The sequence below is a fragment of the Schistocerca americana genome, chromosome 11 (genome assembly GCF_021461395.2).
Source record: "Schistocerca americana isolate TAMUIC-IGC-003095 chromosome 11, iqSchAmer2.1, whole genome shotgun sequence".
In the NCBI taxonomy this organism is placed as follows: domain Eukaryota; kingdom Metazoa; phylum Arthropoda; class Insecta; order Orthoptera; family Acrididae; genus Schistocerca; species Schistocerca americana.
Window position 1 is genome coordinate 85,356,736 of NC_060129.1, and position 144,179 is coordinate 85,500,914.

Here is a 144,179-nt window from a genome sequence, read left to right on the forward strand (position 1 = left end):
ATCGTCGCACCTAACTACTTATGCCTCTTGTTACTCCATGCCACGATTGGTGCCTTTTTACTGAAGAACTAAATAAAAAATAACGCCGCGTTATATTTTAAGTAGTTGAAAAGTGCACATCGCAGGAAACACAGTCTTATCTGACATTGAAATCAATTTCATCCTCTCAGGAAAAAAATGATGTTTCAGGTAATGCTGGAATGTGACGAAAAAAAGAATGTACTTCTTTCCATTATTTTCAAAAGAAACAAAAAATATAAACTTATTTCATGTTTTAATATGCTACTACTTATTTGAAAGCGCTGAGTAACGCTTCGCTCGAGAACGAAAACAGTCTGAAATTTATTCTACGGCTCCTGACTGCGTTATACGACATTCTCTGGTGCTGTGTGGAGGAGGATTTGAAATCGCAGCCGCCCGTTTCTCTGATGTCCCAGTCTTGTCGGCTCACAGTTGTCTCATTTTACCTTCTTTTATACAAATAGGCTACAGCCCTCCCTCGTTGCCGACTACAAAAGATTTTTATGTACGAATGTTCTGTTTTTATTTCTTGGAAGTGCGTGATTCGCACCCCAACCAGCGGTATCGAAAGACGTTCTGATGGCGCCCCGTGTTGCAGAAGAAGTTAACTGCGGAAGGAGTTACAGAGGACGCAGTGTAGTCGCTGGGCGACAGGTGGCAGCATGCGACTTGCCGTATTATGCTTTGATATAAGGAATAACCCCCCCGTGAACCATGGACCTTGCCGTTGGTGGGGAGCCTTGCGTGCCTCAGCGATACAGATAGCCGTACCGTAGGTGCAACCACAACGGAGGGGTATCTGTTGAGAGGCCAGACAAAAGTGTGGTTCCTGAAGAGGGGCAGCAGCCTTTTCAGTAGTTGCAAGGCAACAGTCTGGATGATTGACTGATCTGGCCTTGTAGCAATAACCAAAACGGCCTTGCTGTGCTGGTACTGCGAACGGCTGAAAGCAAGGGGAAACTACGGCCGTAATTTTTCCCGAGGGCATGCAGCTTTACTGTATGATTAAATGATGATGGCGTCCTCTTGGGTAAAATATTCCGGAGGTAAAATAGTCCCCCATTCGGATCTCCGGGCGGGGGCTTCTCAAGAGGATGTCGTTATCAGGAGAAAGAAAACTGGCGTTCTACGGATCGGAGCGTGGAATGTCAGATCCCTTAATCGGGCAGGTAGGTTAGAAAATTTAAAAAGGGAAATGGATAGGTTAAAGTTAGATATAGTGGGAATTAGTGAAGTTCGGTGGCAGGAGGAACAAGACTTCTGGTCAGGTGACTACAGGGTTATAAACACAAAATCAAATAGGGGTAATGCAGGAGTAGGTTTAATAATGAATAGGAAAATAGGAATGCGGGTAAGCTACTACAAACAGCATAGTGAACACATTATTGTGGCCAAGATAGATACGAAGCCCACACCTACTACAGTAGTACAAGTTTATATGCCAACTAGCTCTGCAGATGACGAAGAAATTGAAGAAATGTATGATGAAATAAAAGAAATTATTCAGATTGTGAAGGGAGACGAAAATTTAATAGTCATGGGTGACTGGAATTCGAGTGTAGGAAAAGGGAGAGAAGGAAACATAGTAGGTGAATATGGATTGGGGGACAGAAATGAAAGAGGAAGCCGCCTGGTAGAATTTTGCACAGAGCACAACACAATCATAACTAACACTTGGTTTAAGAATCATGAAAGAAGGTTGTATACATGGATGAACCCTGGAGACACTAAAAGGTATCAGATATATTATATAATGGTAAGACAGAGATTTAGGAACCAGGTTTTAAATTGTAAGACATTTCCAGGGGCAGATGTGGACTCTTACCACAATCTATTGGTTATGACCTGTAGATTAAAACTGAAGAAACTGCAAAAAAGTGGGAATTTAAGGAGATGGGACCTGGATAAACTAAAAGAACCAGAGGTTGTACAGAGATTCAGGGAGAGCATAAGGGAGCAATTGACAGGAATGGGGGAAATAAATACAGTAGAAGAAGAATGGGTAGCTTTGAGGGATGAAGTAGTGAAGGCAGCAGAGGATCAAGTAGGTAAAAAGACGATGGCTAGTAGAAATCCTTGGGTAACAGAAGAAATATTGAATTTAATTGATGAAAGGAGAAAATATAAAAATGCAGTAAGTGAAACAGGCAAAAAGGAATACAAATGTCTCAAAAATGAGATCGACAGGAAGTGCAAAATGGCTAAGCAGGGATGGCTAGAGTACAAGTGTAAGGATGTAGAGGCCTATCTCACTAGGGGTAAGATAGATACCGCCTACAGGAAAATTAAAGAGACCTTTGGAGATAAGAGAACGACTTGTATGAATATCAAGAGCTCAGATGGAAACCCAGTTCTAAGCAAAGAAGGGAAAGCAGAAAGGTGGAAGGAGTATATAGAGGGTCTATACAAGGGCGATGTACTTGAGGACAATATTATGGAAATGGAAGAGGATGTAGATGAAGATGAAATGGGAGATACGATACTGCGTGAAGAGTTTGACAGAGCACTGAAAGACCTGAGTCGAAACAAGGCCCCCGGAGTAGACAATATTCCATTGGAACTACTGACGGCCGTGGGAGAGCCAGTCCTGACAAAACTCTACCATCTGGTGAGCAAGATGTATGAAACAGGCGAAATACCCTCAGACTTCAAGAAGAATATAATAATTCCAATCCCAAAGAAAGCAGGTGTTGACGGATGTGAAAATTACCGAACTATCAGCTTAATAAGTCACAGCTGCAAAATAATAACACGAATTCTTTACAGACGAATGGAAAAACTAGTAGAAGCCAACCTCGGGGAAGATCAGTTTGGATTCCGTAGAAACACGGGAACACGTAAGGCAATACTGACCTTACGACTTATCTTAGAAGAAAGATTAAGGAAAGGCAAACCTACGTTTCTAGCATTTGTAGACTTAGAGAAAGCTTTTGACAATGTTGACTGGAATACTCTCTTTCAAATTCTGAAGGTGGCAGGGGTAAAATACAGGGAGCGAAAGGCTATTTACAATTTGTACAGAAACCAGATGGCAGTTATAAGAGTCGAGGGACATGAAAGGGAAGCAGTGGTTGGGAAGGGAGTAAGACAGGGTTGTAGCCTCTCCCCGATGTTGTTCAATCTGTATATTGAGCAAGCAGTAAAGGAAACAATAGAAAAATTCGGGGTAGGTATTAATATTCATGGAGAAGAAATAAAAACTTTGAGGTTCGCCGATGACATTGTAATTCTGTCAGAGACAGCAAAGGACTTGGAAGAGCAGTTGAATGGAATGGACAGTGTCTTGAAAGGAGGATATAAGATGAACATCAACAAAAGCAAAACAAGGATAATGGAATGTAGCCTAATTTATTCGGGTGATCCTGAGGGAATTAGATTAGGAAATGAGGCACTTAAAGTAGTAAAGGAGTTTTGCTATTTGGGGATCAAAATAACTGATGATGGTCGAAGTATAGAGGATATAAAATGTAGGCTGGCAATGGCAAGGAAAGCGTTTCTGAAGAAGAGAAATTTGTTAACATCCAGTATTGATTTAAGTGTCAGGAAGTCATTTCTGAAAGTATTCGTATGGAGTGTAGCCATGTATGGAAGTGAAACATGGACGATAAATAGTTTGGACAAGAAGAGAATAGAAGCTTTCGAAATGTGGTGCTACAGAAGAATGCTGAAGATTAGATGGGTAGATCACATAACTAATGAGGAAGTATTGAATAGGATTGGGGAGAAGAGAAGTTTGTGGCACAACTTGACCAGAAGAAGGGATCGGTTGGTAGGACATGTTCTGAGGCATCAAGGGATCACCAATTTAGTATTGGAGGGCAGCGTGGAGGGTAAAAATCGTAGAGGGAGACCAAGAGATGAATACACTAAGCAGATTCAGAAGGATGTAGGTTGCAGTAGGTACTGGGAGATGAAGAAGCTTGCACAGGATAGCGTAGCATGGAGAGCTGCATCAAACCAGTCTCAGGACTGAAGACCACAACAACACATAAGGAATAAGACGTTGAAACGGAATAAACAGCATGAAAAAGATGTCTACAGGCACCATTCTGTCACTCAACGATTAAGGACCTTGTATATAGTAATGGACACGGAAATTCTGGTATCTTTTTGCAGATAATTATAAGTGTCGAACGGAGGAGAAATGTTAAGCGTAAAAATAAGATATTTGATTCTCTGTGTTCCCGCTTCGAAAGAGTAACAGTATGTTAATAATCGCTTTCATTCTGTCAAACAAAATATAAACGTTATTTAACAGTTCTACAAACAGGTAACGAATGTGCTTTTTATAAACCGATCTGCCGCTGCCGCTTCTGGTTCGTCAGGTAAACACTATCATATCGACTCCCGAAACATGGTCACCGATGCCGGATTTCGTATTGTATTTTGAAGGAAAAAAACACTACCACAGCATTCCATCATTTTACGGTTTTAAGCACTTTCATTTTATCGAAGATATGAGACTGCGGTCAGCACCCTGGTCATGTCATGTCTGATAATGTGTAACAGTGCAGGATGACAAAACCCCGCCCAACCGCCACTGCTTACGTTTGCGTTTTTTCACACACGTCACAGATTGACTTCCAAAAGGGACGCCACCCGAACGCCAGCACGGGTTACACAAAATCGTAAAACCAGCGTCAGATTCGCGTAGTGACACGGTACTGACGTTGAGCACTTTTGATCGCGCTTGCAGATCGTAGAAAGACAGAGGCTGAGTTTATTTTTCCGCTAATTCTGCGTCTCCTGCAGCCCACAGAGCTTTGTCGCTGCCTCAGCGACCTATTGTTGCCGCTGGCGCTCCACAATGTCGGCCGTTTTAACTTTCTTGCGAATAATAACGGTTTTATGGAGAAAATGAAAACGGAAAAAGGATAGTAAATGCACAACCATGAGTTAAACTTTACATTTATCGAAGTTAGAAGCGAGTATACCATTAAACGATAAATAACGTTGGTGGAGCACACACGAATGTGTTCAATCTATATAAACCCACATTTAGACTTTGGCCTTCCACACACAAACTCGCGAAAGTTAAACGTTCTGTCCAATCGGAATAACATGCTACCAACATCCACTAATCATTTGTGGAGACATGCTTTCATAACACTTCCACCTCTGTATAGCAAACGATTGTATGCTATATTACGCACTCTGTTTGCATTTCAAAGCATTTCAATATTTTCGCAATAGTAGTGGACGAGCTATAAATATTTATCGTCTTCTTTCTTCCTAACCATCATCCCGTATTCAGAAACGTTAAGTGAGCTTCGACCAACGGTTTGTTAACAAGGAGTGACAATGATATATTGCTGTGAAACAGAGGGTAAAACTCGTATGCAGACGTGGAAAGTCGTCGTTCGTTGCAATAGTATCAACCTATCGTATTCGTCACCAGAAAATGATACTACCTGATATAAGCCATAATAATTTCCATAATCGTTCTCTTTCCAAAGCTAAACATTTCGTAGACTCATCATCATGATTCGTTCAGAGGTTTTCGTTTCTTCAGCAATACATAAACGAACAATTACAAAGACGTGAATTTTCGAAAGGTCGCCAAAGCAGTACTGTGCCGAAAATTTTGTTTCAACTGGGAACGGAGTGCCTCGCAGCGGCATTCTGGACACAAATGCTTTCGGCGTGTTTGCCGCGTTAGATTTGAATAAGAAATCAAGATTCGGACGAATCTCTCCATCGTCTCTTTCTGGACCAGCCGGCTGCAGACGTGCTGCCAAAGAAGGCGTCGATGTCTGCGACACTGCTTCCACCATGCCTGGAACGTTTCCGAGTCTTGGAGATCCTGTGCAGCTTCTCAAGGAAAGACGGTAGCCGTGGTGCCGGTGCAAGTTTCTGCTGTACGTTCCCATCTGTGCGGCCTGTCTTTCCACGGAACTGGTGTACCTTAGTTTTACCTGAACGTAAATAACGTAACTAATTTTGCCTAAAATAATACAGCGAATATTTATACTTATTGCTAACTGTTTTTCCGCATTATCGTCCTAAGCATATTCAGGTTTCTTAATACCCTCTCTGTTTTCACACGTGTTGGTGGCCGTCGGCAAGCAAATGCACCATTAGCAGAGCAGGAAACTCACCGCCGTCAAATCAGCATCGGAGACGAATTTATTCAGGCCTTACTTGTGTTGTAAGAGTTGACTGCTTGACATGTTTTCGTTATTATGGCGTTTTCCATTGCGACGCGAAAAGAAATAGTTGTTATTATTATTTTATCTCGTACTATCAAGAGGTTAGTGAGTTTCTCTGCATTTTTTCTTTTGGGTGAGGGGGGGGGGGACAGCACTTGATTATCTAAAGGCCAAGGCAGGCGTATGTGGCTCATACACTAAGGTGATGTCGTAACATCCACACACTCGTCTCATTCATTATGAACGGCTCTGCACTGCCACATGTGCTAGCCCTTTTTGCTTCTCACTAGAATAACATATTATGTACTCTAAAAAGATCCATGATTTTCTGAAGAGGTGATTCTTTCCGTTTAATAAGACACTTTTTTTCTAGTGTAGGTATTAAACCTCTATGAAAGCGTGCAAATGGCCGATATCTGTCCGATGGCGGATACCTGCCCGGGCTATGAGCGCAGACCTTATACTCCTTGTGGTTTTGTGTTCGCCTCGACAAACGGATCACGTGCTCTCTGTTGGCAACATGCTAATAATATTCCTGCAGCGTCTTACATCTCGAAATTCCACCGTAGTCTGTTTCACATTCTTGGTATATATTAAAACAATTCCGAAATATTTTTGAATGACCACGAAAACAAAAGTTGTCATTTTTAATTCCTCCTATTAGACGTGCCATTCGTCGTGTTTCAACAGTCGACATCGCAACGCTGTACCACAGATCGGTGCGAATTGTACGTCTACACACTCTCTGGAAGTCATTGCCCAATATGGGACAAACACATCTGCGGGACATTTGTGATGATAGAATTGTTCTCTAGTATTCGAATCTCCGATTTCTCAGTAATATACTCACGCAGGGGAGCGTATCTGTGAACGTCAAATAGTAGGACTGCTACTGCATAGTACGTAGGGCAGTATTTGCAAATCGATCTGCCAATACCAGTTCTGTCTTATCACGCAACATTGCGATATCGATCCTGGAAATGTGCTTATAGCCAGAGCCAGCCTCTCGCTTAGTGGCGAGGGCTGCGGCAAACAGTGGCCGGAGACAAGACACCCCCTAACTCTGTGCACAGCCGTGTGGATGGGTCTGTAGTCTTTGAGAAGTTTTGTCGCCGTGCCTAAACGCCAAATACTTTCTGGTGAAATATGTTTGCAGCAGTGCCCATCTCGCACATCTTTCCGCAACGAGCGTAATCTTGATCGCTCAAGAAATCAGCTGCGTACGCTTCAGTGGCCGTGCACGAGGCTTTTGAACATCCCTTTACGTGCAGTCTTCTCCTCACCCTCCCCCACATCATGACCCCACTGGCGTCTGCCAGGAATCCGTGCTCTCAACCATCTGTTAATGTCTGCTCTTCGTATTACAAAAAGACTGATAAGTTCGCTTCGTCAAAGGATAGCTGCAGTGCACAGACCATGCGTGTAAAAGTTATGAAGCTCGGGACATTGACGTTTGTTCGCGGTAGCAAAGTCGAATAACGTTTAACATGTAACCACATCATTAGAGGAAAACGGTTTCCGAAATTTTCGTCATCTGAAGGTTGTGTTCCGTGTTGTCCTCGTCTCTGTCGCACCATCCTTCTTGATTGCTCAATACAAACATGGAAACCCGCAGCGGGTATTACATACCTTGATGGAGGACTAGAGGCAAAATTCACCACATTTCAGTACAGTGAAAACGGTAAATTAATAGAATACGGGTTGCCTCTGAGAGGAGGACAAATGAGGGCAACTTGGCTCCATAGGTTAGTGTGTGACAGGTGTATATGGAGATACAGAGACAACTTGAAATCACACTATTCATCGGTCTCTGAGTCATCACTTCCACATCACAGACGCTATAAAATTATTTCGTCTCTACTCACGATGATAGGCGCAGTGCGACCGACGCCATTAAAAGTTGTGTTTCATTTTCCGTGCATTGGGGATTGAGCAACGGCGCACTGTCTCTCTTTTCATTAATACCGATGATGTAGGGTCTCGTATGTTGCCCCATAATAACGTAACAGACGCTTGTGTCACGACATTTATACATTTACTACTACATGAAACATGGACACGTGATTGTCTTCATTTCTAAAGAAGTACTATCTCGTACGTCGGCTAAGTATGATAAACGTGTATATGATGTTCTAAGTTTTGCTTTTTCTCATCCTGAAGACTGATTAGTCGAAAGACTGTGTTCCCGCGTACATTTTCTGTGGATTACCTTTCATTTTGAGTAAAGACGTCCGTATGTCAGATTTTAATTACGTTCCTATAGCGCCGAAAATACGCATGTGCGACCCTTAGTTACGACACTCACATTCTTACGTTTCATACTGTCTTTCCGCCCTGCACTTTTGGCCAAATTGTCGTTCCGCAACCCGGTATAACGTTGCTCGGTGGGGAACCTTGCTCAACCAGCACTGCTTAAATTGTACTCTTTTTATGTACGCTACACGTATGTCATTGAATGAGTCTAAAGCCCGATCATCCGCCTATATTCTAATGTTGTTTCTTTAATTTGATCTGAAAGCGGTGCCGATAGTCAATAAAAGCCGGTTAAAAGCTGTGAGCTGTCTGGGGAAGTTAACTTTGCATTACTGAGCAACTGTTTCACCAAGTATCCAGTCTAGCTTACCAAATTCCCAACCAGACTAACATTAATTATAATCTTTTAATAGTCATACGACAACCGATGATATATATATATATATATATATATATATATATATATATATATAAGAGAATTTAAATAAAAAGAAATAAATCAGTTTACATTTGGAAATTTATTTTAACATTGATCATTGAAATTTCAGCATATTAAACTTGAATCACAACTAAGCTGGTGCCTTATTTAGGACTGTGAAAATGTGAGTTTGTAATCTTACGGAACACATCAAATATGGAACCAGGATTGGGAGGCTGCATACAACGCTGCATTCATAAAATAACACACGAAGAACGTTGAAACATATGCAAGAGGAAATTAACCACAACCAACCGATTCAATTTTCACGCAAAGAAGTTACGTTCGTAGCACAATCCTGTCCGTCATGTAATTACCACACACTGGTATACTAAATTCATACTAACTCTCTGTGAAATCTTCCCGAAAAGAATAGCTGAGGGCTACTTTGATGATTACACCACATGCATCACGTGGTCAACTTGGTTTACACAAAGAGTGTAACTCCACAATAATTATGATAATTAAAATAAATTAGATCGAAAAGCAAAAACCTCGAACTGGTTACTATCGTCTTACTATTAACCTGATGGGTCAAACAATTGTATAAGCACGTGGTACTGGTCTCACAAAGTACACCCCACGTGGGTTGAACATAAAGAAAAGTTGCTATATTGAAAAATATTGTCAAGACGAGACGTTATAATCTCAAAAACATTCGCATTTAAGATTTATGATCTTAGTTAGAGTTACTGATCAACACGTGGTTTGACTTTACTCACAAAGTACTGACAAAGCAACTACTGAAAGATATTCTGAACTGTACACTCGAATCACACTGTGTTGCAATTTAAGATAACATTAGATATTTTTAGATCTAAACTTGAAATAAAGGTGATTAAATTTTCAGTTAGGCTGAACTTAAGAAATCCATTGTTCTACGGACAGCAGACACGTGCTTAGCCGGAGATCTTACCACTTCAGACGCTCGCCACGGACAGACTGACTTGGTCCCTTCCTGAGGGTGGCTCACAAATACGAACGGAAGTGGCCAGAGGGGCAGCTTCCTATACCAACATGACAAGGGACGGACAGGACCATACTAAGGATAGAAACCTCTCTGCTTTTAGAAAGCGTAGCTACCTGTTCCGACGTTGGTCCTACTGTTCTCTAGCAGACAGGCTTGTCTGCTACCCTCAACCATGCAACTAGAAATACATTTGCTCATTCATCCTCTCACACAGAAGGGAAGGGGGATGACAGTATCTTATCATATACAGTATATAAAAGAAAGCGGATGTAGGTTCCGTATGAGACTGTGTGACATGAATTACATATAAACTGTGTTTTAAAGTGTAGTAGTGTGACAGATCGTTCTTGTTTATGTGTAAAAGTAACACGTTTCACTGCTCAGTCTTCTCCCAGATAGTCAGAAACACCACAGTAAATTTAGAAGAGGAATTTATGTCGTAAATGACAACAGATTTAAGAAATTAACATGAAAGGAATCCAACAGAGACCTTTCAATATTCCGCCACGTCTCTGGAACGCCAGCACGCAACATACAAAGCATCAGAGCCACATAACTAGACAGTACCGATTATGTGATATGAAATAGCGGAGGTCGGTAAGACGAGTGTCGAAGCCAAGAAAAGGGCCACCGAAGCCAAGAGACATGCAGAATTAGTAAGGGTAGAGGCAGCTGGCGCCAAAACATTGGCCAAAACCGCAAATAACCGTGCAAGAATCGCTAGGCGAATTGGACACAAGAATGCAATAGGAATCGATGCAATGAAAGCCCAGTGGAAGGAAGCACCTGCGAGCACAACGCAAAGAATGGAAAGCGTTGAAGAACGCGTTGCGGGTACCACCCAAAGGTGTGGAAGCGTAGAAAAAGATGTGGCACGCCGGGAACGCCGAGTACAAATTGGTACACAGCGTCCAGAGGCGACGGCCGGCTCGGCGCGACGCAGTCGAGTACGAAGCGCGCTCTGCAGCCCAGGGAGCGCACGGCTGCAAAACTGCAGCCCGACCGCGACAACTGACGCTCAGTTCCAGTATCATTGTGGGGCAGAACCAGGAGGTGTCAGTTCGCGTCAAAGAGACGGGCGCGTGTGATACTACACCCAATAGAAATGTGCAAGAGGTACCAGACTTTGATTACAAACACATTCTATCGGTCCTCAAATTCCAAAATTTCCGGATAAATGAAGGCTCACTTCACCCAAAAATTTGGCTGTCACAATTTTCTAACACGCTACTAATATCTTTGCCATTGACAGCAAAATTAGAATTTATCTGCGGCACATCGAGGGCACGGCAGCTGAGAAAATGCGTAGTGTTGCAGGTACATGCCGAACGTACCAAGAATTCACCGACGCGTTACTGGGAAAGTATTGATCGCGCCAAGTGCAAGACCGAATAAAAGAAGAAATCATTTTGTGTCCATATCCGGAGGCGTCAGGATACAAGAGCCCCACGAAGCTCTTTGAGGCTTTAATTAGAAAGAATCAGTTTCTTGATGTGTCACATAGAGATGGTGAAATAATGAAGTTCTGTTTCGCGAAACTGGAAAGCAACTACCAGCAAGCGCTTGTAGGAAAGTACGGAGCGAGTATCTAAACATTGAAAAGCCTTCTGCGCGAGTTGGAGTTAATTATCGAAGGAAAGGGCAAAATAACTATTACAATGGCGACTTTCGTGGAGCACCGCGCAATAACAACATCCATCAGCGTGGAGGCAGGACTATAAGAGACAAAATTGGGACGGCAGAGTAACTTGCAGAGACAAAACGACACCCGCCACTACGACACGAGCTGGAGGCGCAGAGATTCACATGAAGAGCGGGACGAGTGAATCGAAATACGTGGTCCTAACCCGAGTTCCAATCACCGAAACTGAAATGGAGGGCGAGATTGAAGCCAGGACCGTGCGGTATCGGCTCGGGGAAAATCCGCACAAATACTCGGACAGAGCCGTTTGCATGTGTTGAAATGTGAGGAGCGCAAGAACGTAGTTTTTGTACAGAAAAGAAGTGTTGCCTGTGTGTGAAACAAAAGGGAAACATTTGCAAAAAGGGTTCAAATGGTTCTGAGCACTATGGGACTTAACATCTGTGGTCATCAGTGCCGGCCGCAGTGGACGTGCGGTTAAAGGCGCTGCAATCTGGAACCGCAAGACCGCTACGGTCGCAGGTTCGAATCCTGCCTCGGGCATGGATGTTTGTGATGTCCTTAGGTTAGTTAGGTTTAACTTGTTCTAAGTTCTAGGGGACTGATGACCTCAGCAGTTGAGTCCCATAGTCCTCAGAGCCATTTGAACCATTTGTGGTCATCTGTCCCCTAGAACTTAGAACTACTTAAACCTAACTAACCTAAGGACATCACACACATCCATGCCCGAGGCAGGATTCGAACCTGCGACCGTAGCAATCCCGCGGTTCCGGACTGAGCGCCTAGAACCGCGAGACCACCGCGGCCGGCGATTAACTATTAGACTGAGATTTATTATACATCAGAACATAAATTCACATGATTATCGACACAGACACTTCGTTAAAGAATAGGGTTACTGAAATATTATGAGAATAAGAGTTGGCTCGAGAACAAGGGGCTCCTACTGTCTGTGAGGCAATAGACTGACGACAATGACTGGAGGTCCTAATGAATCAAATATTAATCTCCCGTCTATATAGCAGTATCGCAATTAGCAGTGAGAGGGGATCACATGGAGAAACAGACAAGGTGGACTTGTAACAATGTGAGCATGCTTGCTGCTGAGTGATTCAGTATTGATAAGGACCTACAATGCTGGAGCCGCACAATACTGTACCGGTACTGAAATCTGCAGCACGCCGTCGGCAAGCAGCGTCCTGGTGATGTAGGGGCCGACTTGTGCCGTGCAGCGACTCTGTGTCAACCCCTGGCAGCGAAGGCTGTCTGAGAATTCTAAGCAAGAGCGAAGCCAGCATTGCTGAACTCTCTACTCTCCTCGGAAACCGCTGACTCCAAAATTCCCCCACACTGTCTCGGAACATCATTCGCGCCAATAACGGCCGCTCCCTGCAATTCCGAGCAGGGCTTTATGACGTCAACTAGCCTCAGTTTAAGTTGACCAGTCATGCCTCTGCTGTTCAGCTGAGGGCACTGAACTTGCCGTTTGACTGGCTACGAAAACAACCTGCCTAGACCACGGGCCATCTGGCGCCAGACAGTCGCACCCAGACTTGTGGACACAAGTATTGTCAGAATCAAGAGGAGAATGCAGTCAGTCGGTGCCAGGAATCTTCGTTCCGGACGCGCCGGAATGGTAAACACATAAACTGCGGCGACACTCAGACGTCTCGCAGGTCGTTCCACCAGGGGCTTAAGCCTACTGTACGAACCCCTCAGATTCAGGGAAGGGCAGCCCCCAGCCGGAAATGTCATGTGCCACGTCCTCCGATGCTTGCCTCGCACAAGCCACCCAGGGAAGTAACCCAACATGTATAGGAATCAAGTGAAAATTATTTTTTGAGCACTCAGTACAAATACTCTCATTACAATAACCTTATTCGGTCTCTTACTACCGTGCAATGACATAGAACACTAATAAAATTGATTAAAATGAGAGGAGACATGCAAAAGAGGGCATAGAACCTCTCATTCTCCCCCCCCCCCCCCCCACCTCCAGTCAATTTAGATTATTTTTGGTAGTGGATTTTGGAATCAGCGGTTTCCGAGGAGAGTAGAGAGTTCAGCAATGCTGGCTCCGCTCTTGCTTAGAATTCTCAGACAGCCTCCGCTGCCAGGGGTTGACACAGAGTCGCTGCACGGCACAAGTCGGCCCCTACATCACCAGGACGCCGCCTACCGACGACGTGGTGCAGATTTCAGTACCGGTACAGCATTGTGAGGCACCAGCATTGTAGGTCCTTATCGATACTCAATCACTCAGCAGCAAGCATGCTCACATTGTTACAAGTCCACGTTGTTTGTTTCTCCATGTGATCCCCTCTCACTGCTCATTGCGATACTGCTGTATAGTCGGGAGATTAATATTTGATTCATTAGGACCTCCAGTCATTGTCGTCAGTCTATTGCCTCACAGACAGTAGGAGCCCCTTGTTCTCGAGCCAACTCTTATTCTCATAATATTTCAGTAACCCTATTCTTTAACGAAGTGTCTGTGTCAATAATCATGTGAATTTATGTTCTGGTGTATAATAAATCTCATTCTCATATTTAATCCGTATATCATGTCGTAGAGATATGCAGAATCCCATTTCCTGTTGTTTAATATGATAAAGTTCTCCTTTTTTCTGACAAGGGAACCTCCCCATCGCACACCCCTCAGATTTAGTTATAAGTTGGCACAGTGGATAGGCCTTGAAAAACTGAACACAGATCAATTGAGAAAACAGGAAGAAGTTGTGTGGAATTATGAAAAAAATAAGCAAAATATACTGAGTAGTCCATGCGCCAGATAGGCAACATCAAGGAGAATGCGGGCTCAGGACCGCCGTGGTCCCGTGGTTAGCGTGAGTAGTTGCGGACCGAGAGGTCCTTGGTTTAACTCCTCCCTCCACTTAAAATTTAAATTTCTTTATTTTCGCAAAGTTATGATCTGTACGTTCGTTCATTGACGTCTCTGTTCACTGTAATAAGTTTAGTGTCTGTGTTTTGCGACCGCACCGCAAAACCGTGCGATTAGTAGACGAAAGGGCGTGCCTCTCCATTGGGAACCGAAAACATTTGATCGCAAGGTCCTAGGTCAACTGATTCCTCCACAGGAAAACACGTCTGATATATTCTATACGACACTGGTGACGGCATGTGCGTCACGTGACAGGAATATGTCGACCCACCTAACTTGTACACTTAGCGAATGGGTAAAAAGATTCTTCTAGCTTGCCCGATTTAGGTTTTCTTGTGGATGTGATAATCACTCCCAAAAAAGTGATGAAAACATAAGAGTTTATCACATAAACTGAAAATAAAAAATTAAACTTTTCACTCGGGGGAAGACTTGAACCTAGGAACTCCAGTTCCGCAGCTGCCCTCGCTAACCACGGGACCACGGCGCTCCTAATTTTTCAGTCTCGTTGATGTTGCATATCTTCGCGTGGACTACTCAGTTTGTATATTTTACTTCTTTTTTCGTAGTTCCACACGACTTCTTCCTGTTTTCTCGGTTGATCTGTGTTCAGTTTTTCAAGGCCTGTCCACTGTGCCAACTTATAACTAACTCTGAGGGGGGTGCGATGGGGAGGTTTCCTTGTGAGTAGATTACTATTCTTATTAAATTATTGTGAATGTACACTCCTTATTTAACTAACTAGCAGGGGCCACCATCATTTTCTTCCATTACCATTGTGCGCATAATTAATTAGCTGGTAGATAAGGAGGGGGTCGAGTGCATGTCTCGTTCACATACAAAATCGTCATAATTAAATACGTACAAACTCTTCTCCACCCCGGCACCTCGCAAGATTTCATTAATGACTCAGCTGTCACGACAACCCTATGATGGCATACATCTGTAGCCTACATCTTTCTCTTTTGTGCTTGTTTATCGTTGTTGCCGAGAAAATTCAGCATTCATGCACATAATGCAGTAAGTAATTCGGTTCGCCTTTTACTAAGTACTCAGTTTATAAGGTTAGTCGCGACAGGAATGGCTCGGACTGGAGGAATTGCTTCCTGGACAATTGCATGATAGACATAAGATTGCTATATCGTGTGAGCATTTTGCTCAGTCTTTACGTAAGAAAAATACCAGAATAGTAACAGTAATGGTCAGCTTCGCCATGAATTACAGGCATAGTTAAGTGTAGTTCATAACAAGTGGTCTGATTCAATTGTGTGTAAAATAAAATGTGCCAACGACGATAACTTTAGTGAGTTTGTCTCTGTAGTGCGTAGCTTTAAATCTGGGTTTATGTAATGGCTGTTAACTCAGTCCCACTACGTAATTTATCGTTTAAATTTTTCATCGCATTAAACTACCAGAAACGTGCTGCTTGACTGCTAGATGCCGCGTTCTTTACTTCTTTCTGTTTTTATTCCTTTAATAGAATCACAATTTAACTGCCATCGTTCCGTGGCGCCAACACCAGTAATCGACCGCTGATGCAGCGACAGAGCTCTCTGGTCTGCAGGAGACAGAGAACAAACGGAAAGATAAACTCAGCTTCTACATTACTATGATTTGCATTTGCGATTAATGTTTGAGGTTGCTCACAATCAGTACAGTGTCACTATGAGTATCTGATGCTGCGTTCATGATTTTGAGGCTCGCGCGCTGGCTTTCCAGTGTCGTGGCGGAATATAGGTGGACGAATGGGCTGGGAGTCGTTCAGTGAGCTGTGTGTAGCGTGCGTAAAAAGTGAATTATTTGAACAGGTCTGCTTGAGATAGATTTGCTATCCAGCGCCGTTATACTGGGCGCGGAAAAACAATTTGACGAAAAGTGCAGGGCGGAAAGATAGCATGAGACATAGTATTTTGTGTATGGCAACTAAGGGTCGTAGCTGTATATTTTTCTGGGCTACAGGAACGTAATTGAAATCTGACATACGAATGTCTTCACTCAAATGACTGGTAATTTACAGAAAATGTATACGTAAACACAACATTTGGACTAACCAATCGTCACAATGAGAAAAAGGTAAATTTAAATTATCACATTCACCTGTATCAGATTTAGGTGACGCACGCTAGACAGCATTGTTCCAGAAATGAAGAAATAACATGTCCATGTCCTTAAATGGGCCAGAAGGAACGAAAAATAAGCCACCAGTTAATTAACAAAATTATGTGGAGCAAATGTTCCAACTGACCACGGTTCATGCTGGCATAGCGCCTTAAATACTCAACTGCGACCTCTACATTCCTTCTTTTGATGCTTTGGCTTTTGGTCAAATTGTGGTTCCGCACCCTGTATATGACAGACAATGCGTGACAGAATGTAGGTCAACTACTCAGGAGTCAAGTACACCTAACCTTTGGTGGAGAGTGCTAACAAAGGCAAAATGACGGTTGCGTTGGTAGCGATCAGTAACTTTAAAATTCAGCAGACAATAAGTATGATACGTTTGACAAAGGCGCTAAGAAAATAGATGTATAATACAAACAGTCCTCTAGTAAAGTAGTAAATGTGTAAACGTCGTGACATGAGTGTCAGTCACGCTGTTATGGGGCAACACATGAGACCCTACGGAATCGGTATTATTGATAGCAAAGACTGTGCACCGCTGGTCGATTGCCAAAGCATTGAAAACGAAACAAAACTTTGGTCACATCGATCCTATCACCACGCGTAAATACGGTATTTTTTAATATCGTCTGTGATTCAGTAGTGATGAACGAGAGACTGTTAAATACGATGATATTAATTTATTTTTGTATCTCTGTATGTACCTAAAACACATGGGCAATGACCTAAGGTACCACGAAGACGTCGACCAGAATTCAATATTTGCTGCGATTTTCCACGTAGCCTATTTACAGAGCAGGCAAGGTGAACGGTACGACAGATACGACGTTTACACCGGACACAACATTCAGAAGGCGAAAATTTCGGAAACCGTTTTTCTCTACTTATGTTTACATATCAAACCTTGACAGGTTTTGCTAGTCCTTATGACGAGATTCATAATTTTTACGAGTATCGTCTCTGTAATGCAACTGTCCTTGGTACAGCGAACTTATCGGTGTTTTCCTAATATGGAGAGGAGACATTAACAATTATTGGAGGGTATGGATTTCTTACGTACGCCAGTGAAAATATAAGGAAGAGGGGAAGGAGGAGATTGCACGTAATGGGATGCTCAAAAGTACTATCCACGTCCGTTAAAGTGTTGGAAGGTGCTATGTTGAGCGTCCAAAGTTAAGCTTACTGGTGCACGGCTGTGAATTAAGTGCAGATATAAGTTGCGCAGCTATTTGTTTTGCGGCTTTGTGGTATAGACTATTCAAACACGATGGAGAATGGACGGCATACTTGACAAGAGGTTACAAAAATGATAACTTTACGTGTTTCCACATTGTCAACAAGCCAAGTACGGGCCTGTTTTTATATACGACCGGAATGTGCAGGAGACCACAGCACCATATCGGGAAAGAAGATGTCGCAGCGATGTAAACATGTCGTCCACACGGCTCAAGCGATCCTTTTGCTGAATCAGGAGACAGAGCGATTAATAATTATATATTTGGTAGCTGTAGCCAGGAGAGCTAAAACCAGGCGGATAGATGTCCGCCGTTTGCGTTTTCATGTTGTATTAGGCGTAAACTAGAGCAAAAATGAAAAAAAATGCTTCTTTAGTAGGGTCACTCGATTACAGGGTTGGCGCGTTTCTCAGTGCAGGATCGCTCGTAATGAGTGAGTCGCGAGTGTCGATGTTATGACGTCACCATACTGTCAGCGATAGACGCCCTCCCGAGATCTGAATACATGTAACACCACTGAAGCGAAGGGAAAAGTTGATTCTGGGAAGCCCGCCATATTTCTAACATTTGATACTTGCCTAATCTGAGCGTAATATTTCGCTAAGCGTTGTACGCAAAACTATTTGGAGTACTGTTAAAACAAAATATTGAGGAATACACAGATTCCTTTCTATAAGAAAAGGGCTTTACCTTTTCTGTCATAGAGGCCGCACAGATTAGATTTCGCAAACATGATTTCTACCTGTACAGTGGCTATTCTGGACTGCAGTTCGTCGAATCATCTGCTTCCCGCCTTGGGGGAACAGCGTCGCAGACGTCGACACCTTGTCTGGCAGCACGGCGATAGTGATGCGGAGACGGAAAAAAAAGGCGATGGACCTTTCTGAATTAATCCTAAACTGCTAGTAAAGTTCATCTCGACAAGAGCACGGACGTGGCACAAGAAAGCCGTCGCGAGAAACACCGTTCCCAGCTGTAACGGAATTTTCCGGCCTATACAGCTCTTTTTTTGACAGCAATTTATTGTAAACACCGGGCCATTTTAATTGTCCGTTTACGTGACCGTCACGAATTACAGGGCGGTGAAGTAGAAAGAACTGCGATTACGATGATAATCTCAAGGCTTTTCTTAGCAGTAATTTAATCGAAAGAACGTAACATTTCTTATCGTGTTTTCTGTGGATTAAGGCAGACAACGCTATGCCGTTTCAGTCTGTCCCCTAAGCAATGAAACTAAAAGACAGATTTGCCCCGAGTGCAGAAATCGCTTCATCGTATCGCTAGTACGGACGACCTCCAGATTCAGCCGTTGACAAGAGTCTGCTGTCGACGCTTCCTCAGTTCCCAAATAGAGCAGTGCACACACCCAGAGGTGAGTAACATACACGGTAATGAATCAGTTCGTTAAATATACTGATATCAGGTTTCTTTTTTTTCTGGTCTCTCTATAAACCTACGGCACAAGAGTAACATACTCTGTGTGGCACGGTGGTGGTATGTGCAGCTACGGTGAAGTATAATCTGTCGAAACAAAGAGGTGCTGTCAGTTTCTTCTGGCCAGAAGACATCGTAGCTTCATATACTACCAATATGTTACCGATTCTGAGTAAACTGAAAGCACCTAAATACTTCCTCCAGAACCGTATCTGCACTGGCTCCAAAACTTTAATAGTGGCTGGAAATTCCGATACTTACGTCGAAGCATCGGTCTGGACGAATCAGAAGAGTCCTATTGTCTGTGTCATGTAAGAAGGCGGCCCAATTTTCAGCTGTTCTCCTCATCCCCCTCCACTAGCCACTGGCGGCCACTAATATTCATGCTATTTCCGAGCGGCTAGCAGCGAGTTCCATTCCAGCAGGGAGCGGGAATCTCGCTCCTACGTGCAGCACTGTTGCCGCACTTCGCCACAACCGAACTGTCCATCCAACTATCAATTTTTTTCTTTCCTTTATTTTCTTGCAGCAGTACAACTGTGAATGTGTATCTTGTAAATGTTTAAGAGCGATTTAAAAAAAAAGGTCATATGACGGCAATAAACGTGAAGTGCATCACAAGCAGACGAGGCGGATTATTTACCTCATTTATAACTTTTTCAAACGTGAATTTAAAAGCGCGTCTCCTACGGTTGATATTTGAAAGCACAACAATGGCCCCCAGAACCATGTGGAGTCGGCAAAGAACTGTTAAAGCGAATTGTAAAGGGAAGTGTCTAGACTGTCGGAACTGTAGAAACAGTTGGTTTCGTGTCGCCGGAAAGCATCGAAATCGCAAAGAACCTGTAACACAAACGGGTAGTTTTAACATTGATGTTTTAAAGAGATCCATGTGAATGATGAATGCCTGACATAACAAAAACGTGTTACAATTACGCAGGCTTCAATGGTAAGCGCTTCGTCAAGGTAAAGTATTTTCAAAGACATTGGTTCCAGATACGTTAAGAAGAGAATTTTTAGTTCAAACAAAGGATATAGGTGCAGCACGAACTACATCCCATATAAAGATTTACGATACGAGAGAAGGAGGTAGGTCAACAGTGTATTACCTCGATGAAACATGGGTCAGTTATAATGATTCCAAGAAGATATGCTGGAAAATTATTGATGTACTGGCAGTTTTAAATTTCTCATAGGGATAGGTTATCGGACAATTATTATGCAGTCTGACTCTTCTCGTTTTGTTTCTGAGAATAAACTTGTATTTACGTGCAAGTAAAACAGCAGTGACTACCATTCTGGATGAACCCTGCCAGTCTCGTGATGTGATTCACAATTCTTGTCATACCTCGCTTCGAAGTCGGTCATTGCCAGTTATAATTAAACTGTTATAGAAAAAACATCAAGTACAAACACCTGAAATGGGGATATTTTTCCCCAGCTTAAAAATAAAAATAGTAAGCATCGTATAATCTAGACTCGTGTCGATCTTCTGTAGCTCGTTAATTTATACTGTACCACTCACGTGACAGAACGTTCACACACGACTTCCTTGCACATGAATGCGGTCACACCATTTTGCGTTTACTCACATGTCACTGTCATTGTAGCCACATGGAATTAGTTTGGGCAAAGGGTGTTAAGACTATGTGGAAGAAAAAGAAACAAAACATTCAGGGTAACATACAGTGAATCGCTTGATGAGGCAATAAGCAACGAGGCAACAGACAACATCCCACCTGTAGTGTGGGCATAGTCTGTGTGGCATGCTGAGAAGCTTTAGGAAGAAGAAATTGACAGGGAAACGATGATTGATATAAGACTAGAACCTGTCATCATAAATTTAATACCAGATTGTTCGGAAACAGACTCAAACACAAGTGAAGATGGTATTACAAAGTAGACTTTGGAACAAAGTAATATTTCTTAGTATTAAAGACTCATGGCTTAAAAATGTGTTTGTCAACAGGTCAGTTGCTTACATAATAATGAGAACTTCCTAGCCTTTCTGATTAGGACTTGTATCCTTTTAATTATGCAGACTACAAATACATTGCCCAAGGAGAAGTTAAGCTTCTCCCACCGTATTGTAAACCTCTGTCATTTTCAAGGCACTGGACAGGGCTCTAAAATGACAATAATGGTTACCTGTCGACATATCGGTAGTATTCGATGTTATCGGTCAGATTCCCTGGAGTTATTCGCAGATGGTGCTTAATTTTTTGCTTGTTCAATTGATTATCAATCCGGTCTCTCACTGTAACATCTAACGTGTTAGTTCACACTCACAATGCCGGTTAACAAAGAAAAATATGACAACTTACTGACCATTCTTACGGTAGTCTTTTACATTAGTCTTTTCTACCACTAATTCTTTTTTTACACGCAGTGATTACACTCAACCACCGTCAAACACACACACACACACACACACACACACACACACACACACACACACACAGACACGCCTTAGACACAGAGCAGAAGCAGTTGTCAAACAGATGTAATGATTTCGGTTTGTGCTCGAAGTTAATATTGTTGTGTATTAAATTTCTAGTTATAATGCAGTTCAAATCGCAATAAATGGTAGTTATTGCAAGCAGTTTCAATGTCGTTTTGAGAAAAATGGTACTTCACTTCTTCACAAAACTGTGTCAGCTGTGTCGAATATTTACTATTTCCCTCGTAGATTTGAACCTATAATACGATGTACCATAGGCAAACGAGCCTGAATGTTGTCCCTAGCAATGCAGTTCGGCCACGTGGAATTTGGCCTTGTCATGTAAAAGTCAGTGTATCAATGACAAATTAAAAATTCTAGTAGTACACCGTATTCAAGTACAGCAACTGTGTTTCCCGTAATTGGGTCACGGTTTTCAAAGGTTACGCACGTGTCAGATTCGCGCCAATTTCTACTACAGTTTTCTAGTAAGGACTATTTAAACGCCACGGAGAGTGCACAGATATTAATCATAAATTTATTCTCTGTCGTCATCAAGGCATCTTTGATGCTGATGTGATAGTGGCCGGAGTGTGTAAGATGTCGCAGAACTACTTTGCAGAGAAAGATGCAACTACAACGTTAAGACTTTGGCGACAGAAGTTGCGCATTTCGATTGTCGAGACAGAAATCAAACCGCTGGAAATTTGTGCGTTTGGCACTTGTAGCCCACACTGTTCCAAACGAGCTGTTAGTTATACGCCATTTATATGTTAAAACAGAATAGCACAAGCTACGCAGCAAACACTTTCCAAAATCCATGGGTTGGATGAATGAAGGGATCTAGGCTATGTTGGTCGTCAGATCGAAAACTCCACGAATGGCGAAAATTTTTGACACGACAGAACGTTTCTCTCTAACCCACTATTATGAATTTACTCTTCAAGTGACGTCATCTCGATACTGTGTCGGCATCTGTACTGGATTAATCAGAAGCCATAGCGTTTCATTCGGCATAAAAACAGGACACTACGGATGTTTCTTATTAAAGCATAATGACACGCACTCCTGAGGAAAGGGCCAGAAAAATATGTGCTTCCCGTGAAACTGCCATTTAGTCTTCTGTGGAAGCGGCCACCTAAATGAGCCACAGTCCAACAAGAACAGGAATTCTCAAATTACTGCAATTCTGTCGTTTGTGTAAATAAAGAATTGTCAGGACAGTGTTTGAAACGTTTGCTGTCGCTCTACCTGGCCAAACGTAACAAGGACAGTTGTCGCATTAACATTGCGACTGTTGGAGAAAGTAGGTTAATTGACTTACTACATATGTGACACTAATACAACAAGATCATTTCTGAAATCAGTAATTGATTCCAGGTGTAGATAATTTAACTGTCTAATCCATTTGGTTCCGAACCTCACAGCAAGGATAAATGCACCCGCTGTATACACTCCTGGAAATGGAAAAAAGAACGCACTGACACCGGTGTGTCAGACCCACCATATTTGCTCCGGACACTGCGAGAGGGCTGTACAAGCAATGATCACACGCACGGCACAGCAGACACACCAGGAACCGCGGTGTTGGCCGTCGAATGGCGCTAGCTGCGCAGCATTTGTGCACCGCCGCCGTCAGTGTCAGCCAGTTTGCCGTGGCATACGGAGCTCCATCGCAGTCTTTAACACTGGTAGCATGCCGCGACAGCGTGGACGTGAACCGTATGTGCAGTTGACGGACTTTGAGCGAGGGCGTATAGTGGGCATGCGGGAGTCCGGGTGGACGTACCGCCGAATTGCTCAACACGTGGGGCGTGAGGTCTCCACAGTACATCGATGTTGTCGCCAGTGGTCGGCGGAAGGTGCACGTGCCCGTCGACCTGGGACCGGACCGCAGCGACGCACGGATGCACGCCAAGACCGTAGGATCCTACGCAGTGCCGTAGGGGACCGCGCCGCCACTTCCCAGCAAATTAGGGACACTGTTGCTCCTGGGGTATCGGCGAGGACCATTCGCAACCGTCTCCATGAAGCTGGGCTACGGTCCCGCACACCGTTAGGCCGTCTTCCGCTCACGACCCAACATCGTGCAGCCCGCCTCCAGTGGTGTCGCGACAGGCGTGAATGGAGGGACGAATGGAGACGTGTCGTCTTCAGCGATGAGAGTCGCTTCTGCCTTGGTGCCAATGATGGTCGTATGCGTGTTTGGCGCCGTGCAGGTGAGCGCCACAATCAGGACTGCATACGACCGAGGCACACAGGGCCAACACCCGGCATCATGGTGTGGGGAGCGATCTCCTACACTGGCCGTACACCACTGGTGATCGTCGAGGGGACACTGAATAGTGCACGGTACGTCCAAACCGTCATCGAACCCATCGTTCTACCATTCCTAGACCGGCAAGGGAACTTGCTTTTCCAACAGGACAATGCACGTCCGCATGTATCCCGTGCCACCAAACGTGCTCTAGAAGGTGTACGTCAACTACCCTGGCCAGCAAGATCTCCGGATCTGTCCCCCATTGAGCATGTTTGGGACTGGATGAAGCGTCGTCTCACGCGGTCTGCACGTCCGGCACGAACGCTGGTCCAACTGAGGCGCCAGGTGGAAATGGCATGGCAAGCCGTTCCACAGGACTACATCCAGCATCTCTACGATCGTCTCCATGGGAGAATAGCAAAATTCAAATGGTTCAAATGGCTCTGAGCACTATGGGACTCAACTGCTGTGGTCATAAGTCCCCTAGAACTTAGAACTACTTAAACCTAACTAACCTAAGGACAGCACACAACACCCAGCCATCACGAGGCAGAGAAAATCCCTGACCCCGCCGGGAATCGAACCCGGGAACCCGGGCGTGGGAAGCGAGAACGCTACCGCACGACCACGAGATGCGGGCGGAGAATAGCAGCCAGCATTGCTGCGAAAGGTGGATATACACTGTACTAGTGCCGACATTGTGCATGCTCTGTTGCCTATGTGCCTGTGGTTCTGTCAGTGTGATCATGTGATGTATCTGACCCCAGGAATGTGTGAATAAAGTTTCCCCTTCCTGGGACAATGAATTCACGGTGTTCTTATTTCAATTTCCAGGAGTGTATATGTGTACCTCTGTGGTCGAACGCATGAAACTTGGTGTGAGTCCACAGTTTCACATGCGCCAACGAGCGGCCTATAACGCAATCAGGCGCCGTAAAATAAAGCTTTGGTGATCTTCGTTCTCCCGATCGGCGCCGCCCTGCGACACGACAATACCACTGAAAAAAGCTCTTCCCTGTTCATCGCCTTTTCAGAGAAATTAATTGTTGGCTCTAATGTGGCCCTCCTCCTTTCATGTGGAGTGTGTAAAGACCCTCGACGTATCGTTTTTTATCTGTTACCGTTTAACGAATGCAATTTGTACAAACAGAAGGTGAACAGCTGATACATTGCCACGAAGTAAAACAAGGCCTCACACTTGGGTTTAGATTTAGCATCGATAAAAAACAGATGATGCTGTCAACTTCATTATTACTTGTTCTCAAACTGTGGCTGGTGACATATCCGCTGATACTATGTACGTGATTAGGAGTTCGCCTTGACTTTGCTAGGCAGTTACACGTCTTCAAAACCATGGACTGTAAATACGTTCCACCCCTTACTGCTATTCCTATTCCTCACTACGCAAGTCATCCAGGTGAGTATAATAAACGTATCACATGCGTTAACTGGTTTGGATAAAAACGTTTAGAAGGTATTTTTTGATGATTTCTACACATGTTTTCCGGAAGATTTTCTCACACAATCGCCTCCTTCCCAGGAATGTAGAGTAACATCAGCTGGAGGCAGCTGAGACAGAAGGCCATCCATGAATGTGTCGAGTGCGAAACAGGAAGTGTGCGGATGCGTTAAGATGGTAAAACTGGCCAGCGACTGTCAGTGTGACTCATATGTGGGAGTGGACACGCGTCTCGCAACTTGAGGGATACGCGAGGTTGTGGTGTGGGTACATTTTAAAAATGCAGTCTCTGCGTCAAATATAGATTCGCTCTTATTAAGACGATTAACTCATGCATGCAAATTTCTCTGTCGTTCTCGTTTACTTCATATAACAGCCATTACTCGCGGGAGAGTTACAGGTGGCAACAATCCGCGATGCTAACAGCAACAATCAGTCGCTGAGGCAGTGACAAAGCTCTGTCAACGAAAAAATAAATTCGACTTATCTGTGTATAATGTTTCGCACTTTCGTTTCAGACAAAAATATTTGCAGTACTGTTATCAACGCAAAACCGGGGGTACAGACTTTTTAAAATCATAATATTGCTTAACGTTTTCTGTTATCAGAGAGGCCACACTGATCAGATTTCGCAACATTAATTTCAATCGAGACAGCGGCGTTCCTCCAGACCAATTCGTCGAATCATTTACGGCCTTATGTGAGGAAACAGCGTCGCAGCCACCGACATGTTCCCTGGCAGCATGACGGCGGCCATACGTTGCCGAGGAAAAGGCCGATGGACCTTTTTAAAATAATGTCGAACTGCTACTAAAGCTTTAACTCGACAAGAGCACGGACGGCGTCTGACGCAAGAATGCCGTCGCGAGCAACTCCGTTCCCAGTTGTAACGGAATTTTCTGGCCACAGCAGGTGTCGGGGCAGTTTATTATAAACGCCGTGCCGTTTTAATCGTCCGTTTATATGATACTGACGAACTACCGAGCGGCGAACTGGAAGGAATTGCGATTACGGTGATGAGGTGAAGGCTTTTCTTAGTTGTAGTTTGATCGGGAGAGCGTAAAATTTCTTATCGCGTTTTCTGTGGGTTGAGGGAGACAACACAATGCTCTTTCAGTCTATTCCCGCAAGCGATGAAACTAAAAAACAGAAAATTTACCCAGAGTTGATCAACTCGCTTCATGGGCTCGTTAGTAAGGGCGACGTCATTTCATGGCGTCTGTGGTTTGCGACCGGAGTTTCAGCTGTGGGCAAAAGTTTGCTACCGTTACTAACTAGAGACGCATCCTTACTTCTCAAATAAAGCATTGCATACACAGAAAGCTGAATAACATACACAAAAATCAATGAGAGGAACTTATTTATAATGATTTCATCGTATTTTTTTCTTTCTGGTCTCAATATATACCTGCGGCACAACACTTTCATAGCATGTGTGACGTTGTGGTCCACGTAGAGGAACGGTTAAATGTAATTTGTCGGAACTAAGAGGTGCTATCAGTTTCTTAAGATCAGAAGACAACGTAGCTTCATTTGTTAGAAATCTTGATTACACTGAAAGCTGCTAATATTACCTCTTGAACCGTATGTGGATAAACTCCAAAACAGTAACTGCTAGTTTCGACATTTACTTCGAAGCATCGAGTTGAACGAAACAGAAGTAGTATGCGTCATCCACAGAAATGTGCTGAGCACCTGACACGCTTGCTTATGCAAAGTCAGTGTATTAAAAACAAATTAAAGATTCTGGTAGAACACAGTGGTTTTAGCTTAGCAACTGTGTTTGCCCTAATTGGGACATGGTTTTCAATGATTAGGTACATGTACGATGAGTGCCAATTCGTACTACTGTTTTCTAGTATGGACTTTCCGGACACGTCGGAGAGCGGACACCAAACTTCGTACGAGCACCTAGTAATGATAACTTTCTTCTCTATTGACATCAAGGCAACTTTCATACCGATTTGATACTTGGCTGGAATGTGTAAGAAATCACAGTACTACTTGGCGGAGGAGGAAGCATACTCCAACAAAAACCGTCTGACAACAAAGGTTGTACGGTTCTATTGTCGATACAGAAAATAAAATGGAAATTTGTGCGTTTGGCACTTGTGATCATCGTTTTCGTAACGACCGATAAGATGTACGCCATTTGCATGTACTGAGAGTATATTAAAGCTGTAGTAGGACAAAAATTACACGATTCAAATGCTAAAACTTAATAATAGGACAAATCTTTTGCAATACTAAGCATATCATCGTGAGTAAGAAGACTGTAAGGCCAAGCTTTGTCGATGGTAGGGGCTGTATATGTGGTGCTGCAGAGTCGGTCGTAATAAACAGGACGAGTGTGTCCATGTTATGACGTCACGGCTGTGTATCACGGAACGTGGCCGACCGCGATGAGGACAGAATATGTGTACATTTTCTAAAGTAGATGTCTACATATACTGCGTTTCCTGTGCTGTATGGACGGCAGTGAATTATCGTCAGTGCTTAAATATGCAAGTGGTTGCAGACTGACATGTGGAACAAAAGTCGAAATAGTTTGCCCAGTCACGGAGCAATGAGGAATTCTTGAACACTCTCTTTCAAAAGAAACAATTTTAACCGAAATGACTGTACAAACCTGTTTAAAAATCCTTGCATGCGTTGAAAGTACGGATGCATGTTGGTCGTCAGAGATCTAAAAGACGTTCTTGACCGCTCGTCGTTTCGACTGTCCAAGCGTGTCACGTAAGTGGCCGTAACTTTTCCCTGGCTTCACCTACAAGCACAAAACTTTTCCACTGCCATCACGCCATCGACGCTAGAATGTGACATAATTTTCAACTTGATACTCCAAAGTCTTCCTCTGTTTGTAGTTTATTCGTACTTGAAAAGAAAGTTACGCTGCTAGAAATTCTTGCAAAAACTGGCAACAGGTGCTTGTTTTTCGTTGTGTTTTATCGACACGTCCGCCATATTAAGTGAGAAACACCGAACGACACAGCGTATGTTTGTATAGTCGTGGTGTACTTCAAGAAAGGGACCTCTTCTTTCATCGTTTTAGAGGAAGAACACTTTCTTCTCCTCGTATTAAGGAGCACGAGTTAGTTTTACACACAACAGCCAACAGACAATGGAGCGCACTCAAGCGAGCTCGCCGAAACCTGTGTTGCAACTGCCGCCTGCCTCTCACTGTAGTCTGTAACAGTCCGAAGACATGGCGTCGGTGGCATCTGCACGGCTGAACCCTTCGGGGGTTCGAGTCCTCCCTAGGGCATGGGTGTGTGTGCTGTCCTTAGTGTAAGTTAGTTTAAGTTGGATTAAGTAGTGTGCAATCCTAGGGACCGATGACGTCAGCAGTTTAGTCCCATAGGGACCCAACACCACCACGTCGGTTGCATCTACTACAAATGTGTCATATGACCGTGAATAGCTAATGCGTAAGTAGGAATACAATCTTCTGTTCGCATCTATCCTCATCCCGTGACGAAAATACAGCGTCTTGGTTCCATTGTTGCGTTCACCAGAAGTGGTATTGGGAAATCGGTTTACGAAATCCGGTTTTGGGAGCCCCATGTAGGAAGAAGGGGGGGGGGGGTTGTTACCAACTGTATAGCACGGAACGAGATGAACGGACTGTGGCGTGGATGGACGCAGTCGGTCCGGCAGTGCCGACACGGACGTAGACGCCTCGCTCGCTCTGCTGCAGCCGTTCCCTCGCATGCCGCGGGCCGAGCTGGCAACCAACGAGTTAAAATTTCATAGAGTGGCTATAGGTCCGCCATGTTTGAGGCAAATTGAAGTTCTGGCCGCCATGTTTTCTTTAGTCAAGGCATTCGTCTGCTGTGTCCCGCCCCCTTGTAACTGCGTTTGACTTACTTGAAATAGCCCATACTAGCTTTATTTTTTCTAAAACAAGCAATAGACAGCAGTAATTTCAGTGTACACTGACAGCAAAAAGGGATGTTTTTGTCGAAATATGGCTAAACTTTTCGATGTAGATAACACTACAAGACAACTCAAATAAGTCTGTCCATCCACTATAACGTTACTTGTTGCCCATAAATTAATGCAATTAGAGCAGGTACCACCAGAATATTACGGTGGAACTTCTAAACATGCAGTGGTTAACTATTAGAAACAGTAACGGGCGCAGAAATGCGATATTTTTGTCGCTATTTCAAAGTAAACAGTCAAAGCCTCAAAAACCAGTACACTGTGAACGAGAATTTATTTGAAATATGTGTTACAAGTAGTTAACACAAGCATAGTAATTCAATAACAAAGTCGAAGCGTTCTTGGGTGGGGTAATTTCACAAATTTTCGTAAGTAGCTGTATGCCTTGGCAGAATAAAAGTGTAGGGTCAGGGCAAATTTCCTTATTTGCTGAGAATAATGGCAAACTTTAGCACTGCACTGAAGTTCCAATAGCTCCTTCAACAAACCAACTACATGTTGACTGTTTAACATATCAGAAACTGAACTACATAGCCTTCTTCTCAAACCAGTAACTAAAGTCTGTAACTGCACTATTCTTCTTTTGTGTCGTACACTAAGTTGCTTCATTTGCTTTATCCGCTTCTTTAGTCGCACATTCTCTGCTTGTACTCTGTTATATTGTGTTTTCAACTTCTTAGGGCTTGGTAGACAGTAATTGTGGTCAGCAGAAACAGATGTGGGTCCGACAGGCACTGAAAGAATGTAGTTACATCATAAGTTTATAACAGAGTTACACCATAAGATTATAATAGAAAGTATGTAATTCAAAGTAATAAGAACACGGAGTAAAATTAAATTATTGACTTACTTTGCGCTAATGATGTCACTGTAATAGCACTAACTTGCAAATTGTCGAAAGATCGCTTTCTGGTTTGTGGTCGTAATACTTTACCTTGCTTTTGTAAATGTGGTGGAAAGTTAAAGATAGTAGGTACTGGTTTTGACAAAAGGCGCCTCTGGACATTTGTGTGGTACATATATTTCTCTTCAAAATGAGCTGAACAGAGGTAACTGGCTGTAGTAGGAAACCAGTTTTCTCGCTTCATATTTATAACCCATCTTTTTGTAATTTCCTTATCTTTTAAAGGAAATCTGTAATCAACGATAAATAACTTCCTGCATTTGTCTTAAGCATAATTACAGTTCCAAAGCAAATGACTCTTTAATAAACATTAAAAAACGTGTGTCGTATTTCGGTACTAATATACTTACTTATAATATGAAATATTTGTTGTTTTATCGCTGCGATTTGTGCAGTTGAACGCTGAACACACTGCAGGCATGTTGACTTCAAATTTTGTAACAAAAAAGTCAACTAGAAAAGTTAAATATTGCAGTAATATCACAACATCTGACACACTTCCAACACAAACAACAGTAACGCTTTCCTAATATTTTGACTAAGGAGAACATGGCGGCCGAGTTAGCGTTGGTTGCCGCTGGGAGCGCTGTAACTAGTATCTCAGCTACTCTATGAAATTTTAACTCGTTGCTAGCAACTCAGCCTCATGACGTCATCGTGTTGTTTGTCGGTGGGGTGGGGGGTGGGGGGAGAATTGGGGCAGCCGCGCGCCGCGGCTGTCTGTGCGGCCCAGATGTGGCGGAGCGGCCAGGCGTGTGGCGGCGTGCGGCGCAGTCTCTCGGCGAGAACACCAGAGACAGGTGAGGCGGGCAGCCGGCCTCCACTGGGGTACTTGGAAGCTGCGGCTGTCGTTCTGCTCGCTTTTGTGTGGCTTGTCGCGTAACTCACGACGGAACTGCTCTTGTTTAATACATTGTCTTACTTTAATAATTAGGATCGATACGAACATTAGGGATGGCGAATAGTTTGTTAAATTAGTGCGTCGAGTGTTTAATGATTTATTACTCGTTATTTATCGCCTTTTTACAGTCGTTTAATCGCTGATACCTTTAGCGAGATTAGCGTGCAACGAACGGAAAAATAGCGCCACATTCAGTCGGGCAGTGTTTCGATGTACCATTGTCGATTCCTGCAGATTTCTCGTACCACAGTTGTTGGAAACGAAAACCACGCGTTCCTGGCTACGTCACTGCAACGAAATAACCAATGTTCGTAGAGGACGCAAGTATGCGAAAACCATCAAACAGCACTTCGGACTGAGTGAGTTTCAGTGCGACACGGCGTCTTCTGCCACTGACTCCAGCAGCCGTGGCTGTCTGTAATTCTGGACCGCCAGCCGAGAGTGACAGCAGGTTGCCTCTGTTGCGCCTTGCAGGGCTGACAGAAGTTTATTTTTCAACATTTCGCTTAATTTGGCCGAATTTGAACATCTAAAATGTTGTAAGGTACTCATTCAAAGGTATAACCTGACGTTACGGCTTTCACACAGTAAGAAAAGTATCACAGTTGTAAACTCAAGGCGTGTCGCGAGGTAACGTAACGCACGGCGCTGAAATACGCGAACGTTATTCACCCAGTATTTCAGCACTTCGCGACTTCGAACTCACGTTGAGAATAATTTTAAAGAGTTCCAAAACTTTTCCTCGCTTACACGCTTAACGTCAAATATTGCAGACGTTAACTCGTCTGCAAAGTAATCAGACGTCCGAAGTTGTTTAGTGCATAGGCATTCCGAATCCTGTACTCCACTCGTGGCGTCATGCCGACGTGCTTCTGGCGATGAAACGCAGCACTTGCGTTTATTTCAGTATTTTTACAATTTTCTGGAATTTAGGTTGTGATCCACGAGGGATCTGTTGTTTTCCCCAACCTACGTTAGACTGAGGCGAAGATTTGCTTGGTTGTTGGCGAATTCTTGAGAATTTATCGTAATGTTTGCGTTTCATGAAATAAAACTTTCTTATTCTCTTTTATCGTTCTGTGACGTCATGTTTCGTCTCTGATTTGCTGATAAAAGAGAAGCGATCACACACCACAATTTTTTTGCTCTATAGAACTCTGCAGCGCTTTGTTCTCGTGTTACTATTTGTTGGGTAAGAGAGACTCGTGTGTCGACGAAGCTACGCAAGGTCTTTGAGACGCGTCGTGTTCCCAGTAGCTTGTTGTGCAGAAAAGTTGTCGCAATCGTGCTTGCGCATTAGTCGTATCTTACGTGACCAAAGAATGAATGATGGTGATTGACTGTCACTTGCCAACTTCTTTATCTGACGTTCCAATGACACGATTAAAATACAGTGTAAATTTTTATGTGCGACCTATAACGACGGCAGAATCGAGATTTAATTGGTGCCATTTCCAGTGCAATATTTGCAAGAATCTAGGTAGATTTGTTATTAGTTTCCGTCAGAGCACTGAATCACGTCGGAATTACATTTGTGGAGGCATTTGCTAATTATATTTGACTGAAATCTATAGCAAATACTATTTCGTTTAGGCAGATACTGTTACAGAGGCCTTACCCGTTATTGATGGTAAGTCACTTTTAGGGAATTATCGGTAGCCACTGACGCTAGATTTACCGACACTTTAGCATGATAAAGTATTCAAAATCTTGAAGACTTCTGAAATGTCATATATCATTTAGACTGCATATCGTCATAAAACGCAAATTTGAGTACCAAAACTATGAAATTGCCAACTTTAACTTCGCAAACACATAGATCAGCACAGCGACTGTTCAGTTTGCTCGCCGCATCCAATCGCAGCACAGGACGCGTGATGTCACATAAGAGTGACTGTCTTCACACGTGAGGGACGGGATGATTAAATAAAAGTTCCACGAATTTTATGAATAATGCGTAACCCGAAATCTGAGCTCCAACTGGTTCTCACTTTCGTGACACTGAAGTGTGTGTGGTGGTTTCCGTTCTTATACTCGGCTGTCACAAAATGTGCAACGCAATTGATGCACCGAATTGAAGACCTGTCCAAAACGTCTCGTGTGTAGCGAGATTAGTAGTGCTGAATTGTCGGGAAATGTGACGTTGACGGATGAAGAGTGGCCGGAGCCAAAACAGTTTCAGAAAAAGGCCGCCATTTAATCGAGAATGTGTGGAATTCGCTCTCTGAGGCACACATCGATTGCCCATAATAACGGAGTAAGATCGCTGGTGACTTACGAATGTGTACAATGTTTCTGGGTGCTTTTAATTCTTCACGTGTTCTGTCCAGCAGCAGAATGTTTGACAGTGTGGTGTCTCACACGATACTTGGGCTGGCAGTAACGGTACTGTACCACTGGGTGCTCATAATCTGAAGTTGAGCCACTCACAGGGGTCCAGTGTGGACTGCAACTATTGTATGGCAGCGAAACCTGGTACACTAAAGCCCCCTTGCGGAACCGATTTGCACTGGAAAGAAATTATTTCCGATTTTGGCCACCAAATGGCTCTATGAACATAAGAAAGACGTATAGAAATGTTTCCATATGTAACGGATTGGCAACGGAACGTGGGCAGGAAGGGTCAAACAAGTGAGAAAGGCAGAATGTAGATCTTGTTATTAACCGCCAGCTGCACAATTTGTTCAGTATGAACACCGAAGACTTCGGCGAGACGTTGCACAGCGACAGATTCGCACCTGGTAACTAAAACCGGAACTGATTTCCTCCGGCGCAAACTGGTTTCGCATTAACGCCTCACCATACCTGCCAAGTTTCGTTGCCATATGACAATTAAAGACCACAGTGAACTTCGGTGAGTGGCTGCATTTTACTTACGACCACCCGGTACTTCTATGCCTCTGCTGAAGAAAAAAGCGATTCGCGAAAATTTCGCTGTCGCATTTGTGGCCCATTTGGTCATAAACCATTTAGTAGTTAGCCAGTTAAAAAAAAGTCTGCAGTTGTCTGACTTCAGTCTTGTTTCACCTTTCTGAAGCATCAACACTCCTTAGGTTCTGCAAATACCCGTCTTCCCAGTACAGGCGGCTGTCTAAACTGGAGCAGGTCGCAGCTACCGATAGGGGGTGTCGACATTGCCCCGTGGCGTAATGATGTACTCCCTGACGCCATATATACTTACAGATACAACAGAACGCGGTGATGTTTACATGGCTGCTATATTACGTGTTTTTTCTAATATAGGTTGTGGTGGAAAAGTGATGTGTTGCATAGCCCGAGGTCTAGCCTAGGTTGACAGGTTACAGTACGGTTGTCAGTTAGCGGAGCCAAAGAAATGGAGTGTTACAGTAACGATAATTATTGCTGTGTCAGATATTTTATGCACGTTAGATTTCGACGAGTGTTTTATGTCCGTTTTGATGTCGTCATGGATCGAAACACAGTTGGAACGGCAGGTTCAGTATTTTTCAGCATTGGGCACAGTTCGTAGCCTGCGTAAACGTACGTTTACACCTTGTGTAAATTTGCGTGTGCACAAGACGGACGCAGCCTTCGCACAAAGAGGCATCGGTGCAGCCAGCCTCGTACGCCTGTTGACACGTGGGCGCGGGCAGTCAACACGTCCCAGGCGAATACACGCCGTGCTGTCCCGTCCACGGTTTTGTTTTAACCCATTGGCCGAGTGGCCTAAAAAGGAACAAATGGATCTGAAGAATATTATCGTGCATACTTATGACGCGAGTTATCGGTAACATCTAGTATGTCTTCTGAATGATATAATGGATAATCGAGTTGAACTTTTTAGTGCTAATGTTATGAGGAAAAGTGCTTTCCACTGCAGTGGTAACGCGTATCATTTACTAATGGCCTTTTGAATAATGTTCATGTTGATTTGAGACACACTATATAGTGCCTGCTATCTATCGCTGCATTCTCGAAAACAAACAGCATGAAAAACTAGGCTGTAGTAAAATTATAAAGATTACAACTTAATTAGAGCAGTCAACCACGAATATGATATGCAAAGTTTATTTACACAAAACCGTTACCGGTTTCCGATTTTCAAAAAAAAAGTTGTTAGGTGGCTTTCAAAAGCTGATCAGTACTTGCGTTAACCGCCATTTAAAAGAATATTCCTTTCTGTGCAAAATATCAAACCTTCACGATCGGTTTTTGTCTGGAGATGTGAAATTATCGACTAAATTTTCCCATGCAAATGACGTCGGAGCTTTGTGTTCGGGCACTACATTACTAGATGAAAGGCAACAGTGAACCCAGCTACAGATTCAGTATGCCTTAAATGAAAAATAAACAAGAAGCAGGATGATTCGTGAGTGGAAACGAAAATGATGTACATTATCGGTACAAGCCAGTAATACAGTACAGGTCCATCTGCCCTTTAAAGAACGTTAGGTCAGTTACTGTGGCACTTCGTATCTTGTAATCGGTATTTCAGGTAAGGAAAGCAGCCACTCGTCACTGATTCTATAAGTAAATTGTCAGCAAGACGTGAATTAAAAGTTAATGAATAGCAGCACTGATAGCTCACCATACGTGTTAGAAAACACTATGATATATAAATTTCTCATCATTGTTTTGCAGGAAGAATAAAGCCATTGGCGTATTAATTTTTCATTCTTGAGGCTGCACAGAGAGAAGTTCTAGATTTAATTCCGGAATTCAAACACACACTTCCTATTAACGATACCTGTGTCTTGGTCTATGAGTTCGTCAGTCAGGTGCGAAATTGCGTTGGGTTCCATGTTCGTACTTACTGAATAGTGTACTGGAAAGGAGTAATAAAAGTCGGATGCAAGTAGGCATATACTCACCATTTACGTACGTCATCGTTGATTGCTTACGGCAAGATGGCAGATACTAATGTACGCAGTATAAATAGCAGCATTGAAGTCACTACATAGTTTTGGCACTGTGTGATTAGTTAGTACTGAAGTGCTAGTACATTTTGTGAATGAAATATTAGGCGCTGCGGTGATTAATTGGAGATGCAGAGAAGTACTTTGATTGTTAACATTGTCAGGAGAATCCTTGGAGGCAAGTTTCGTGTGCAAATATTATCTATATTATTAAAATAATTTGTAAATACAACATTGTCAACCTTTCCGACTAATAATTAAGAGAACTTTTGGCGTCACACGAAAACAACAACGGGATCCAAATCATGAGTTGAGTCGCTCAATGACCATACCGTCACAGCAATGGAAGACGACACAGGAGGCGAAATACAGGGCTACTATTAAATCATTCACTCGTTTCCAGAATTCTACATTTTCCGAAATATTTTTCGCCTCAGCGAGTTTACACTGTGCCGGACACCTGATCTTACGAATGCAGCGCCTTGTGAAAATGCCGAAAAGGCGAGAGAAGAGTTTTCGTGTGTTGGAATGTGCGGGATGTTTGACCAAATGTGGCAGCTGCGGCCGTGGAGGAGGGTGAGCGAGATTTTTGTACAAAGAAGTCAACATCAGCGACAAGCCGAGAACTCTAAATACCGCAGCAAAGTGTGTGGAAGACCGTGCTTCGGCTGTTACACTTCGAACCGTACCGTGTGCAGCCCGTACAACAATTAAAAGCAGAAGGTTGCGGCCGGCGCCTTCAGATTCGCGCCACAGCGGTGGGACCACTGGAGGATGAACCTCCATGCTGAACCTCCATCCTGATCTTCAGCGACGAAGCAACCTAGAATTTATCTGAAAACTTAATCTCCGCAATGTGAGTGTGGGCTACTGAAAATCCTCATGAAATTGCGGCGCATCAACCAGATTCGCAGATGGTTAATGTTTTCTGTGTAGTGTGACAGACAAAGCTTGAAAGGGCCGTTTTTATTCTGTGAAGGAACTACAACGATCCTCGGTACGCCACACTCTCACATGGCGGAGATAAGCATTTTCAGATAAATGCGAGGTTGCTTCGATGCTGAATATGAGCATGCAGACGAAATGTCCATCCTCAACCGGTCCGTGCATAATGGCGCAAATCTGAAGGCGCCGGCCGCAACCTTCTGCTTTTAATTGTTGTGAGAAATGCAGACGGCGCGGTTGGATGTGTGACCGCCGACGCGCGGTGTTCCACACACTTTGCTGCGGTGTTGAGAGTTCGCGGCTTGCGCCTGCTGTTGACTTCTTTGGACCGCGTACAGAAATCTCGTTCACCCCCCTACACGGTTGCAGCTGCCACATTCGGTCAAATATCCCGCACATTCCAACACAAGAAAACTCTTCTCTCGCTTTGTCGGCATTTTGGCAAGGCGCTGCATTGTTAATGTGAGGTGGTCGGCACAGTTTAAACTCGCTGAGTTTGGTGTTATATTCATGCTCCAATCATATTTGTACAAGCAATATTTCGGAAAATTTAGAATTCTGGAAACGAGTGAATGATTCATGGCAGCTCTGTTTTTCGCCTTAAGTCGGTCATCATCCGTTTCTGTGGTAGTATGGTCACTGAGCGACTCAACTCATTGTTTTGATCCGCTTGCTGGTTTAATGTGATGCCAAAAATTAGTTCAATTTTTAGTCAGATCGGTTGACAATATTTTATTTACGAATTCTTTGAATAACGTAGGGATATTTTTACAGATAATCTGCCTCCAAGAACACCCCCGACAATGTTTACAAACAAAATACTTCTGTGCCCTTACTATTAGTCACAGCAGCGCCTAATATTTCTTTCACAGAACGTGCTTGCACTTTGCCCCTTCCTGACCACACAGCGCCGACACTGAAGGTACCGCCTCTGATGCCAGTACTTACACTGTGTACGTTACTGTCCGGAATCTTTCCGTAAGCAATGAACGATTACGTACGTAAATGGTGAGAATAGCCTACTTGTATCGGACCCACAATACTCCTTTCGGGTACACAAGTTATGTACGAACAGTCATGCTCAAAAATATCCGAACGAATCGAATTGCATTTTGCCTGAATCGCATGCAACCCGCATAACGCAGCTGTTTAGCAGGTCCTCTAATAGCCTCTCAGTACAGTCGTTTGACTGTTGAAAATGGTTCCAACAAGTCACCACTACGAAACACTGCTCTGTATCGCAGTAACTCAAGATGTAAAGTAATACCACGATAGTACTAATATCAGGGAACCCCTTATCACATATAAACTGTCCTTAACGCTTGTAAGCTCACATTTATGACAATAAATGACATACCTCAAATGTTACCACTCTCATTGTTACGTCGGATAGGTAATGCACGTAGTAAGTTCGTCATATTCATGATTTTTTCTTCAAAGTAACATACCGTACTTATTATTTAACGCAAAATGACATTAAAAACTTAAGTTATTCACGAGCAGCTAGTTCAGAATATCTATGAACTTCAAATGACACGACGAACCGTCCCATTCTGCATATGGATTCAAATCCAGGTCATGTAGACTAAGCAAAGATTTCGTGACTGACGGAAACTAACAGTCATTCCTGACTAGGCGTACAGAGAGTGATATACCTCGATTTTAGACAGTATCAGTTAGCAACTATCAACTATAAATTACATAACGTAAACATTTTTAACGGACGCGGATTCCTACCCAGCATCTATCGTCCTTGTTGAGGAACTAGGAGAGATGTTAAATATTGCTTCTTCACATGTAACTTATTTGAAATGCCGTGACGTGAAGCTTTGTGTTGGACTGGGGTTCGAACCCAGAATCTATTCTTAACAACATTTCTCCTCACACTGTCACCCGCCTACTCCTGTTCCGCTCGCGAATGTCGCGTGGTTGGGGCCATCGTTGGCAAGGCCTCTTATATTGGCTGCAATTCCTCAATTTTTCTCGTCGTGGTCATTTCGCTGCAAGCCTGAAAGCCTCGAGGAGACGCGTTGGCACGCCACTTTTTCAATTACAGGCCACACGTCCTGTGGATACATTCAGTCGAGGCCGTTCATAGCGACATCACTTTTAACGACTTATTGGCTATAACATCGAAATCTAATGGTTCTATCTAAACCGTACATGAATGCTGTATTTAGGCTATAACACAGGAATCTAATGGTCCCATCTAAACCTTATATGAACACTATACTTATAAAGTCCCTTAGGACGTCTCTTTTTGCGACTTACCGAATAAAACTACGTATTTTTGTTCCATTTTCTGACAAATGTATCGGCTGTAAGATCCAATGGTAGTTTTTTTTGTTGCTTATTTGGGGAGGTAACTCTGATTTTCAAACATTCGATTTCTGCAGATTTTTGGTTTCAAATCAGGCGTCACAACGAATACATCGTCAAATGCAAAGTGAGTACGTACATCTTAGATCCTAAAAGCAAACTAATGTAACAGATTACGTTAAGTAGGACAGTATATTGTAGTATGTGTTACTGTACAGCGTATAGTGCAGGATCGCTAACAAGAGATCAATTTTTTGCATTCAGATGATACAATAGTATCGTCAGTTATTTTCCTAACCATTGCAGGAGTGAAAATTTTTTTGATTGATTCAGATACTTCTTTCCCAGGTGTACTTCTTCGCTGAGGTTTATGGGCCAAGTTCGCAGAACCACTTTTACATATTCTTGGAGCTGCTTCTGGATGCACTCTACCAGAACTTGTAGCATTTTGGGAGTGTTGTCTGTGTGCATTGTTTCTTCATTGCCCCCACCCCCCGTATCTTCTTTATTTGTATTCTCTTCAATGTCTAAATAATTCGACTCGAAATCCCTTAACTCGGATACTTGTTCGCCTATTAGATGTTAAGCGAAAATTTCCGCCTCGTTCAGGTCTCTATGACTCATTGTAGTAAATCTTCCTCAAAAGAAACACGTTTGCTCTACTGTGACAAACTGCTAATAATAATGGTTAGTCTATAAATCAACCATGAAAATGAAACTAAGCAACTAGACATTCAACAATGCGCCATCAAACTGGCATTCTGGGTTGCCAAATGAGATTTAGACCGAATTAGAATAGCGGTCGCAGGTAGCGTCAACCCAGTGCAAAATATGCCCTTGGGCGCAAACGTTATTTTTCGTAATTATTTCCCATTTTCAACAGGAATGATGGGCGATCTGTTATGTTAAAATGTGTGGATAAAAGTCGTATTTCATGATCGCTAAAACTCCTCTACTGATTACTAGTTTCAGATCATTGACGAGACTTCTTCAGATCTAAAATACAAAAAGGTAGCATAAAAGAGGTCAACTATAGCATTATACGTTTTATGCTTAAAATTCCATTCACACACACAAGTAGTAATATTTATTGGTACGTATCAGCCACTAGGCATGACACAGCGCCATAATCTGTTGAGCTGAATCGCTCTTGTTGCCATGCACACACTGAAAAATTTTATATACCGTGACAAGAATAATGACATGAAGTGCATCTGTTAAGTGGTGTACAGCTTTAACCTCAGATAGTGCTTGATTTGTAAAAAACGGGTTCCGATACTGGTGTGACCTTCCACGGTGGCAGTGTAGGGGGGGGGGGCAGATATGTGTTTCTCCCAACTGGCCTCTTCAGACGGTATTTTAACGCTTTTCTGTGCATTTCAAAAGTGACAGTACAACATCTTTACTACTAAAAAGATAATGTTCTATCATACCACATCTCAAAATTTGCAGTATCGATCCTTTTTTTTCCCCAAGACTGAGACACCAGTGGGGAGTACCTATGCGTACCGTCACAAAACAAGCACTGAACTTGCCAAAAGTAGGTCGTACTGGATACGCAATGTGCAACGTCAGCCATACAGGTCCTCTGCTCGTAATGCCACTATTGTGTTGGAATGCACAGACCGTGACAGTCACTCAGCCCATGTGCGGATGTAGATATGGCCCGTCACTCGCAACGCTGCAGGAACCAGGAAGTGGCTGTACTGCGGCCGTCAGGGAACTGGCCGCATATGTAATGTATATATGTATGTATGTTTTTACTACACGAAAGCGCCGACTGCCAGATGGCGCCGCTAACCATGGAGTGTGTAAGCTCGATTCACAAAAATCTGCTAACGCTGTTGACATCAGTTTATGGAGAGGCGAAGTACAGGCGAATTTCAAAATTCTATATATTTACTCATTTTGATGTGTAAAAGAATCCTTTAGTGATTTCAAAATGTAGGAGAACATATGATGTTACTTTATTGACGTCATTTACGTCGCATCAGTTCACCTTGCTACCAGATGATGGAATGGAAACAAAAGCAAAGTGAGGATTTGCTCAGAATAGTCCTCTTACATAAAAACTGACACTTTAGCCTCAGAAAACGAAGTACGGCAAAAGTTCTACAAATAGTATACAGCAGAGTTTGACTATATAAAATTACCTTTTAAGGGCAAGCGTTGGTCAAAGTAAAAACGGCACCAGTCATAGTTGTAGAAGTGTGTCTGTACTCTGGCAACCCGTTAACAGTGTCAGTGAACTACAACCGACGTGGCACAGTACAGAACCGTTTCGCATAGACATGAGCGTACGGTGTAGGTAAACGTTCCACGTCTAGATGTGTTTTGACCAGTGTCGTTAGATGTGTCCGGGTTGCTCATTCGGTAAGAAGTTAGGGTCAAGGTTCAAGGTTGAAGTCTCATGTAGGACACAAAAGTCTGACCGGTTGACGACTGGGCAGGTAGATCGCCATCGCAAAATACTGGACTGCCGGCTAGTGATGGGGAGCTCGTGAATGAGTCGTTCAAATGAACGCTACACTCCAGTGAAGTGTCAACTAACCACTCAATTTCAATGAACTGGTACTTCAAACTCTTCACAGATAGCACACTCCACACTTTTCTCTAGTTCACTCACTCTCTTACCCTCTCCCTCTCCCACTACATCGGCGCTACGTCACTCATTGTCCCTTCACTTCAGTCCTCCCTCCACTGCCTGTAGACGAATCGCGCGGTGTTTGTGGGGAACGACAGGCTTAGGAAGGGTTGGGGAGGTGAGCGGCGAGAGGAAGGCAGCGTCAGCTGCTTCCTGCAGTGCTGACAACATTACCCGTGTCTATTTGTGCAGTTATACTTCGCGTCTACGGGTAGCCTACCGTTGGCAGCGCTTGCAGACAAATGAATTAAAGATACAAACGAAGAGGCTGGCTGTGTGAGCACGCACAGCCAATATGAAAGTAAAATGCTTACCTTCTGAGTCTGGAACTGAAGCATGAGTCGAATCCACGCTTGAAAGATAATCGTTCATGTCGGATTGTTCATCTCGTACACATTGCTGAAATACTCGTAGTTACACTAAATGTCAATTTAAGGATTGTCCTAATTATATTTAAAAAATACATATATATTTATGAATAAACATCAACGGATTTGGCGAATGTTCAGAGATTTCCGTTTGATAACATGATTTGTTCCACTTTTTCCTGTCAGGCGATTTCTTCTGTCAGTTATAAGGGGTCCTGCCTTCGAGAACACTCTTTCACACGGCGTGGAGTTTGCAACTATACACAGTCGTATTTTTGCAAGTTCAAAGACCGAGGGGTATACTGACACCCGTTCAGACCACCACTGAAGTCGATTGCCTTGTCTCTGTAGCAGGGGCTCTTGTAAATATTTGTCCACTTCCACCATTGCAGCAGCTCTTGGGAGTGGACTACCCTGCAGCCTGGAAAACACTTCATCAAATTCGAGCCAGAGACTAGAAGTAGATTCAGTGGTTGGAACTGAGATTGTTGCAGTAGCAGTGGATGTGTTCGTCACAAATTTCTCACAGTGCCTAATCAGGTTTAATTTCACCTTCTCAGCAGAATTTTTATCAGAAAAACTGGGGATTTAATGAAGTTGCTTCTGCAAAAATGGAATTTCCCTGTATATTTCGAAGCCGTCATTTTAGGTCTTTAGCTAGCTTTTCGGCCAATATTAACAAAGCTGCAACACCATTTTTTCAACGAGCGACTAAGGAGTATACCTTTTGAAGCAGTGACATTTTCACTTGACATTTCCTCAGTGCAGTGTTTGAAAACTTTCAACAGGTCACAGGCCTGTGTTACACTTGCAATGTCCTCTGCAGCCAGATTTGGAAGATCCGGATAATTCAGAGTGATAACTGTCATTAGGGAATTCTTAACCTCGATTATTCTTCGCAGCATATCATAGGTTGAATTCCATCTTGTCCTGTCTTAGTGTCAGAACAGGCTCTTTCAACTGTTCCTCCATCATTTTGAGTTTCGTGCAGGCCTGTGAAATTCTTTTAAAAAATTGAACAATTTTTTTTTACTTTATTCAGAATGGGTTGAATGTGTGGAAGCCCATTCAGAACAATTAAACTGAGTGTGTGCGCAAAGCAGGGGATATGTTTCCAGGGTGTGAGTCTTATAGCTGCCACAATATTAGCAGCATTGTCGCTAACAACACACACGACTTTTTCTTGAATGTCCCATTCCCTTGTGACACGTCGCAGTTCTTCGGAGAGTTTTTCTGACGTGTGCCTTTCGTCGTATTTAAGGCACTGTAGGAGGGAAGATGCCAGCTCCAGGTCTTTAACGTAGTGTGCTGTCACCAACAAGTAACTCTCATTTTTGGTAGAGGTCCACCCATCAATTGTCAGCACAACCGCTTCCGCAGAATTTATTTTGACTCTTACAATTTCTTTCATCATGGCGTACTGTTGTTTTAGTAGTGTATTGGAAATTGTCCTCCGAGCTGGCATTCTGTAAGCACCATTTAGTTTGCCTACAAAACTTTGGAAATATTTGCTTTCCACTATATTGAAGGGCAAATAATCCTTTGCAACAATCTCCAGAAGTGTGAAATCTATCTCTTGATTTCTTCCGTTCGAAAGAGGTTTCGAAAAATATGTAGGTAATGTCCTGTGTTAATAATGCCTACTGTCTGATGATGAAGAGATACTGTCATTTTCTGGCACCGACTGCTGTTCGCTTCTGACAATTGCTGGTGTTGGTTCCGGATTGTCCGGGTTATTTGTCCAAGAAATATCGGAAGATGCAGGAGCAGGGGGCGCTAAGCGCCTGACTGACAATGACACTGTTGGATGCAGCACTCGAACATGACGCGCTAGGTTAAATGTATTTCCTCCTTTATATGAAACACACTTAGAACGACAGCTGCACTTTGCTTCCCCATCACCTAAATCGGCGAAGAAACCCCAAGTTCCACTGCTTTTACGCGATCGCGAGTTGCTAGCCATTGTATAAGAGAGTGTTGGGACGAGACGACGCCACCACTCGGCTGGAAACCCGAGGAGAATTCGTCGAGTGACCCCTCGGTTTCCGGGCTCGCGCCCCTCCGCCAGGCCCACCAGACTCAACTGTCTCAGCAAGCTGGAGAGAGCCTTTAATCTCCCCTGCACAGCCGACACAGCTGTAAGACTAGGCGACAGTGGTAAATGGTAGAATGGCGATGTTGAACAGCTTTCATGGTTTCAGACCACCCTTTCTCACTTCTCTTTCGCGCTGCATCTGTCATTTCCTCACTGACGCAAAATTTCCGCTCTAGTTTCCTGTTGCACTTTCTCGGGCTCGCTCTTTGGCCGGCTTGTGTCCTAATTCATTCGCAGGACTGCACAAGATGAGGTGCCACTTCCCCTTGCGCAGTTCTCATTTATGCCCTTATTTATCTAAGATTGCTGTAATTTTTCAGGGAATCCAGCGTAACTGGACTGTCTGTGCATTTTTCTCGTGAGTCGTCCTGAGCTTCTGTGCCTATATCTGGAACAAGCAGCATTTTCTAAAATATATTTTCCAGTTCCTAAAATTATTCTCTGTTCCACGGCTCGAAATGCCTCGATAATGCCCACGCGTAGCTCATACATGTCAACAGTCACAGTTACTTTCATCATTTCCACGCTACTAATATCTTGACCATTGACAGCAAAATTAGAATTTATCTGCGGGCACATCGAGGGCACGGCAGCTGAGAAAATGCGTAGTGTTGCAGGTACATGCCGAACGTACCAAGAATTCACCGACGCGTTACTGGAAAAGTATTGATCGCGCGAAGTGCAGGACCGAATAAAAGAAGAAATCATTTTGTGTCCATATCCGGAGGCGTCAGGATACAAGAGCCCCACGAAGCTCTTTGAGGCTTCAATTAGAAAGAATCAGTTTCTTGATGTGCCACATAGAGATGGTGAAATAATGATGTTCTGTTTCGCGAAACTGCCGAGCAACTACCAGCTAGCGCTTGTAGGAAAGTAAGGAGCTAATATCGAAACATTGAAAAGCCTTCTGCGCGAGTTGGAGTTAATTTTCGAAAAAGAAGCAGCGCATGATGGAAGGAAAGGGCAAAATAGCTATTACAATGGCGACTTTCGTGGAGCACCGCGCAATAACAACATCCATCAGCGTGGAGGCAGGACTATAAGAGATAAAACTAGGATGGCAGAGTAACTTGCAGAGACAAAACGATACCCGCCAGTACGACACGAGCTGGAGGCGCAGAGATTCACATGAAGAGCGGGACGAGTGAATCGAAATACGTGGTCCTAACCCGAGTTCCAATCACCGAAACTGAAATGGAGGGCGAGATTGAAGCCAGGACCGTGCGGTATCGGCTCGGGGAAAATCCGCACAAATACTCGGACAGAGCCGTTTGCATGTGTTGAAATGTGAGGAGCGCAAGAACGTAGTTTTTGTAAAGAAAAAAAGTGTTGCCTGTGTGTGAAACAAAAGGGAAACATTTGTAAAATGAGACTGGCTTAGAAAACATCCTTCTTTTGTGTACGTATTAGACATTAAGTGTGGTAATTTGTTTTTATTTATATTCTTTAACATGTACGTGTGTATCTTGTAGGGGCTACGAGGCGACATATGCACCTTCCGCATTCTTTGTTAACTCCGAAAACGAAGGGTCGGTCTATCTCACTGTTCTGTACTTTCCATTTCATGGGGGAGCCACTACTCTTCCGAGTCATTGGTAACACAGAGTCCATCTTCATGTGTGTTTTGTCTTTACACCGTGCCTATTACTGTGTCTTTGTTGAGGAAGAGCTACTGGATGCGTACCGACAGTGTTCTGGGCACGCCTTACAGCGCTGCACCACTTGTTTGTTTGCGCGGTATTTGTCACTGCTGTCATGGGCACACAGTTGCGATGTTGCACCTACTTTCAGTGAGACTTTTCTCTTCGTTGGCGTGTTGGGCACGCCACAGCGCGTTGCATCACACTCTTGGGGTTTGGAGGCGGATGTACAAAGGTGGCCACTGTGCCCGCCCACGCCGCTGCTGCTAAGCGCAACCTTTCTGGAGTGTGGCGAGTTTCTCGTACGGTGGTACGTCACGTCTCTGAGCGTGAGCGGTCGTCGGCATTTATCGTGTGAGCGGTGTAATGCCGAAGGTATGGAATTCCTCAACAAGTCCGGTAACTGGTGTCTCGGTGTGAGACCTAGCACACACGAGAAGTCTAAAGGTATGATATTTACAAGAAATTGTGTACAGAGGTAGAGTCCTTGCATTGTAACTTGCGAAGTCTGCCGTGTTTTTTTTGTGTGTGTAAATTTTCCACCGTAAGTTTGTGTACATCCAGTTCCATCTCAGATGAGTAGCGACCGACTCAGCGATCGGCCACACCAGAGACAGCAACATCCACCGAGTTGCCTCAGCGGGGCAGGACGGGGGGTATGTATGGTAAACGGGTGTAGCCGATAAGTTACGTATAGTATTTTTATTAATTTCCATTACTAAGGCGATTGCAGCTAATTATATCTCGTCTAATATATGTTCATTGTTTATTTGTGTGCGTCCGCCATGTCTTGAGCAGTTTCAGGGATCGATCGAGGCCTCTGGGATCCGAGACGGCGAGGGACGTGCAGTGGCGCCTGTAGATAGCGTAGTTAGTGAAGTTGAAGAGTCAGCAGTAGTTGTGAGCATGCTCCAGTGACGGGTATGTCATAGGTGGGATTACGTACAGTATTTTAGAGTTACGGGTGGAGTACTTGAGCTTCTCTGTATCTTAATGAATCGTACCCTGGTATTAACAATGGGCCTATAGGTTAAGTCACTATTCTTTACAATAAGCATTAATTATAAAGTCTCTCAGCAGAGTATAAGAATTTTGTGTTGTATTAGTGTAACAGTTCTATTCATGTAAATATTCATCTCAATTTGTTTTATCGAATGTACGAAATACGATCTTTACCAATTCTGAATGCTGTCTTAGTAAAAAGTTTTGGGGAAGCACTCTTTATAAAAGGTCTTAAGTATTGTGCAGGTACTGCGAACAGCGAGTGACTGCTGGACGAGAAGTGACGCTACAGGGTGGTCGGTGTGGAGTAAATGGAGGCCGAGCGGCAGGGAGACGCCTGAGCGAGGCGGCTGTCAGTCACGACACGCCCCGCCCCTCCGCGACGGCTCAGAGGCGCGTGCCGCCCACCTGCTGAGCGAGGCGGCGGCCCACCTGGCCGACAGCCTCCGGCCAGCTGAAGGCGGACACAACCCCGGGATCCCACCGGGACGGGCGACCCCGTTGGCGGCTGGCCGAGGAGACAGCACGGCACCGCTCAGCGGTGACGCAGAAATGGGGACTCCACTAGAAATGGGGACTCCACTAGAAATGGGGATTCCACTGCAGGAGAGGTGCCAGACGACGAGGGCGTACTCTGACAGTGGCAGCACGGAGAGTCGGAGAGATCTCTTGAGGCGCACTTATGACGGACGCCGATTACCGTTCCTGCACGAATTCGCATAAATCACAATAATAGGCCGGACTGCACGCCCAAAGCAGTTCTGTGCCGGCTATTGATGGACTGCAATTTGTCGTGATTATGTTCTCTCCTACAGAGAGCAGTTCCGAGCAATCAGCCACGTTGATCGATCTGCTATCCTGGTTTCATCCTCCATCAGATGAATCCACGAGTGTTGCAGTCACTCTGAGAGTAGAATCCCGTATTGCAATTTGTCGGTCTAGATAAGACCGAGTGTTACTGTCTTAGGACGGCCAACTACCTGTCCTACGGCTCTGTCCCGATTCTTGCGGTCCTCAATACACTCAGAGCCCGTACGTGTGCTGGTCACCGTACCGCACTGTACTGCACATCAACAATAGGCTGTCGCACCACCCCACGAGCTTCTTGTCGATGGACAGTGCCGCTACAGAGAGTGGAGGATGACTGGAGCAACTTCCGGGTGCCGCGCCTGGTTCCCAGAAACATTAGATTGGTGGCCCACACCACCAGTCGCACTGCTTCCAGCTGGCGCCGCTTTCTCCACGCCAGGAACCACCATCCCACTCCACAGACGAGTGTGGCAATATTCGTGTGTTGAGTGATTCGTTGTGTGACGTCAGCATGCGAAGGACGTTACGGTCAACTGTTTTTTTTTGGTGATGCACACTATGTTACATAATCTTCGATCACACAGGTACACTTATGAAATTTCTGTCTTTTTATGTACACTATATCTCTCTATCTCACTTATGTTGATGCCTGTCACTATGTGTACAAATTTCAGTAGTTACAAAATCTTATACACAATAATATGCTACTGTTACACGAGAGTATTTTTGTTTGTCTATGTGAGCGGAATATCTGTGGTTACAATTCTGGTGAATGGTGAATGGACCATCAGCCAATCAATCACTGTAAAATATTTATCATCCTTTCTGTTCAGGGAAACGGCGTGAGAGTGGTTAAACGTTTCAACCATGAGGCATAGAGATATTGTTTGTCTTTTTGGCTTCATGCTGAAGTATGTGTGTGTTTGAGTTGGGCACCAGTAGCTAATTCTTAAATGTTACTTTAATGAGAAGCTTGCAGGCCCATTAGGTCAACATTTTACTGCAGCTTCGAACTTAGCCTTCTGGCATGTGTTCAACATTTGTATGACTGTGTGAGTATGTCCATGTATGACAGTGGGCTCCCTGAGAGTGAATCTGTGTTGCGTGTGACTTATTCGTCAATGTGAGTAAGATGTTGGCGAAGCCATAAGAAAAATTCCACCTTTGATTTTATCATCAATTTCCAATTTAATCTGCCAGTTTGTTGTGACATTTTGGAAATTGTTTGGACCGATTCTTTCTGAGTGATTGACACACTACATTTGTCAAGTGAGTCATCCACTACCAATAATAATCTATATTGACTGGGGGGGGAGGGGGAGAATGAGAGGTTCTGTGCCCTCTTTTGCATGTCTCCTCTCATTTTAATCAATTTTATTAGTGTTCTATGTCATTGCACGGTAGTAAGAGACCGAATTAGGTTATTGTAACGAGAGTATTTGTACTGAGTGCTCAAAAAATAATTTTCACTTGATTCCTATACATGTTGAGTTACTTCCCTGGATGGCTTGTGCGAGGCAACCATCGGAGCACGTGGCACATGGCATTTCCGGTTGGGGGCTGCACTTCCCTGAATCTGAGGGGTTCGTACAATAGGCTTAAGCCCCTGGTGGAACGACCTGCGAGACGTCTGAGTGTCGCCGCAGTTTATGTGTTTACCATTCCGGCGCGTCCGGAACGGAGATTCCTGGCACCGACTGACTGCATTCTCCTCTTGATTCTGACAATACTTGTGTCCACAAGTCTGGGTGCGACTGTCTGGCGCCAGATGGCCCGCGGTCTAGGCAGGTTGTTTTCGTAGCCAGTGAAACGGCAAGTTCAGTGCCCTCAGCTGAACAGCAGAGGCGTGACTGGTCAACTTAAACTGAGGCTGGTTGACGTCATAAAGCCCTGCTCGGAATTGCAGGGAACGGCCGTTATTGGCGCGAATGATGTCCCGAGACAGTGTGGGGGGATTTTGGAATCAGCGGTATCCGAGGAGAGTAGAGAGTTCAGCAATGCTGGCTCCGCTCTTGCTTAGAATTCTCAGACAGCTTTCGCTGCCAGGGGTTGACACAGAGTTGCTGCACGGCACAAGTCGGCCCCTACATCACCAGGACGCCGCCTACCGCCGACGTGCTGCAGATTTCAGTACCGGTACAGTATTGTGCGGCTCCAGCATTGTAGGTGCTTATCAATACTGAATCACTCAGCAGCAAGCATGCTCACATTGTTACAAGTCCACCTTGTTTGTTTCTCCATGTGATCCCCTCTCACTGCTAATTGCGATACTGCTGTATAGTCGGGAGATTAATATTTGATTCATTAGGACCTCCAGTCTTTATCGTCAGTCTATTGCATCACAGACAGTAGGAGCCCCTTGTTCTCGAGCCAACTCTTATTCTCATAATATTTCAGTAACCCTATTCTTTAACGAAGTGTCTGTGTCGATAATCATGTGAATATGTTCTGATGTATAATAAATCTCATTCTAATATTTAATCCGTATATCTTGTCGTAGAGATATGCAGAATCCCATTTCCTGTTGTTTAATATGATAAAGTTCTCTTTTTTTCTGAGTAGATTACTATTCTTATTAAATTATTGTGAGTGAGCACTCCTTATTTAACTAACTAGCAGGGGCCACCATCATTTTCCTCCATTACCATTGTGCGCGTAATTAATTAGCTGGTAGATTAGGAGGGGGTCGAGTGCATGTCTCGTTCTCATGCAAAATTCGTCATAATTAAAGAGGTACAAACTCTTCTCCACCCCGGCACCTCGCAAGATTTCATTAATGACTTAGCTGTCACCACAACCCTATGATGGCAGACATCTGTAGCTAAATCTTCCTCTTTCGTGCTTGTTTATCGTTGTTACCGAGAAAATTGCAGCATTCATGCACATAATGCAGTAAGGAATTCGGTTCGCCGTTTACTAAGTACTCAGTTTATTAGGTTAGTCGCAACAGGAATGGCTCGGTCTGGAGGAATTGCTTCCTGGACTATTACATGACAGACGTAAGACTGCTATATCGTGTGAGCTTTTTGCTCAGTCTTTACCTAAGAAACATACCAGAATAGTAACAGTAATGGTCAGCTTCGCCATGAATTACAGGCATAGTTAAGTGTAGTTCATAAGAAGTGGTCTGATTCAATTGTGTGTAAAATAAAATGTGGCAACGACGATAACTTTAGTGAGTTTGTCTCTGTAGTGCGTAGCTTTAAATCTGGGTTTATATAATAGCTGTTAACTCAGTCCCACTACGTTTAAATTTGTCATCGCATTAAACTACCAGAAACGTGCTGCTTGACTGCCAGATGCCGCGTTCCTTACTTCTTTCTGTTTTTATTCCTTTAATAGAATCACAACTTAACTGCCATCGTTCCGTGGCGCCAACACCAGTAATCGACCGCTGATGCAGCGACAGAGCTCTCTGGTCTGCAGGAGACGGAGAACAAACGGAAAGATAAACTCAGCTTCTACATTACTATGATCTGCATTTGCGATCAATGTCTGAGGTTGCTCACAATCAGTACAGTGTCACTATGAGAATCTGATGCTGCGTTCATGACTTTGAGGCTCGCGCGCTGGCTTTCCAGTGTCGTGGCGGAATATAGGCGGACGACTGGGCTGGGAGTCATTCAGTGAGCTGTGTGTAGCGTGCGTAAAAAGCGAATTATTTGAACAGGGCTGGTTGAGACAGGTTTGCTATCCAGCGCCGTTATACTGGGCGCGGAAAAACAATTTGACCGAAAGTGCAGGGCGGAAAGATAGCACCAGACATAGTATTTTGTGTATGGCAACTAAGGGTCGTAGCTGCATATTTTCTGGGCTACAGGAACGTAATTGAAATCTGACATACAAATGTCTTCACTCAAATGACTGCTAATTTACAGAAAATGTATACGTAAACACAACATTTGGACTAACCAATCGTCACAATGAGAAAAAGGTAAATTAAAATTATCACATTCACCTGTATCAGATTTAGCTGACGCACGCTAGACAGCATTGTTTCAGAAATGAAGAAATAACGTCCATGTTTCATTTTTCAATACGCCTTAAAAGGGCCGAAAGGAACGAAAAATAAGCCACCAGTCAATTAACAAAATTATGTGGAGCAAATGTTCCAACTGACCACGGTTCATGCTGGCATAGCGCCTCAAATACTCAACTGCGACCTCTACATTCCTTCACTTGATGCTTTGGCTTTTGGTCAAATTGTCGTTCCGCACCCTGTATATGCCAGACAATGCGTGACAGAATGTTGGCCAAATGCTCAGGAGTCAAGTACACCTAACCTTTGGTGGAGAGTGCTAACAAAGGCAAAATGACGGTTGCGTTGGTAGCGATCAGTAACTTTAAAATTCAGCACACAATAAGTATCATACGTTTGACAAAGGCGCTAAGAAAATAGATGTATAATACAAACAGTCCTCTAGTAAAGTAGTAAATATGTAAACGTCGTGACATGAGTGTCAGTCACGCTGTTATGGGGCAACACATGAGACCCTACGGAATCGGTATTATTGATAGCAAAGACTGTGTACCGCTGGTCGATTGCCAAAGCACTGAAAACGAAACAAAACTATTAACTGATTCGCTCACATCGATCCTATCACCATGCGTAAAGACGGTATTTTTTAATATCGTCTGTGATTCAGTAGTGATGCCCAAGAGACTGTTAAATACGGTGATATTAATTTATTTTTGTATGTCTGTATGTACCTAAAACATATGGGCAATGACCTAAGGTACCACGCAGACGTCGACCAGAATTCAATATTTGCTGTGATTTTCCACGTAGCCTATTTACTGAGCAGGCAAGGTGAACGGTACGACAGATACGACGTTTACACCGGACACAACATTCTGAAGGCGAAAATTTCGGAAACCGTTTTTCTCTACTTATGTTTACATATTTAACCTTGACAGGTTTTGCTAGTCCGTATGACGAGATTCATAATTTTTACGAGTATCGTCTCTGCAATGAACTGTCCTTGGTACAGCGAACTTATCGGTGTTTTCCTAATATGGAGAGGAGACATTAACAATTATTGGAGGGTATGGATTTCTTACGTACGCCAGTGAAAATATAAGGAAGAGGGGAAGGAGGAGATTGCACGTAATGGGATGCTCAAAAGTGCTATCCACGTCCGTTAAAGTGTTGGATGGTGCTATGTTGAGCGTCCAAAGTTAAGCTTACTGGTGCACGGTTGTGAATTAAGTGCAGATATAAGTTGCGCAGCCGGCCGCGGTGGTCTCGCGGTTCTAGGCGCGCAGTCCGGAACCGTGCGACTGCTACGGTCGCAGGTTCGAATCCTGCCTCGGGCATGGATGTGTGTGATGTCCTTAGGTTAGTTAGGTTTAAGTAGTTCTAAGTCCTAGGGGACTGATAACCACAGCAGTTGAGTCCCATAGTGCTCAGAGCCATTTTTTTTTAAGTTGCGCAGCTATTTGTTTTGCGGCTTTGTGGTATAGACTATTCAAACACGATGGAGAATGGACGGCATACTTGACAAGAGGTTACAAAAATGATAACTTTATGTGTTTCCACATTGTCAACAAGCCAAGTACGGGCCTGTTTTTATATACGACCGGAATGTGCAGGAGACCACAGCACCATACCGGGAAAGAAGATGTCGCAGCGATGTAAACATGTCGTCCACACGGCTCAAGCGATCCTTTTGCTGAATCAGGAGACAGAGCGATTAATAATTATATAGTTGGTAGCTGTAGCCAGGAGAGCTAAAACCAGGCGGAAAGATGTCCGCCGTTTGCGTTTTCAAGGTGTATTAGGCGTAAACTAGAGCAAAAATGGAACAAAAACTGCTTCTTTAGTAGGGTCACTCGATTACAGGGTTGGCGCGTTTCTCAGGGCAGGATCGTTCGTAATGAGTGAGTCGCGAGTGTCGATGTTATGACGTCACCATACTGTCAGCGATAGACGCCCTCCCGAGATCTGAATATATGTAACACCACTGAAGCGAAGGGAACAGTTGATTCTGGGAAGCCCGCCGTATTTCTAACATTTGATACTTGCCTAATCTGAGCGTAATATTTCGCTAAGCGTTGTACGCAAAACTACTTGGAGTACTGTTAAAACGGAATATCGAGGAATACACAGATTCCTTTCTGTAAGAAAAGGGCTTTACTTTTTCTGTCATCATAGAGGCCGCACAGATTAGATTTCGCAAACATGATTTCAACCTGTACAGTGGCTGTTCTGCAGAGCAGTTCGTCGAATCATGTGCTTCCCGCCTTGAGGGAACAGCGTCGCAGACGTCGACACCTTGTCTGGCAGCACGGCGATAGTGATGCGGAGACGGAAAAAAAAGGCGATGGACCTTTCTGAATTAATCCTGAACTGCTAGTAAAGTTCATCTCGACAAGAGCACGGACCTGGCACAAGAAAGCCGTCGCGAGAAACACCGTTCCCAGCTGTAACGGAATGTTCCGGCCTATACAGCTCTTTTCACAGCAATTTATTGTAAACACCGGGCCAGTTTAATTGTCCGTTTACGTGACCGTGACGAATTACAGGGCGGTGAAGTAGAAAGAACTGCGATTACGATGATAATCTCAAGGCTTTTCTTAGCAGTAATTTAATCGAAAGAGCGTAACATTTCTTATCGTGTTTTCTGTGGATTAAGGGAGACAACGCTACGCCGTTTCAGTCTGTCCCCTAAGCAATGAAACTAAAAGACAGATTTGCCCCGAGTGGAGAAATTGCTTCATCGTATCGCTAGTACAGACGACCTCCAGTTTGAAAACCGAGATACAGCCGTTGACAAGAGTCTGCTATCGACCCCTCCTCAGCTCCCAAATAGAGCAGTGCACACACCTAGAGGTGAGTAACATACACGGTAATGAATCAGTTCGTTAAATATACTGATATCAGGTTTCTTTTTTTTCTGGTCTCGCTATAAACCTACGGCACAAGAGTAACATACTCTGTGTGGCGCGGTGGTGGTACGTGCAGCTACGGTGAAGTATAATCTGTCGAAACAAAGAGGTGCTATCAGTTTCTTCTGGCCAGAAGACATCGTAGCTTCATATACTACCAATATGTTACCGGTTCTGAGTAAACTGAAAGCACCTAAATACTTCCTCCGGAACCGTATCTGCACTGGCTCCAAAACTTTAATAGTGGCTGGAAATTCCGATATTTACGTCGAAGCACCGGTCTGGACGAATCAGAAGAGTCCTGTTGTCTGTGTCATGTAAGAAGGCGGCCCGATTTTCAGCTGTTCTCCTCATCCCCCTCCACTAGCCACTGGCGGCCACTAATATTCATGCTCTTTCCGAGCGGCTAGCAGCGAGTTCCATTCCAGCAGAGAGCGAGAATCTCGCTCCTACGTGCAGCACTGTTGCCGCACTTCGCCACAACCGGACTGTCCATCCAACCATCAATTTCTTTCTTTCCTTTATTTTCTTGCAGCAGTACAGCTCTGAATGTGTATCTTGTAAATGTTTAAGAGCGATTAAAAAAAAAAAAGTCATATGACGGCAATAAACGTGAAGTGCATCACAAGCAGGCGAGGCGGATTATTTACCTCATTTATAACTTTTTCAAACGTGAATTTAAAAGCGCGTCTCCTACGGTTGATATTTGAAAGCACAACAATGGCCCGCAGAACCATGTGGAGTCGGCAAAGAACTGTTAAAGCGAATTGTAAAGGGAAGTGTCAAGACTGTCGGAACTGTAGAAACAGTTCGTTTCGTGTCGCCGGAAAGCATCGAAATCGCAAAGAACCAGTAACGCAAATGGATAGTTTTAACATTGATGTTTTAAAGAGATCCATGTGAATGATGAATGCCTGACATAACAAAAACGTGTTACAATTACGCAGGCTTCGATGGTAAGCGCTTCGTCAAGGTAAAGTATTTTCAAAGACATTGGTTCCAGATACGTTAAGAAGAGAGTTTTTAGTTCAAACAAATGATATAGGTGCAGGACGAAGTACATCCCATATAAAGATTCACGATACAAGAGAAGGAGGTAGGTCAACAGTGTATTACCTCGATGAAACATGGGTCAGTTATAATGATTCCAAGAAGATATGCCGGAAAATTATTGATGGTACTGGCAGTTTTAAATTTCTCATAGGGATAGGTTCTCGGACAATTATTATGCAGTCTGACTCTTCTCGTTTTGTTTCTGAGAATAAACTTGTAATTACGTGCAAGTAAAACAGCAGTGATTACCATTCTGGATGAACGCTGCCAGTCTCGTGATGTGATTCACAATTCTTGTCATACCTCGCCTCGAAGTCGGTCATTGCCAGTTATAATTAAACTGTTATAGAAAAAACATCAAGTACAAACACCTGAAATGTGGATATTTTTCCCCAGCTTAAAAATAAAAATAGTAAGCATCGTATAATCTAGACTCGTGTCGATCATCTGCAGCTCGTTAATTTATACTGTACCAGTCACGTGAGAGAACGTTCACACACGACTTCCTTGCACATGAATGCGGTGACACCATTTTGCGTTTACTCACGTGTCACTGTCATTGTAGCCACATGGAATTAGTTTGGGCAAAGAGTGTTAACACTATGTGGGAGAAAAAGAAACAAAACATTCAGGGTAACATACAGTGAATCGCTTGTACATGAGGCAATAAGCAACGAGGCAACAGACAACATCCCACCTGTAGTGTGGGCATAGTCTGTGTGGCATGCTGAGAAGCTTTAGGAAGAAGAAATAGACAGGGAAACGATGATTGATATAAGACTAGAACCTGTCATCATAAATTTAATACCAGATTGTTCGGAAACAGGCTCAAACACAAGTGGAGATGGTATTACAAAGTAGACTTTGGAACAAAGTAATATTTCTTAGTTTTCAAGACTCACGGCTTAAAAATGTGTTTGTCAACAGATCAGTTGCATACATAATAATGAGAACTTCCCAGCCTTTCTGATTAGGACTTGTATCCTTTTAATTATCCAGACTACAAATATATTGGCGAAGGAGAAGTTAAGCTTCTCCCACCGTATTGTAAACCTCTGTCACTTTCGAGGCACTTACTGGACAGGGCTCTAAAATGACAATGATGGTTATCTGTCGACATATCGGTAGTTTTCGATGTTATCGGTCAGATTCCCTGGAGTTATTCACAGGTGGTGCTTAATTTTTTGCTTCTTCAATTGATTATCGATGCGGTCTCTCACTGTAACATCTAACGTGTTAGTTTACACTCACAATGCCCGTTAACAAAGAAAAATATGACAACTTACTGACCATTCTTACGGTAGTCTTTTACATTAGTCTTTTCTACCACTAATTCTCTTTTTACACGCAGTGATTACACTCAACTACCGTCAAACACTCACACACACACACACACACGCGCACACACACACACACACAGACACACCTTAGAGACAAAGCAGAAGCAGTTGTCAAGCAGATATAATGATTTCGGTTTGTGCTCGAAGTTAATTTTGTAGTGTATTAAATTTCTACTTATAATGCAGTTCAAATCGCAATAAATGGTAATTATTGCAAGCAGTTTCAATGTCGTTTTGAGAAAAATGGTACTTGGCTTCTTCACAAAACTGTGTCAGCTGTTCTCGAATATTTACTATTTCCCTCGTAGATTTGAACCTATAATACGATGTACCATAGGCAAACGAGCCTGAATGTTGTCCCTAGCAATGCAGTTCGGCCACGTGGACTTTGTTTGCCCGCTCTCTGCTGCTGGCACGTGCGCAGTTCTCACCCCCCCCCCCCCCACACCCCCACTCGTCCTTTCCCCTCCGCGTCTGTATGCGGAAGCGCCGCCCTAGATGACGAGGGCTTCAGTGTGCGTTATTCATGGAAATCTTCAGAGTACAGCACACGCCTTGTTATGTAAAAGTCAGTGTATCTATGACAAAAATTCTAATAGTACACCGTATTCAAGTACAGCAACTGTGTTTCCCGTAATTGGGTCACGGTTTTCAAAGGTTATGCACACGTACGATTCGCGCCAATTTCTACTACAGTTTTCTAGTAAGGACTATTTAAACACGACGGAGAGTGCACAGCACTTTTGGTAGAAGCAGATATTAATCATAAATTTATTCTCTGTCATCATCAAGGCATCTTTGATGCGGATGTGATACGTGGCCGGAGTGTGTAAAATGTCGCAAAATTACTTTGCAGAGAAAGATGCAACTACAACGTTAAGACTTTGGCAACAGAAATGAAACCGCTGGAAATCTGTGCGTTTGGCACTTGTAGCCCACACTGTTCCAAACGAGCTGTTAGCACAAGCTACGCAGCAAACACTTTCCAAAATCCATGGGTTGGATGAATGTAGGGATCTAGGCTATGTTGGTCGTCAGATCGAAAACTCTACGAATGGCGAAAATTTTTGACACGACAGAATGTTTCTCTCTAACCCACTATTATGAATTTACTCTTCAAGTGACGTCATCTCGATACTGTGTCGGCATCTGTACTGGATTAATCAGAAGCCATAGCGTTTCATTCCGTATAAAAACAGGACACTACGGATGTTTCTTATTAAAGCATAATGACACGCAGTCCTGAGGAAGGGGCCAGAAAAATATGTGCTTCCCGTGAAACTGACATTTAGTCTTACGTGGAAGCGGCCACCTAAATGAGCCACAGTCCAACAAGAACAGGAATTCTCAAATTACTGCAATTCTGTCGTTTGTGTAAATAAAGAATTGTCAGGACAGTGTTTGAAACGTTTGCTGTCGCTCTACCTGGCCAAACGTAACAAGGACAATTATCGCGTTAACATTGCGACTGTTGGAGAAAGTAGGTTAATTGACTTAATACATGTGTGGCACTAACACAACAAGATCAGTTTTGAAATCAGTAATTGATTCCAGGTGTAGATAATGTAATTCTAATCCATTTGGTTCCGAACCTCACAGCAAGGATAGATGCACCCGCTGTGTATATGTGTACCTCTGTGGTCGAACGCATGAAACTTGGTGTGAGTCCACAGTTTCACATGCGCCAACGAGCGGCCTATAACGCAATCAGGCGCAGTAAAATAAAGCTTTGGTGATCTTCGTTCTCCCGATCGGCGCCGCCCTGCGACACGACAAAATAATACCACTGAAACAAGCTCTTCCCTGTTCATCGCCTTTTCAGAGAAATTAATTGTTGGCTCTAATGTGGCCCTCCTCCTCTCATGTGGAGTGTGTAAAGACCCTCGACGAATCGTTTTTTATCTGTTACCGTTTAATGAACGCAATTTGTACAAACAGAAGGTGAACAGCTGATACATTGCCACGAAGTAAAACAAGGCCTCACACTTGGGTTTAGATTTCGCATCGATAAAAAACAGATGATGCTGTCAACTTCATTATTACTTGTTCTCAAACTGTGGCTGGTGACATATCCGCTAATACTACGTACGTGATTAGGAGTTCACCTTGACTCTAGAGGAATTTTGCTAGGCAGCTACACGTCTTCAAAACCATGGACTGTAAATACGTTCCACCCCTTACTGCTATTCCTATTCCTCACTACGCAAGTCATCCAGGTGAGTATAATAAACGTATCACATGCGTTAATTGGTTTGGATAAAAACGTTTAGACGGTATTTTTTGACGATTTCTACACGTTTTCCGGAAGATCTTCTCACACAATCGCCTCCTTCTCGGGACTGTAGAATAACATCAGCTGGAGGCAGCTGAGACGAAGGCCGTCCATGAATGTGTCGAGTGCGAAACAGGAAGTGTGCGGATGCGTTAAGATGGTAAAACTGGCCAGCGGCTGTCTGTGTGAATCACATGTGGGAGTGGACACGCGTCTCGCAACTTGAGGGATACGCGAGGTTGTGGTGTGGGTACATTTTAAAAATGTAGTCTCTGCGTCAAATATAGATTCGCTCTTATTAAGACGATTAACTCATGCATGCAAATTTCTCTGTCGCTCTCGTTTACTTCATATAACAGCCATTACTCGCGGGAGAGTTACAAGTGGCAACAATCCGCGACGCTAACAGCAACAATCAGTCGCTGAGGCAGTGACAAAGCTGTGTCAACGAAAAAATAAATTCGACTTATCTGTGTATAATGTTTCGCACTTTCGTTTCGGACAAAAATATTTGCAGTACTGTTATCAACGCAAAACCGGGGGTACAGACTTTTTTAAATCATAATATTGCTTAACGTTTTCTGTTGTCAGAGAGGCCACACTGATCAGATTTCGCAACAGTAATTTCAATCGAGACAGCGGCGTTCCTCCAGACCAATTCGTCGAATCATTTACGTCCTTACGTGAGGAAACAGCGTCGCAGCCACCGACATGTTCCCTGGCAGCACGACGGCGGCCATACGTTGCCGAGGAAAAGGGCGATGGACCTTTTTAAAATAATGTCGAACTGCTACTAAAGTTTTAACTCGACAAGAGCACGGACGGCGTCTGACGCAAGAATGCCGTCGCGAGCAACTCCGTTCCCAGTTGTAACGGAATTTTCTGGCCACAGCAGGTGTCGGGGCAGTTTATTATAAACGCCGTGCCGTTTTAATCGTCCGTTTATATGATACTGACGAACTACCGAGCGGCGAACTGGAAGGAATTGCGATTACGGTGATGAGGTGAAGGCTTTTCTTAGTTGTAGTTTGATCGGGAGAGCGTAAAATTTCTTATCGCGTTATCTGTGGGTTGAGGGAGACAACAAAATGCTCTTTCAGTCTATTCCCGCAAGCGATGAAACTAAAAAACAGAAAATTTACCCAGAGTTGATCAACTCGCTTCATGGGCTCGTTAGTAAGGGCGACGTCAATTCATGGCGTCTGTGGTTTGCGACCGGAATTTCAGCTGTGGGCAAAAGTTTGCTACCGTTACTAACTAGAGACGCATCCTTACTTCTCAAATAAAGCATTGCATACACATAAAGCTGAATAACATACACAGAAATCAATGAGAGGAACTTATTTATAATGATTTCATCGTATTTTTTTCTTTCTGGTCTCAATATATACCTGCGGCACAACACTTTCATAGCATATGTGACGTTGTGGCCCACGTAGAGGAACGGTTAAATACAATCTGTCGGAACTAAGGGGTGCTATCAGTTTCTTAAGATCAGAAGACAACGTAGCTTCATTTGTTAGAAATCTTGATTAGACTGAAAGCTGCTAATATTACCTCTTGAACCGTATGTGGATAAACTCCAAAACAGTAACTGCTAGTTTCGACATTTACTTCGAAGCATCGAGTTGAACGAAACAGAAGTAGTATGCGTCATCCACAGAAATGTGCTGAGCACCTGACACGCTTGCTTATGCAAAGTCAGTGTATTAAAAACAAATCAAAGATTCTAGTAGAACACAGTGGTTTTAGCTTAGCAACTGTGTTTGCCCTAATTGGGCCATGGTTTTCAATGATTAGGTACATGTACGATGAGTGCCAATTCGTACTACTGTTTTCTAGTATGGACTTTCCGGACACGTCGGAGAGCGGACACCAAACTTCGTACGAGCACCTAGTAATGATAACTTTCTTCTCTATTGCCATCAAGGCAACTTTCATGCTGATTTGGTACGTGGCTGGAATGTGTAAGAAATCACAGCACTACTTGGCAGAGGAGGAAGCATACTCCAACAAAAACCCTTTGACAACGAAGGTTGTACGATTCTATTGTCGATGCAGAAAATAAAATGGAAATTCGTGCGTTTGGCACTTGTGATCATCGTTTTCGTAACGATCGATAAGATGTACGCCATTTGCATGTACTGAGAGTATATTAAAGCTGTAGTAGGACAAAAATTACACGATTCAAATGCTAAAACTTAATAATAGGACAAATCTTTTGCAATACTAAGCATATCATCGTGAGTAAGAAGACTGTAAGGCCAAGCTTGTCGATGGTAGGGGCTGTATATGCGGCGCTGCAGAGTCGGTCGTAATAAACAGGACGAGTGTGTCCATGTTATGGCGTCACGGCTGTGTATCATGGAACGTGGCCGGCCGCGATGAGTGCAGAATATGTGTACATTTTCTAAAGTAGGTTTCTACATCTCCACATTATGCGTTTCCCGGGCTGGATGCACGGCAGTGAATTATCGGCAGTGCTTAATATGCAAGTGGTTGCAGACTGACATGTGGAACAAAAGTCGAAATAGTTTGCCCAGTCACGGAGCAATGAGGAATGCTTGAACACTCTCTTTCAAAAGAAACAATTTTAACCCAAATGACTATACAAACCTGTTTAAAAATCCTTGCATGCGTTGAAGGTATGGATGCATGTTGGTCGTTAGATCTAAAAGACGTTCTTGACCGCTCGTCGTTTCGACTGTCCAAGCGTGTCACGTAAGTGGCCGTAACTTTTCCCTGGCTTCAGCCACAAGCACAAAACTTTTCCACTGCCATCACGCCATCGACGCTAGAATGTGACATAATTTTCAACTTGATACGCCAAAGTATTCCTCTGTTTATTCGTACTTGAAAAGAAAGTTACGCTGCTAGAAATTCTTGCAAAAGGTGGCAACAGGTGCTTGTTTTTCTTTGTGCGTTGTGTTTTATCGACACGTCCGCCATATTCAGTGAGAAACACCGAACGACACAGCGTATGTTTGTATAGTCGTGGTGTACTTCAAGAAAGGGAACTCTTCTTTCATCGTTTTAGAGGAAGAACACTTTCTTCTCCTCGTATTAAGGGACGCGAGTTAGTTTTACACACAACAGCCAACAGACAATGGAGCGCACGCAAGCGAGCTCGCCGAAACGTGTGTTGCACCTGCCGCCTGCCTCTCACTGTTGTCAGTAACAGTCCGAAGACATGGCGTCGGTGGCATCTGCACGGCTCAGCCCTTCGGAGGTTCGAGTCCTCCCTAGGGCATGGGTGTGTGTGCTGTCCTTAGTGCTGTCCTTAGTGTAAGTTAGTTTAAGTAGTGTGCAATCCTAGGGACCGATGACGTCAGCAGTTTAGTCCCATAGGGACCCAACACCACCACGTCGGTTGCATCGACTACAAATGTGTCATATGACCGTGAATAGCTAAAGTACGAATACAATCTTCTGTTCGCATCTATCCTCATCCCGTGACGAAAATACAGCGCCTTGGTTCCATTGTTGCGTTCACCAGAAGTGGTATTGGGAAATCGGTTTACGAAATCCGGTTTTGGGAGCCCCATGTAGGAAGAAGGGGGGGGGGGGGGTTGTTACCAACTGTATAGCACGGAACGAGATGAACGGACTGTGGCGTGGATGGACGCAGTCGGTCCGGCAGTGCCGACACGGACGTAGGCGCCTCGCTCGCTCTGCTGCAGCCGTTCCCTCGCATGCCGCGGGCCGAGCTAGCAACCAACGAGTTAAAATTTCATAGAGTGGCTATAGGTCCGCCATGTTTGAAGCAAATTGAAGTTCTGGCCGTCATGTTTTCTTTAGTCAAGGCATTCGTCTGCTGTGTCCCGCCCCCTTGTAACTGCGTTTGACTTACTTGAAATAGTCCATACTAGCTTTATTTTTTCTAAAACAAGCAATAGACAGCAGTGATTTCAGTGTACACTGACAGCAAAAAGGGATGTTTTTGTCGAAATATGGCTAAACTTTTCGATGTAGATAACACTACAAGACAACTCAAATAAATCTGTCCATCCACTATAACGTTACTTGTTGCCCATAAATTAATGCAATTAGAGCAGGTACCACCAGAATATGACGGTGAAACTTCTAAACATGCTGCAGTTAACTATTAGAAACTGTAACGGGCGCAGAAATGCGATATTTTTGTCGCTATTTCAAAGTAAACAGTCAAAGCCTCAAAAACCGGTACACTGTGAACGAGAATTTATTTGAAATATGTGTTACAAGCAGTTAACACAAGCATAGTAATTAAATAACAAAGTCGAAGCGTTCTTGGGTGGGGTAATTTCACAAATTTTCGTAAGTAGCTGTATGCCCTGGCAGAATAAAAGTGTAGGGTCAGGGCAAATTTCCTTATTTGCTGAGAATAATGGCAAACTTTAGCACTGCACTGAAGTTCCAATACCTCCTTCAACAAACCAACTACATGTTCACTGTTTAACATATCAGAAACTGAACTACATAGCCTTCTTCTCAAACCAGCAACTAAAGTCTGTAACTGCACTATTCTTCTTTTGTGTTGTACACTAAGTTGCTTCATTTGCTTTATCCGCTTCTTTAGTCGCACATTCTCTGCTTGTACTCTGTTATATTGTGTTTTCAACTTCTTAGGGCTTGGTAGACAGTAATTGTGGTCAGCAGAAACAGATGTGGGTCATACAGGCACTGAAAGAATGTAGTTACATCATAAGTTTGTAACAGAGTTACACCATAAGATTATAATTGAAAGTATGTAATTCAAAGTAATAAGAACACGGAGTAAAATTAAACTATTGACTTACTTTGTGCTAATGATGTCACTGTAATAGCACTATCTTGCAAATTGTCGAAAGATCGCTTTCTGGTTTGTGGTCGTAATACTTTCTTGCTTTTGTAAATGTGGTGGAAAGTTAAAGATAGTAGGTGCTGGTTTTGACAAAAGGCGCCTCTGGACATTTGTGTGGTACATATATTTCTCTTCAAAATGAGCTGAACAGAGGTAACTGACTGTAGTAGGAAACCAGTTTTCTCGCTTCATATTTATAACCCATCTTTTTGTAATTTCCTTATCTTTTAAAGGAAATCTGTAATCAACGATAAATAAATTACTTCCTGCATTTGTCTTAAGCATAATTACAGTTGCAATGCAAATGACTCTTTAATAAACATTAAAAAACGTGTGTCGTATTTCGGTACTAATATACTTACTTATAATATGAAATATTTGTTGTTTTATCGCTGCGATTTGTGCAGTTGAACGCTGAACACACTGCAGGCACGTTGACTTCATATTTTGTAACAAAAAAGTCAACTAGAAAAGTTAAATATTGCAGTAATATCACAACAGCTGACACACTTCCAACACAAACAACAGTAACGCTTTCCTAATGTTTTGACTAAGGAGAACATGGCGGCCAAGTTAGCGTTGGTTGCCGCTAGGAGCGCTGTAACTAGTATCTCAGCTACTCTATGAAATTTTAACTCGTTGCTAGCAACTCAGCCTCATGACGTCATCGTGTTGTTTGTCGGGGGTGGGGGCGGAAGGGGGGGGAGGGGGGGGGAGAGAAATGGGGCAGCCGCGCGCCGCGGCTGTCTGTGCGGCCCAGCTGTGGCGGAGCGGCCAGGCGTGTGGCGGCGTGCGGCGCAGTCCCGCCTCTCGGCGAGAACACCAGAGACAGGTGAGGCGGGCAGCCGGCCTCCACTGGGGTACTTGGAAGCTGCGGCTGTCGTTCTGCTCGCTTTTGTGTGGCTTGTCGCGTAACTCACGACGGAACTGCTCTTGTTTAATACATTGTCTTACTTTAACAATTAGGATCGATACGAACAAAGAGATGGCGAATAGTTTGTTAAATTAGCGCGTCGAGTGTTTAATAATTTATTACTCGTTATTTATCGCCTTGTTACAGTCATTTAATCATTGATACCTTGAGCGAGAATAGCGTGCAACGAACGGAAAATAGTGCGACATGCAGTCGGGCAGTGTTTCGATGTACCATTGTCGATTCCTGCAGATTTCTCGTACCACAGTTGTCGGAAACGAAAACTACGCGTTCCTGGCTACGTCACTGCAACGAAATAACCAATGTTCGTAGAGGACGCAAGTATGCGAAAACCATCAAACAGTCAGCACTTCGGACTGAATGAGTTTTAGTGCTACACGGCGTCTGTTGCCACTGACTCCAGCAGCCGTGGCTGTCTGCAATTCTGGACCGCCAGCAAAGAGTGACAGCAGGTTACCTCTGTTGCGCCTTGCAGGGCTGACAGAAGTTTATTTTTCAACATTTCGCTTAATTTGGCCGAATTTGAACATCTAAAACGTTGTAAGGTACTCATTGAAAGGTATAACCTGACGTTACGGCTTTCACACAGTAAGAAAAGTATCACAGTTGTAAATTTGGCGTGTCGCGAGGTAACGGAACGTACGGCGCTGAAATACGCGAACATTATTCACCCAGTATTTGAGCACTTTGCGACTTCGAACACAGGTTGATAATAATTTTAAAGAGTTCCAAAACTTTTTCTCGCTTACACGCTTAACGTCAAATATTACAGACGTTAACTCGTCTGCAAAGTAATCAGACGTCCGAAGTTGTTTAGTGCATAGGCATTCCGAATCCTGTACTCCACTCGTGGCGTCATGCCGACGTGCTTCTGGCGATGAAACGCAGCACTTGCGTTTATTTCAGTATTTTTACAGTTTTCTGGAATTTAGGTTGTGATCCACGAGGGATCTGTTGTTTTCCCCAACCTACGGCAGACTGAGGCGAAGATTTGCTTGGTTGTTGGCGAATTCTTGAGAATTTATCGTAATGTTTGCGTTTCATGAAATAAAACTTTCTCATTCTCTTTTATCGTTCTGTGACGTCATGTTTCGTTTGTGATTTGCTGATAAAAGAGAAGCGATCACAGACCACAATTTTTTTGCTCTATAGAACTCTGCAGCGCTTTGTTCTCGTGTTACTATTTGTTGGGTAAGAGAGACTCGTGTGTCGACGAAGCTACGCAAGGTCTTTGAGACGCGTCGTGTTCCCAGTGGCTTGTTGTGCAGAAAAGTTGTCGCAATCGTGCTTGCACATTAGTGGTATCTTACGCGACCAAAGAATGAATGATGGTGATTGACTGTCACTTGCCAACTTCTTTATCTGACATTCAAATAACACAATTAAAATGCAGTGTAAATTTTTATGTGCGACCTATAACGACGGCAGAATCTAGATTTAATTGCTGCCATTTCCAGTGCAATATTTGCAAGAATCTAGGTAGATTTGTTATTAGTTTCCGTCAGAGCACTGAATCACGTCGGAATTACATTTGTGGAGGTATTTGCTAATTATATTTGACTGAAACCTATAGCAAATACTATTTTGTTTAGGCAGCTACTGTTACAGAAGCCTTACAGAAGACTTACTGATGGTAAGTCACTTTTAGGGAATTATCGGTAGCCACTGACGCCAGATTTACCGACACTTTAGCATGATAAAGTACTCAATATCTTGAAGACTTCAGAAATGTCGTATATCATTTAGACTGCATATCGTCATAAAACGCAAATTTGAGTACCAAAACTATGAAATTGCCAACTTTAACTTCGCAAACTCATAGATCAGCACAGCGACTGTCCAGTTTGCTCGCCGCATCCAATCGCAGCACAGGACGCTTGATGTCACATAAGAGTGACTGTCTTCACACGTGAGGGACGGGATGATTAAATAAAAGTTCCACGAATTTTATGAATAATGCGTAAACCGAAATCTGAGCTCCAAGTGGTCCTCACTTTCGTGACACTGAAGTGTGTGTGGTGGTTTCCTTTGTTATACTCGGCTGTCACAAAATGTGCAACGCAATTGATGCACCGAATTGAAGACCTGTCCAAAACGTCTCGTGTGTAGCGAGATTAGTAGTGCTGAATTGTCGGGAAATGTGACGTTGACGGTTGAAGAGTGGCCGGAGCCAAAACAGTTTCAGAAAAAGACCGCCATTTAATCGAGAATGTGTGGAATTCGCTCTCTGAGGCACACATCGATTGCCCATAATTACGGATTAAGACCGCTGGTGACTTACGAATGTGTAGAATGTTTCTGGGTGCTTTTAATTCTTCACGTGTTCTGTCCACCAGCAGAATATTTGACAGTGTGGTGTCTCACACGATACTTGGGCTGGCAGTAGCGGTGCTGTACCACTGGCGGCTCATAATCTGAAGTTGAGCCACTCACAGGGGTCCAGTGTGGACTGTAACTATTGTATGGTAGCGAAACTTGGTATACTAAAGCCCCCTTGCGGAACCGATGTACACTGGAAAGCAATTATTTCCGATTTTGGCCACCAAATGGCTCTATCAACGGAAGAAAGACGTATAGAAATGTTTCCATATGTAACGGATTGGCAACGGAACGTGGGCAGGAAGGGTCAAACAAGTGAGAAAGGCAGAATGTAGATCTTGTTATTAACCGCCAGCTGCACAATTTGTTCAGTATGAACACCGAAGACTTCGGCGAGACGTTGCACAGCGACAGATTCGCACCTGGTAACTAAAACCGGAACTGATTTCCTCCGGCGCAAACTGGTTTCGCATTAACGCCTCACCATACCTGCCAAGTTTCGTTGCCATATGACAATTAAAGACCACAGTGAACTTCGGTGAGTGGCTGCACCACCCGGTACTTCTATGCCTCTGCTGAAGAAAAAAGCGATTCGCGAAAATTTCGCTGTCGCATTTGTGGCCCATTTGGTCATAAACCATTTAGTAGTTAGCCAGTTAAAAAAAAGTCTGCAGTTGTCTGACTTCAGTCTTGTTTCACCTTTTTGAAGCATCAAAACTCCTTAGGTTCTGCAAATACCCGTCTTCCCAGTACAGGCGGCTGTCTAAACTGGAGCAGGTCGCAGCTACCGATAGGGGGTGTCGACATTGCCCCGTGGCGTAATGATGTACTCCCTGACGCCATATATACTTACAGATACAACAGATCGCGGTGATGTTTACATGGCTGCTATATTACGTGTTTTTTCTAATATAGGTTGTGGTGGAAAAGTGATGTGTTGCATAGCCCGAAGTCTAGCCTAGGTTGACAGGTTACAGTACGGTTGTCAGTTAGCGGAGCCAAAGAAATGGAGTGTTACAGTAACGATAATTATTGCTGTGTCAGATATTTTATGCACGTTAGATTTCGACGAGTGTTTTACGTCCGTTTTGATGTCGTCATGGATCGAAACACAGTTGGAACGGCAGGTTCAGTATTTTTCAGCATTGGGCACAGTTCGTAGCCAGCGTAAACGTACGTTTACACCTGTGTAAATTTGGGTGTGCACAAGACGGACGCAGACTCTGCACAAAGAGGCATCGGTGCAGCCAGCCTCGTACGCCTGTTGACACGTGGGCGCGGGCAGTCAACACGTCCCAGACGAATACAGGCCGTGCTGTCCCGTCCACGGTTTTGTTTTAACCCATTGGCCGAGTGGCCTAAAAAGGAACAAATGGATCTGAAGAATATTATCGTGCATACTTATGACGCGAGTTATCGGTAACATCTAGTATGTCTTCTGAATGATATAATGGATAATCGAGTTGAACTTTTTAGTGCTAATGTTATGAGGAAAAGTGCTTTGCAATGCAGTGGTAACGCGTATCATTTACTAATGGCCTTTTGAATAATATTCATGTTGATTTGAGACACACTATATAGTGCCTGCTATCTATCGCTGCATTCTCGAAAACAAACAGCATGAAAAACTAGGCTGTAGTAAAATTATAAAGATTACAACTTAATTAGAGCAGTCAACCACGAATATGATATGCAAAGTTTATTTACACAAAACCGTTACCGGTTTCCGATTTTCAAAAAAAAAGTTGTTAGATGGCTTTCAAAAGCTGATCAGTACTTGCGTTAACCGCCATTTAAAAGAATATTCGTTTCTGTGCAAAATATCAAACCTTCACGATCGGTTTTTGTCTGAAGATGTGAAATTATCGACTAAATTTTCCCATGCAAATGACGTCGGAGCCTTGTGTTCGGGCACTACATTACTAGATGAAAGGCAACAGTGAACCCAGCTACAGAATCAGTATCCATTAATTGAAAAATAAACAGGAAGCAGGATCATTCGTGAGTGGTAACGAAAATGATGTACATTATCGGTACAAGCCAGTAATACAGCACAGGTCCATCTGCCCTTTAAAGAACGTTAGGTCAGTTACTGTGGCACTTCGTATCTTGTAATCGGTATTTCAGGTAAGGAAAGCAGCCACTCGTCACTGATTCTATAAGTAAATTGTCAGCAAGACGTGAATTAAAAGTTAATGAATAGCAGCACTGATAGCTCACCATACGTGTTAGAAAACACTATGATATATAAATTTATCATCATTGTTTTGCAGGAAGAATAAAGCCATTGGCGTATTAATTTTTCATTCTTGAGGCTGCACAGAGAGAAGTTCTAGATTTAATTCCGGAATTCAAACACACACTTCCTATTAACGATACCTGTGTCTTGGTCTATGAGTTCGTCAGTCAGGTGCGAAATTGCGTTGGGTTCCATGTTCGTACTTACTGAATAGTGTACTGGAAAGGAGTAATAAAAGTCGGATGCAAGTAGGCATATACTCACCATTTACGTACGTCATCGTTGATTGCTTACGGCAAGATGGCAGATACTAATGTACGCAGTATAACTAGCAGCATTGAAGTCACTACATAGTTTTGGCACTGTGTGATTAGTTAGTACTGAAGTGCTAGTACATTTTGTGAATGAAATATTAGGCGCTGCGGTGATTAATTGGAAATGCAGAGAAGTACTTTGATTGTTAACATTGTCAGGAGAATCCTTGGAGGCAGGTTTCGTGTGCAAATATTATCTATATTATTAAAATAATTTGTAAATACAACATTGTCAACCTTTCCGACTAATAATTAAGAGAACTTTTGGCGTCACACGAAAACAACAACGGGGTCGAAATCATGAGTTGAGTCGCTCAGTGACCATACCGTCACAGCAATGGAAGACGACACAGGAGGCGAAATACAGGGCTACTATTAAATCATTCACTCGTTTCCAGAATTCTACATTTTCCGAAATATTTTTCGCCTCAGCGAGTTTACACTGTGCCGGACACCTGATCTTACGAATGCAGCGCCTTGTGAAAATGCCGAAAAGGCGAGAGAAGAGTTTTCGTGTGTTGGAATGTGCGGGATGTTTGACCAAATGTGGCAGCTGCGGCCGTGGAGGAGGGTGAGCGAGATTTTTGTACAAAGAAGTCAACATCAGCGACAAGCCGAGAACTCTAAATACCGCAGCAAAGTGTGTGGAAGACCGTGCGTCGGCTGTTACACTTCGAACCGTACCGTGTGCAGCCCGTACAACAATTAAAAGCAGAAGGTTGCGGCCGGCGCATTCAGATTCGCGCCACAGCGGTGGGACCACTGGAGGATGAACCTCCATGCTGAACCTCCATCCTGATCTTCAGCGACGAAGCAACCTAGAATTTATCTGAAAACTTGATCTCCGCAATGTGAGTGTGGGCTACTGAAAATCCTCATGAAATTGCGGCGCATCAACCAGATTCGCAGATGGTTAATGTTTTCTGTGTAGTGTGACAGACAAAGCTTGAATGGGCCATTGTTATTCTGTGAAGGAACTAGGACGATCCTCAGGACGCCACACTCTCACATGGCGGAGATAAGCATTTTCGGATAAATGCGAGGTTGCTTCGTTGCTGAATATGAGCATGGGGACGAAATGTCCATCCTCAACCGGTCCGTGCATTGTGGCGCAAATCTCAGGGCGCTGGTTTTAATTGTTGTGAGAAATGCAGACGGCGCGGTTCGATGTGTGACCGCCGACGCACGGTGTTCCACACACTTTGCTGCGGTGTTTAGAGTTCGCGGCTTGCGCCTGCTGTTGACTTCTTTGGACCGCGTACAGAAATCTCGTTCACCCCCACAGCCGCCACATTCGGTCAAATATCCCGCATATTACAACACGAGAAAACTCTTCTCTCGCTTTGTCGGCATTTTGGCAAGGCGCTGCATTGTTAATGTGAGGTGGTCGGCACAGTTTAAAATCGCTGAGTTGGCTGTTATATCCATACACCAATCATATATGTACATGTAATATTTCGGAAAATTTAGAATTCTGGAAACGAGTGAATGATTCATGGCAGCTCTGTATTTCGCCTTTGTCGTCTTCCGTTTCTGTAACAGTATGGTCACTGAGCGACTCAACTCATGGTTTCGATCCGCTTGTTGGTTTTATGTTATGCCCAAAGTTAGTTCAATTTTTAGTCAGATCGGTTGACAATATTTTATTTACGAATTCTTTGAATAACGTAGGAATATTTTTACAGATAATCTGTCTATAAGAACACCCCTGACAATGTTTACAATCAAAATACTTCTGTGCCCTTACTATTAGTCCCAGCAGCGCCTAATATTTCTTTCACAGAACGTGCTTGCACTTTGCCCCTTCCTGACCTCACAGCGCCGACACTGAAGGTACGACCTCTGATGCCAGTACTTACACTGTGTACGTTACTGTCCGGAATCTTTCCGTAAGCAATGAACGATTACGTACGTAAATGGTGAGAATAGCCTACTTGTATCGGACCCACAATACTCCTTTCTGTTACACAACTTGTGTACGTACAGTCATGCTCAAAAGTATCCGAACGAATCGAATTGCATTTTGCCTGAATCGCATGCAACCCGCATAACGCAGCTGTTTAGCAGGTCCTCTAATAGCCTCTCAGTACAGTCGTTTGACTGTTGAAAATGGTTCCAACAAGTCACCACTACGAAACACTGCTCTGTATCGCAGTAACTCAAGATGTAAAGTAATACCACGATAGTACTAATATCAGGGAACCCCTTATCACATATAAACTGTCCTTAACGCTTGTAAGCTCACATTTATGACAATAAATGACATACCTCAAATGTTACCACTCTCATTGTTACGTCGGATAGGTAATGCACGTAGTAAGTTCCTCATATTCATGATTTTTTCTTGAAAGTAACATACCGTACTTATTATTTAAAGCAAAATGGCATTAAAAATTAACGAGCAGCTATTAACGAGCAGCTAGTAGAGAATATCTATGGACTTCAAATGACACGACGAACCGTCTCGTTCTGCATATGGATTCAAACCCAGGTCATGTAGACTAAGCAAAGATTTCGTGACTGACGGAAACTAACAGTCATTCCTGACTAGGTGTACAGAGAGTGATATACCTCGATTTTAGACAGTATCAGTTAGCAAATATCAACTATAAATTACATAACGTAAACATTTTTAACGGACGCGGATTCCTACCCAGCATCTATCGTCCTTGTTAACGAACTACGAGAGATGCTAAATATTGCTTCTTCACATGTAACTTATTTGAAATGCCGTGACGTGAAGCTTTGTGTTGGACTGGGGTTCGAACCCAGAACCTATTCTCAACAACATTTCTCCTCACACTGTCACCCGCCTACTCCTGTTCCGCTCGCGAATGTCGCGTGGTTGGGGCGATCGTCGGCAGGGCCTCTTATATTGGCTGCAGTTCCTCAGTTTTTCTCGTCGTGGTCATTTCGCTGCAAGCCTGAAAGCCTCGAGGAGACGCGTTGGCACGCCACTTTTTCAATTACAGGCCACACGTCCTGTGGATACATTCAGTCGAGACCGTTCATAGCGACATCACTTTTAACGACTTATTGGCTATAACATCGAAATCTAATGGTTCTATCTAAACCGTACATGAATGCTGTATTTAGGCTATAACACAGGAATCTAATGGTCGCATCTAAACCCTACATGAACGCTGTATTTATAAAGTCCCTTAGGACGTCTCTTTTTGCGACTTACCGAATAAAACTACGTATTTTTGTTCCATTTTCGGACAAATGTATCGGCTTTAAGATCCAATTTTTTTTTTTTTTTTTTGCTTATTTGGGGAGGTATCTCTTATTTTCAAACATTCGATTTCTGCAGATTGTTGGTTTCAAATCAGGCGTCACAACGAATACATCGTCAAATCCAAAGTGAGTACGTACATCTTAGATGCTAAAAGCAAACTAATGTAACAGATTAAGTTAAGTAGGGCAGTATATTGTAGTATGTGTTACTGTACAGCGTATAGTTCAGGATCGCTAACAAGGGATCCATTTTTTGCATTCACATGATACAATTGTATCGTCAGTTATTTTCCTAACCATTTCAGGAGTGAAAATTTTTTTGATTGATTCAGATACTTCTTTCCCAGCTGTACTTCTTCGTTGAGGTTTATGGGTCAAGTTCGCAGAACCACATTTGCGTTTTCTTGGAGCTGCTCCTGGATGCACTCTACCAGAACTTGTAGCATATTGGGAGTGTTGTCGTGTGCATTGTTTCTTCATTGCCCCCACCCCTCCCCGTATCTTCTTTATCTTTATTCTCTTCAATGTCTATATAATTGGACTCGAAATCCCTTAACTCTGATACTTGTTCGTCTATTAGATGTTAAGCGAAATTTTCCGCCTCGTTCAGGTCTCTATGACTCATTGTAGAAAATCTTCCTGAAAAGAAACACGTTTGCTCAACTGTGACAAACTGGTAATAATAATGGTTAGTCTATAAATCAACCATGAAAATGAAGCTAAGCAACTAGACATTCAACAATGCGCCATCAAACTGGCATTCTGGGTTGCCAAATGAGATTTAGACCGAATTAGAATAGCGGTCGCAGGTGGCGTCAACCCAGTGCAAAATATGCCCTTGGGCGCAAAAGTTATTTTTCGTTATTATTTCCCATTTTCAAAAGGAATGATGGGCGATCTGTTATGTTAAAATGTGTGGATAAAAGTCGTATTTCATGATCGCTAAAACTCCTCTACTGATTACTAGTTTCAGATCATTGACGAGACTTCTTCAGATCTAAAATACAAAAAGGTAGCATAAAAGAGGTCAACTATAGCATAATACGTTTTATGCTTAAAATTCCATTCACACACACAAGTAGTAATATTTATTGGTACGTATCAGCCACCAGGCATTACACAGCGCCATAATCCGTTGAGCTGAATCGCTCTTGTTGCCATGCACCCACTGAAAAATTTTATATACCGTGATAAAAATAATGACATAAGTGCATTTGGTAAGTGGTGCACACCTTTAACCTCAGCTAGTGCTTGATTTGTAAAAAACAGGTTCCGATACTGTGTTGACCTTCCAGGGTGGCAGCGGGGGGGGGGGGGGGGGGGGGGAGGGGGGGGGGGTGGTATCAGGTGTGTGTTTCTGCAACTGACCTCTTCAGACGGTATTTTAACGCTTTTCTGCGCATTTCAAAAGTGACAGTACAACATCTTTACTACTAAAAAGATAATGTTCTATCATACCACATCTCAAAATTTGCAGTATCGATCCTTTTTTTTCCGCAAGACTGAGACAACACTGGGGAGTACCTATGCGTACCGTCACAAATCAAGCACTGAACTTGCCAAAAGTAGGTCGTACTGGATACGCAGTGTGCAACGTCAGCCATACAGGTCCACTGCTCATAATGCCACTATTGTGTTGGAATGCACAGACTCTGACAGAGGTAACTATCACTCAGCCCGTGTGGGGATGTAGGTATGGCCCGTCACTCGCAACGCTGCAGGAACCAGGGAGTGGCTGTACTACGGCCGTCAGGGAACTGGCCGCGTATGTAATGTATATATGTATGTATGTTTTTACTACACGAAAGCGCCGACTGCCAGGTGGCGCCGCTAACCATGGAGAGTGTAAGCTCGATTCACAAAAATCTGCTAACGCTGTTGACATCAGTTTATGGAGAGGCGAAGTACAGGCGAATTTCAAAATTCTATATATTTACTCATTTTGATGTGTAAAAGAATCCTTTAGTGATTTCAAAATGTAGGAGAACATAGGATGTTACTTTATTGACGTCATTTTCGTCGTATCAGTTCACCTTGCTACCAGGTGATGGAATGGAAACAAAAGCAAAGTGAGGATTTGCTCAGAATCTTACATAAATCAGAGTCTTACATAAAAACTGACACTTTAGCCTCAGAAATCGAAGTAGGGGAAAAGTTCTACAAATAGTAGACAGCAGAGTTTGACTATATAAAATTACCTGTTAAGGGCAAGCGTTGGTCAAAGTAAAAGCGGCACCAGTCATATTTGTAGAAGTGTGTCTGTACTCTGGCAACCCCTTAACAGTGTCAGTGAACTACAACCGACATGGCACAGTACAGAACCGTTTTACATAGACATGAGCGTACGGCGTAGATAAACATTCCACGTCTAGATGTGTTTTGACCAGTGTCGTTAGATGTGTCCGGGTTGCTCATTCGGTAAGAAGTTAGGGTCAAGGTTCAAGGTTGAAGTGTCATGTAGGACACGAAAGTCTGTGAGAGCACGCACAGCCAATATGAAAGTAAAATGCTTACCTTCAGAGTCTGGAATTGAAGCTTGAGTCGAAACCACGCTTGAAAGATAATCGTTCATGGTGGATTGTTCATCTCGTACACATTATTGAAATAGTTACACTAAATGTCAATTTAAGGATTGTCCTAATTATATTTAAAAAAATACATATATATTTATGAATAAACATCAACGGATTTGTCGAATGTTCAGAGATTTCCGTTTGATAACATGATTTGTTCCACTTTTTCCTGTCAGGCGATTTCTTCTGTCAGTTATAAGGTGTCCTGCCTTCGAGAACACTCTTTCACACGGCGTGGAGGTTGCGACAATACACAGTCGTATTTTTGCAAGTTCAGAGAGCAAGGGGTATACTGACACCCGTTCAGACCACCACTGAAGTCGATTGCCTTGTCTCTGTAGCAGGGGTTCTTGTAAATATTTGTCCACTTCCACCATTGCAGCAGCTCTCGGGTGTGGACTACTCTGCAGCCTGGAAAACACTTCGTCAAATTCGAGCCAGAGACTAGAAGTAGATTCAGTGGTTGGAACTGAGATTGTTGCAGTAGCAGTGGATGTGTTCGTCACAAATTTCTCACAGTGCCTGATCAGGTTTAATTTCACCTTCTCAGCAGAATTTTTATCAGAAAAACCTTGTAATTTGAACCGGGGAATTAATGAAGTTGCTTCTGCTAAAATGAAATTTCCCTGTATATTTCGAAGCCGTCATTTTAGGTCTTTAGCTAGCTTTTCGGCCATTATTAACAAAGCTGCAACACCATTTTTTCAACGAGCGACTAAGGAGTATACCTTTTGAAGCAGTGACATTTTCACTTGACATTTCCTCGGTGCAGTGTTTGAAAACTCTCAACAGGTCACAGGCCTGTGTTACACTCGCAATGTCCTCTGCAGCCAGATTTGGAAGATCCGGATAATTCAGAGTGATAACTGTCATTAGGGAATTCTTAACCTCGATTGTTCTTCGCAGCATATCATAGGTTGAATTCCATCTTGTAACAGTGTCCTGTCTTAGTGTCAGAACAGGCTCTTTAAACTGTTCCTGCATCATTTTGAGTTTCGTGCAGGCTTTTGAACTTCTTTTAAAAAATTGAACAATTTTTTTTTACTTTATTCAGAATGGTTTGAATGTGCGGAAGCCAATTCTGAACAATTAAATTGAGTGTGTGTGCAAAGCAGGGGATGTGTTTCCAGGCTGTGAGTCTTACAGCTGCCACAATATTAGCAGCATTGTCGCTAACAACACACACGACTTTTTCTTGAATGCCCCATTCCCTTGTGACATGTCGCAGTTCTTCGGAGAGTTTTTCTGACGTGTGCCTTTCGTCGTATTTAAAGCACTCTAGGAGGGAAGATGCCAGCTCCAGGTCTTTAACGTAGTGTGCTGTCACCAACAAGTAACTCTCATTTGTGGTTGAGGTCCACCCATCAATTGTCAGCACAACCGCTTCCGCAGAATTTATTTTGACTCTTACAATTTCTTTCATCATGGCGTACTGTTGTTTTAGTAGTGTATTGGAAATTGTCCTCCGAGCTGGCATTCCCTGGTTCAGATGGTTCAGATGGCTCTGAGTACTATGGGACTCAACTGCTGTGGTCATCAGTCCCCTAGAACTTAGAACTACTTAAACCTAACTAACTTAAGGGCATCACATACACCCATGCCCGAGGCAGGATTCGAACCTGCGACCGTAGTAACAGCGCGGCTCCGGACTGGAGCGCATAGAACCGCACGGCCACCGCGGCCGGCTGTTGAAGGGCAAATAATCCTTTACAACAATCTCCAGAAGTGTGAAATCTATCTCTTGATTTCTTCCGTTCGAAAGAGGTTTCGAAAAATACGTAGGTAATGTCCTGTGTTATTGATGCCTGCTGTCTTATAATGAAGTGATTCTGTTATTTTCTGGCACCGACTGCTGTTCGCTTCTGACAATTGCTGGTGTTGGTTCCGGATTGTCCCACTTCCCCTTGCGCAGTTCTCATTTATGCCCTTATTTATCTAAGATTGCTGTAATTTTTCAGGGAATCCACCGTAACTGGACTGTCTGTGCATATTTCTCGTGAGTCATCCTGAGCTTCTGTGCCTATATCTGGAACAAGCAGCATTTTCTAAAATATATTTTCCAGTTCCTAAAATTATTCTCTGTTCCACGGCTCGAAATGCCTCGATTATGCCCACGCGTAGCTCATACATGTCAACAGTCACAGTTACTTTCATCATTTCCACCGGAGGATAGCGATGGATTTGCAGGTATATGTGCAAACTGAGGAAGTAACTTAATGAACCATGATCGCTGCACCTCAGAACTCTGACGATGCTGAAATGACGGTCGAGAGGAGGATGATTAAATTTTGCTATCAGCAACGAGTAACTGGCCTTTTCCACTACTATAGACATATTCGTAAGGTACAAAGAACAAAATACAAAAGGACTGACGCGTCAAAAAGAGTGAGAGGTAAACTATTTAGTGCTCGTTCCACAGTATCGAACGTGAAAAAGTGCTCATAGCTCATAAGGTATGCGTTTTAGAACTTCGTTTACTGGACCGTTTCTCTCTGATCGCTCTTTATAGAAGTGTCCTTCTTATTCTACTGAACTGGCTAATGCGTTATATTGCAGTATCAGAGACATTTATGCTTGCCTCTCCATTACTTAGTACTTACGTATTCCACTTTTTTGCGTATTGTTTCTTCCTGACTAATGTTTCAAACTTCAGTCTACTCTTCACCACTATTATATTTTGAGCTGAGTCTATAACTGCTCCTGGGTATGCCTACAATCCAATACCTGATTTCGGAACCTCTGCATGACTATAATGTAATGTAACTGGAATCCTCCTCTATCGCACGGCCAGCATGTTCTCCAGACATAAGCCCTATCGAACATGGCTGGGACAGATTGAAAAGGGCTGTTAATGTGCGACGTGACCCACCAACCACTCTGAGGGATCTACGCCGAATCGCTGTTGAGGAGTGGGACAATCTGGACCAACAGTGCCTTGATGAACTTGTGGATAGTATGCCACGATGAAAACAGGCATGCATCATTGCAAGAGGACGTGCTACTGCGTATTAGAGATACCGTTGTGCATAGCAATCTAGACCACCACCTCTGAAGGTCTCGCTGTATGGTGGAACAATATGCAGTGTGTGGTTTTCATGACCAATGAAAAGGGCGGAAATGATGTTTATCTTGATTCTACTTCAGTTTTCTGTACAGATTCTGGATCTCTCGGAACCGATGTGATGTAATACATTTTTATGTGTGTATCTACAGGCAGATCAGATTTGCAAACCTTTTTAGCATCAAATGCTAAGCATTGTCCTAGCAGAAAACCTGAAGGTAGTACTATTGGACCTCCTCTTACAAAGTCAATACCGTCTTCAGTTGCTCATATCTCTGTTTTAAGTATGTGGGTATTTGCAAGTAACTTGAACCCTTCTTAAGCTGTTTAAATGTGTGTTTATATCGTCGAAATTTTTTGACACTGTACCATACTGGCTCTATTCACTCAATGAGTGAATATATTTACTGTATGTATGATTGAGGGTTTGCAGAATAGTATGACGTATTTATCATATCTGTAAATATCTTGCATAATATTTGTTTTGCACTGGTGCTCTTCCAATGAAAGATAAATACACATTTTAAATAACTTTGTTTATTAACATTTTTTACATGCACAAAATAAAAGAAACAATTGTTGACACATTTCTTAATATTCATTCTGTCTTATATCTCTACGTTATTCTTTAAATAACTGGTTTTTTTATGCTATAAGTTCTGCTTCCATTGTGTTCAATCCAACAGGAGCAAATCTGTAAATCAAGCTCTACAGTTTCAATATTTATAGGATTATAGTAGCAGCCCTTGGTGCTGCAAGCGTACATGTGTTTACATATTGTTCTAAATCATCTTGTATGCAACATTCACTTACATAACATACAACATCGTTTAGTAACGCTTTCACATATACTTGCCACCGTATTTGTCTGTTGCAATCCGTAGTGCACTGCATAACCAATACAACTTCACGACACTTTTATACAGGTCGATGATGGTTGCCTTATTGCTACAGATGTTCATGTGAAGAGGAAGTTGAAAAGGACCTTAGTCTGTTGTCATCAACTTCTCAGTGTGCTTCATCGGCTAACAATGCTCGATCTAACTCATATCAGTAAATTGTGTTTTACATTACGACGGACATCCTCAGTTTATACTATAACTTCACACTCACGATTTCATGGTAATCCTACATTTACATGTTTTAAACCATAAGCTAACATGTATGTACTGGTAAATAGTAGCATTCTGAAATGAACTGATAATATCATAGAGCTGTATAGATGACCTCGAAATCCCAAGACTTAGTGCAATAACATGCAAAAATTACATAGCACGACGACAGGGCAGTTAACACACTTTCTAAGCAGTGAAGACATAGTGAAAATGACACTGTGCCACGACTCTCGTCGGTAAGTACTATTTCAGTATCCACAGTCCAGTTCACTTCAGGATACAGAGACCAAGACCATGGGAGAAGCATAACTGATAAATCATTTGTAATTATTTGATGAAATTATGACATACACCTCAGGATCCAGAAGACAGCCCCTGGGTAATTACATATCCTGATGAGTAAGCATGCACATAATCGAATCAGAGCGTGTGAGGATAAAGAGATCTCTGGAATTAGCATTATATTTGATCATCATGTGACGTCACAGCAGCGGGCAGGACATGCAGCTGCCTCAAGCGTGCTGCAACATGTGACCCTGTTTCTGTTATGATAATACTGAGGCCATTGAAACTGGAATATTTAGAAAGCGTCATTGAATTGTCTGTAAATAGAACATTCACCCCATGCTTGAGATAAGCACATCAGCCTTCTCCACTGCTAATCCATTTCAAGATCCTCTACTAATGTCTGGGGAGATCGAATCCTGTCTGCATGAATGGGTCCTTGACTAGATGCTTGTTGACTATTGATGACGGATTCCACTGAATTTTCCGTAAATGGTTGACAATCAAAGAGGACACAACGAGGTTCTCTGCTGTGCATGATGAGGGTTTCCTTGATTTCAATTGTTGATGTTCTGCCTGTGGAGCATCTCGATGACTGGCCAGCTGAGGATTCTTCAGAATGTTCTTCCAGACCTTTAGGAGAGCTGGTTTCTTAGAGCTGGGGGTAGGATGATGCTGAGAACAGGAAGTCTTAGAGCGATTGTACTCTGAATACATCCCATAATACCTGATTCAGTTTGACATCTATCTTGTTAGTATGAGCACTATTGATCCTGGTCGAACAGTAATCTTCAGCAACAGAGCACTTATGATAGGGTTAGAGCTAAGGATCTCAAAACATGAGCATTAGCTCCCCATAAGATACCACCAAATTTTTGAAGACTGTTCTTTCTCGTTTTGAGTTTAGGTGCTACTTGTAAGTCAAGAGTTCTATCTAGCGCTGTTCCTGTGTATTATGGTGTAATGCAGTACAACGAGACTTGGTCTCTGAATCTGTTTTCTGGTGTGCACTCTGACTGTCTTCTGCATAGATGTAATGTAGATACAATTATTTTCTGTGGATTTAGGTGGAGCCACTATTTCTTGATGTATACATCTAAGACTTCCATATCAGTGGCTAAAGAGGTTTCAGTATTAGAAACGTTGAGGCTCTGAGCCACCAAGCAAATGCCATCAACATAAATAAATTTTTTTGAAGACTTTTGGTAAGCTGTGCATGTACAGACCAAAGTGGTAGTGGACTCAGAACAGACATTTGAAGTAAACTATCATTTGGTTTACGTACCCTATATCTGTCATTGTGAGAATGGATATGAAATGCTCTATTGCTGAGCATGTTGTCAGGTAAGTCCTTAAATTGACGACACAATCGTGAATTTTTAAGAAAGTGCTTCTCACCAAGCAGTGTCGAGAACAGCTGATAGGGCCAAAAAGGCAGCTACACTTACTAATTTCTGCTCATACTTATTTTCGATATAAGTAACTAGATACAGTGTCTCTTCCTTAAATTACTTTCGCTTCTCAAGCTGGGCTAGCGCCTTTATTCTTAACGAAAGAGTGTGTTTCGATTGTTACTATATGTTGAGAGTTGCACTCTGTAACTTCGTTGGTGTAACCAATAGTCCATGGAAAATGTGGTTCATTAGTCAGCATGGTATGTTTTCATTATTTCTATTTGCTTATTTCTTTAATATCTGAAAACAGTTTACTATTCACATTCACCCGATAGGTACTTTCCAATTACTTACACAGTTCCAAGATATGCTATTAGATGATGGCGTTCAAGCCTACAGAATTTATAGCCACACTGAACATGCGAGGCGCAACTTGACCAAATGGAGGGTCGGTTGGTAGGACACGTTCCGAGACGTCGACAGGTAACCAATTTAGTTTTGAAGTGAAGTGTGGGTGAAAATCGTAGACCAAGTGGTGAATACAGTAAGGAGATTGGGATGGATGTGGGCTGCAATATGTACTTGGAGATGAAGAGGCCTACAAGTTATACAGTAGAATGGAGAGCTATTTTTAATACCAGTCTTGACACTGAGGGGCGCAACAACATCTCTCTGTGTTATAACATCTTATTTTCCAGTTGGCGATTTCTTCATTGTTTATAACTGAGTGTCAGAGTACCTCTGAAGATAACGTGAGGAATGCATATTTATTCAAAGTAGGGGTAGTTGAAAATCACAGGTTGGCGATGAAGGATAGATTTCGTGGATCCACTGTATTTTAATCTACTCGACTTGCTTAGCGATGATTCCTGCTTGTTTGTGAAGGGGCTGACCTGCTCGTTAATTCTGCCACATGTCGGGCAGTGTCAGTACGCAGTACGCAGTGTCATCTTTGTACAGGCCTCTTCTTTCGTTCCTCGATCTTTAGCGATGTCAACCGTGTTGTTGGTGTGTAGCAGTGGAGACGTGACTGTCCCACGTGACGTCACTGCGTCTGGCATAATAGTTGTCCAATGGTGATCACCAAGCAGCGCTTGTACTTACCTATTTCCAGCAACGTTTTTAGTAAACTGCACACTTTGGCATGCGAAGTTCAAAAGTAACGTTTCAAAGAGCAGCCCAGCATGCCACAACCAGTGGAAGGCGCGTTCGCCGTCCACGAGAAAGCGTGCTGGCGTTGCTCCTGCCGTGTTGCGTTCAGCCTGCGTCGCTCTGCTGCTCAGTCCTGGGACCGGGTCACCTGTGCTGTGGTTGCCGCTGAACCCGGCTTGTTCTTGTGCTATTATGTTACTCTATTCCTTGAATGATTTTAGTCTGTCTCGAAAGCTTTCCCTGTCACTGAGAGCACGGTAACCTATGATTTGGTGTTGTTTTTTGGTCTTTCGGGTTGGGAAATCACCTTGATTTTATCTTGCTTCTATTTTAGAGAGACTATTTTCAGTTTCATGGCCGCGATGAAGAAACGTCTGATGTGTTTGAGGCAGGTGTCTTGTGAATTGAGTGATTTATTTTGTTATCTTCCAGTGCCTTCTCTTATTATGCCTTTAGGGAGTTTGTTTTTAGAGCAGAAACCCAGCGTGTTAATGCAGATAGTGGCAATATCTTTCTTAGGCTTGAATTTGAAAGTTAATTCTTGCTTCCTGGTGTCTCAGGCTAGGGTGGGCATAGGCCTCCTTGTCTATCAATATGGCGATATAGACGTGGATCCGTGTTCGCCAAAGAACGTAGTAGGAGCTTTTTAGAAACTGCTGTTATTATTTCCCTTCTTTCAAATGTCATGTTGGGAGGGGCTGTAGTGAAGACTCAGAGTATGTTTTCCGTTTGATTGTTTTCGTGACATTCTTGGACGAAGACCGTGATAGTTTGATCAATGCGCTTAATGTTTTCAAGTTTTGTTTGCTGAGATAGGCTGTTTTGGTCTTTCTTTGCAACTCTCATCACTATTAACGTTATCAGTGTTGCAGCTCCTGCAGCTCCTGCATTTTGGTGCTTCTTGTTTCGAGTCTATTTTGTAATTAAAAATTGGATGTGCTCGACTCCGCTCTTCACATTTCAATTTATATCGCAGCTTTTCGTGGCTTTTTTGAAAGTGTTGCAATATGGACGTAGCTTTTATTGAGGAGGTAGTGTTTAAATAGTCCAACCTTGTGAGGTAAAGAGTGCATTCTGAAATGGTGAACAAGTAGCTTGTTAGTTGGTTCTTTGTAACTATAGATGACTGGAAGGAATAGCGGGGAATTTTGATTTAGTTTCCCGGTACCTTTAGGTCCCCTTCAGTTTTTTCGTTTGTTGTACCACGGTCAAAATTGGTTATCACAAAGGCGAGCGTGAGTCTGTGTGGTTTCTCTTTTGCTCAGTGTTTGGCGTGCGGTGTGATTTCTGTTACTGTTGCTTCAGATCGGTAAGTAACTCAAATTGTTCTCTCGCGTTTCGATATCTGATGGGTGTGTTGTGATGTTGCCAAATTTTTTCGGATTTTTTCTGTGAATGACTTGGTGGCCCAGGCAACTGTTTTAGTGCAGGTTACAATGATTTGGCGGTTTCTTTGCCACCTTCTTAGTTTATAGTAGGGTTTGCTAAAGTGCCATAAGTTGTGTTAGATGTGCTTTAATTCCATCTGCATCCAACCAGTTGTAAACCTTGTTCTTCGTGAGATGTATTTGGATGAGTGTAAACTATTTGTAATTGGAGTATCGTGTTTGTGTCGGCTTTGCCTGTTTACTTCGGATTTCTTGTCTGGGTTTTCGGCGTAGCGTTGCGTTTCTGGAGATCTGCTGGAGACAGAGTTCTCTACTTCAGTCTGGTGCGCTGTAATCTGTTGTTGCATATCGGAAACAAGACGATCCATAGTCCCCACGCCCTGCTTGAGAACGCTCGCAGTCAGCGTTGGGTTCTGTGCCTTTAGCCTCGGCAGATGCGAGTTGGTCGTCCCTGTCTCAGAGTGTGGCGGTTGTGCGGACTGCTGATCCCAAGTCTGAGTCGCTCTGACAATGCTGCGTTTGACGACAGTGGCGCGAGTTACGCATGATGCACTTTGCAGGGGAAATCGTCTGAGTAACATGTGTGCTGTCGAACAACTACGTACATGCAACAACAGTTCAAGCAGTTTCGGCTGCGAGAATGCTTGTCTCCAGATATATCAGAGGAAACCCCTTAGTAGGTATATCGGTTGCAGAAGTTAATGCTTGATACCCCACGAGTGAAAGGGTTGTAACAGGTGATTCCCTGACCACCGATATCTGCTCGCTGGTTCGCCTTTTTGAAGACCAGAACGTGACAGCAGCGGCTGTAAGCAGCAGCAGGTGGTGGGGCTTCCAGTCCTCTGCTGCTCCTGATTGGCTGAAAGGCCCACATGTAGAAAGATTTCGTGGAGAGGCTCGGAGCTCGGGGAAACGAAAGCTGGCCGTCGGCGCCCGTATGGCCGACGTGGCGGGTCGCGGGCGCTCTGGAGCGGAGTTCTGTGTCGCGACGCACAGTTTTCTCGAGTTTCCAAACGCCTTATCGTTTGCGCGCATCCATTACCGCTTAAGAACTTTCCTGTCGTTATCTGCGAATGTTGAAATAGCAATTAGTGTGGGCGTTTACGGCGAATTGTAGCTCAGGGAAAACTCTGTGATGTTAGCTAAGTGGCAGTGGTGCTCCGACTCAAATGACTGACTTGGCTGGAATAATTGGATAGCGATATTCTCAGTTTGATATCCAAATTTGGGAGTAATGTTTTTTGAGTGACCGTCTTCCTGTTGAGTTTGAACTGTGCATTTCTTACAGCCAGTCGAAAGTAATTTCCTGGACTTGGCTGTGAATGTTCCCAGTACTGCGGTCGGAACTCGGGATCTTGCCTGGGGGTAAGTAGGTAGCACGAGGGCCGTTAACTACTGGCTTTCGAGCGATGAGGTTCGATACTTTCCAGCGGGTCGAGGCTCGGCTGGCGACCACTGTGTCGGACTGACTTTACGCGTGTCCCGGTGGTGCAGGACGCTTGTCTGGGTGGGCCGCTAAGCGCCCCCAGTGCGCCCCGTGTCGGCTCTGGCCTCCTCCACCTAAAGAGAAGGCCGCGGCGCGCTCTTGTGACGTCACGCAAAGCGGGCCAGGGTTGGCTTGGCGCCGCGCTGACAGAATCGAGGCGCACGGCCTGCATATCTTCGTCAAACGGGTTTACAGAATGTGTTGAGCTGCCGGCGCCCACCTGCGGCCAGGCGGGCTACGCCCGGCACCTGCCTCCCTCGTGCCGCTGCGGCCTCTGGTTCCACTGCGTCCAGACGCAAACCGCGGTTAACTCTGCGGGTGCCTGCTAAGTGCGCGATGATGGCTATACTTTCACAATTCACGAAAATCACTCCACGTGGTACTATTTATCACAGGACTTTCAGTTGGGCTTGAAACTAAATTCACACAGACACTCCTTTACTTTGCTCACTCAGGTTTTATTTGAACAAATGGGAGATCGTCTATTGATTACGAATCACAACAATTTCGGCGTACTGTGTGCTTCTAGTGAAGCTACTATGGCACATGTTTTCCAGGACTCACAGTACTGGCACAAGTTTATCCTGCCACAGTACTGTTTCTGTAAATACGCCTTTAAGTAATGTTCTTCCTTGCTCAAGAGTGGCACATGGAACATTAACTTTTAACATCTGCCATAGTACCCTTACAAACCTCTAGCTTAACAAATCACCGTCTTGTCTCACAAACCCAATAATGCTAATCTCATATAACTCTGCCATTCGACATTTTGCGTTCACTTCAAGCCACATTTCGCACAACAAGTCATCTGTTACTTTATTACCATACCTGTTTGAGCCACTCTATGTAATCGAACCACTAATAAGCTAAACAAACCCATTTACACTTTCATGCACACACAACGTCAGTCATTGGCCCCTCTCTTTTGATTTTATAAGTATCTGAATGTCTCTTGTCATGGTACTTGAATTACAAATCATGTAAAAGTACATCTTTCACACACATATGGAAAATTTCCTTGTTTCAGACATAATGTTATATACTAATATCATACATTATACATTAATAAAACCGACAAACTGCAAAGACAGATCCTCGACGGAAAACGGAGATAAAACGTCCTATGAACATGTTTTCAGAAATGCACCATCGTCATGGTAGATGACCCTGACGAACGGGAATTTCTCCGACAACATCCTGCGTTCTCCTTGTATATAACAGGCCGTGTGATTGACGCAGCCTATTGTATACACGAAGCATTTCCCAACAATTTTAGTAAGTAGTCTCAGTGCATTAGAATAGGTAGACAGAGGCTACCACTCACAAATAAGCACACAGTTATAAATGAAGGAGACGTTAGGAAAGAGAAGTACTGGCTGTACGATATGAGATTTAATGACGTTTGATATTGTCATACCAGGTACACTCCATTTTATTGCTGAGTTTAATGCAGTGTAGTGTGGAAACAGTTATTTGCGAAAAATACTGAAGGAGGCTACAGCGAGGATTCTGAAAAGGGAGACTGTTCATTGTTTCTCCTGGCCAGATTCCTCTCGGCTGCTGAACACAGCTCTAGGCCTGCAGGGATGTTGGTTGGGTCCCACCAAAGAAGTATCCTGTTCTTCAGTAGAGGGAGCGTCGTTCCATTGCAAACGAAACAGACGAAGAGCACTGGTCCTTGCACCATCGTAGCTAGATGTATATAGTACACTAACTGCGCTATTCCCTGAGCCTGGTGGAACCCAATTCTAATAATAATTCCCATTCCACTTAATATAACGGCCTTAACTTACATAAAAAGACATTGCTTCTTCGAGGCAAATTTCTTGTTATCAACAATTTTGAGTTGCCGCATGGAGCACCGATTACATAGGTACATGTATCCAATCAGTCCGAGACAAACCAAGTTGAATGCCACAGACACTGAAATCCCTGCAAGGACTACTATACGACTGTGGATCAGGTAATATTTACTCGTCTTTTCCAAAGCAACAGCTGCTACACATACTATACTCCACGGTATAAACACACACAGCACCTCACGACGGAATAACTGGCTTACTTCAGCAGGTAGTAGCTGGTCAGGAAGCCTGAGATGGCGAACACAAGCATACATGTGGTAGCAGAATGAGTTCAGCCAGATACAGCTGAGAAGTGTGAGGGCGCTATCTATCAGCACTGCTGTAGGTAAGTCAGGGACGCCTGCCATACGATACACGACCTCAGAACACAGGATCTGGACTATGCACGTTATCTGAAAGGACAAGAGTATCTTCCCAGGCAAATTACGTAACTGGGGAAGGTACATGTATACTCCGGCAGTCGAAAAACGGAAAATGATATTTACCAGTATAAATGACATTTCCAAAGGCTTCAAGCTGTCGATTTTAAAATCCTTGTATTTCAAGGTGGCGTTGGTTAAACTGTTTTTGTAGTTCAGGGTTTCTTCTGTTAACTTTTGATACAGTATGCGGATAGATTTAGTAAATGCAACTGGGAAACTTTGAAATGGGTAATATAAGAGCGTACAATCATCAGAAGCCTTAAAGGAGGAAAAATCGCGACACTTCAGCAACAGAATAGCTCTGGAAACAGAACAGATGGCGTCTGTAGCGTTCGACTGCAGACATGATTGATCATCAGGACTATCGAAATAGCAGCGAGCATCGTGTACGGACTGTATCATACTAAACGGGACGTCCTGACAAATGCCGTACGAGTTGACCGCCATCCAGGCCAGCAGACAGAGGTTGACGTTTATCCTCTGCGTGTAGGCCAGGTAGCTGGTGACGGGTATGTGGGGCGACCTCTGCACCACGTCGTCCCACAGCTGCTCGCGGCACTGCTCGCGCTGCTTCACGGCTTCCAGTGGCACGTCTTCCAGCGGACACGTGGGGTGGTCCAGGGCGTTCACCAACAGCTGCACGCAGTCAGTGTTCACGGAGAGCGTATCGCGACTTCTGTCCTCCAGCTGCCACTCCTCGTCTGCAAGAAAACGACAGCAAGTAGGTGGTGGCCGTACACTGCAGGCAGCTGAATCCAAAGTCTTCTCTGGATGAGGAGCCTGGGCGTTGTTTACCCACATTACCCAGGTTCAGTTACCCAGAACTATGTAAGGCGGCATGTCAACACAAAGTAAGAGTATTAACAAAGACAGATATCATGTTACTATGCGCGTCTATTTCACCTACAGGGTGTCCAAGAAGTCCCTGCATCGCTCTTGACGTAGTAAAAATAAGGAAGTAAATAGGTTTTATTGATAGTCCTGCACTGAAGATGTTAAAAAAACAATGTTGTCAGAATTATATTTTTGTTCCAGAACTGCAGTCTTTGAGTTCCGAATCCATGGACCAACAGTTATCTTGTAAAGGAGAGATTAGTGGAGGATTCGTGGGTGCATGAACGTCCGCAGATAGGAAAAACTATGTAAGGTATGATGAGACCATTTGCCTCAGTCCCCCTCGTAAAGTAGCCATGCCTGATTGAGATAAATGTCCTGTATTTTCAGGCTGTCTCAAAGACAGACCACATATTGGAAGCAATAAAAAGTGACAGGAAACGTGTGTCACCCACTCTTAATCAGATGAGCAGTCACCAATGAAAATCATTTGCAGAAGAGCAGTTGGACTTCAAGCATCTTCTTCAACAATGCACGACCACTCTGAAAAAATATGAATACGAAAGGATTTAGGCCCATGTTTGTTACTGAATTATCTGACAATGGTGTGGAGCAACGAATTGTAACCTACTGTACTTCGTTGTGGCGACTTCTGCCATGTCTCGCTCAAGAATGTTATTTACCTATAAATGTCCCATATACCACTATTTGATAAGGAAAAAAATTTTTTTTTTGTCTAAGGAAAGTACCCATTATCAGCAAGAGTTGGAAAGGAACCTACCTCACATTATGTGGGCCAGAATTGGAAAGGAACCTACCTCACCTTATGTGGGCCATTGTGTGATCAGAATACTTGTTAGGACCACATTCTTTTGAAGCTTGCATGAATGGGAACTTCCAATTCTCTGTACAACAGAAGTTTTCAGTATCTCACCTCCATGACAAGGCAATCACGGATCTTGTGTGGTTGTAGAAGGAAGGAGCTTGAGTCTCATTTTGTTGTTCAGATGTGTGGGTTTCTTAATGAACAACTTATTCTCGGATTCTATTTGGTTCTGCAGCATTTAAAGCCACATTAAAATGGTTACCACGAAATCCCAACATTACCACCTCAACAACCTTTTGAAATCGTCATGACAAACTTTTGATCTTACCACGCAAATAACTGAATATGAAGAATAATAAAGCCTCATGTGGCTCAACGTTGAAAGATTAATGGAAAATTGACACAAGTGTTGAGGAAGTCTTTCTAAGCAGAATTACTAGGACGACCCGTAATAAAGCAAGGGGGACAGCGAGACACGTAGATATCTGAGGAAGTTGTGATCGCCCATACACTGATCCGTTGGATACGTATTTTTTTTATATCTAACTACGTCCATATAGAATCTACTCTTTTGACATAACTCCATAGGCGTCCTGTACAAAGAAATAGGATGCAGGCTGAATTCTCGTCTTTGTGATATTTCACTTTCCTCCGTGAACTTAGTGACCCCATCACGCAGCGTAAAAAAAAGTGATGGAGCATATTTGTCACCAGTTTGTGTCGTTAGCACGAGATTGTCGAGAAAAAGCACAACAAAATACAGTAACTGACGATTTTTGAAGTACCTTTACCACAATGAACGATTTACTGTTAATACTCTGTTTGCATACATTCAAAAACACGCACAAAAATGTAATTACTTCGTCTGACTCGTACCTTGTGTAATGATAATAATGCAGCAATAAATGCAATTGGGACATATATGCTTCAGCTGCTGAGTGGATGGATGTGGGATTACAACTCCAGAGATTTGGGATTCAGCCATTGCTCCCGAGATTCCTTCTGTCACTTATCTCTTCTTTCACCTCTGACATTGATTTATGGAAATCGAAAATGTTGGAACTGTAGAATTGTTCGGAGACCCAATAATTAACTGTGTCCCACAATTATTAACTGGGTAAGTTAGTTCAGAAGTAGGAAAACGGCGAGTGACCACAACCTGCAGTAGGACAATGGCTCGCGAAGCACTGTGGTGACCAAACCAGGCTTCAGCTTGATGACGGCTTTACCTACTGCATTCTGAGAAGTCCTGATGGTCGTTTTCCTCGAGCACTATTCCTGTTCAGAGTACAAATCAAAGGAGAATGATACTGATACGCTACACATCATCCAATGTATATAGGGTGAGTCATCTAACGTTACCGATGGATATATTTCGTAAACCACATCAAATACTGACGAACCGATTCCACAGACCGAACGTGAGGAGAGGGGCTAGTGTAACTGTTTAATACAAACCATATAAAAATGCACGGAAGTATGTTTTTTTACACAAACCTACGTTTTTTTAAATGGAGCCACGTTAGTTTTGTTAGCATATCTGAACATATAAACAAATACGTAATCAGTGCCGTTTGTTGCATAGTAAAATGTTAATTTCATCCGGAGATATTGTAACCCAAAGTTGACGCTTGAAACCTCCAACATTCAGTTGCGTCTTGTAACAAACACGGGCCACGGTCGGCGAGCAGCATCTGCAGGGACATGTTTCGATGACGACCGTGTTTACGAGTGTGGCTGTAGTGCACTGTTGTGGTTTGGTCTAGCTGTCGCAATGTCCGCATGTAGCGCTTGCTGCTATTGTTATTCTGCATTCGTCTCCGCACGCAGACCAACTGTAGTACACCGTGTTACCAGACGTCTGTGATAGTGTGGTGTTCTAGGAACTGTGACCATGGTGTATTCGAACTCTGAAAAGGCCGAGAGTGATACTCATCTATGGCGAGTGTCGACGAAATGCAGCTGAAGCTTGCAGGGTGTATGCAGAACGGTACCAGGACAGAGAGCATCCAACGTGCCGCACATTGCAAAACATCTACCGCCAACTGTATGCAACAGGTATGGTCGTAGCACGCAAACGGGTCCGTAACAGGCCCGTCACAGGAAAAGCAGGTGAAGTTGGTGTGTTAGCTGCTGTTGCCATGAACCCACACATGAGTACACGGGACATTGCGAGAGCCGGTGGACTGGGTCAAAGTAGTGTCATGCGCATACTGCATCGTCACCGCTTTCACCCGTTTCATTTGTCGCCACATCAGTAATTACATGGTGATGACTTTAATCATCGAGTGCAAATCTGTCAATGGGCATTAACAGAGAATGCGTTGCAGTTCTACCTGTTTACCGATGAAGCGGGTTTCACAAACCACGGGGCAGTGAATCTACGGAACATGCATTACTGGTCCGTGGACAATCCTCGCTGGCTCAGACAGGTAGAGCGACAGCGACTGTGGACTGTAAATGTATGGTGTGGAATCATTGGCGACCACCTTATTGGTCCTCACTTCATTGCAGGGGCCCAAACAGCTGCAACATACATCGCGTTTCTACAGAATGATCTGCCAACGTAGCTCGAAAATGTCCCTCTGGAAACGCGTCGACGTATGTGGTATCAGCATGATGGTGCACGTGCACATACCGCAATTAACACTAGGCTGACCCTTGACAGGATGTCCGACGGGCGTTTCATAGGACGTGGAAGACGCATAAATTGGCCAGCCCGTTCTCCTGGTCTTACACCTCTGGACTTCTTTCTGTGGGGTACGTTAAAGGAGAATGTGTACCGTGATGTGCTTGCAACCCCAGAGGATATGAAACAACGTATTGTGGCAGCCTGCGGCGACATTACACCAGATGTACTGCGGCGTGTACGACATTCATTACGCCAGAGATTGCAATTGTGTGCAGCAAATGATGGCCACTACATTGAACATCTATTGGCCTGACATGTCGGGACACACTCTATTCCACTCCGTAATTGAAAACGGAAACCACGTGTGTACGTGTACCTCACCCCTCATTGTAATGTACATGTGCGTCAAAGACCAATAAAAAGGTGTTAGCATGTGGACGTAATGTGCTGTTCCAGGTCCACCACCGTTCCCTTTGGATCCCTACGTAATTCGGTGCTCTCCGATACACACGATCGAACAGCGTGGTACTCAAGCATCAACTTTAGGTTACAATATCTCCGGATGTAATTAACATTTTACAATGCAACAAATTACGTATTTGTTTATATGTTCAGATGTGCTAACAAAATTAACGGGGTTCCATTTAAAAAAAACGTAGGTTTGTGTTAATAAACATACTTCTGTGCATTTTTGTATGGTTTGTATTAACCAATTACACTAGCCCCTCTCCTCACGTTCGGTCTGTGGAATCGATTCGTCAGTATTTGATGTGGTTTACGAAATATATCCAGCGGTAATGTTAGGTGACTCACCCTGTATAGTTCATTGGCGTGTTGAGCGCAAATGTATACCCAGTAAGACGAATAAGTTCTGAAAGATTCTTATACACCGGCATGTTCTGTGAAAGGCCGAATGCACGACTTTGTCGTAAACACTCCATTTTCTTTGTTATTCATTCCACTCCCACCACATTATCGTGTGGTGCGCAAGCTTCAGACACTTTGCTGCTCTTCAGCCTATCGAAGTTAGGCCAGTATAGCTTTTATGGGAGAATGAATAAAATGATAGGTTTCAAAAATATAAAAGCCATAGCGTCTCTACATAAACACATGTACATTGAAGCTGATGATGGTGCTATGGTGAAGATAAGTCTTGTGCTTCTGGCAAGTCACTGGCAGTCAGTTCCCAATAACTACTACGAGGGTAATACAGTATGATGCAGGTGCCGGCCAGAAAGGGTGTATGTATTCAAGGTGTTGGAGTGGGCTGGGAAGTATGATTGACAAGTTGATGTGGGTAGAGGGAGGTGTGAGGGAGGGATGGCAGTGGTCAGGAGGCTGGAAGCGGGATCATCTACATATTGAAGAGGCATATACGCTAGGATTATAGATGGTTGGAGGAGTAAGTGTCTACATACTATTCTGGAACAGGAAGAACCAGCCAGCTGAAGTTCCGCTCGAATAGGATACAGAAGGGTGGCAAGTGGAGGGTGGATATGACATGTTGGTACAGGCGCACCAGAAGCCTAGGTATCCAGAGGATAGGCGAGAAAAATTGCTTTTGTTCCCCACGTTTATGGGACGTTTACAATTTGTGACAAAGTATGAGGAACTTCAGAAGAGAGGGCAATCTAATCAGCTGGTAGAGGTTGCGTCTGAGACGGCAAATATGATACAGAGTGCAAGGTGTTCTAAGACTGTAAGGAATGGTAAATTTTTGAGACTGCTGAGATCCAAGCTATATTGGCGAAAGTAACACTGGGGCCACTAAGGCTTTTGGAAAGACGAAGGAAGAAACAAGATCAGGGTTTAACGTCCTGTTGGTGAAACAGCTATTAGAGCATAACCCAGAATTGCGAAGAACGGGGAAGTAGGACAGCGGCGTCAATCCATAGGAACCGTCGTGTCATTCACCTTAAGCTGTGTAGGGACATCACAGAGAAACTAAATATGGTCGAAAACCAAGTTTGGAGCCAACAGCTTACCACAGCATCGCCTCGTTCAGTGGGTTTTACCCAAGTACAGAGGATGGCTGAGTGATGGAATCCCCACATTGTCGTGTTTCCTGTCTTCTTAATTTGAGTTTGTTGTAAGCTGGGGATGCGTGATTATTCCAAGATATGAGAAAGTGAGAGTCCTCTGCCCATGTCAGCACAGAGGAATGGAGCAGCAGGTCCACCGCCTTACTGCAAGCGCTTATCTTCCTCCACATAATTGGGCACTGTCCTTGCATTGTGAGAGAACTGTGACTCGGAGTTATCTGTTGAGTGTACATGACTGTAATGGATGCGTTAAGAGCTTAACATCCACATCTGACACACATGTTGTTGTGTCATGCTTTTAATAAATTTACAAGTAGATAGATGAAACAGTCAATGATCAGAACGCCTTATTGTTTGGAAAGCAATACACTTATCTTTAGCTCCTCGTGGCTGTGGCTGTGTGAGCACGTGTGGTATTAATTGGGGTCCAAATACACAGGAGCTGCTGAAAACACTGAGAGGCATTACAGTGCAAGTCTGCACATGATGAGCACTGAACGTTTACTACAACTGTGCCAAATATGTGTCTGTTGTTGGCCCTCGACTCTCTGTACGTGCATGCTTGGCCTAGGCTTGACTGAGTGACGTTACGCCGACACTGCACTCTGAAGGCAGAAATTCGTCGCTTCTCTGCAGTCGTCATGGAACTTTGATATCCTCGTAGACAGAACAGAACTCAGGCTGGACTCTGGCAGAACTCGTACCAGGCACTGGCAGAACTGGAATTACTTGTCGTGTGTGGCGCCTCGAAGCTACAGGAGGAGTGGCTTACTACTTCTTTCTCATAGGCGGTGGCGATGCTGCCTAGGTGTACAGCATCTCTGCGGTGGTCGATTGACGATTTGCTGCAGGCGATTATCGTCGACACCACATGTGTCACCTTCAACAGTGTCACAGGCGTCGTCAGTGTATCATGATACACTGAGGAGAGGTAATGTAATGTAGAACACTGACACGAGGTCTGGTGATGAGAAACTTTATGCTTCAATTTCCCCTCCCATTACTGGGGATATACCAGCAATGCAAATTTCTTCCATCACCTGGATTCGAACCAGCTTACCTTTGAACAGAGTACCACCACACAGTCATGTTTATGTGTGTCATGGTGGAAGTTATGGAGAGAGAAATGATTGGTGGTATTTACTGTAATAATTCCTTGGGTTTTTAACAAAAGTGTTTTTGATGTAGCAGAGGCTACACCAAGAGGTTAAGTTATCGAGGCAGATGGAGATATGCTGTTGAGTAAGATTTAGAGTAACAAAAGAAGCATGGTGTGCCAGACAAGGAGCTATACAGGAAACATAATTCATTGGGACACCTGGCACTTGCCAGTTTCCTCCCAGAGATCCGAATGTGCGACTATTGCGGAATATTTCGCCAGTGGAGCAGTCATCATACCACTTTTCAATTATAGGCCACATGTCCTGTGGACAGACACCAGTGGTTCCCATTACCTTCTGCATTCTCATGCCTTTGAGCACTGCTGACTCTTCAGGGTTTTAGGAGCAGGGGAAAAAGTGCCTTGAAGCTCTATCCGCCCATCCATCATTACTGATGATTTTTATTCTAAATTTAAGCAGCAGCGAGGTTCAAACCTGGGTTCCATGACGTTTTGATTAGTATAGGTGAGCTGTGGGATATAAACTTGCATACAGTATGATATCACACAAATTGACTATAGGTAGTAGGAAATAAGAGCATTCTTTCTTTCTTTTTTTTTTAAGAAGGTCTAAAGTAATGGAGTCATGAGCAGCCTCTCATAAGAATTTCCTGACATTGTAAGACGTCGTGGTCTCCTTCATTGCTTACATATTCCGCCCTCACAATCATATTCTGCACATCAAGACGCTTCATTCGAGCCCAAACTCGATAAGATAAAGTCAGTATTGTATGAATTCATGTAAACGATATGCAAATAACTAATAAATCGCAAGTGCGCACCGTGGTCGAAATACTCGAGGCTGGCGTACACACATACATTCCAGACACGCCGGTCACAGGAGCTTTTAGCTCGAGAGAGGCAACTGCACCCCAGGAGGCCCGTCCCAAGTTATCTACGTCGGCCAGTGACCGCCTGTAGAGCAGACAGCGTTAGCCCGAGTGAAAGGACGATCTCGTGTTCGGCTTAAAAGCAAATTCCGCTACATTGTGTGGGAGCGGTTAGCCTACGCATTCTTTACACATAGCACGCAGTTTCACAGGGAGACAGCAAACGCCAAACACCGATACTACAGATTTCCCGATTGGTCGCCTTAAACAAAACGTCATTCTCCCGTTTTAGAAGAGCAATGTTGATTGGCAGACGATATTTCTGACACCTTGAGTTGAAGGAGTAATGGGAGAGATCGAAAGGTATACCGCTTCTCGTCTGGCGTGCAGAGGGGCCGTTCCATTGTCGCTCTTGGAGCGAGAACATGTAACGAGAGCGTGCGCGCTCGTACATGTACTCGAGAGAGCGAGGAACAAGTCTCTCCTCAGTACTTAACTGGGAGAGCACCTCTGTCGAGAGCGAATCGAAGTGCAACTGTATATTGAGTCCTTGCGATTAAGCATTGTTCACTGTGTTGGCCGCCACACTTATTATGCGGTGTGAATGGACAGAGTAATAGTTAAACGCCTGTGAGTGAATTTTTGAGTGGCATCGCGGTGGACTGGATATCTGACCGGTGTACCACGCCAATAGACTAGGGGCAAATAGGAGTCCTTGACTTCATCAAGGCGTAGGGAGAGTTTGATTGGCGAAGGTCAAGTTATAGAACGAGAGTTATCTTATTTGTCGGCAGCGAGCAGCGCAGACAGCAGTCATCACAGCTACAGCTCTTGCGACCCCCACATTTCTTCCACAACAGTACCCTTCACTGCATATCACACGTGACAGCCTCGACTGTACCTAGCAACATTCTAACTGGTAAATATTCAAGTTGGGTAGGTGCTGCTCTCAGCCATTCAGCCAAGTCAATAACAATCTTAAACTTTGTATAGAAATTTAATTACCGAATCCTATCCTTAAGAGGTAACTTCACATTCTGAAAAGAACCTGCAAATAACGTGTTCAATTCATAACTAAAAGTGCTATGGTGATTTCTCAGAATTTTTGCAAAATAAATAATAATTTTCGTTACTTTCGTGTTTTTCTTACACTAACTAGCACTACTCCAGTACCCAAGTATCCCACTAGTTACGTAAGACATTTTGTGAATTTTTGTGTCATTTCCTTACAGTGGATGACTCCAGAAGGTATTTATTGCTGAAAGTTTTTTAGGCATTTCTCTTTGGAACGTCAAGACTGTCCGTCTGACTTCTATAGTAGTGTGGGGGTGGAAATTGCATCTTGCAGGGGCCAAAGGGTAAAGGGAACATCTCAGATTAATCTGTTGCGCAGAATGACAGAATAGCACCAACCCACACGCTCACAAAATGTGTGGCTTTATAGTCTTGTGTTGTAAATGCTATATTTAATTCGTTTTGTGGCATTATAGACAGGTATTTTAAACTGGGACCAAGAGATATGGTGGTCGTAATTGTGTGACACTGTATGTACCGAATTGTCGAACAGTCATTAGATACAGTGAGTATATCTTTAAGATATGAAGCACTGAGTCTGCCTTGTTGAGGTTGTTTGGTAACGTGTGGTTGTTATGGATGAGAGGAGAATGAATCCTTTTTCAATAGATTGTTCAGTTTATGGAAAATGTGGCAGTGTTTTTGTTCATGTGTATCACCAATCCCAGGGTTTCTGATCTGCAGAATGAGGTGCTGGTATCAGGATATCTCACAAGCACCCATTGGCAGTACCATCTGATTGTATGTTGTAGCAATTATCTGTGCTTTGTAGAGTGTAGAATGACTGGGACTATGTTACGTTACTGTAACAATTTTCATTAAAGTATAGTTGTAGCATTGAAATAACATGTGAGTGATGAAGATCTCGTTGGAGCTGATGGAACAGACATATGGATGGAATGCTATGCTGCTACTTTGTCTTGATGTTTTATGTGGCGAAACGAGGTTAGGTATAGGTTTTAAGCTGATGTTTTGGTGTGGCTGAAGTTAAAGTTGGATTGCTTTTTGGAACAGGTGACTTGGATGTTAAAATGGAAGGTGACTGTGGCTGTTATCGTCATCTGTTGGACGATATGAGGACGCTGAAAGACTGTTGTGGAAAACAGTGGCTCTAAACTGGATGTCTTTCATGTTAGGGATGCGACACAAGAAACTGTTGGGATGATGACGGTGAGCTCTACTGACGGTGTAGAAAACTGTGGATCTGAACTCAATATCTTTGATGGTGAGGATGCAATGCATGTAGCTGTTGGGATGCGGAATGTAAGTTTAGTGTCGTGAATAATGCGTTTACTTTATATTTATTAGATCATTCGAGTTGAGGCTGTGTAGATGATGCAGTTGTGCAAGGATTGTACATTTGGGCACAGTTAATATGGGAGGTTTAACGAACTTCCAGTATGCTGCAGTAGTTTGTGTCAGCAACTTCTGGTAATCAGTGAACGAAAAACCGTTCCAAGTTTTTGTTCGTTCGGTGAGTTATCTCTATGCACTGTAAATGTCCATTGCACGTTTTTGACATCTTCAGAAATGCCATTTTCGACTATGTTATGGTGATTTGAAAATTGGTCTTGCTCCGAAACAAATCATCGAATGAATAAAAAATAAAAATTTGCAACTTGGACTGGTCTTGTTTGTAACTGGGATAGGCCAGGTGGTTCTGCAATACTGGGTCAGATAGTCGTCACACTGGAAGTATTTGTGAGATCTGTAGGCTTGGATTTGCGATTTAGTTGATTTTACACAATGGCAGCGACAACAGATCAGGGCTCGGTTCTTGATACGTTGGTCTGTTGTGCGCAAGCATCTAGTTCTGCTGGACAGTGATGCGTAAAGAAGCCGGAAGAGAAGCGCCACGGTTTTAATAGTGGCGAGGGCAACTCTTTCAGACAGGGCCGTTGTAGCAGCCTGCTGGATGGTGCAAACCATTTCGAACATCGCCACGTGCTCAGAAGAGATTCGCACGACTTTATTCTTTCCCTCCCCCCCCCCCCCCCCCAATCTCGACCGAACTGCCACGACCTCTCCGATCTCTCTGGATTATCACGACCACTTTCCCCTGAAGATAAAATGTCTCTGAGCATGATGGGGCTTAACATCTGAGGTAATCACTCCCCTAGAAGTTAGAACTACTTAAACCTAACTAACCTAAGGACATCACACACATCCATGCCCCAGGCAGGATTCGTACCTACGACCGTAGCGGTCACACGGTTGCAGACTGAAGCGCCTAGAACCGTACGGCCACACCGGTCGGCCCCTGAAGATATCTTCAATGTCGGGCTTAAAGTTAGCTTCCAGACAAACGGCTAGTGGTCCACAACTCTGTAAGGTCTTGTCGCTGCTCATTCTTTAATATCTTGTAGCGGCTCGTGATGAATTGAAACATCAACTACAGCTCACACGTTTGTTCTCGGTGTCCATAACAGTTTCAGTCATCATTATAGACATGCTGCAGAGTGCAGCTCAGTCTAGCAACAGATGGGGTAAGAGTCCGCTTGTTTAGTAACTTGCTAACAATGCGTATTTCCTTTTAGGTGCCAGTATTATTCTTGTGAGTGCCTGCAGTAAATTATCGGCGACAGCCGAAATTTTGGAAAGGCCTTTCTTCTCAGTATTACAGTTCCTGGTTCTACTATACGGATATTTTTGTGATAACTTACTTCCTTATCTGTTGTAACCCTTTTCGACCACCTTAGTTTCTTAATTAGTCAGCTTACTACCAATGAAAACCCTGCAACTCGTTTCATGTCTGGTGCACGATAGATAGATGATCGAGTAAGAGATAAAGCCCAGCAACGAGAGTAAAATAATAAATTTAAAAATATATAGTGATTCGAACAAATAGAGTTGTTTAGCAGACAGATGCGATAGCTGTGTTTCCTCAGTCCTACTACAGTTCATAGTATTAACATTTCTAAGGATAATATTAACAGTGTATCTGATAAAATTAACTGTTCAGTTACAAATCGAAATATTATTCGTCAAAGAAAATTAGTAAATACGAACAGTATCATGCCAGCATCATAGATGAGAAATGTAGAACACTACACAAGTTACAGTATTGACGAAACATTAGCTTGTCTGTAGCCGTTAAGTTGCAGAAACCATTCGCTATTTTTAAAACAAGCCTTAGACTGGGTCTCAAGAAAAACTACGTGTACACAATTTTAGAGCGTTTATAGAAGATAAGAAGGAACACTTCTTTATATGAGGCACGTGTCGCACACGTATGAAGGTCTTATCTGCACTGGCGTTCAGAGACGGTGTTCAAAGTGCTGTGGGATGGGCACTGTTTAGAGGTGTTGCGTGCCTCCTACGGGAGGGAGACGAGTTGTTCAGTGTACCAGACACTGGCAGACACCCCAGGTGAGGTGGTTGCCTGTTAGGCTGAGGCTGCAAACATTATTTGTGAGACACCCACTTGTTTCGAGTGTGTTGCGCAATCGTTAGCACCCAGCTGGCACTTGAGTAACGTCTCCAAAACATGACACCTGTGACATTTGTGTCACATAAAATTTGTTCTTTTTAATCTTCTCTAAACACTCCAAAATTTTGTCTACGTAGTCTTTTTTAGTCCCTGCATAATGAAGAAGTCAATAATACATCGAAATGAAGTAGTTAGCTTGTCATAGATCCAGACGGAGAGTTGCCGAGGAATCTAAACACTGACTTTGGAAAGAGCACCAGAGATTATCTTGCGTGGCATGCAAAATCACGCAAGAGCTAAAACTACAAATTCAGAAGGGTATTAGAATCTCATTCCTCGAACAACTGAACAGTTGTCAGCGCATAACCGTGAAGTGGCCGGGTCCCAGTATTAAACTTACCTACAATCTTGAAATCATCTTCGTAGACTGAATCGATGTACTCAGCTGTAGTGTACCAGGAGACACGATAAAGGGCGTACAGTTCGCCAGCGAGGCTGAACATTTGCGACGCCTCTGGCTGCCGCTCCTTGGACAGCGCACTGAAGTCGTCGTCAAAGGAGAGGCTCCACGGCTGATAGCGCAGCAGGCGTTCACTCAACAGCGGCCGCCTGTAGCACACAAGGTGCCAGGTTAAAAGTTAAAAACCAAGCATGTATAGTCTAGCAAGAACGTACAAGTATCGAAAAATGTGTGTGAAATTTTATGGGACTTAACTGCTAAGGCCATCAGTACCTAAGCTTACACACTACTTAACCTACATTATCCTAAGGACACACACACGCACACACCCATGCCCGAGGGAGGGCTCGAATCTCCGCCGGGACCAGCCGCACAGCCCGACTGCAGCGCCCCTTGACCGCTCGGCTAATCCCGCGCGGCTAAAAGTATCCCGAGCGGATTTCCACTCAGCAGTGGATTAGAAACTTCCTGATAGATGAGTACTATGTACCAGACTGGGACAAAAACCTGGAACTTTTTCATTCTTTAAAGGATGCATAGTAACACAGCAAACAATCGCAAATCCATTGGTCTTTTTAGCATTTTAGCGCATCGAGATTTCATCTTTAGATTTCAGATCACTTGAGTGAGATACCGATTGTAACTATTTCTTGCAGATCATCCACTCCGTTCTGTGCTGCTATATCGTTTTAACTGGTTTCAGACACATCAAACAGCAGAGCTGCAGCGCTTGCCGCAGAATACCTCTTTTCTTTAAAGAAGAATTTCGTATGCATTGCAAGAGAGTGAACATGTGATATTTATGTTAAGGATATGAATGACTTGTTCAAATTTGTTATAGATGATTGTAGACGATGACATGTGGACATGTCTATCATGAGCTGAAGCAAAATCGTCCTCATTACCGCTTGAAAATGGCTCAAAACGCCGAAACTGCAATTGTAAAACAATTTCTAAAGTCAAATATGACGTCCTTAAAAAAATAGACATCGAGCTGGACAGGCAGGAACCGAGAGCCGCCGTCGCAGCCTTACTTCCGCCAGTACCTCAGCCGCTGCCTTCCAGCCGTCACAGAAGCTCCCCTGCACGGCTGGCGGGACCAGCGCTCCCGGAAGGATGGGCACTGCAGTGACCAGAGGCCTCGGGAGTTGCTTCCTGGACGAATCCTCACTCTGCAGTGGAGAGTGCACGTAGCGGATCCGACACACGGCTCTGACCTGCCAGGGAGTTTCCTTTACGCTTTAGGTGATGTGACATCTGCGATAATTTTCCGTAAAGACTGTATGACACGGGAAGATGAGTTCAGTGGACAAACGTGAATGTACCGTCAAGCAGGTCCACTTATTCAGTCCCTTTCAGCTGATCCAACGGCTAAGGACAGCGCGATACGATGACTTAAACTATTTCAAATCCGTCTTTGCAAATACCAAACATTTGTTTTTATTTCACAATACGTGTTTTGTTTTACTCATTATCAGTTGTGCAATTTTTATAATGTTTCAGCTTACATCCGGCAGTGTGCATCCCACCATCTCACACTGCTATGCTTGACGTGCGGAAGTACATGTTTGCTGACGTAATATTGCATAAAAATGTTTGCTTACTTGGCTCTGAAACATTCGCTCCGTCTCGCTTCGTGATTGGTTGGCGCGGGTCTCTAGTTTGGCAGTGAAAATTATCATACAGAAATTATTGGCCGTAAAACTTTGTCCTAAGGTCAGTGTTCCGTACATCGATTCGATGCATATGTGTCAGGTACATGTTGTGATGAGAATGGAGCCCTCAGAATCGGGTATGAGACAATTTTTTTCCTGATTAATCTACAACTGCATTCCCTATAGCCCATCAACGATGGAAAGTTTCCATACTGCCAGATACAATGCAGGACAATCAGTACTCCCTGTACTCCTTGTAGTATGGTCCTTGGTTATCACTGTTACTTGACGACGACGTTGTCAATTAAAGCATGAAGCTGGATCATAATGAGTTCCGTGTGATGTCTGGGTCCCCAGTTTGAACGGAAAGCTGTCCCTCCCATAAGACAAGTGGTGCCATGGTGCTAAGGCTCGCAAATCATTTCCGCGCTACGTACACCAGCACGCTGTTCTGCTTGGAGGTACAGTACCACACCGACTCCACTGACAAGCTGGGACTCAGAATCCGTGCCGTGATGAAATTCATCATTTCTACGCCACAGATGGAGGATGTACGTGCATACTGACAATGATCTGAATAAACATTATACGGAGATTTGGTTGGGGAAGAATTTCGGGAAAGGGCTGTTTTTAACGTAATGGAGCCTTCATTCCATAAGGCAGCGAAAGAACGGATTTAAATGCAGCAAGGAAGTGAACAAACAATATCCACTGAAACAAGCTCTAAAGAAAATCTCGAAACTTCTGGACAGTTGCGAATGTACTACACTGCTATAATGATACAACACTGACTGCCATATTCAGTTTAGGAGCAAGTGCGTTGCAACACAAAGTGGCAAATCAACAGAGGACGCAATAAATACTCGCCACATGGAGCTGGAGTGTCGACAAGCGGGGCAGACCGCTGCCACGGAAGGCAATCGTCGACAATTTGCGTGCAGAGAGAGGGTCAGTGTGCTATAGGCGGCTTTGGCCTGTAGTGCTGGAGCCATTACTGAAGGTACCATGCAAGTCCAGTAATGAAGTGGATTGGCGGAATTTAGAAATGACCGACTGTAAATGGCGATACGTGAACTACAGAAGAGACACGAAATGGTGCGCTGCCTGAACTAGGAGGGCGGTACCTAAGCTGCACCACTGCCGCTGGAGCTCTGTGACCCCCTCCCCTCTTGCATCACCGGTTTTCGACTTTGTACTGACATCCAACAGAAGGTAAACACGCTGGGTCGTATGAATAAACAAGACGAAGTTCTCTGGAGAAGATTCTCGGAGCAAAAGGACATCCTTTGAGAAAGCTCTTACGAGCAAAACATTCGAAGCCATAATCTCTGACGAGAGTGTTCCTTTTTCTCACTACCTCTGCTCCCTGCGGAGTTCTCGGTGTGTGTGGTCTGCCGTGTCCGGCACAGAAAGCACGCGCAGTGTCACGTTTTATTCAGCTCGCTCAAACGGGCGACATGTCTGGAACCGGCATCAGTGTGTTCAGGCAGAGTTGCACTACGTTTCATTTTGTTTATTTTATGTGTAGCAACAAATTATTGCCGGTCGCGGTGGTCTAGCGGTTCTAGGCGCTCAGTCTGGAACCGAGCGACCACTACGGTTGCAGGTTCGAATCCTGCCTCGGGCATGGATGTGTGTGATGTCCTTAGGTTAGTTAGGTTTAAGTAGTTTAAGTTCTAGGGGACTGATGATCATAGATGTTAAGTCCCATAGTGCTCAGAGCCATTAGCCAACAAATTATTGAGACAACTACGTACAGTTTACGAAAATGTATTTACTTGCGATGTTACCGAATTTACAATATGTGGAAAACTTTTCAGTTATAGATGTTAGGTGAACACATTATGCGAACGAAATCTTAAAATTAAATGACACCAAATCGGAACTCTGTCACAGTTCTCCAACACGAGATAATTTTGGTTAAATACGGCGCACAACTGTCCGCTCGCGTGGCAAGCACGTAAGCGCCCCACCATACGTTGCTTACGAGTAACAAGTCGCTAGGTGTGCAATAAACCAGTTATTAATTTTTCTGGTAACCCTACTTATTTCTAACATCACACTATATAAGACTTATGCTGTGAGAAGACATGAAGGTGAACGTCTCGAAACATCAGCGACACGGTTGTTTGGTGTAGGCCTACAGCTAAATGTTCTCGTACGTCAGTCTGAAAACTTGGGTCTACTAAATAGCAATAAAAATGTTTCAATTTTCACTTCTTTTGAGAGGTAGTCCGCAGATAATGTTCTTATTGTCAAAGCGATATAAACTTCTACAGCTCCTCAATTCAGCACTTCGTTCGGCTATATATTTCTTTTTTTGCCTCCCAAGCAATATGAATTCTGCCATCATTGCCAAAATGTAGGTAAAACTTAACTTACTCAGCCCGAAGAATGCTACAGATCTCGCATCAATATTTTCCGGTTGTGAGAAGCACCTCTAGTTTTGTTCACACGAAATCGGAGAACGTTCTTTGTTTTGAGCAACGTCCGTCACCCTTTTACTCGCGATGAGCACATTCTCGGCTGGAGTATATTCTCTGTCTCGCTTTACTCATGTTAGCCCCAAAATGTCCTCTCAATATTTCTAGTACGAAGTATATCCTCCGTTTTACTGACACGCCCCACTATACTTCGCCAGCACCTCAGCTCTCACCTGGACTCTCCCAGTGGTTCTTCGCCGATCATCTCCCACCCTTCGTCGTCGTCTTCATTGCTTCACCACTCACAGAGAGCCGTAGTCTGGCAGCTCCTCCGCCACTGCCTCCGTCAAATGCTCCACCACCGTCGCCGCCACCTGCGCCACCGTCGACTCCCTCGCCAGCAGCGTCGCTGCCTCTGTCGCCAACACCGTCGCCAGCCCCAAACCGCGGCCCGCCCCATCGCCCCCACCACTGCCGGAGCCAGAAGTTCCAACCACATCCACCACCACTGTAGTTTCGTCACCGCCGTCATAAACTCCTGTCAATGTCCTTATCTACACCCAACTGGGGCCACCTATTACACCACAACCCTCATGCATGCACTCATAAGACCAAACAAATGAAATAGAATAGATAAAACCTCACGATTCCAAATGAAACCAAGCCAAAAATGATTTCACTAAATTTACGGACATGAAACCAATAATTCCTCTCAACTATCGTCCTTTGTGTCTACATCTACATACATAATCCGCAAGCCACCGTGCAGTGCGTGGTGGAGGGTACCCTGTTCCACAGCTAGTCGTTTCCTTTCCTGTTCCGCTCGCTGACAGAGCGAGGGACAGACGCCTGTCTATATGCCTCCTTAGGAGCCGTAATTCCTCGTATCTTGTCTTCGTGGTCCCTACCAGAAATGTATGCTGGCGTCATTAGGATCGTTCTGCAGCCAGGTTCTCTACACTGCTAACTCGCAACTACAAGCTCTCGCGACTCGCTACGTACAACAACTTTCTCGCAACTGAACTCTCGCGCGGTCAAGCGCAGACTAGCAACGATAAATAACTGTCTGGTCAGAGATTCTGTTGCCTCGCAATCGCTGCTACTGAATACATACGCGTTTCAATCTCTACAAATCTTTCTGTCCTCATTTGCGCGTTCTCTTTTGAACCGAGAATGTAACAGCATTTCGTTCCTCAGCATTTTAGGAATTATGTTATTAAAGCACGATGAGTCTTTTCCGCCATTGATCCACTTAGTAGGCGCATACGTTTCCGGATCACGATTTACAGTCTCTTTAAACTTTAGCCATAATTCCTCTATGGCCATAATTCTGGAATTAAATGATTGTATTTTATTGTCTACGTGATATGCTGACAACTGCATATCAACTCTCCTAGCGTTCTCGACTGATTTACTGACTTTCGTAACCATAGTCGCTATGATAACATCATGATCACTAATCCCCATCACTATGCTGACGCCATCGATAAGGTCCTGCCTGTTTGTGCTGGCTGACGAACTAGCTGCTCAACACAGTTTTCGGAAAATGTGTTCGAGAGTCCTTCACAAGACTGTCTGTCTGCACGACCTGCAGTGAATCCATAGACGTCCCAGCCTATACTCGGTAGGTTAAGGTCACCGCCAGCTAGTGTCGCGTGATCTGGATATTTATGCAATGCTGACTATTTATCTTCTTTGAATGGCTCCACATCTGTCCCAGCGGAGTCGGGTGGGTGGTAAAAACAGCCAACAACTAATATGGTTTCACCTAGTCCTGTTATGTGCGACCACGTAACCTCACTATTACACTCAAATTCAACCTCAGTAAAGAGTATATTTTTGGTCAACTGCAATGAACACTTCCCCTCCTACAGCGTCGAATATGTCTTTCCGATAAACATTCCAAGACTCGCTAAATATCTCAGAGTTTTTTTACTTAGGGTCTTAGCCAGCTCTCAATTCAAGAATAATTTGAGGCTGAGAACGTTCATGGAGGAGAGCAAATTTGGGAACTATGTTACAAATACTTCGACAGCTGACTGATAAAAGTTTCAGAGTCGAACTGACTTTACTCTGAAAGCTATCTGATTTCCCTAAATGTGTACCAACTGGCGAGTGTTCATGAGAGTACCTCAAACTACTGGCTAGCCTGAAACCCCCCATGTGCACTCCACAAGTACTCTGCTATCCGATCAGCTGCTTCCTTTGTGTAATGCACCCCTGTCTTGAAATCTACCCATCTCCGATTTTCAGTTCACCTTCCCAACCACTGTTACCTTCATTCCCACTGCCTGACACAATATCGATAGTTTTATCCCGTCACACTATCTGCATGTGTCCGTACACAGTGAACCAGTAACAATCTCACAGTTCTGATGACAGATGTGGAGTAGCAAACCAAAAATCCCCACACAATAAACATTGTGGAGTAACAATACCGGTCCTCAAAAACAGCTCCAGTTGGCTACAAATCATGTTCAATCATCCTGCATAATACTTTATCCTGAGTGTGTATTTTACCACCCTGACCGTGATCTGTGCTACTGCCTGTCTCTGTCCGAGCCATCCTATAGCACGTAATTTCGTTCCTCACACTGACCACTGCTTCTCCACAGCTGTTTACCCACATCAATTCCCATGATGAACTTACTTGTGGATGTCGGTTGATCACTTTCGTTTCAGAAGACCTAGTCCATTTCCCAGACACACTCATCCCAAAGTGACTCCTCTAGCGACCTCTTCAGATATAACTGCAGAACTCTTTCATCCTATTGATAGTAATCACGACTGAGTCTAATTGTCCATTCTAATCCATGTTCTCCACCTCCATAGCTATCCCACAATAAGCCACCTGAAAGAATCCAACAACACCGCCACAAGACCTGGGGTGCCTGCTGGGAGCTTGCCCATTCCCACACAGGAAGCCACCTGGTCACCCTCCATAGTGCCAACATATCTCCTACAATACTCCATTCCACGGCCCCATATGCCAACCACTCGAGAGACTATTCCGCTTTCCTCCCGCTCACAACCTCCAGTATTTACGCTCTATGCTACGGACTGATTTAAACACACAAACCACAGGACAAAATATAAGAACGATGGCTATCCGCTTCCTGCCCTCATCGCTGCTTAGATTTTTCCTCCATCTATTGAGATGAACTTGACTTGTGGCCTCTTTTCCTCACCGACTGGATGCCAGTATCTGGACTAGAGTCGCAACTACACGGTATTACCGTAATTACTCCCGAAGTGGTTTTTTCCCCCGAATAAGACGAGGACACGCTCACTTATCGTGTCAGGTTCCACATCATTGTTTCCACAAATTATGAAAACTTCAGAAGTGTCTGTAACCATCAATACTTTCTCTAGTAAATGCAGTAACATCGTTTATTGTGTCAGTTTTCTCCGCTGGTCTGTTACGTAATACGTGGCACATTTTAAGACACAATACGAATCAAAAAATCGAAGGCTAAACGGAGACAAAAACCTTTGTAAATCACGAGTTTCTTTAACCATGTCCTTCACTACTCTCTATTAGTGTTAGTTCTTTACTCCATTTTGAATTAAATGATCCCTATGTTTTCTATAACTTTAATGAATACTTCCATGGATAAAAGTGAGATAAACTCCAATAAACCATAGTGAGTACGACAGACATTTGAGTGTACACTGGTTTATACCTGATTGTCGAGTCCCCTGGCTCGTCCTTGTCTTCTTCCACCTCGTAGTTCTCCGCCTGTTTGCTGGCGAATTGCAAGTCCTGTACCCATCCGGTTAATTTCGTGCGCAGCATGTCTTTCACACGTTTCATGTCCTTAATCCAACCGTGGAGTTGCTGATCACTTGCGTGGTTACCCTGAGACGCACAGAAAATAGTTCAAATTACTTTCATAACATCCACAAGCAGCAGCCTGTCTTAGTATACAGTTACATGTAGCACTATTACATGACACTGAAATTACTGCCAGCGCATGAGTGTAGTACATTCAGTTTTGTACAGGCATAAAAACATTAATTCACAGCAGATGCCTAGTGGGGTTTTATTAAATAAATACATTTCTCAAACTGTGACATCAGATAGGAGAGGTGCAGATATTTCTTGGTAGTTGACATTACAGACGTCTGAATGTATGAGTGTATACTCCCGTGCCGATGTATCCAACTGAAATGTTCTGGAGCTGCCAGCAGCGTCCAGTTCCTACGTGTAAAGCCACATGGCGTGGCTGGAACTCTGAGGAGATTCTATTCAAACTTTTGAACGGTTTTCGAAAATAGAATGGCCAGACTGTTGACAAATCTGTCAAAATCCTACGCTGTGAGAAACCTGAACACATGTTATGACCTTCTACAAACGCAATGATAGACAGCTGCCGCTCCATATCTGAAACATTATCTGAGTTAATTGTGCACACACGAAATGTCAGTTTGACTCAAAATGTTGTAGTGTTTGTCTGTTGCCTGGCTGATCGCTTTTGCCGAAAATTTGCGTTTGTAGCTCGTCATCTAACACGATGTCTATCACGATGATACATATTTTCATACTTGAAAAATCACTCACAAAAATCTACAAGGTGCTCCCTGTTGATTTAGAATCATGACATTTAGGAAGAAGCCAGATTTCACAGTGCAAATAAAGGAAAAAAATCTTAAAATCCATAATTGGTAACTATATAACTCTAGAAAATACTTTTCGTATTATTTTTTATCAGTCTGTCTATTTGTCTGTCCATCTGTTAGGAATCTTTTTCTCTGGATACGTTCTGGGTATCATGTTCAAATTATGTCACATACAAAGGTATACGGACCCTTGGCGGCGTAAAAACTGTAAACTTATAACTCACTCCAGTCAATAGATACGGCCGTTTATGTCTCGTGTTTTGATAATCGAAAACTCACTCATCGAAACCTATAGGGTGCTCTCCATTGACTTGGAATCTTGAGATTTGGCAACAACTAAGTTTTCCGGTACAAGTAAAGCAAAAAATCTGAAACTTGTTAACTTTTCATTATATCACATAAAAATGTCGTTTTCGATTTGGACATACATTGTATTCATCACCTGTTGAAGGTATAACATACTAACATTACTGCATCCAAACATAAAATTTATGTTGTATTTCTGATTTAGTACGTTATCGGAAATGTGTTATTAAATCTTCGCTCCCTACATACATAAACTAAAGTCCTCTGCTTGCTTGTTCTTGTTTGTTTGGGCTGGGCTGAGGAAATAACGTAGAATTTCTGAACCGATCTTGGTATTCCTGGGACCAGTATCTTGCCAGAACCGATCTTGGTATTCCTGGGACCAGTATCTTGCCAGTAAAGTTACAGAGTCTCGATAACAGGCAAAAATCATTGGGAATCTCGATTCCCGGGATGGGGAGTCTGCACAGAACCCTTAGTGCGTGAGTCCCTCTCGCATTTGCCCATTCTGTTTTCCTTTCTTCTATGTACCCTAGCATCACCCAGTATGTTGTTCTGGAAGGTGAGTGCTCACCACAGACATGGGTGCCGTCGGGAGAGTCTGAGAGAAGTGGGACAGAACTGCTCTTGTTCTCTGTACGTGGAGTTCCCAATCCTTTTGGGTCACACTGAAACAGGTGACAGTGGTTCCACAATAGATTATATTGAGATAGGGAACCAATACTCGAAAGTGCATATTTATTATGTTAAGGACATACACAGCATACACCACCTAACAACAATGTAGCTCACAGCAATTCTTCAAAGCAACGACTGTCAGTCTGAATGAACGCATGTATTGCAATGATGCCTGCAGCTCTTCACACTCTTGCAAAGATCTCGGGTGTCCGTTGTGCACTGGAACAGTAGCAGCTGATAAACAGTGTACACACCTGACCACCAAACGGACCTACTGTACGCAACTAGGCTCGTAGCACTCAAGCATCGCAGTGGCGCATTAACCTGTGCCACAAGCACACCACTGACCCTGCTGTCAGCTGTCCATTGCATCAGATAGCTTGTGTCGTGTTCATGGTGAGGTGTGTTGCTGTGTACAGTGCACAATGAGTAATCAAAGATGAAATGTGCAAGCACTGGGACGAACGGATTTTGAGCCCTGTGTCTGCTTGTGTCAATCCAGTATCGTTCACAGCGCTGTACTGTCCAATTTCATACAGTTTGTATTGTTTGTGGATGAGGCCTCATTCATCCGTGATGTTGTTTTCAAAAGCCAAACAGGCAGATCTAGAATGAGGACAACACCCACGCTACCCATATCGGAGGCCAACAGCAAAGATTCTCAGTCAACGTATTTTAGGGCATTATCCAAGATCATCCCACTTTGATGTTAATGTTTGCAAGCACCAAGCACCTGAAGAATACTCACACTCATTGTAGGACTGGAAAGGGGGGGTCCTCTCTGATGGCCATTGCGATCGCTGGATCTTACAACCCTAGACCTCATTCTCTGAGGTTATGCCAAGATGTAGGTGTACGAAACACCTGTACATACAGCTGAACACCTGCTGGCCAGGGTCCAAGCTGCCTGCCTCCTGGTACAACATTGTTGCTCACGGGCGAGGCCTCCACGACGAGTGCGGCCACTTCATGTTTAAAGATGATTAAAGGTGTAGCTGTTGTCACACGCATCGACTCAGTCTGTGTTTCGACAAGTTTCTACACAGTTGTCACTTCTGCCCAGCTGCTCAGAACAATAAAGTGTGACATGTCTTGGAAGACACTAGCGTGATTGACTCGATTCCACTATCGCAGTAGCCGCCACGATACAGGAATGACCTATGAGGATATGTTGACATCACTCCGAAACTGTGATCAGAGAGAGAGCGTCATGCACGTCAAAGGTCGTGACGTGGTGGTATGAATGTGGGATATTTTCAAGAACACTGCCATCCTGAATTTGGAATCATTCAACTGTATGTCAGTCAGACACCTTAAGCAAGTGTATGGTGCTGGAGAGAAAAATGGTTTTACTTGTGTTGTAGATATGTGCAAATATTATTTTCTTAATAAAAATTTGCTGTGTACAGTGCACAATGAGCTCATTTTTTACATTTCTTTTGTCAGCTATGTTTATTTACCAGGTGACATCTACACTCTTTTTGGAGAACTGTCGAGATGATTTCCCAAGTTTCTGCAATGTGTCACTCAAAACGTAGCCGATCAGCAGCTACTTGTAGCCAGCATATTCCATTTCGCGCATTTCTGTCACAGCACAATCCCACTCGTTTAATATGTGGAAGTTCTTCTTACGAGAAATAAACCCGCGTGTGCTGCCTTGCGTCCACGCTTGGTAAGTAATGAGAGTAGTAGCAAGTTGTGAGGGGCATGTTCAAATGTGTACCAACACGCTGGGCACTGTCGCAATGCGCTATGTGTAAGTAGTGTTAGTGGTGAGAGAAGAAGCGTGATGGATTGCGACTTGAATTGCTGATCAGCGCACGCTGCGTGGCTGAAGGGTTTTGTAAACAGCCCTGCGGAGGGCGACCCGAGTCTTGCTCTCTCTCCGACTGCCAGCCAGCCCTGATATCGGAGTCAAGCGCTCGTGCGGTATCCGTGACGACGATGGTGACTGCAGTCATGGCCACGCACGTTGGATAACAATGATGACGCCGCACTGTTGTCACTGTTTACCGACGACGGTGTGATGTCATTCATCATGGTCACCTTGGCTGAGGATGAAAGCAAGTATACATATTTTCTATAGTGTTTTGTTTATACACTACTGGCCATTAAAATTGCTACACCACGAAGATGACGTGCTACAGACGCGAAATTTAACCGACAGGAAGAAGATGCTGTGATATGCAAATGATTAGCTTTTCAGAGCATTCACAGAATGTTGGCGCCGGTGGCGACACCTACAACGTGCTGACATGAGGAAAGTTTCCAACCGATTTCTCATACACAAACAGCAGTTGACCGGCGTTGCCTGGTGAAATGTTGTTATGATGCCTCGTGTAAGGAGGAGAAATGCGCACCATCACGTTTCCGACTTTGATAACGGTCCGATTGTAGCCTATCGCGATTGCGGTTTATCGTATCGCGACATTGCTGCTCGCGTTGGTCGAGATCCAAGGACTGTTAGCAGAATATGGAATCGGTGGGTTCAGGAAGGTAATACGGAACGACGTGCTGTATCCCAACGGCCTCGTATCACTAGCAGTCGAGATGACAGGCATCTTATCCGCATGGCTGTAATGGATCGTGCAGCCATGTCCAGATGGGGACGTTTGCAAGACAACAATCATCTGCACGAACAGTTCGATGACGTTTGCAGCAGCATGGACTATCAGCTCTGAGACCGTGGCTGCGGTTACCCTTGACGCTGCATCACAGGAGCGCCTGATATGGTGTACTCAACGACGAACCTGGGTGCACGAATGACAAAACGTCATTTTTTCGGATGAATCCAGGCTCTGTTTACAGCATTGCGATGGTCGCATCCGTGTTTGGCGACATCACGGTGAACGCACATTGGAAGCGTGTATTCGTCATCGCCATACTGGCGTATCACCCGGCGTGATGGTATGGGGTGCCATTGGTTACACGTGTCGGTCACCTCTTTTTCGCAATGACAGCACTTTGAACAGTGGACGTTACATTGTAGATGTCTTACGACCCGTGGCTCTACCTTCATTCGATCCCTGCGAAATCCTACATTTCAGCAGGACAATTACTGACCGCATGTTGCAGGTCCTGTACGGGCCTTTCTGGATACAGAAAATGTTCGACTGCTGCCCTGGCCAGCACATTCTCCAGATCTCTCACCAATTGAAAACGTCTACTCAATGGTGACCGAGCAACTGGCTCGTCACAATACGCCAGTCACTACTCTTGATGAACTGTGGTATCGTGTTGAGGCTGCATGGGCAGCTGTACCTGTACACGCCATCAAAGCTCTGTTTGACTCAATGCCCAGACGTATCAAGGCCGTTATTACGGCCAGAGGTGGTTGTTCTGGGTACTGATTTCTCAGGATCTACGCACCGAAATTCCATGAAAATGTAATCACTGTCAGTTCTAGAATAATATATTTGTCCAATGAATTCCCGTTTATCATCTGCATTTCTTCTTGGTGTAGCAATTTTAATGGCTAGTAGTGTAAGTGAGTCTTATGGGTTCTACTTCTTCTTTCCTAGCTATGAGCAGGCGTTACTCGCTGTGGGATCTGTACCCAGCAGCTGATAATGATGATGACGATGATGATGATCTCTGGGGAACGACTTCGATTGTTCAGACGCAGATATCGATTATTCTACAGTATAAAATGTTTTGTTTGTTATTTTTCAGATGCTCTAGTTTGTAGATGTTCTCAATGCGAATATCGGTGTTTTGACACGACCACCAGCTACTAGTTCTTTAGCACCTGTGTTTTCGTTTGGGTTTGTCCATATTCTTTCAGACACATTCACCTACCGACGTCATACACCTCCTCTAGTACCCATGTGGGATATGCCCTTAATGACAAACATGCCCACTGATGATGAGTTGCTGGAAGTGTATTCCAGTAATGAACACAACAACAGTTTTACTTGTAAGTACTCAGAATTTATTATAATTATTATACGAATACGGATTTTTATTTCTCCTTCCTTATATACTTATCAACTGCGTCTCTTTCTCCTTCTCGTGTGCAGAGTTATTAGGAGTTCGACGTGTTGTTGAGGGGAAGAGCATTGTCCAAGTTAGGGGGAGAGCTGTCGTGACATCATGGGGTGAGTCGATACCAGAGTGGTCATACTGAGTCACTTTTCTGAGATGCAGGAAAGGGAGTCCTGTAAGACACTCAGCTGTATGCTCTGCCTTGATTTATGTTCATAAGATTTTGATCGACTTATTGTGGGGTCCAGTCACATCTCTCTTCAAACGTATATACTGCTAACAAAAAGCATGTCCTAATGCCCAGAACCATGACGACAGGAATTTAAATTGATTTCCATGGTTGCTTCTCACGAGTGATAGAAATTAACCAAAAAATACAGGGCATACAGATACACAACAAACACCAGATGTCCACTGACGTTCTAATTTCTCGTTTATGGCCGAATGTAGGAAAGCCATAAGAAGAAGACAAACATTGACACGCTGTATGGCACATCGACAAAGAAGTCGAGCGTAAATTAGGTGGTCCCCTCTTCATGTCCATATTAGCAGAGAAACATCCAAAAAGTGTAGACCTGCTGCTAATCTCTGAAGACGATAAGTAACACAACGTTGGGATAAAATGCATGTCCCACCTACGTTCTTCTGAAATGAAAACAAAAAAGGTGCACGATTTTTTTCTGTAGATGTATCAAGTCGTTTACCAAGAGCATGTATTTTGAAAGACACCTGATTGACTGCTTCAGCCAGGAAACAATAGGTGTGGAAATGCTTATCAAGGATAAACGGTTCTCGAAGTTTAAGAATGGTTCAAATGGCTCTGAGCACTATGGGACGCAACTGCTGTGGTTATCAGTCCCCTAGAACTTAGAACTACTTAAACCTAACTAACCTAAGGACATCACACACATCCACGCTCGAGGCAGGATTCGAACCTGCGACCGTAGCAGTCCCACGGTTCCGGACTGCGCGCCAAGAACCGCGAGACCACCGCGGCCGGCGAAGTTTAAGAATGCCTCTCACCAACACTTCTGTCCCTTTGTCGTTTACCGAGCGAGGTGGCGCAGTGGTTAGCACACTGGACTCGCACTCGGGAGGACGACGGTTCAATCCCGTCTCCAGCCATCCTGATTTAGGTTTTCCGTGATTTCCCTAAATCGTTTCAGGCAAATGCCGGGATGGCTCCTTTGAAAGGGCCCGGCCGATTTCCTTCCCAATCCTTCCCTATCCCGAGCTTGCGCTCCGTCTCTAATGACCTCGTTGTCGACGGGACGTTAAACACTAACCACCACAACCTTTGTCGTTTACGTCGATTTAGAGCGCCTCCTAGCTCCTGTGGTACAGTGTGAACGTGGTGCCTCTGCCTCCCATATCACTGCCACAAAATGATGCATATGATATGTGGCTACCCATCAAGTTCTGTGCACTAAAATTAAAATCTTATGTCAAGGGAATAGTGCGAGATGGCTGCTCACTGAGCTTGAAAGTCTTGTACGGGATGTTTATAACATTTATAGTGAAAACGTCCTCATGACCAACGTGAAGGAGAATGATGCACTGTACAAGCAGGCAGCTGATGGTTATATCTGCGGACTGTGACTGGACAGAGGTGAGGAAGCTCCCTGTAGAGACTGTTGCCATGTAACGGTAGAGTGCAGGTGACAACCCATGTATCTTTAAGTACTAACTGCCACAGTACACAGCCATCTTTTCCACAATTTCAGTGAGCATGATGCCCACTTTCTAGTTCAACACTTTGACGAGTCTGAGTTGAAGGATGATAAGATCAGTGTCATTGCTGACACCGTTGACAAATACATGCCGCTTCAAAGAGGATCACACCACTTCCTGGATTCACAACGCTTCATGCTCACGTCTCTTTAGAAATTTGCTGAACCAACGCGTCCTGAAGATATTCTTAGCAAAGGGAGCCACTTATCTCGATGATGTAGAGTTTCAAGAGTTTCAACTTGTGACGGAGAAGGGGTCTTTCCATACGAATATCTGGATTCTCTAGTAAACTAAGAGGCATTTCCATAATGAATGGAAAGAACGGGCACTTGGTGAATTAACAGCAGGACTTCGGCATCTCTGATTTATCAGAACATATAAAATGGTGAACACCAATGTACATCTGACGGCCAACATCTTCGAGAAGTTTTGTAGCCTATGGCTGAGATTTCGTGGGATGTCATGTTAAGAAAGACACAAGCCAGCAGCGAATTCTTGACCAACGTTGAGATGCATGTCTTCCTGGAACATGCGGTCCACGAGTGACTTTGCCAATGTGTGCGTAGGTATGCCAAGGCAAATAACTTGCAAATAATCGAGGGGGAGTATAGGTTGTCTGACGATTTCAGTTTCATCGTGTACCTGGATGTAAACTGTCTCTAAAGGCAAACCGTGCAACAAAGTCTCCCTTTTCAAGGGCTCTCATCGATGTCCAAAGGGGAAATGACCAGACTGAGGAAAGAGATCAAATATGTGGCTGCTGATACTGTTGAGGGATATGTCCTAGAGGTAGAGCTGGACTATCCCACAAGTCTGCATGACAAACACGGTGAATTGCACAGCCTGAAAGACTTTCACGTTCAGGGACTTCCACAGGTGTCTCCTCTAGGGCATTGGCGCTGCACCACAAATGCTTATCAGGAGACCTTTCGATTGAGGTTATACTGAAGTATATACTGCAATTCCAGCTGGAAGCAGGGGTGTCCTATGACGATCACAAGTGGTTCATCGGGGGGCATAGGTGTGGAAATCTGCTGCACCCAGACTATTTACTGATGTGTCTGGGTGGGTTTATTTGTTGGTAAAAAGGTGTTCCACTTTACTGGGTGTGTGTGGAATAGTTTGATGAACTGTTTGTCACAGTTTTGACTGCATGTTTGAGATTATGAATGTTTCATTGCACACTGCGTGCATCCATGTATGTGTGTGCGCGCGCGCGCGCGCGCGTGTGTGTGTGTGTGTGTGTGAATTGTTTTTGAGCTGCCATTGCTGTTGCTGTTCTATGTATGTACACACTGAAAACTTCTCTCTTTCTCTCTGAGTTACTAATAAGTGTTTAATAGACATTGGAAATTAAAAAATTACCTTATTCACAAAAGAATGTGTATATTGTAATGAATCAATTACGAAATAACAAAACTGTTACGTATATCACAAATACGAGAAAAAATGGAAATTAAAAAGCTTTCAGTTGTTTTCACAATACAGTTGTTCTTCTTTTTCATATTTTTTGCATGAAATACCTCCTTTATCAGTTTTATATTGATGGCAGGTGCCAGAGAAAAAAGAAATCCTTTTCGAAAAAATATTTTTAAAATTTACATACATACATACATGGCCGACCGGTTCTAGACGGGATCGCGATTTATCGCCTCCAATTCGTATTTGCGTAAGTAGAGCTTTGCGGATGTGCGTCAGGAATACTGCACGCGTTTACGTGTGTGTGTGTGTGGGACGTGCGTCACGTCCTCGCTGTGACAGCGTGCGGTTCGCGGTCAGCGGGCAGCTAACATCCCGTTAGCGGTCTGAGCCGCTTCCCACTTCCGACAGCCCGGCTGTGGGCGTCACAACAACACAGGGCGAGGGAGGCCAGCGGGGGACACGGGCCGAGTCCACACAGTAGGGGGCCCGGCGTACGGACCGACCCAAAATCACTGTAGTGGTGACACGTGGCTGCAGTCGACTCTTACCCGTACGTCGATAAGCAGTATAGAAAACGAAAAATAAAATTCAGAATTTCCCTCGTTGTGCAGGAGCAGTGAATTGGAAGGTGGTGCACACTTTTGTATCTGCACCCTCCAATACGTTGAATCCGTCGTCCTTGCCATGCCGCCACTGCGCTTTCTGCCATCTAGACCTAATCTATGCCGGCTGGTGTGGCCGAGCGGTTCTAAACGCTTCAGTCTGGAACCGCGCGACTGCTACGGTCGCAGGTTCGAATCCTGCCTCTGGCATGGATGTGTGTTATGTCCTTAGGTTAGTTAGCTTTAAGTAGTTCTAAGTTCTAGGGGACTGGTGACCTCAGAAGTTAAGTCCCATAGTGCTCAGAGCCATTTGAACTCTTCTGACCATACATACATACATATTTGTTCACAGTATTATGTGAGAGCCCAGTTACCAGGGTCAAAATCGTAAGCTGCGTCGTTACCTGGGCCACAGCACGCTTTGCCGTACTACTCTGCAGGGCTGTAGTGAAGAGCCACGAGAGGAATTATCTCGAATACGAATACCTCAGGACTGCTGCAGCTGTCTGAAGACTTAAGTTTCATTCAGAAAGCAAAGTGTGTCTTTAAATTGAAACTATCTGTACAACACTGGTTTCACGGAATAACTTTTCGCAATTACACTTTTCCTAAGCAGGTGCAGTGTATGATCAACGAAGCGTAGCTGCACCGCTAATGTAATAAAGAAGTCATCCATTAAATGTTCTCGCAAGCTATGAGGTAGTAACTCTACAAAATATTGGATACGTATCAGGTAAATTGCCTTTGCTGCAGTGAAATGCATAGATGATGGTAACGAAAACAAGATGCAATGACAGGACATGATACGATGTCGGCAGAAACCATTCTTAAATACGGAACCCGCTACTGTCAATCGTTGAAATTACCATCCAGTAAACATCCTTAATATTTATAGGAAAAAGATTTAATCTACCCAGAACCTTTTCAGTTCACTAAAACAGGTCGAGGGACATGAAAGGGAAGCAGTGGTTAAGAAGGGAGTAAGACACGGTTGTAGCATCTCCCCGATGTTATTCAATCTGTATATTGAGCAAGCAGTAAAGGAAACAAAAGAAAAATTCGGAGTAGGTATTAAAATCCATGGAGAAGAAATAAAAACGTTGAGGTTCGCCGATGACATTGTAATTCTGTCAGAGACAGCAAAGGACTTGGAAGAGCAGTTGAACGGAATGGATGGTGTCTTGAAGGGAGGATATAAGATGAACATCAACAAAAGCAAAACGAGGATAATGGAATGTAGTCCAATTAAGTCGGGTGATGTTGAGGGTATTAGATTAGGAAATGAGACACTTCAAGTAGTAAAGGAGTTTTGCTATTTGGGGAGCAAAATAACTGATGATGGTCGAAGTAGAGAGGATATAAAATGTAGACTGGCAATGGCAAGGAAAGCGTTTTTGAAGAAGAGAAATTTGTTAACATCGAGTATAGATTTAAGTGTCAGGAAGCCATTTCTGAAAGTATTTGTATGGAGTGTAGCCATGTATGGAAGTGAAACATGGACGGTAAATAGTTTGGGCGAGAGAAGAATAGAAGCTTTCGAAATGTGGTGCTACAGAAGAATGCTGAAGATTAGATGGGTAGATCACATAACTAATGAGGAAGTATTGAATAGGATTGGGGAGAAGAGAAGTTTGTGGCACAACTTAACCAGAAGAAGGGATCGGTTGGTAGGATATGTTCTGAGGCATCAAGGGATCACCAATTTAGTATTGGAGGGCAGCGTGCAGGGTAAAAATCGTAGGGGGAGACCAAGAGATGAACACACTAAGCAGATTCAGAAGGATGTAGGTTGCAGTAGGTACTGGGAGATGAAGAAGCTTGCACTGGATAGAGTAGCATGGAGAGCTGCATCAAACCAGTCTCAGGACTGAAGACCATAACAACAACAACAAAACAGGTATCGCCTAATTCTCTTCTCAAAGGATCCAAAATGAGGCTCACACGATACTTTAGGGACCGGCACGTTGCTACATACGCCACAAAAACTTACACAAAGACACAGATCATACTGCGTCCTTTTGCTTTCCATGTATACTACTGTCAGAATCCAAACAGTCATAATGCACAGTGGCCATTCTATGTGTTAAGGTTGGGTTGTTTGGGGAAGGAGACCAGACAGCGAGGTCATCGGTCTCATCGGATTAGGGAAGGATGGGGAAGGAAGTCGGCCGTGCCCTAAATCAGAATGGCCGGACACGGGATTGAACCGTCGTCCTCCCGAATGCGAGTCCATTGTATGTGTTAAGACCACATAGCTGTTATTCTCGGTAGTGGGAAAATCACTGGTGGTAGTGTTCATGAATCATAGACAGAGAATTCAAACTCGATAATGGTTCGAGTTAGGCCACGAGACACGTGCAGAAAGGCTAACGACTAATATGAATGCTCTCAGAAAGCAGCATCCGGTTTCACGTTAGTCTGGCACAGATTTTCATTGGCCTTGACGCATTCACCAGATATTCCGCCTGTGACTGTAGTAGCACAGTGCCTTTAACAAAGCCACTCGCTGACGCAACACGCGCTAACTGGTGGACCCCAACTGCATGTTTTCGTTATTGACGCGCGTCCTCTGTGGCTGCGGCGGCTGGGGAATTGCCGTGCTGGCTGGCAGTGGTGAGCACAGGGGGCCACCAATGGCGTCGAGCCACAAGTGTCAGCTGCGCTATCGTCTGATCATGAAGTCGTGGGAAATGGTCACGTGAATGTTAAGGTGGGAAGAGTTTGAGCAGTTGTAACGAACTGTATAAATTATGTGGTATGTATACAGGTTCATTACGAGATTTGAAGTTGACGAACCTCCATGTTGAGCATAAGTAATTTTATAGGCATCCCATATGGATTAGAGATTCTTAGGAAGATAAAATGCTGATGGAGACTTGAAATGCCACACTGAGACTCTAGACCACTCTCCACTAAATATGAAGCTAATATGCTTCAGCTTGTAAAGCAGGACTGGATGCAAAGTTATCTGAATCTGTAAAAGAAGTAGCTAGCAAATACGAGAAAAGTAAGATACAGACGATTTTCTTCGATCTCTAAACATTCCGACCTTAGCATCCCTGTATCTTAGCCCAAAAAGGCTCACAGAAGTAGAGGTTGGTTCAGAATTCTTCCAGATGGTTAGTATTAGAACTGGAGAGCCAAAGATAGCTACAGTGTGAAGAAGGTAAACTGGGAAACACTCCCCAAGAACAGACTAGGTGGTGTGTGTCATTTTCTCACCCCCTGTACCTATAATACAGTTTATAAGAGGAGGAAAAAACTCCACTTACCATACTTTCGAATGCGAGGGGAACCAACAGCTGTGAGAAGTGCGTCGCACCGAGTGAGAGCAGCTGCGCCACGTCCCGCCAGTAGCTGGAGAGGCGTTCCCAGTAAACAGCCGCCTGGGCCTGCAGTTCTGCACAAGACGGGAGACGATGGACTGGTGAACAAGCCAGTGGATCGGACTTCTGTAGGAAGCATAGCTTTCACTTTCTGCCCCCACAAAGTGTATGCAGGTAGCATTTACCTTTTGAAACTAGATCAAAACACTATGTCAGTAATCGTATGAGTTACAGCACGGACACCTTGACCGGACGTTACAAAGCTCATATTCCAGCGGAAAATTTAAAGAGCACATCAAGCAAAGAGAGAGGAGTACCATCACCTAACGTAGATCCAGTAATAAAAATTAACCTAATGGTAGAAGTATCAAAATACCTGAAGAAGTGGAAATATACAACTATTTCAAAAATCACCCACACAGCTTCCGCAACAATAAGACAGATTTAAGAAATAAGAGACATCGAGATAAATTCCAGTCTGTTTTATGTGCTAATAATACAAAGTAACATAAATGAGAATGTATAGTTTGGCTATTTGACTTTGACTTACTGACAAGCATAGGACGTAACGATTTGCACAGAATCGTGTCTATGCTGGTTTTTTAATATGAGTAGTCTTTATGACGTTTCCCGTGCCGTGAGTTGTACGATATGTATGGAAATGAGGAAGAATTATGTCCACTCACAAACGTTTTTATATTTAGGATGTATTTATTTTAACATAAGTAATATATTTTAGTAATTCAGTAAAAAATTGAATAAGGTGTTTTGCAAGTGTAGCTGAAAAAGCCATTCTCGGCCTAAACTTTCTAAGGACCATGGAAATGTATGACTACATTGGTACTGGTACAGTACCTTACATATTAACAGTACATTTTACAATTACATGATGATACACATAATGTTCTGTAATGTGTGACATGTATCCCATCACATGTTTTTATTTCTTTTTTTGTACTCCTTTTTCTTTTTATTTGTCCACCGGATCAATTCATGTACGAAAGTTGTTGTGAATGCGATTTATATCTTTGTGATGTTAATGTGGTACAAAGAATACACATGTGAAATTATATATATATATATATATATATATATAATTATTATTGCCATGTTTTTATGAGCAGTCAAGCTACTGTAAGCCTTTGACGATGGATACCATATGTACTATTACGAACTATCACAATAAAGAAATGTCTTATCTTATTTCTTTACACCAAATGCTTGTATCGTAAACAGAATGCCAAATTTTGTTAACAAATGTAAACACGATATTAATATACTCTGGTATAAAACGTTTACTGTGGCATGTACAATCACTGCTAAGGGCAAAGAAGAAACGACATGTGAGTATGTTCCCCACCAACCGCCTCAGTTGTCGTATAAACAACATGAACAGTGATTTGAGGGGATTCATGTTAGTGAAGTTAACACCAGTAACAATAAATTTATCTTATGGCATAACTATGATCTTTACGCTCATCTAAAGTTGATGTACACTCGCAGTTAGGAGACTCAACATACAGAGACAACAGTGAGATATACACACGTCAGAAGATTCGTAAATTTTGACACCTCCAGTGGCCCGATGCAACTGATGTGCTGTTTTTAGCATTTTTTGTAATATAACTGCCTCATGTATGGGAGGATAGTGGCGTTCTATACATGCCATCTGCACTTCACTTTTCGGTCATTGTTGTATAGCTGTATAAAGGGCACAGGATCGAAAATGTAGTCGTGAAAACAAATAATGTTACAGTTAATGGCAGACACAACGTCTTTAAGAAAAATACTGCATTATTTTCATGCCCGTGCCAGATTTTTGGCATTTTGTTCTTATGCGAGCCTATTTTCAGTACAAAAAAGACATTGCTACAGATGGAGAATGATGTGTGTACACGATGTTTGTTCTGTTCCTAATGCTATTGGAATTACTCAGCGCAAATCGCAAAAGAGAAAGTCCAAAGAACGTGCATCTTAATTACTCTGTAAAAAAAAACGAATCATCGGCATGAGGGACTTGAGAGCATCGTACCGACACATTACACTGGCATCTGGCTGTAGGGCAACGACTGCAGAATGTATAGCCACGGGTTGGGGTGGAGACAACAGAGAGCTGAGTTCACCAGCCATCTCAGACAGACCGATGTAACCTGGGTTGAGATCTGTGGCTACCACTGACACCACGCCACAAGCAGCATAGTGTAGGACCAGAATCAGCTGGGGCACTGAGCGGCGTTCTGTGGTGTTCAGCGGCGGGAGTCGCTTTTGCCTGTGGCGGTCAGGTCGACGCTGCTCTGTCCTCAGGTGGCCTCGTGAGACTTCACGGGAAGCAGCGGCCGTCGAGATGCCTAGCTCTGCAGCCCACAGAAACAAACAGGGGTCAGGAAGACTCACGATCAAATCATGTGGAAGGCATGTGGAAGAGTTCTTAGGAATTTCGAAAATTGTTCAGAAATTTCGAAGCCAAATTATTATTCGAACTGGTTCTCCAGATAAACAATCAGTATCTCTTGAGAATATCATTCGCATAGTTCTGTATGTTCAAGGACACATAAGTCCGAGGACATCCGCACAATTACCTAAAGAGCTCCCACACTCAAGTTGCTGACAAGAATATGTATATAAGAGGAAAAAGCAGATTGAGAAAGTGCTAGATGACGATCAATTTGGTTTTAGGAAAGATAAAGGCATCAGCGAAGGACTTCTCAGTTGGCGATTGATGATTAAAGCGAGACTTAAGGAAAATCTAGGCATGTCCGTAGGATTTGTAGTTAGACAAAAATCGTACGATAATTTAAAATGTTGCAGGATTTCCGAAACTCTAAGGAAAATGGGTGTAACCTCTAGGGAAAGAAGGGTTACGTGCAATTTGTACATCAAACAAGAGGATAAAGTAGGAAGACCAGTAACAAACAGATTAGGTTAGGAAAAGTAAAAGACATACATCTAATCGCCCCTACGATTCAATCTGTACATCGAAGAAGCAATGACGGAATTAAAAATGGGGTTCAGAAATGGAATTAAAATTCATGTTGAAAGGTTATCAGTGACACGAATAGCTGATGTCATTGCCGTTCTCAATGGAAGTCAGAGGTAACAGTAGGAGATGTTGAGTAGAATGAACAATCTAATGGGTAGACTCTATGAATTAAGACTAAACCAAAGAAAGATTAAATTAATGATGTCTAGCAGAAATCAGATCAGTGTTCAACTTGTCAGAATTGTAGACGAGGATCAAGACGAACTGAAAGAATTCTGCTACCTTGAGGACAAAGTAGCCAGCTGAAGTGGCCGTGCGGTTCTAGGCGGTGCAGTCTGGAACCGCGAGACTGCTACGGTCGCAGGTTCGAATCCTGCCTCGGGCATGGATGTGTGTGATGTCCTTAGGTTAGTTAGGTTTAAGTAGTTCTAAGTTCTAGGACACTGATGACCTCAGAAGTTGAGTCCTGTAATGCTCAGAGCCATTTTAACCAAGGACAAACTAACTCATAATGGAAAAATGAAAGAGAACATAAAGAGTAGAGAAGAACATTCAAAGAGGATGTTCACGGCCAAACGAAGTCAACTAACATCAACTGTCAGTTTTGTAACAACGAAATCAAACAATCATTGATAAAATTATTTAATAGGATAGATAAAAGAATCGACTCACGAAGCAGCGGCAGAACACACATAGAAACTGTTGTGATTGGCAAGCTTTCGGAGCCAGTGGCTCCTTCTGCAGGTAAAAGGGTTGAAACGGAAGGAAGAAGGGTTAAGGAAAAGGACTGGACAGGTCTAGGAAAAGGGGGAAAAGGGGTAGATTTTGGGAAAGTCACCCAGAACCGCGGGTCAGAGGAGACTTACCGTACAAGATGAGAAGGAATGTTGGGGACCGCATCCAGGGAGCTTAAAGGTGGAAGATAGGGTAATACAAGACAGAGATTACTGCTAAAACATTGATCTCGAGTTAACAAGAGTGTGTCCTCCTACAATAGCCCTGTAACTGGCAAAACATATTATATCAAAGGGAGAGCCAGCTGCGAAAAGATACAAGTCAAATTCCAGCTACTGCGTAAACACTGTTTGGCCTTCTACATAGGCATGACTACCATCACATTATCAATTAGGATGAATGGGCATAGGCTGAGGGTATACTGGTAACTCACAATATCCTGTTGCAGAGCATGGTCTACAACGTGACATTCGTGACACCAGCGCCTGTTTCACCACCTGGATTCCTCCCCCAGACATCAGTGTCTCAGGACTCCGTAGGTGAGAACTAACTGTACAACGTGTCCTTGGTTCTCGCCATCCAGCTTTCTATCACTGTAACTACTCTTTGCTTCACTCCGTTTCAGTTTCCTGCATCTTTCATTGTCATTCCCATCTCTTTTTCACCGCCCCATCCCACCTCTGTTATGTACAATGTGCTTACCTTCTCACTCTTAATAACTTGTGATCAATGTTTTAGCAGTAATCTCTGTCGTGCATATCACCTTGTCTTAAGATCTTAGGTTTTCAAATCTCGTCCGATGCAGTCCTCAACAATTAGTCTTCCCTTCTCATCTCGTACAGTAAGTTTCCCCTGACCCACAGTTGTGGGTGACTTTCCCAAAGTCTACCCGTTAAGTTTTGAGCACAGTATTCTGTGAAAGTGAAACATGGACAGTGAGAAAATCGGGACGGAAGAGAATCGAAGCGTTTGATATGTGGTGCTAGAGAAGAATGTCGAAAATTAGATTGACTGATAAGAAAAGAAATGATGAGGTTCTCAGCAGAATCGGTGAAGAATGGAACATACCAAATACTTTGGTAGGACGATGGGACAGCATTTTGTTCTTGGTCATGCAACCTTATTGTTCCCTCTTGGTTCTTGTACGTATTACCCGTCTTTCTTTGCAACTTACTCTTATTTTGCTCAATATTTCGAACATTTTGCCGAATTTTACATTTCCGGATGCTTTTCCTAGGTCTACAGGGCCTATGAATGTGGCCATTTTATTTTCCAAGTTTTGTTTCTCTCATCAGTCACAATATCAGACGTACCGCCCTCTCATGCTATTAGCCTTCTGACAGTCAAAATGATCGCCATCTATCGTATCCTCTATTATCTATTCCATTCCTCTATATATATTATTCCTGTCGACAAATTCCATACGTGAGGTGTTAAGCTCATTGTGTGATAGGCCTCGCAAGTATCTGCTTATATCTTCAGCGTTGTATCTAATGGTATAGCGCCATTCTCGTATATTCTAGACGCCAACTTCTGTAGTTCTTGGTTGACACTTTCGCCAATGATTTCGGAAACTCCGAAGGTATGTTACCTATCGCTTCTGCCTTCCAAAGCTGTGTTAAGCTCTGACTCTTATGTGGGGTCACCGAGCGAGGTGGCGCAGTGGTTACACACTGGACTCGCGTTCGGGAGGACGACGGTTCAATCCCGCGTCCGGCTGTCCTGATTTAGGTTTTCCGTGATTTCCCTAAATAGCTCCAGGAAAATGCCGGGATGGTTCCTTTTAAAGGGCACGGCCGACTTCGTTCCCCCTCCTTCCCTAATCCGATGAGACCGATGACCTCGCTGTCTGGTCTCCTTCCCCAAACAACTCAACTCAACTCTTATGTGGGATCTCCAGTGTCTTCCACTGTGATTCTCATTTCTTCTTCTGTCAAGTTATCACACGGGTCTTTCCCTTCGTAGATGCCTTCAGTTTACTCTCTCCATCTACCTGCACTCTCCTCTGCATTTGACAGTGGAATTCCCAATGCTCTCTTAAAGATGACGTCCTCACTTTTAATTACGTCGTTCTTTTGAGTAATCTGTACAATGAATAAATCTTTCAGACGACCATGTGTTATTCTCTCTCTTCACATTTTTCCAACAACCATTTCGCTTTGGTTTCACATCTATCCCTAGTTACGTCGTTCCCAAGTGACTTATACTGCTGCATTCCTGTGTTCCTCTGAACGTTTTTGCACCTTATACATTTACCGATTAGTTGCAGTGTTTTTTTCTGTATGCCAAGGTTTCTTTTCCTTTAGCTCCTTATATTTATCTTTGTTTGATATATGGAACATAAAATCCCGTCTGAGGCCTGTGATCATTTTTATGTTAATAATTGGCCACCGATGCTGTACAATCGCATCAGATGTTCAATTGAATCTTTTATTAGAACATGTTATGCGTTTCGGGATTACACCCATCTTCAGACATGTGTTACAAGCAAGTACAAAACATAAGTGAACAGCACACTCAACACGTCTCAACGTTACAGAAAATCAGATCAGGTCATATGAGTTACATACCACAAACTTGAACTCCTTCCTACCCTACCAGGCGTACAGTCTTGACAACTCAAAGAAAGTGTCGGGGCGCTGCATGGTCATGTGCTCCAAGCATTCACATGTAATTCAATTATAATATACTCAGAATATAAATCTAACAGGGTGTAATTACGACGGGCTAATGGGTACTCGGAAAAATTTATACGACAGTTAGGAGCTAAAATTCTTAACAAGACGCGGCAGTCAGGCCGCCAAAAATTAAATAGTAATATTGTGCCAATGGAATATGTTGGACCATGTTGCCAAAAAATAACTAGAGCCTTTGGGAAGGCTGGCGTTAGCGTAAGCTTCCATATAAGGAAGAAGTTGGGGGAATATTAGTACATACGGACGAAGGGAAAACAGATAAGTTTAAGCAATCCGGTGTGTACGAAATTAAGTGTGGGGGATGTGCTGGGACATACATTGGCCAGACGGGTAGGGATTTTGCCACAAGGTTTAGAGAACATAACTGAAGTAATAATAGTGGGCTGGGGTGCCATATGAGGGAGACTGGCCAAAAGCGGGCCCTGATAGAAGATGGCCTAAGAATTCAGCATTTACAACCTAAAGGGAAGATTTTAGATAACTTTGAAGATCTGGAGATCTACGCACGTATACAGCACGCTGCACACCCAGTATTTAATAAACAGGCTTCCTGTGGGAACAACTGGTTTTCTGGCTTGTTTGAACGGATACTGTTTTGAACTTGGTATCTATCATCCCCTCATTAGAAGTATGATTGTGTATTTTATAGGAGCTGGTGGTGTTCTGTCCACGTACCGCTATGATAAGCTAGGTTTTTTTGCCGAGTGGTTGGCTAGTTTATCGTCATACAGGGAAAGTTAGATGGGCGTATAGGTTGGCATTTACAGATTTGTCCACCACAGTGCCCTTTGGGTGCTCTTTGGTGACACCATGGTTTATTTTATTGATTTTAGACTAAAGTTTTAACACTTTTAATGTTTTGTATTTGTTTTTTAAAACTCTATAGCTCTACGGTATCCGGATAGCATACGTAGATCTCGGGTAATTGTCGTGCCACTAGTTTATATAAGGAATGTATGAGGTATAGCCCACGTATCTTTTGGGATTTTATTAAAATGCTCTTCCTCTCACCATTAAACTTTTTCCATGTGGTAGAGGGGTGTAAGTTGCTGTTTGCTGGCTTCTGTTTCGGCAATCATGGCCCATGAGTAACACTTGGCTGTAACTCGATAGGCGGAAGTCTTCCGCCGATGTGGTTGCCGTTGGCTATAACAGATGGCGCCTAAGACGTTTGTGTACGCGAGCTGATCACAGGGTTTTAGTTTATGATGGATAATGTTGGTTATATTTAATTTGGTGGTATTCTTTTACAGATTTGAGAGGTTGAAACGTTTATTCACCCAGAAACCCCCCCCCCTCTCCCTATTATTTATTTTATATTGACATATGGTTTGAGTTGTGTTTAGTGCCACTACTGGCTATAGGCATAGTATGGCAATGTAAAAAAATCTGGAGTTTTTAAAAAAAATTAAAAAAACTTTTAGTGTTAACGTGTACAGAAGTACTATTCCGACTGCTAGTCGTAATTACACCCTGTTAGATTTATATGATGAGTATATTATTCTTAAATTACATGTTAACACATGGAGCACATGTACCGAGGGCGCTTCCCTGCTGGTTGACTTGTTTAGCGTCAGTATACGCTCTGCTTCAAGACTGCTCGTGCCGCAGTCATATGTTATTCGACACTTTCTTTGAATTGTCAAGGCTGTACGCCTGGTTGGGTAGGAAGGAGTTGAAGTTTGTGGTATGTAACTCATATGACTACATCTCACTTTCTGTAACGTTGAGACGCGTTGAGCGTGCTGTTCGCTTATGTTTTGTACGTGTTTGTAACATATGTCTGAAGATGGGTGTTAAACCTGAAACGCGTAACATGTTCTAATAAAAGAGTCAATTGAACATCTCTTAACTTTATAGCGATTGTAGAGCATTGGTTGCCAGTTATTTGTTTGTCCAACTTCTGTGATGCCCTTTTCACAGATGTCCATTCCTGTTCAAATTAACTGCCTGTGTGGTATTCATCAACGTAGTATCTACAGCCCAAGAGAAATTCAGAGGCATTTCATGAATGCCCTCCACTTCAGTGTCCCACTGCTTCCCGCATTTATTCTTCCAGACAATTCTCTTAAACTCCTATCCACTCTTCATCGCAATTCTATTGAGATCTGAGCTTATATCTGGCCCTACGCGTGCCACACAATTTACGAACAGGATTTACAAAACGATAGATTTCGACTTCTAGACGTAGATAATCGGAAAATTCTTCCCATAAATACAGAAGTACGAGTATTAACAAGAGCCTCAAAAGAACGTAACCTCACATGGAACTTTCCTGTGCCTCGATCCTTTTCGAAGCATACCTCCCGTGGGAAAGCGAGAGTTTTCTGTAGCTACCGACGGTTGCGAGTTAAACTAAGAGCGAGAGAGAAAGGGACTCCCCTCTCTTCCACTCCGCTTCAACGTCAAACGTCGTGTGCAATCATGACTGTTTGTACTGAAGCAATAATGTTATGTAACTGCAGTACGTGAAGTTTTGATATTTTTATCATGTAATTTGTTAAAAGAAAGGGGAACAAATTTGTAAAAGTAATGCATCCACAGTTTGAAACAGTTACACTGTTTTACATCTAAGTCAACTTAAAGATGCAGAGCTACAATTTTTGTAGTATGTGTATTCTGATATAAAGCATAACATGCTACAGTTGCAAAATTGTACATCAGCAGTTGATTTTATCACTGGGATGTGTATCAACAGTTGTGCATGTCCCATCAAGAGAAACGTGTGTTCTTATGTGTCTCCATTGTTGTTGTTGTTATTAGCAGAAGTAGTATAATTATCACTACCGTAAGCTGCCCGTGTACTTCGCATGTCGTAATGTTGACTCATTGAAATGTCAGGTTATATATAAGAGAGTGCACGAATGCCTTAATTTTATCAGGTGGAATAAACGCATAAAGAAGTAAATAAATGTACACAATGTGCCAAATTCCGCTACTTTTTATAACGCACTTTACACTATTTCTAAGGACACGGGCTCTGTCGTTTCTTGCGACTCTTAGTGTCTGTTCTGCTGAAGTTGTCTTCGTGTAGTGGATCCCCGTACGCTCTGTAGCGTATGGCATTAAAGGTCTAAAAATTTCGGAAAAGTTACAGTACCTTCCCGCATTGTCACTTTTATCGCAACGACAATGAACGGGAGTCTTAAAACGTCACGTGTCAGGGATCTGTGCTGAAGTTTAGTGAGCGAGCAGTCTAGATCGCATCACATCGCATAGCGATTTTTTAATCCGGACCTGTGCGCTACCTTCATGCTGAGTGCCCTGGGGACGCTCCCAAGACAGCAGCCGTGTTCACAGACCGCGTGGACACGCTCCTGGCTGGACTGCCGAACACTCAGCCGTCCTGCCGCATCCCGACATGCCCGCTAAGCCATCCGGTCTCAGCCTCACAGGAAATGTCTGGCTCCAGCGTGTGGACAGCGGCGGTCTCAACGTCGCTGCGGTCTGGCGGCTCTACGGGACCTGTTGAGTGACGTCAGCTGAACACGACACAACTGGAGAGACTCGTGGACTCTCTTTGTCGGCCAACTCAGGCCCTTGTCGAGGTTAGAGGTGGTGTGCTCTACTCCTGTGTCAGCATGATCTCTCCTTATCTGACATCGAATGAAATCTGTCCTCAACCTTCATGTTTATTACTTGTAACCTTCCACATAAACATAACTAACTCGACCTTGTTTTGTAAGGAGAAAAACGTACACTTGCGAGATCTCAACCCTAGATACCAAACACCCGCCCTCTCTTAAAATAAATGGCCATACTTAAGATAATACTCATTTTAGACATCTTGAATGCAGAGTTTTTAAAGTTCTGTAGGTGCAGGTGGCCTGCCACTGGCTCCGCCCCACTGCAGCTGCCTGATGCACGAGTGCAGAGTACTGTGCAGCGGGGTGACGTCCTGAGCCCTCAGACCCGCTTCATGTCGCAAGTGTGGGAAGACGTGTGTGGAGCCGGTCACGTCTGCCCCATGTGTTTCGAAACTTTGTTCTTCAAGTAGAACACATGTTATTTGTATGGGTAAGCAATATGAACAGATAGTATTTCAATGCCATGCACATATATGGTCAACACTGTTTAGTAATATTTTAGGACGTATTCTGCAGCAGTTTTTTATAAAACACACGCCAGACACACACACACAGAGATCTCTGTTACGGACAGAGGCAAGGTAAAATCTGACAATATTCCCTCTTCAAAGCAAGCTTCCTAAACAGTCACTTCGTGATTTTACGTCTCCGTCGCATTGTGCCAATGAAGTTGTTTGACGAAAATGATCGTGGTGAAAGGGTATCGTCATCATTGTCACCACCATCCTCTCATAAAGAATAGTCTAACGTCAATCAACTATTCTTCTCTCCATTTAACGGGTCTTCTCTATGACTGCCGCAACTAAATCGCAAGTTACAAATAGTAGCACAAAGAAACGCTCATAGAGTTTCTTTTGCCTCGTGTAAGAGTTAGTCGAATAGCCACATATAAAGACGCTTACCGGTCACAACTGTCGCGAGCTTTGACGTCTAAACGTGGCAATTTGACCGTCGCTGTATACTGCTCCTGGAGCTGCCACACTGTCGCTTGTCGGTTCACCGGCACTATAAACGCGAACCTCTTACTCACCGTACCGTACAGTAGTTCGAGCTCCGACAATGGGCGAACGCAGCGGAGCGTGCCAGAAACAAGTAGTACACGAGCGTTGAAAAGCTATGTGTTCAGAAAGTCTTAACTGCGTACAGTCATAATCGTGGCCCAAATCTCCGCGCGTCATAGACAACTGGGGCTCACACCTTGCAAGTGTGCGTTTTGTATATGAGACCAGGTTGGTGATCTTCTCTTGTTAGATGAAATCGGTTGTGATTAGATAACTGTTTCTTTTCTCCAGTGTGATTATTTCTATGCACTTTAATTAGGACAGAATTTTCAAATGTGGTGCAACTCCATGTGTTGATTAACTTCGACGTGAGTTTTCATAGAAAACCTAAATGAGCACATTACGCTTTATTTAACAATAACGAACTTCCAAATAATATACTCACCAGGTTCATCCCTCCACTCAAACTGAACATAACGCTGCCACTCACAATTCATCCTGCCGACCGTGGCTCTTGTGATGCGTCGAACAGCATGCACTGACTGGGACAGGATATGATGCCTCAGATCATCCTTTTGCAGCGCTGTCATGTTCCATTCCATGTTGTTCAACCTTTCAAAATAAAATGGAGTCAGTTTATGTGACAGATGATATTGTGAAACTTGACTGTATTTTGTAGACTAGAATAGTGAAAACTAAACTGACCTTGCCCTTCTCCAGCTTTTACGTTTCCCATTGATTGAGGTCGCCAGCCCATTAGAGACGAATCGAGGTGTCAGACAGGAATCGTTGCGTACATTACGGCTGGTATGCGAGTCTGCTAACATATTCTGGTGAACTGATAATTTCTGATGAAATACAAGAATTCACATACAAACATGCAGCCAGAACTATGGTTGGACAAGCACGGCAGACCGCCTTCAGAGGCATGGAGTGGGCGCTCCCCCACAACATGGCTCACCGTCTGCTCCTTGGCGCCATAGTCAAGAGCAGCACTTCCACTATAATACCACGTTTTCAAGACGCTGCCATGTGTCTCTTGTGCCATTTGGATGTGGTTGAATCTTGGTCTTTCGTAACAAGAAAGACCATACTGCGCTACCTTACTGAGTTGGACTGAATAGTTATAGCACTCTGTCTTAGGAATTAGCACCTTGGCATCCTTGATTGTGAGATTAGCAGGGACAAAATGTGACAGAACATGCAACCCCTAAGTGGGAGCTGTTGTAGCAATGTCATTAATAGTTAACATGGCTCCTTACGTCTTAACTGTATGAATGCCATTCTCCCATGCTTTAGCACAATATGCCACAGCTCAATAACCAAGAGAAATTGCAGCGTTGTTTTGTTTGTCTGCATTTGCTCGCCAGTTTTTTTGCAGGAATGTAGTGCAGTTGATTTAGAATAGAACCAAACGACTTTCACAGGTCCGCGCAGTGCTGCATAAATGACAGTGACAGGAAGGGGGAGTCACCAAGGTAATTAAGGAAGTAGCTGCAGGAAATTTTGGTCCTATCCAGGGGCACATATGACTGCCTGGGTGCCTCTGTATCATGGAGGTAGGACTCTGTGGGCTCAGTTATGCTTGTGTTTTGCTGGAGTCTCTATCTGTAAAAGTACTCCCTCAGTTTGTTGTCAACTCGGAGGCTCGTCGACACAAGTAGCCAGTTTCACACGATGAATTTGGTCACTAGGCGACCACTACGAACAACAATAAAAAACTACCTGGGACCTTGGAGTGCGAAGGAATTGCCTAAGGGGACACGTGAAACGGAATCTGAATCGGTGGAGTGTGCTTGTGTTCACCAGCGAGTACAGGTTTCGAATGTCGACTGGGGATCATCGTACAAGGCTGTGTAGGTGACCAGGCACCGGTGCAGGTCTCTATCCATGGGTTCTGCTGTGGGGCGGAACGGTCGTATTTTGGGCTGCTATTATGGTAATATCAACAGTAGCAGAAAACAGTAGAACGGGATTAGGATTCTTTAGGAAGGTAGAGCAGAGAGTGTGTTGCAGTGAACAGTTCAGTGATACAGTTACGCTTATCACAATCGACAGCAAACCAATCCCGACAACGATAGTTCAGATAGTACATGCCAACGTCGGAAGCTTAAACGCAGCCAAAACCCGTCAGACAAACAGAAGCTAAACGATGTCAAAGTTAGCGTAAGGAGGGCTATGCGTGAAGCGTTCAGTGAATTCGAAAGTAAAATTCTATGTACCGATTTGACAGAAAATCCTAGGAAGTTCTGGTCTTACGTTAAATCAGTAAGTGGCTCGAAACAGCATATCCAGACACTACGGGATGATGATGGCATTGAAACAGAGGATGACACGCGTAAAGCTGAGATACTAAACACCTTTTTCCAAAGCTGTTTCACGGAGGAAGACCGCACTGCAGTTCCTTCTCTAAATCCACGCACAAACGAAAAAATGGCTGACATCGAAATAAGTGTCCAAGGAATAGAAAAGCAACTGGAATCACTCAATAGAGGAAAGTCCACTGGACCTGACGGGATACCAATTCGATTCTACACAGAGTATGCGAAAGAACTGGCCCCCCTTCTAACAGCCGTGTACCGCAAGTCTCTAGAGGAACGGAGGGTTCCAAATGATTGGAAAAGAGCACAGATAGTCCCAGTCTTCAAGAAGGGTCGTCGAGCAGATGCGCAAAACTATAGACCTATATCTCTGACGTCGATCTGTTGTAGAATTTTAGAACATGTTTTTTGCTCGCGTATCATGTCATTTCTGGAAACCCAGAATCTACTATGTAGGAATCAACATGGATTCCGGAAACAGCGATCGTGTGAGACCCAACTCGCTTTATTTGTTCATGAGACCCAGAAAATATTAGATACAGGCTCCCAGGTAGATGCTATTTTTCTTGACTTCCGGAAGGCGTTCGATACAGTTCCGCACTGTCGCCTGATAAACAAAGTAAGAGCCTACGGAATATCAGACCAGCTGTGTGGCTGGATTGAAGAGTTTCTAGCAAACAGAACACAGCATGTTGTTATCAATGGACAGACGTCTACAGACGTTAAAGTAACCTCTGGCGTGCCACAGGGGAGTGTTATGGGACCATTGCTTTTCACAATATATATAAATGACCTAGTAGATAGTGTCGGAAGTTCCATGCGGCTTTTCGCGGATGATGCTGTAGTATACAGAGAAGTTGCAGCATTAGAAAATTGTAGCGAAACGCAGGAAGATCTGCAGCGGATAGGCACTTGGTGCAGGGAGTGGCAACTGACCCTTAACATAGACAAATGTAATGTATTGTGAATACATAGAAAGAAGGATCCTTTATTGTATGATTATATGATAGCGGAACAAACAGTGGTAGCAGTTACTTCTGTAAAATATCTGGGAGTATGCGTGCGGAACGATTTGAAGTGGAATGATCATATAAAATTTATTGTTGGTAAGGCGGGTACCAGGTTGAGATTCATTGGGAGAGTGCTTAGAGAATGTAGTCCATCAACAAAGGAGGTGGCTTACAAAACACTCGTTCGACCTATACTTGAGTATTGCTCATCAGTGTGGGATCCGTACCAGATCGGTCTGACGGAGGAGATAGAGAAGATCCAAAGAAGAGCGGCGCGTTTCGTCACAGGGTTATTTGGTAACCGTGATAGCGTTACAGAGATGTTTAATAAACTCAAGTGGCAGACTCTGTAAGAGAGGCGCTCTGCATCGCGGTGTAGCTTGCTCGCCAGGTTTCGAGAGGGTGCGTTTCTGGATGAGGTATCGAATATATTGCTTCCCCCTACTTATATCTCCCGAGGAGATCACGAATGTAAAATTAGAGAGATTAGAACGCGCACGGAGGCTTTCAGACAGTCGTTCTTCCCGCGAACCATACGCGACTGGAACAGGAAAGGGAGGTAATGACAGTGGCACGTAAAGTGCCCTCCGCCACACACCGTTGGGTGGCTTGCGGAGTATCAATGTAGATGTAGATGTAGATGTAGATAAAGAGACAGAAAAAGTATATGAAGGTATTGAAAGGGTAATACAGTACGTAAAGGGAGATGAAACTCCATTACTCGTGGGAGACTCGAATGCAGTTGTAGGGGAAAACGTGGAAGAAATGGTTACTGCAGAATATGGGGTTGGGATAGGGAATGAGAGAGAAGAAAGACTAACTCAGTCCTGTAATAAATTTCGGCTAATAATAGCGAATACTCTTAATCGCAAGAGGAGGATGTATAATTGGAAAAGGCTGGGTGACATGGGGAACTACAGTTAGATTACATCATGGTCCGACAGAGATTCTGAAATGATATAGTGAATTGTAAGGCATACGCAGGAGCAGATATAGACTCATATCACAATGTAGTAATGATAAACAGTACGTTGCAGTTTAAGAGATAAGTCAGAAAGAAACGATACGCAAATGCGTCAGTTACAGAAGTACTAAGGAATGACGAGATACTCTTGCAGATCTGCAAGGCTATGGATACAGAAACAAGGAATATCCTAGTAGGCAGTTCACTTGAAGAGGAATGGATATCTCTGAAAATGACATTAACAAAAGTTGGAAAGAAAAACATAGGTACAAAGAAAGTAACTGCGAAGAAACCATGAGAATTAAAATAAATAACTGAAATATTTCTTTTATTACCCATGATGAAAGAGGGAAGTTCAAAAATGTTCATGGAAATTCAGGAATACAGAAATGCAAGTCCTGAGGGATGAAATAGACAGGATGGGTAGGAAAGCTAAGACGAAATGGCTGCCTGAAAAATGTAAAGAAGTCGAAAAAGAAATGATTGTTGGAAGGAGTGAGTCAGCGCATAAGAATGTCAAAGCAACCTTGAGTGAAATTGTTAGGAAAGGGTGGTAACATGAAGAGTGCAGTGGGAATTTCACCGCCAAAAAGGAGGAGGAAGTGGATATATGGAAAGAGTACATTGAAGGCCTCCATGGGGAGGGAAGATTTGTCTAATATGATAGAAGAAAGAAGAGTCAATTTAGAAGAGATAGTAGATCCAGTAATAGAATCAGAATTTAAAAGGGCTTTGGAGGACTTAAGATCAAATAAGGCAGAAGGGATAGATAACTTTCCATCAGGATGTCTAAAATCGTTGGGGGTAACTGGCGACAAACCGACTATTCACGTTGGTGTGTAAAATGTATGAGTCCGCCGACATACCATCTATTTTTCGGAAAAATATCATCCACACAATTCCTAAGACTGCAAGAGCTGACAAGTGCGACAATTATCGAACAGCCTGCTTAACAGCTCATGCATCCAAATTGCTGACAAGAATAATATATTGGAGAATGGAAAAGAAAATTGAGGATTAGTTAGATGACTATCAATTTGGCCTTAGGAAAGGTAAATGCAACAGAGAGGCAATTCCGACGCTGCTGTCGGTGATAGAAGCAAGACTAAAGAACGATAAACTTACGTTTATAGGATTTGTCGACCTGGAAAAGGCGTTGAGTAATGTAAAATGGCGCAACGTGTTAGAAATTCTGAACAAACGGGGGTAAGCTGTAGGGAGCGACGGGTAATACACAATATGTACAAAAGCCAAGAGGGAATAATAAGAGTGGATGACCAAGAATGAAGTGCTCGGATTAAAAAAGATGTAGGCTGGGATGTAGTGTTTCGCCCGTATTTTCAGTATGTACATCGATGAAGCAATGATGGGAATACAAGAAAGGTTCAGGAGTGGCATTAAAATTCAAGGTGAAAGGGTATGAATGATACGATTCGCTGATGACATTGCTATTCTGAAAGTGAAAGTGAAGAAAAATTACATGATGGGCTGAATGGGATGGACAGTCTAATGAGTACAAAATGTGGGTTGAGAATAAATCGAAGAAAGACAAAAGGAATTGGAAGTAGCAGAAATGAGAACAGAGATAAACATAACATCAGGATTAATTGTCACAAAGTATATCAAATTAAGGAATTCTACTATCTAGGCAGCAAAATGACCAATGACAGATGGAGCTAGGAGGACATCGAAAGCAGATTTGCCTCGGCGAAAAAGGCATTCCTGACCAAGAGAAGTCTATTAGGGCCTTAATTTGAGGAAGAATTTTCTGAGAATGTACGTTTGGAGCAGAGCCTTGAATGGTAGTGAAACATGGACTGTAGGAAAACCAGAACAGGAGAGAATCAAAGCATTTGAGATGATGTACTACAAACGAATGCTGAAAATTAGGTCAACTTACAAAGTAAGGAATGAGGAGGTTCTGCGCAGAATGGAAGAGGAAAGGAATATGTGGAAGGGACACGATGATAGGACATCTGCTAAGACATCATGGAATGACTTCCATGGTACGAAATTAGAGAATACATCCAGCAAATAATTGAGGACGTAGGTCGCAAGTGCTGCACTGAGATGAAGAGGTTGGCATAGGAGAGGAATTCGTGGTGGACCTCATCAAAAGAATCAGAAGACTGATACTCAAAAAAAAAAAAAAAAGAACCAGGAAAGGTCTCTAACGTTTCGTCTCCAAAAGCTGGAGACAACTTCAGAGGCTATAAAGGCTCAGGCAGCAGTTTGAAACTTCTATAAACTCTACAAGCTGAACTGTTTGTTCGGATCCCTGCCACAGTCGAGCTGTGATGTCATCAGACGGCTGCTTAAGAGCGCGGAGTCAAGAGTGCGTGTGTTGTCGAGCTTCTGCTGGGGAACACTTGGCGCTGGTTTTCGTATTCAGCACTGATGCCAGCAGCTCGTCTAATTTCACTCATTCGTCTTTCCGTTAAAGTTGCTTTCGTGCTTTGGAAATTGAATGCCCTCTCTGTAAATTCAAGCACAGTAATATTGGTTGCGTATCGCAGAGACGAATTTTTAGTTTCCCTGGTCCCAGTGGATGTTCTGCAACTGCCGATTTATTGCTATTTCGCAGATGACAACTGTTCTTCTGTTCCTTAAGCAAGAAATCATTACTTCTGTTTGCACTACACATGTGTGCTTGACTGTGTGTGCAAGACAATTTATATATTCCTCCTGTGGCAAGTGCTGGCCGTACATTCTTTACAGTGCTCAAAACATTCACGCTCCTTCGTAATTGGTATAAACGCTGCATCAATACTATGTATTCCTCGTACTCTGACAATGTGAACCATGACTGCTTTTACGAATGGGAGTAAATCTTTGGTTCTTCTTCATGAGAAGCTCCATACCTTTATAGACTTATTGCCCTATTTATCTCTTTCTCAGATTAATCATTTCTTCTGAAAGTAGTGTTTAAATGGTCAGGGTGTTCCTCCAACTACTGTGGTGACACATTATTTAAGCCCAGACCACCAATGTTCTCATCACTGCTCTTTTGAGTTTGGGACAATGACTGGAATTTTTGTGAATGTATCCACATGTGTGAGTGAGGTTTTTGCAGACCTTCTGTGCCTAACATATGTGGATTTTCTAAGTAGCCATATATTTTAAAATATTTCAGATTCTTTCTCTTTTTCTTTACTGGATTTTATATTGTAACTAATATCATTCGGAAAGTTTAGAAATTCTGAGTTCTTTTTGTCCATGAGGCTATATAACGAAGTATGAGTGTCATCAATATAACAAAACCAACGATAGTGATTTTTCTTGTTGGGCTGATGAGCTGTTCCTTCCAGTTTTACATATAAAACTCTGTTGTAACTGTGCTGAGTGTGTTTCCTGTAATGTTGTAATGACTACAGTTTCAGAAAACTGGATGATGTATTCGAGAGCCTCACAAACTGAGCGAAGTCAGTAACGCTTTGGTCCGCCTCAGTTATTCGGCTTCGCATCTATTGGCAGAGCTGTTGAATGTCCTCCTGAGGGACGGAGGGACATCGTTCGAAATGATGTCCAGCCGGCAGGTTAAGTCATGAAAACCCCGAGATGGTTGGAGGGCCGTGCCCAGTATGCCCCAAACGTTGTCCGTTGAGAGAGGTTTGGCGCCCTTCCTAGTCAAGGTATGTTTGGCGAGCAATAGAAACACTCGTTGTGTGTGTGGTCAGGCATTACCTTGCTGATATATAATGTCAGTATGGCTTGCCATGAAGGAGAACAAAACTGGACGTGGAATATCGAATATCGTCGACGTATCGCTCTGCTGTGTGGGTGACTACTAAAGTGGTCCTGCTCTGAAAGTGAACGGCACCCCAGACCATCACTCTCGGTTGTTGGGCTTCATGGCGGACGACAGTCATATTGGAACCCCCCCCCCCCCCAGTTTCCAAGGCATTTCCAGAAACATCTTTGCTGGACGTTGGGGCTCAATTAGAAGTGAGGCTCATCATAGAAGGCTGTTCCAGTCAATGAGATTCCTGGCCGAAGTCGCGTCTGGAGATGCCCCAGATGGTCGTAGTATACCAACCTTACTGTCGTCCGCCATATGGTCTGACAACCTCGAGTGATGGTGTGGAGTGTCATTTGTTTCCACAGCATGACTTCTTTGGTTGTAATCTGTGGTACCCTTACAGCACACCTGTTCGTCTATGGTGTTCTACACCCCGTTTTTCTGCCTTCAAGGTAAGCCATTCTTGGCTAACATTTTTTCCAAAATGATGCCCTCTCGCATTTGTTTTTAGACTTGCCAAACCCTACCTTGGCCAGTAAGGTTGCCAGACTTCTTCCCAATTGAGAATAATTGGAGCAATATAGGCAGGGACGTCCTACTAGGTCGGGATTTTGACGATCTACCGCAGCATTTGGACAAAATATGGCATGATGTTCCTCAGGGAGACATTCAACAACTCTGTAAATCAATGTTAAGATTGTTTACATAAGGACGCATTACTGAATTACTTAACTTGTGTAGCTTCCCTCTTGAAGAAGTCATCCACTTGTTTGTCTGTTCATGTACAGCACAACTACTACTTTCTGTACCTTTCGGATATTTCCTTCATGGAGTGTTCCTTTTTTTTGTCTAAGAGTGTAAATTCCATATGTGACATCGTTTTATTAAGAGCAACTATAGTAAGCAGTAATAGAACGTCTAAATGGGCTAATATCTGATGGACATGAAGGATTCTATTTTTTGTATAATGAACTGAACCTTTTATATGTCTTTTTTTGCTACAGAGGTCCATAGAAGACTGGCCAGCTATTTGGCAGTCACGCTTGTCGAACAGTCCATAGCGCTAACAACTGGTCTTAATGGAATGAGGGGTTTGTGAATTTTTGGTATACCACACAATCTTGATCAGGCCAGTTCTGATTTTGTAAGACATTTCTGGTTGGTGAGAGAAATCAAAGAGGCTTTTACTAGCTGATGCATTACCCTAAGTACTGTTGTTGGGAGATTGCTTTTAATCTCACTGTACTTTCGTGGTTGTAATACAACGCAAGTTTTTCTGCAGTAGGTTCATTATTTCATGAGCATTGTAGCGTTTCCCTTATCTGCTGGAAGCTCTAGAATACATCAAAATTGAAATCTCAGATAGGTCTCTTTCCACAAGTTAGTGTTGTGTCATTGTTTATTGCCTCTGGTGGTGTCTCTGGTGGTGCCTCCACATTTAGGAGACGAAGTCTTAGACACACAAATATGCCATGGACAGTGGCCGAATACCTATGAAGCAAAATTCACCCGTAGGTTGTATTTAAATTAGTTATCAGTACGAATACAGGTGTTAGTGTTTGTAGGAATTACAAATGAAATGAGGAGTGTAGAAATGGGGTGGCCAAGACATTGGCTCACGGGCTATGCCCAGGCATAAGTGCATTTGGCTCATTGTATACATCTCCCCAGTTAACATTTATTAAATTTTCTCTGAAGTGGTCAATAAACACTGGGTTGAGCAACCTTATAGTTTTATTTCATGGTTTCTGAACTGTACACCTTGCTGTGTTTTCTAATTTAATCAATTGTACATCATTGGCTGATAATCCATTTATCAATGGGAAAGCATGTGCTAGTTTTACACCCTCTTGCTGTATAAATACATTATCTATTAGAGCGCTACTGCCTTGAGCTATACATGTAGGGAAATTGATTGCTGATTCTATGTTATATGTAATTAATAACACTTACACTTTGAAAGTAGGCTGTTTATGTTTTCTTATTCGCAACGTTACGTAGCGCTCTGTACGAAAATCACTGGCTGTGGTGTGTGCAGTCTGTGGCTAGTTTGCATTGTTGTCTGCCATTGTAGTGTTGGGCAGCTGGATGTTAACAGCGCATAGCGTTGCACAGTTGGAGGTGAGCCGCCAGCAGTGGTGGATGTGGAGATGGCGGAGTTTTGAAATTTGTAAGACTGGATGTCATGAACTGCTATATATATTATGACTATTAAGGTAAATACATTGTTTGTTCTATATTAAAATCTTTCATTTGCTAACTATGCCTATCAGTAGTTAGTGCCTTCCGTAGTTTGAATCTTTTATTTAACTGGCAGTAGTGGCGCTCGCTGTATTGCAGTAGTTCGAGTAATGAAGATTTTTGGTGAGGTAAGTGATTTGTGAAAGGTATAGGTTAATGTTAGTCAAGGCTATTCTTACAACGCAAATTTTGACCAAAACAGACACCACCCATATGACAACCACTGGCAGAGTAATAGTTACAGAGAAAGATCGCATTTCCGAAGTAATGAATATGACAGAAACAATCATAGAAACAGACAATATGGCAACGAGAACTATTGTTATCAAGGTAGACAGAATAACTTCAGACGCAACGGTCCACCGGGGTGTGACAATTCAGGGAGAAATTCTCCACCACTTAACCGACAAGAAAGAAACTACAGGGACTATCGACGTGACGACAGACGATATAATCGTAACAACAGACCAGAATTTAATCAGAACTGGCGGGTTTCAAACAGGGCAGGGCCCTCTTGACAAGGTGAACTTGTAGATGTTAGACCTTTCAAATCCCAGTAACGATGCGCGGCAAGAAAGAAACAGACAATGACTCACACCGCAGGCAGACACGAGCGCCGGCTGGCTCCGAGAAAAATAACGTAGACTTTAACCTTTAGAAAAATTTTAGCATTCCTTACTGACGTATACCACATGATAATTGCGTTGAAATTGAAACTGTGCATACTCGGAGGAGTAAAGGTTTACACCACATTTCACATGTAAAACTTTATTGAAAGATAATCTGCTTTTTAACTTAGTCTTTGCCATAAAATTTTTCACTTCACACTACTAGTACAATTTGTCACACTGAGAAACTGTTAACATGCAACAATGTTTGAAGTTAAATATCCAGTCAAGAA